The sequence below is a fragment of the Protomyctophum parallelum genome, assembly GCF_964188405.1.
Source record: "Protomyctophum parallelum genome assembly, chromosome: 21".
Classification (NCBI taxonomy): Eukaryota; Metazoa; Chordata; class Actinopteri; order Myctophiformes; family Myctophidae; genus Protomyctophum; species Protomyctophum parallelum.
Window position 1 is genome coordinate 21995274 of NC_139713.1, and position 144179 is coordinate 22139452.

Consider the following 144179-nt stretch of genomic DNA (forward strand, 5'->3'; position numbering starts at 1 on the left):
CAGTACTGCCACAATCTGGCGGAGTCAGGTTAGCAATACACCGGCACGCAATGACGATGAATTAGGCTTGAGCATTACAGTATGCGTGTAGTACACATCTATAAGCGAAAAGACCACGAGCACTCACTTAAACAAATATATCTTTTATTATTTGGCACGGGCAGCAAACAAACGCACGTCCGTGCCAGATAATAAATGATCTTCATTCAAGATTTTCTTTTTACATACAGGCCCTTCAGCAGTGTACAAATGCCACAAGACTGTTTAACAGCCGCAGCATTCATAATGCTAAAGAAAAGCACTGACTAAATATCCTAAAAGGACATGGAGTGTTGGGTGTCTCTCTCACATTAATGTTAACAGGCTTTTCTCCAAAAACAAAATATCCATTATAAGTGCCACAGGTGCAACCCACGCTGCAAGTATAATGATACTGGTTGAAATGGCTGTTCCAACGTATCCGTTGTTGCTCGACACAACAACGCCATTAGGCAATCAACTCGGCTTATGTTTGTGCACATTTTTCACCGGGACCGTTGAAGCCATTGCCCCTGAGCTATATAGTCACAATTACGACACAATCAACAGCGTGTCATCAGCGAACAATGATGTTGAACACGTCAAACTGTTAACTGAGCGGGTAATGGAGTGCTTACTGTCCGAAGCTGAAGCAAACACCAGTCTACTGTGTCAGGCCCTCTGCAACAGCCACAGGTGCAACCCACGCTGCAAGTATAATGATACTGGTTGAATTGGCTGTTCCAACGTATCTGTTGTTGGCTTCGACACAACAACCAGTGTAATTTAATTGTGAATGTTAACATGTTTTGATCTGTTCACTGTTGCATATGAGATGTACCATTTACAGTACTGGCCTTGCAAACATCATTTCAATTGGGATATTATAATATATTGACCTTGTACTTTATGATTAAAACCTTCAGTCACATACAGTAACCAGTGCAGTTGATGAGATGCATTACTCACTGACAATACACATAATTCTCAATGACAATACTTAGAGCAGGAGAACAGGAAAGTGGTCATGACACAAATTATATTCAACTGTTCAATTGTTGCGTGGATCATTGACATTTTATAATCCCACACTTTCAAGCAGGAAAAAAAAGGCTCCCGGGAAATTCTATTTCAAAATTTATTGACATTTTGCATTAGAAAGCAGCTCTGCTTTGGATTCTGTAGGAACCTTGACACAAAAAAAATAGAAGGCCACACGTTGGAGCTGAGAGACGCCGAAAATGGATTTTAAAGTGAGCTGGCCAGGTGGAGAGGAAAGAGACAGATGGGAGAGAGCGAGAGAAGGAAGAGGGTGAATAACAAAGGGAAGGATTGGGGAGGAGAGAGAAATAAAATGAACAAAACAACGCAATCCTTCACAGAAGGATGGAATATAACCCCTCTGGCGTCGACACAATTATGCCACGGCAGCTACGCAGCGAATAATGTCTCCCTCCGTCAACAATTTGGAGGAAATTTAAATCTTTCTTTTCAGACACGATGCGAGACACCTCTGTGGATCAATTCCATGCTTTGAAATTCCTGTGCCAAAGAAAAAGGACAATAGTGATATATATCACACTGCATCACATTCAACCCTGGTGACACAGAGGGATTTCTGTCAGGTACAAAGTCATATACTATACAGTAGTTCAAGAGCCCCTCGATCCACGCTTACAATGCTGGAGGTACACCCGTAACAAATGTGACTCACGTGCGAATGGATCAAAGGAAGATGACACAACGCTAAGACAAACGGGGAGATGAAAGCTCAGAAAACATCCAGGCCAACTACAGCTCCAGGAGGGGGAGAATGCCACATGCTGATTGGCTGAAGGACATGGGGGGGGGGGGGGGGGGGGGCTTGACTTTGTCACCATGGTGAGGCAGAGAAGAGGGGACAGAGAAGCCAGGGACCCCTCCGCCTGGTTGGGTGATAGATGGCCACGTTCCCTTCAGGATGTGGGGGGCTGGAAGGTCTTGGAGGTGGCGAGCATGGCCCGCACTTTAGCCATCAGATCCTGTTTAGAGAGAGAACGAGACAACGAGGGACATGGTCAGATGAGCAGAAGCAGGCACGTGAGGGAATGGATTGTGGTTAGTCTATTTATATGTTTAAGCACCTTATTCAGTACGTCAGGTCTGTGATAAGTTCGGTCCAGTTTGGCCATGTGTATCAAGGTTGTACTTTGAAACATCTTGTGTACAGGACAGGTACATAGGAGTAAAACTTTTGGTTTGGCTTCCTTCAAATAATGCAGCAGCATAGATGTTTGTATTTCACGGGCGCTGCCATTACGCAATGTCCCGCAGCTGTGGTGGGCCCTTTGATGTCCAATTAAGGCACTCTCTCTGCAGCCCTGAGCTGCAGAGATCATTTTTCTGTGATTCTCAATTTTGTCATCTCAAGGACCCCCAGTTGGAGATGCATTATGATTAGGGTTGGGATCCCTCAGGATTTTAACTATTTCTGTTCCTCTTAAAAGGTCAGATTCAGGTCAGGTCAGACTGGGAGTAGCCTGAAAGAGACCTATGCTTTTCTGTGCATAAGTCGTACGATTAGTCACACACGTTGCCACAGTGAAATGTGTTCTCCACATTTGACCCATCTCTTGGAGCGGTGCGCCGCACTCTGGAATCATTCGTTGATTTGACCCCCAATCCAACCCATTGATGCTGAGTGCCAAGCAGGGAGGCATTGGGTTCAATTTTTACAGTCTTTGTACCCGGCGGGGGATCGAACCCCGACCTCCCAGTTTCAGGGCGGAGACTCTAACCACAAGGCCACACACTGTCTGGTCGGGTCGGATCCAATTAGTACTGGAAACCGACGCCGGATTCACCACCTCTGTGCCCACCTCTCCACCACTGCTACACATTCACCACCTCTATGCCCACCTCCCCACCACTGCTGTACATTCACCACCTCTGTGCCCACCTCTCCACCACTGCTATACATTCACCACCTCTGTGCCCACCTCTCCACCACTGCTATACATTCACCACCTCTGTGCCCACCTCTCCACCACTGCTGTACATTCACCACCTCTGTGCCCACCTCTCCACCACTGCTATACATTCACCACCTCTATGCCCACCTCTCCACCACTGCTGTACATTCACCACCTCTGTGCCCACCTCTCCACCACTGCTATACATTCACCACCTCTATGCCCACCTCCCCACCACTGCTATACATTCACCACCTCTGTGCCCACCTCCCCACCACTGCTGTACATTCACCACCTCTGTGCCCACCTCCCCACCACTGCTGTACATTCACCACCTCTGTGCCCACCTCCCCACCACTGCTGTACATTCACCACCTCTGTGCCCACCTCTCCACCACTGCTGTACATTCACCACCTCTATGCCCACCTCTCCACCACTGCTGTACATTCACCACCTCAGTGCCCACCTTTCCACCACTGCTGTACATTCACCACCTCTGTGCCCACCTCTCCACCACTGCTGTACATTCACCACCTCTGTGCCCACCTCTCCACCACTGCTGTACATTCACCACCTCTGTGCCCACCTCCCCACCACTGCTGTACATTCACCACCTCTGTGCCCACCTCTCCACCACTGCTGTACATTCACCACCTCTGTGCCCACCTCTCCACCACTGCTGTACATTCACCACCTCAGTGCCCACCTTTCCACCACTGCTGTACATTCACCACCTCTGTGCCCACCTCTCCACCACTGCTGTACATTCACCACCTCTGTGCCCACCTCTCCACCACTGCTGTACATTCACCACCTCTGTGCCCACCTCCCCACCACTGCTGTACATTCACCACCTCTGTGCCCACCTCTCCACCACTGCTGTACATTCACCACCTGTGCCCACCTCTCCACCACTGCTGTACATTCACCACCTCTGTGCCCACCTCCCCACCACTGCTATACATTCACCACCTCTGTGCCCACCTCTCCACCACTGCTGTACATTCACCACCTCTGTGCCCACCTCTCCACCACTGCTGTACATTCACCACCTCTGTGCCCACCTCCCCACCACTGCTGTACATTAGCATTGTGTAAAATCAGCTGTTTTGTGCTTTGTTACTTTCATCTCCTCCCAGAGATCTCCCAGGAGTTATGCCCTTAGACCAACTAATGATAAAGATAATGGAAATACAGCAAAGACCTGGACCTAGCCTGGAAATAAAGTCATAAAAAATAAATAATAATAATCACATCTACTTTTGTGTGCACCACCCAAAGACAACGTTTCGAAGTTGCTTTATTCAATATTTAGATATTTTATAATAATTTGATCAGACACAACCCACCTCCCTTTCAACTACTTGTTACACTCAATGAAAACGCACTCCCCTGCTTCTGGTGATTGATATTATCCTTGTAATGAATGGGGAGACCTTCATTAAAAACAAAAGTTATGAGATTACAGTACTGAACATTATGAATAATATTGAATAATAATATTGAATAATTTTATAATTAGTTGCGCACCGCTGACTCACACCAAAAATAGCTGATAGTTGTGAGTTTGTAGATTGGCTATTTTTGGTCTGTGCCACCAAGTACATTAAGTATAATCAAGCATTGCCTCCTCTGGTGGCACATGGCTGCTCTGTTTTCAGATGAACAAAATAAAATGGGAGAGGTAGACATGAAAAGCAGCAGCATGAAAGATGGGGAAAAAATAGAACAAACGAAGGAAATCCTAAGAGATTTAAAAAAGGAACTAAGGAAGCCCGAAGACGTCTATCTGTAAGACACGAAAGACTTCAGAGAAAGTAAAGCTCAATTTGTACCCAAACACACAACGGTGTTGCTTGTCGATAAAAACAACTACAAGCTAACATGTGACGATGCGACATGTTGTTGAACACACCAAGGTTCAAGGTTATGTATTAGTGTGTCCCCGAAGGGCAATTGGTTTTACAGCAGGTCATAAGGCTTGAAACACATATAACATACATCAATCAAACCAAACTTATTGCTGCTGGTCGCAAGCGTGCGCTGCGCCCGGCCTACTTGCATCTTCAGAATGCGACTGCCCTCTTCAAGAGGCAAGCAGAACATAAATGGATGGACCATAAATGAAGCATCGAGAGTGAGTGACAGGTGGAGATGAGGAGAATAAAGGTCAAGGGAAGATGACCTTTATTCTCCTCATGCTGACTTGACCAGCTCTCTCAGGAGTATGAAATAAGGATACAACAGTTAAAGTAAGCAATTGTAATGAAATAATCATGCTGGGGAAAGAATAAAGGTCCCTGCACACAGAGTGCATTTTTCGGATTTTTAGCTGCGTTTCTCCATCGGTTTTCCGAAAAACGTGTCCAGTGTGCAACCACCTTAAATCACTATAATATACAGTGTAATGTGTATACAGTATATCTCTGCTGTCGGGAAGAAAAACCACCCAACTGTTTTTCTTAAAATGAAAAATATATATATTCTTTTCAGGAAATGAAGAAAACCTTATACTTTGAAAACTAAGCAAAAGCAAAAAAAAACGTAAAAAAATTAGTTATGTGTTTTCCTCCCGACAGCAACGATACCTCTTGATTATTTGATTCATATATAAAATAATTGATACCGTAGTTGCAGTATTAGTAGTATGAACTATAGGTTCACTACAGGCTCCCAATGAATGGACCATGGTAGAGCGCTTTGAGTAGGTACAGAGCTTAGAAAAGCGATATATTATTATTATTACAGAGAGATAAACACAAGGGTATTGGATAGAAACCGTAGAGTAGAGGTACAATTTAGCAGAGGGTGGAGAGGAACCAGACTGGAGTAATTCACAGATAGATGGGTTATAAAGAGGGTTCATTTGGCACTTGCACTGCAAGGGGTGGGTGGAATGAAAACTGGGTGAATTATTGATCACGAGGTAGCCGGTATGAAGCCAGTGTGTGGCAGAATAATGGTAATGTGTCAAGGAAGATATTTCCCGTCTGAGAAGAGCAAATAGCGACAACAGTAGAGCAACATTATTAGCGAGACTCAATGGAGTGTTTCTACAGCAGAAAATGGATTGTGCCTATGAGGCATATTCACATTTTTATTAAATTTCAAACGACAGTTAGGTTTCCATGGCCGATTACATTATTGAGTGATGAGATATAATGGGGTGAGCAAGTACAGTACAACATGGTTCTATCTGATTTGGTAAAATCCTTCAAGTTGTTTAACACTACATGTCTGAATAAAAAACTAACACTTTTTATGCCCCATAATCTTTCAAAAATAAAGGCGCTAGACATTTCCCCCCAAAACCGGGAGGTATTTATAATTCCATTACAACCTCGCGTTAATAAGTCTCATCTCTCTTTAGAAGTAGAGATGTCCCGATACCAGTATCGGAACACTGCCCGATATGCTCTTATTTGGTCATATCGGGATCGGCGAATATGCTAGTCTAACCACCGATCTGACACAGGGGTAAGGGTAACACTATGGCAGGTAAATAAAATGTTTGAGCATGTGGAGTTTGCTTTTGAGTTGCCCAAACTGCAAGTGCACGTTTGAGCGAGGATTCTGCTATAAACAAGATGTTTATAGCTAGATAGCTATAAACACAACACAAGATATCTGTCTCTAAACAAACACGATTTTAGCAATCCGGTTTTATACTGTACAATTAAAAAGGACCTAAAGACGTCTCCACGCGTCCTGGGCCAAGTTCTACGGGTGTAATTATAAAAGATGTCTGGGGACGTTTTGGGCAAAGTTTTACTATTCTCCACACAACAATTACATTGACCCAGAGACCTTCCCTCTAGCGCCACCCTTTACTCTTTTTACACACACTCAGACACACGTATGAACACGCTAATATAATTGTGTGCCACAGCGGCCCATAGTAGACGACACAGTCTGCAAGGCTTTGTATGATTGCAACATAGTATAAGCGATCACTTGATGTTGAAGGCATTATGTTTCAATTAGGACTAGAGCTTATAGAGTTATACATGCTGCCTGTTGCCTACTACTTGTCTAAAGTATCCACCTACCAAGTGGCTACTCCAGCGTACATGTCTCATCTGCCCAGTTTCACCAACCATCTCAGATGGTTGGCTCCATTCTTCTAACAAGGCTCTATATGTCAGCAACAGATGAGCATCATTCTAAACAGCTCATTAATTCATTCATTTCTTTGGACTAGCTGCAGTGTCCACACTAACTCCCTTTCAACGTAGCCTTGCTTCAGGCCTGGCCTCAGTTCCACCAAGTATTTATGTCTGTCGCCCTGAGCCGTAGCTAGTTGACTTGTCTCACACCTCATCTGGTTCTCATCACAGACAATGTCAGTCTTTTTTTATGGGGTTCACCGTGCTAGAGCTAGACTGCTGACATGAAAGGCGGAGAAAAGAGATTGGTACTCCTAAATTGGTTAGGTCAACTTGTCTGTCTCGGGCAGGCGTCTGTTGTGCATACGTAGCTTTGAAATGCTCGTCCATCATCGTTGCAGGTGTGTGAGTCTGTGAGACAGACGTGCAACTTCCCACGGGTTCAACATTATATTAGTCTTTACTTAGACTTGCCGTTTCATCGCCACACATTTTAAATCTGGGTTACCTTATCAGAAGAGGAAAGGTTCTGACACTAAAACAAACAGAAAACTCAAATACAGCTAATTTAATGAAGCTTGTTATATACAGTGCCTTCGGAAAGTATTCACACCCCTTCACTTTTACCACATTTTGTTTTGTTACAGCCTCATTTCAAAATGGATTAAATTCGTTTTTTTCCTCATCAATCTACACACAATGAATAATGATGAAGTGAAAAAAGTTTTCTCAAATATTTTGTTAATTTATAAAAATTAAGAAACATACATAAGTACATATGTATTCACACTCTTGACTTAGTACCAAGTTGAGGCACCTTTGGCAGCAATTACAGCCTTAAGACTTTTTGGGAATGATCCTACAAGCTTGGCACACTTGAATTTGGGGTATTCTCCCAATTTTTCTCTGCAGATCCTCTCAAGCTCTGTCAGGTTAGACGGGGAGCGTCGCTGAACAGCTATTTTCAGGTCCTTCCAGAGATGCTCAATGGGGTTCAAGTCTGGGCTCTGGCTGGGCCACTCAAGGACTTTCACAGAGTTGTCCTAAAACCAATCCTTCATTATCTTAGCTGTGTGCTTGGGGTCGTTGTCCTGTTGGAAGGTGAATCGTTGACCAAGTCGGAGGTCCTGAGCGCTCTGGAGCAGGTTTTCATCCAGAATGTCTGTACACTGCTCCATTTATCAAGTCTCCCAGTTCCTGCCGTTGAAAGACATCCCCACAGCATGATGCTGCCACCACCATGCTTCACCGTAGGGATGGTATTTGCCAGGTGATGAGCAGTGCCTGGTTTCCTCCAGACCGAAGCCTCTCCTCAATAAAAGGCACATGACAGCCGGGCGTCACAGCGCACTTGGAGTTTGCCAAAAGGCACCTAAACGACTCTCAGACCATTATTAACAAGATTCTCTTGTCTGATGAAACCAAAATAGAGCTTTTTGGCCTGAATGCCAAGCGTTACGTCTGGAGGAAACCAGGCACCGCTCATCACCTGGCAAATACCATCCTTACGGTGAAGCATGGTGGTGGCAGCATCATGCTGTGGGGAGAACAAGTCTCCCAGGAACTGGGAGACTTGTCAGGATAGAGGGAAAGATGAATGGAGCAGTGTACAGAGACATCCTGGATGAAAACCTGCTCCAGAGCGCTCAGGACCTCCGACTTGTTCAACGATTCACCTTCCAACAGGACAATGACCCCAAGCACACAGCTAAGATAACGAAGGATTGGTTTTAGGACAACTCTGTGAAAGTCCTTGAGTGGCCCAGCCAGAGCCCAGACTTGAACCCCATTGAGCATCTCTGGAAGGACCTGAAATTAGCTGTGTAGCGACACTCGCCGTCTAACCTGACAGAGCTTGAGAGGATCTGCAGAGAAAAAGGGGGAAAATACCCCAAATTCAAAGTGTGCCAAGCTTGTAGCATCATTCCCAAAAGGTCTTAAGGCTGTAATTGCTTCAACTTAGTACTACCGGTAAGTCAAGAGTGTGAATACTTATGTACATGTGTTTTTCCAGCTTCTTATTTTTAATAAATTAACAAAATATTTGAGAAAACCTTTTTCACTTCATCATTATGGGGTATTGTGTGTAGATTGATGAGGAAAAAACGAATTGAATCCATTTTGAAATGAGGCTGTAACAAAACAAAATGTGGTAAAAGTGAAGGGGTGTGAATACTTTCCGAAGGCACTGTAAGCCTTCATATTGGAGATGATAGTCTCTAGGCACCTTCAAAGGGTCTATAAATGGAACAAAAGTTAGTAGGAGTATAAATTGGTTAAATTAAACCTGTGACGTCCAAAACTTTGAAGGAAAGGCCATGCTGTATAATGTATATGCTGCAAGTTGGATGCACTGGAATACATTTATGCATTTATTTAATTATTTATTTTCCTGAAAAGCGATAGTTTCTACAGTACCTGCCAGCGATGATATGCTAGAAATGTTTTGCACCTTATTTCTAAACCTCATGTACATAATGTTACTGTATGTACATGAGGTTTGGATGGATACCCTAGAGAGAGTTACAGTACTCTATGTGTAAATAATGTACTGTAGATACCTTGTGTATTTTCTAATTGATTCCTTTTTTTCCCACTTTGTCTTGCAAATATTTATCTTCGTTGTCTTTCTGGAAACAATAAAAAACGATGGAGATTCCATAAAAAAATGAATTTGACGCAATGTTTTACACCTGTAAACCTGTGATGGGATGAATCAGATGACTCTGATTCTGACGGGGAGGTTGAAAATATGGCAGGCGATGTGAGGTTGCTATGTGAGAGAAAGGGTGAAAGCATTTGGCTCTTGTGCTCCATCGCTAAAATAATTAAAGCAACTAAGATGACCAGACTCTCTGAAGTGTGGTGAGATTGGTTTTCTCATCCAAGTGGACTGTTATTCAAAACAGTGGTTTAAATATGAAAGTAAGGCTGCAAAGGTTTCATAAAAGTATATTTGCATTTATGTTCCAGGACTATTGTTAAATTGTGAGTTTTAAATTACTCTCTGCCCTTTTCTAAAAAACTTAGTTTCTGTTGGTCTGTCTCTCTCATTTTCTACTAACAGTCATGTCTCTAGCTCTCTCCCTCTCTCTGAGATGAAAGCCATTTTTATTCAACCATCACCACTTGGCTGTCACGTGTAGACCAGCACGGCTAACAGCAGAATAACGATGCATGGACACGTTCATACAAAAGCTACCCAAAGCCTAAATATGCATGCGACGACCACATGCACTCCGAGGTGGAAAAGGTGACCTTAGACCAGATATTAGCTGGTCTACAGCATGCAGATCAACTATACTGTACATAAAGCTACGTACGCTAGCCCCACTGGGGTTCAATCCATGCCGATTTTAAATAGGATATAATATCCATATTTGCATTCTACTGGCACTAGACCAAGAGGTAGGGAAGTCTCAGGAGCGCTCATGTAAAACACTGACCAGTACAAGACCAAGACCAAAACCTCTGTGCTAGACAATACTGTGGTCAAATATGATATACAGTATATAAAATTCTGGATACCTCAATCTAGTACAGTGTGATCAAAACTTTGAACAGTAGCATTATTTAAGATGCTACTATTGTACTTTCAACTTTTTTACAGTCTTTAACAAAACATAGCTAACACTTCGACCTGAAAGACAGTTCTAGGCCACAGCTAGACTTAATCAAATGGACAAAGTCCAAAGATGTAATTTATATAAAGTACAGTAGTAACAGCTTGTTCTATTCAATGGGTCAAACAGTTATTTTATTTGGGAAGCTGTAGCTAAGATAAAAGGTAGAGGGCTGCTGAGTACAGATATATAAATGAGTAGTACCTGAGTGATTTTGGTCTGCACAGCGGACACTATGGTCGAAGACACAGGTTTGTCCTTCTCCTGAGATCCACCCCTGAAGAATGGCGAGACACAGACGAGAGAAAAAAAAATGAAATTGTTATTCATGGTCAGCTATGAGTGTACATTATTATTATGAAAAGAAAAGAGAAGCAAGGACGAGAGAGCAGACAAGAGAGGCAGGGACAACACACATAAGTGTGTTCTTAGTTGACACTAAGGACACTATAAGGTCTCAGAGGTGGTCGGGCAAGTACAGGTCATGTTGTACTTGCCCAGACCCAAAGGTCATGCCCACTTGCCTGAAAAGTAAATTGTCCATTATAAAATAGGTAAAAATGTAATTACCGTAAAATGTAACACTTTTTCTTTTTGACTATGTGGTGGTCACCATTAACACCCATTCTATCTGTTTCTTTCAATCTCCTGTATCTCCTATTCCTTGTCCCAGATGGCATTTTTTGTCAAAACAAGGTTTATTCCACGGCCGGGAGCCGACGCTGTGAAGCATTCCACTGCACTCGGTTAGCTCTGTTTGATACACAGGACCTGACCACGCATCGTCCAACTTCCTAGTATAAGATCAACACCGGAAGTCTGGAAATGTGGCTTTTCAAAATAAGAGCTGAACTGGGAAAAATGCTGGCGTGAATTATAACATAATTTGTCAATAAATGCTAGCGTAAGTGTTAAGTACTGTACTTATATTTTAAGGATTTGAAATGGGACATTATGTGTAATGAGTACTTTTACTTTTGGTACTTTAGCACATTTTGATACCAATACTTTTGTACTTGTACTTGTAAGTATTTCTTTCTATATTGCAGTATTGATACTGTACATTTGAGTACTTTTTCCACCGCTGGCATTCACAATAATACATAATTACATACATAATTTAACACATAAGCTTTGGCATTTTGTGGTATTTCATTGCTCAATATATCTGAAGGTGTTATATATTATGCATGAGTGTGGTAAATCTATACGTTTGTGTGCATGACTGAATAGGTCACGTTATAATATATCGTGGCATGGATTCATGCATCACTTTGCTGGGGGGGGGGGGGGGGGGTATCAGTAGGGATGGCGCTTGTTAAATAGTATTGATAACGAGCACCTTATCAATCAGGCTTATCGAGCCAGGTTCTTATCGAGCCCATGTGTGCCAAGTGATTCCAACTAAAACAAAAACAAATGCATTTTCCAACAAACGCTCGAAAATGTTCACAATGCCTTGTTGAATGCATCTCAGATGTTCACAATGCCTTGTTGAATGCATCACATGTTCACAATGCCTTGTTGAATGCATCACATGTTCACAATGCCTTGTTGAATGAATCTCAGATGTTCACTCACAATGCCTTGTTGAATGCATCACATGTTCACAATGCCTTGTTGAATGCATCTCAGATGTTCACAATGCATTGTTGAATGAATCTCATGTTCAAAATGCCTTGTTGAATGCATCACATGTTCACAATGCCTTGTTGAATGCATCACATGTTCACAATGCCTTGTTGAATGAATCTCAGATGTTCACAATGCATTGTTGAATGAATCTCATGTTCAAAATGCCTTGTTGAATGCATCACATGTTCACAATGCCTTGTTGAATGCATCTCATGTTCACAATGCCTTGTTGAATGCATCTCATGTTCACAATGCCTTGTTGAATGCATCTCATGTTCACAATGCCTTGTTGAATGCATCACATGTTCACAATGCCTTGTTGAATGCATCTCAGATGTTCACAATGCCTTGTTGAATGCATCTCAGATGTTCACAATGCATTGTTGAATACATCACATGTTCACAATGCCTTGTTGAATGCATCTCATGTTCACAATGCCTTGTTGAATGCATCTCAGATGTTCACAATGCCTTGTTGAATGCATCACATGTTCACAATGCCTTGTTGAATGCATCTCAGATGTTCACAATGCCTTGTTGAATGCATCTCAGATGTTCACAATGCCTTGTTGAATGCATCTCAGATGTTCACAATGCCTTGTTGAATGCATCTCAGATGTTCACAATGCCTTGTTGAATGCATCACATGTTCACAATGCCTTGTTGAATGCATCTCAGATGTTCACAATGCCTTGTTGAATGCATCTCAGATGTTCACAATGCCTTGTTGAATGCATCACATGTTCACAATGCCTTGTTGAATGCATCTCAGATGTTCACAATGCCTTGTTGAATGCATCTCAGATGTTCACAACAAATTGGGCCATTCTGGGAGCCGTGTTTCTGCTTCCAGCCTCAAACGCTCTATAGAGCAGTGGTTCCCAAACGTTTAGCTCGAGACCCAAAAGAGAGATTAGACGTTTGCCCGGGACCAAGGAAACTAGTGAAGCCAGCCCAGCTGTAATGATCTTAAATCCCTTTATTTTAAATCTTTTTCTTTTTTTACTAATAGTACAACATAATCATTAGAGAGACTTTAGTTGTTACTGTACAATACTTTAAAACAGTTGGCATGTTGCACACATGCCTAAAATTGCTGATATTTGTGCCGCCGTCGTTGAAAACAATGTATTTAAAACTCCAGATTGTCACACTGCATGAACAGCACTCGAGGGCCGTTTTCTGCCCCCTCAATGACGCCACTCTCCTAGTCTACACCACTCTGGCAGTGCCATGCTCCCACTCTCCTAGTCTACACCACTCTGGCAGTGCCATGCTCCCACTCTCCTAGTCTACACCACTCTGGCAGTGCCATGCTCCCACTCTCCTAGTCTACACCACTCTGGCCATGCTCCAGCCTCATGGTGGCAACAAACTTTCTCAATGCCACTTCAGCAGGAGTAAATTAACAGATCATCAAGCTACACTAATCCAAGGCGATGGCCATGGAGTTCGAGACAGCTTTGTTCTCATGTCTCACTCACAGCACACGCAAGCTCAAATGACTCAAGTATTATGCGAAGGATGATGGCTGCTTTCCTCACTGTTAATGCACTTGCACAATCTACAGTTAATACCGGTATAAAACGATAGTTACGTATGTAACTACGGTTCTATGAGTCCTGAATGACCGCCAGAGGCGGTGCTTTAAGCACTGAATACGTCCCTTCGCGCATGCGCAGTCGAGTATTTTATACCAACAATGTCGGTTGACCCCGTGATGACCCGGAGTCGTCTATAACTTCCGGCAGTCATCCGGGGCTCAGTCCCTACAGAATCTTCTCGCGAGAACACGAGGATTCTGAGTGACAAGAGTGCCTCTGGCGGTCATTCAGGACTCATAGAACCGTAGTTACATACGTAACTATCGTTCTATTTCGTCCCTGCTGACCGCCAGAGGCGGTGCTTTAAGCACTGAATGACTTATACCAGCCAAGTCACGAGGAATCCTGATTACAGACCTCAAAGGGTAGAACCGGAGGATTCGGGGAAGAGGGCCACGTCCACTGGGTGGGGAGTGGCAACATTCACCCTGTAGTACCTTGAGAAAGTGCCTGCCGAAGCCCATGAGGCGGCGGCACAAATGTCCTCCAAGGGCACCCCTCTCATGGCAGCCCATGATGTGGAAATGCTCCTTGTAGAGTGGCACCGTACCCCTGATGGTACGGGGAGGTTACTTGCCTCATAGGCGTGGCTGATTGTGTCTACAATCCAGTGGGACAGGCGCTGCTTGGAGGGAGCGCCGCCTTTGTTCACACCACTATGGCAAAAGAACAGCTGCTCTGCTCGCCTGATGCGTGCAGTAGCTTCAATGTAGGCTCTCAGGCCCGGACTGGGCACAACAGCTCCAGTTTGTCTGTCAGCTCCCCAGGTGGGGGGTTGAATCGAGCCAGCCTGATAGGCCGGTTGAGGTGAGCCTGCGACAGCACCTTCGGGAGGAATGCTATGTTTGGCCACAGCGTGACCCCCGAGCCGTCTGCGTTCCACCTCAGACATGATTCGCTGACTGACAGAGCGTGCAGTTCACTGACGCGCTTTGCCAATGTAATGGCCAGGAGAAGGGCTGTCTTGCATGACACCCACTTCAGCTCTGCCTGTGCCAAGGGTTCGAAGGTAGGCCCGCACAGGGCGTCCAGTACCCGGTTAAGGTCCCATGAGTATGAGAATGTGTGCTATAGAGCGGAGCGCACCACTTGCCGCTCCAGCACATTGCCGTGTTCGGCCCAGTAGACTGGCATAAACTTCATATGGGTCCCATCAGATTCAAGACATGTCGACACCCGTCTGTCTTGCGTCACGAGGAAGTATGTAGATCGGACTTCCCTTAGTGTGACTGAGGATATACAGCCTCTGTTGCGCCCTTGGGCAGGAGGACACATCACTCCTGGTCTGATAGTAGGGCTCTCGTCATGTTGCTGATAATGGCCATTTTGACCCGCCGGATATGGGGGGCTGGCGTCAGAAGGCACAGCCCGGAAAGTCACAGTCAGGTCCCTGCGTGGGACGCCAGGGAACACGCTGGCCTCTAGTGTGGGCCGGCGGTGATACGCGAGCTCCGAGGGCAGTCAAGATGATTTCATCAATGTTGGAGCTCGGCCCTTTGGGAGGCGGGATGTGTCGTAGGCCTGCAAGCTGCAGCCTGGTCTTCCCCCCCTGGATGGTTCGCTCCGGCGATTCTCGCCCGGCTGAACCACCTAGTGCTCCTGGCTCCTCAGGGAGACTACGGAGAGTTGGCCTAGGCTCATCAGTCAAGCTTGACTGTGAAAACCCGACTTGGCGACGGGCTAGAGATACGATGGACATCAGCCGCCCACGCTCTGAGGACATGACGCCAATGCCTCCAGTGACACACCAAAGGTGACTGAGCCAGTATTAACGTTGCCACTATTAAGTGTGAACGGGAGGCCCCAGTGAGCAGGTTGTCTGTGCTCCTGCACTGGGGTCGAGGTCACCTAGCGTTCTGCCGCCGGGCCTCGTTGGGGAACACAATGAGGGATGCAATGACAGGCTTGGTGGCTGGCATGTAACCCAGGCCAGCCCTTATCGCCTTGTGCGTTCAAATCTATTAAAGTGTCACGTCGCAACGGGTTGTCTCAGGACACTTTTCCCAATCAGGGCAGGGCTGCCAGGATTTCACCATCGGTATAGAGATGGGAGAGGGCCCTGATCGTTCGCCCGGCAGGCCTGTAGCTGTCTCAGGTACAGGCGTGGGGGACGGCGAAGACAGCAAGAAGAAGGCGCTTGGAGGAGCCGACTGCCTGCTTTAGTATGCGTTCCACGGCTATGCGCATGAGCTGAGAAGTGGGAGGCCGGCTCTGATGCCTGGGAGGCACCGCCTTCTGCATCTTCCTCATAGTCATGGAAGTGCGTAGCTTAAGCTGTCGGGGAGAGCACATCAACCTCGAGTCAGTTGTGGCATCGGAGAGGTAGGCGCTTCGGCACCCTCCGAGGTGCCTAGGTGTTATCTGAAGTGAGCATGGCCCTCATGCGGGCCAACTCTGCAGATAGCTGAGCCCTCTCGGATCTGCTGTAGTCAGCGGTCAGACCTTTTCCTCCTGGCACACGGGGCAGGACCAAGGTCGGCTCACGGCTGAAGGAGAGCTTCACACGAGGTACAAAAGTGGGAGCTCTCCATTGTGGTGGCACCGGTTACTCTGGACCGGCCGGTGCACACAAGTCCCAACTAGCCCAGGGCGCGGACGCTACTGGTTGCTAGGTGTTGGCCATATGCTTGAGGGAGCGCATACGCTGTCTGTACCAGCAGAGGCTTTCGAGGTACGAAAGTGGGTGCTCTCCGTTGTGGTGGCACCGGTTCCTTTGGACCGGCCGGTGCACACCAGTCCCAACTAGCCCAGGGCGCGGACGCTACTGGTTTGCTAGGTGTTGGCCATATGCTGCAGGGAGGGGGCGCGTACGCTGCCTGTGCCAGCAGAGGCTTTAACTTAGATCGGCATATAATGACTTAATCGAAAAACTGAATGCTGCTATACCTGCCGCAGCATGTGAATATGCATTTACGTTTATGCAAATGCTCATTGCAGCACTTTGAGATTCAACCAGATGTAAAGTGCATCATAGAAACAGCACACAAACGTTGCTGTTAGATAGACTGTGCGACCTGCATGGTCGCGGTGGGGGAGGGGAGCTTTACGCTACCTGTACCCCCGGCGGAGGCTTACTTATAATTTATGATAATAAAGTAGCCTTCAGTCAAGGTTTGGACGCTGCTATGTAGCAGCTGTAGTGTTTCCTATGTGACCGTTTATCACGGCACTATGACGCTTATCCAAACTCCAGTGCATTATTATTTATGTTTGCTAGTCCAGAGCGAAACAAAAGACACTTCCAATACACTAGTCACGTGTGCACTACTACGCATTCATGCTGGGAGGAGGGAGCGCTACCGCTGCCTACCCCAGCCAGGTTCGGTTAAATAAACCGACACAAGCTAGTTTTGGAGAAAAGGCTACAACCGATAGCTCCACCGATAGGGGCCACCTGCTGAAGGAAGGGAGCGCGTACGCTGCCTGTATCAGCTGCAGCTAATGAACATAACAAGCTATACACCAATAGCTGTTAATAAATGCTTGAGCTAACAAACGATTAGTAGTAAGTAACATCAAGCTGGCCGTATGCTGGAGGAGCGGAGCGCATACGCTGCCTGCCCTGTACCAGCTGGGCCAACAAACAGTAAGGCAAGCTATATACAGATAGCTTTTTATCTTCAATAGTATAATAAGCGCTTGGGCTACAACTACAGGTAGCAGCGCCAGTTAGAGAGCTATGCTGGAGACCAGCTAGGCTACTAAAAAACAAGACAAGCTATAGCCTGTTCATAAACAGCTTTAACTTTAAGCTACTGGTAGCAGCTGTGAGCTACGCTGTCAGCAGCGCCAGATACTCTGTGCTGGGGACCAGCTGGGCTAATGGGACCTACAGGTACCCAGGGGCACTAATCCGACCTGTGGGAACAAACCAGGTTGCACCCACTGTATATGCAAAAAACTGTTAATGGAGCTTTGAGCTCCAGACATACTGGTAGCAGCTTCAGCTAGGCCCACTACTGGGGGCCAGCTGGGTTAACAACCAGACAGGCTATGTACACCAGTAGCTGTTAATACTATTTTGCTACAAACTATACTGGTAGCAACATCAATACCCTGGGAGGACGCAGGAAGCTGCTCCTGTACCGGGCTGATAATAACAACAACAATACAGCTATTCGCAAAAGCAGTTAAGCTTGAATGCTGCCAATATCGGTATATGGCTTTGGCCAGCAAGGCTCTTGCCATCACCAGCAGGGGCTAAACAAAGCTTAAAAAGTAGCGTGTTTAACAAACGAAGGTAATATGACAGTGTTCTTATCCTTCGGCAAGTCTTATAGTCGCTTATAATAAGCGCTAGCGTTCACAGTCGAACAGACCTCGTATGCAGAGCAGGGAGGCGGCGCGAACGCAGCCTTTACCCACACACAGGAGGTTATGCCATGATAAGTATATGATATCATATGAACGTCTGTTTAGCGGGGATAGCGCCGCTTTAAACGATAACGTACCTTCTGTCCGGGGAGGGTTTTGTTAGCCTTCATTACCGGCGAGAGAGATTGGACGCTCCTGCGTCCACGTGACATGGGTTGTCACCGAGTGCCTCCCTCAGATGTTGGGGGCCAAGGCACCCAGGGCAGAGGTCATGCCCATCCTCTGGCCGCAGAGGAGCCTGGCAGGAGGTGCACAGGTGGTGGCGGGGTTCGTCCATTGGAAACCCGCAGATGTAGCCCAGAGCGCGGACGCTAGTGGTCGCTAGGGGTGGAGCCGTAAACTGGTAGGAAGGGAGCGCGGACGCTGCCTGTGCCAGTAGAGGCTACTGTAGCTGCTAAAGGCCGCTTAGCTGGAGGGAGGGGGCGCGCACGCCGCCTATGCCAGGTAAGGGGTGCTCTAGCAGAGACCAGTATATATGATATATATATAATGATATAGTTATATATATATAATTTCAGAAAAACCAACCTATAAAGTGGCAATGGCTCTGTGCCGAAATTAAAGTACACTATTTGAGAACAAGTGACTAAATCAGTCAAGCCAATTCATATAACCGGGGTTACTGACGTAACCTCGCGGTGGTGCTATATAGCTGGCCAGTGCCAGCAAAGACTCATTCAGAGAGGCAGAGTAATATAGCAGTAAATAAGTACACTTATAAGTAGTATAAGTATAAGTAGTATAAGTATAAGTAGTAAGCAAATAATAATAGCGTCGACTCACGTGCTGGGAGCGGGTAGCGCTAACGCTTGCCGTCACCAGCACTGCGGCGCAGCCTTCGTGGGAAAACAAGACAGCGTAAGCTGTCAAAGAGAACGAGCTATCCGTTCAACTTTGACGGGTGCTAAACGGGACGCTCAGGTCGCCGTTTGTAGCACGCGGCGGTGCTATATAGCTGGCCAGTGCCAGCAAAGACTCGCTCAGAGAGGCAGAGTAATATAGCAGTAGATAAGTACACTTATAAGTATAAGTAGTATAAGTATAAGTAGTATAGGTAAGTAGTAAACAAATAATACTAGCGTCGACTCACGTGCTGGGAGCGGGTAGTGCTAACGCTTGCCGTCACCAGCACTGCGGCGCAGCCTTCGTGGGAAAACAAGACAGCGTAAGCTGTCAAAGAGAACGAGCTATCCGTTCAACTTTGACGGGTGCTAAAACGGGACGCTCAGGTCGCCGTTTGTAGCACGCAACCGTGTGTGTTGCAGGGAAGCAGCGCGCACGCAGCCTATGCGAACAGGGGTTGTCTGCTTACCTTGTTCCCACGGGGAAAGAAGACGATGTGAAGCCCAGCTCCACTCGAAAACGATACAATAATAGTAGTATTAAGTCGCAGTCCCTGGAGGGCGAACGCACGCGTCACAGCTCCGACCAACAATGGTCGCGGGACTACCGGCGACTTAGTAGTAGCAAAGCAATAGTTCTGTTATCGTGCAGTTTAATTCTGCTGTAGAACTCTGTGCTATGTACAACTTGCGTAAGCGAGAAGAAATTAGGGACTGAGCCCCGGATGACTGCCGGAAGTTATAGACGACTCCGGGTCATCACGGGGTCAACCGACATTGTTGGTATAAAATACTCGACTGCGCATGCGCGAAGGGACGTATTCAGTGCTTAAAGCACCGCCTCTGGCGGTCAGCAGGGACGAAATAGAACTCCATGACACTATGTTAATGCGCACCATTTCAGTACTGTGATGCAAAATACATCACGTCGACTGGCTTGACCGCCCATCTAGTCTGTATGAACGGGTGTGTGTGGCTTACAGCGCAAATGGATCAACATGTGTTCTGTCTGCTGATTACCAGTGTTGAACTGTAGATTTAGTGGACTAAAATATTACATTTAGTGGACTAAACACTAGACTAAAGCTAAAACATTTCAGATCACTAAAACGAAATTTAAATTTATTCAAAAGACTAAGACTAAAACTAAACTTAAAGACTTAAAATAAACAGTGCTGGTTACCTGGAGCCCAGACTGGAGGCGGGGCTAGCAGACAGGGCTCTGGCGGGTGAGGAGGAGGGGGAGAGGAGTGGGGAGCCCGCAGGCTGCAGCTGCAGCCCTGAGGACAACACGGAGCTCTGCCTCTTGTGTGGAGACCTGAGAGAAAACACACATTATGGACAGTCAGTGCCACACACCACCAACTAGGAGAAACATTTTATATAATAGTCCTTACCCGTTGTATGGACAATTTCCCCCCATAAATATATTTAATTGCTCTTCATTTTAACTTGTATAATATATTTGTATACACACAGATGTAACAAATATACGTGGAGACATTTGAAAGGTGAAGATGTCTGTGGAGCCCCCCATTGAATGGCATTTGTATGTCTGTTAAATGTGAGAGTGTAAATGGGTCAATTGTATATACGCTGTCTCTGAGTTACATGAGACCCCCATTACTATTGTAAAAGCAGTAGCGAAACACACACACACACACGCGCGCGCGTGGCGAAAGTACACACACACACGTGCGTTGCGAAGGTAGCGACACACACACACACACACACACACACACACACACACACACACACACACACACACACACACACACACACACACACACGCGTTGCGAAAGTATAGCTGCGTGCATGTAGCTCATGTGTACGGCACGGCGAAGGAGGTGGTGAGGAGGGAGCGGACAGTGTGGTGTCGAAACAGATGTTGCGCGGAAAACTGTGTCCCAGTATTAATCAGTGACCATCCCAAAATGCAATTCACTTGTGACACGTGATTTCCGGGGAGAGGAGTTTTGCCGCCCTGTGCCCGCTAGGGGTACTGCGCCCTGGGTGCGTTTTCGCATTTTTAATTCACTAATAAATTCCTTATTAATCATTAATGTGTCAAATCGAAAAAAGGGCTCTTAAGACCTCCATATTATTATGGTCAATGCCTGTGTGAAAAGTGGGAGCTATTGGTGCAGGCAGTGAGGAGCTACGGCGATGTTTCTGACACACAGACAGACACACACACACACACACACACAGACACACACACAGACTTTGGCTGAATTATAGTATGATGATGATGATGATGATGATGATGATGATTATAGCAGACACTCTTACCCGGAGTGACAAGAAAATAATTACATACTACAAATTACTACGATAGCAGGTGGAAGACTAGCAAACAAATTAGAGTCACCAGGCTCTTCCTCAGACCTGGTCCCTCACGAAGTAAAATTGCATTTGGGAGCAGCAATACTGGTGTGCAGATTTTTATTGTGTGCCTGTCCTCTGAGCAATAATGTATCTGCTCGGGTGGTAATATTTTTACATATTAGTGATGATGTGCAGTACCACACTGTGCAGCTGCGTGACATGTACGTATATAGCATACTGATATACAGCTGTTGTGTTGTAATATTGTCTGATTCTTTATTGTGGCTATCATAACCCACTCAACTCTACATAAAGATAACGCAGTAACAATACATCGCTATCCTCTGGGATGCCTCGATGGGACTATTGGCCGCTTACGAGCGACTGTCATACAGGCTGCTCAATAGGATGGACGACTAGGACTTAAAATGGGGCTTTTACCATATGCACGTATCAGGACTCGGATTAGTTTCTGGCAGCTCTGAACGGGCTGCAACGTTGTAAAAATATACTGAAGGAATATGTCCAGACATATTCCTTTGGGGCTGGGGTGGACTGTGGGATATTTCTGTGCATCTGTTATATTGTTTTGTTTTGTTTTGTTATGTGTTTGTTTGGTTGTGTTTTGTCTATATGTCAATGTCTTATATACTAAAGAAAATTAATAAAAAACAATACATCGCTATCATTTAATCAGAGAACACCACAACTGCATTAGTATTGAACTCAACCACGTTGTCAGAAATTACATTGACACATCTACTGTAGAATTTGCTAAATCATTGTAGGTTGAATCAGAATGTGTTTGAGCAAGGGGACCAGTTTAACAACTTGAGTCAAGATCAAGTTAGCTGGGAAACATTAGCTATGAAATTAACATCCAACTATAATTGACTAATTCTAGAACTGTAATGTACTTATATTAACCTCACGATAATATAATGTTAAGATGGTGGGTACATTTCCTGCCTGCCTGGAAGTGAATTTAATTTAGTTTTTCTTTCTCCCAATTGAGTCATTATGCCAATTAATAATCCACGCACATTTCTTTGTTGCCACTGCTGTTGTGTGCTACTGGCTCACCTCCCAGCGAGGAGCCCCCACTGGGAGGAGTAAACCAAGTTGAGTGCGGTGGTGAGTATTTAGATTACCTGGATCGTCTTCTGTGCTGCTCTGTGCTGCTGCCTAGACGATGACGCTCCCTGTCTCTGTCTTCATGCCTCCTGTCTGAGGCCGCTGCTCCCCGCTCCTTCCTAGGTGGAGACCGTGACCGTGACCTGTCCAGACAGAAGGCCAGAGAGAGAGAGAGAGAGAGAGAGAGAGAGAGAGAGAGAGAGAGAGAGAGAGAGAGATATGAAAATCTCTCGCTATCAGTCGGTAATGCTGTCGCTTCATAGCTAGACGTGATAGGGACCTTTACACATTTAATTCCACCTGGGGACACTGTGGGCGTGTTCTCTCCTCTGCGTCGTCAACGCCCATACCCTAGGTGGGGTTGGCAAAAGGGCCTTTATGTGTGGAGGTTGCATGTTCTCCCAGTGTCCCCTAGGCCTAGGGTAGGTAGTGGTACCTTCACAGAAAACATGCAGTAATCCTGGTCTCTACACTGCCTCCCCCTGGCAAGCCTGATGGAGGGCAAAGGAACTGGTTGGAATAGTTCATTTAAAGTCAAAATATAGACGAATAAAACTGGGTCATAGATGAGATGAAAGAAGTTGAGAGAGCCACATACACAGCATTTAACATTAAAACAACATCAAATGTAACTTGTGCAAAACATCCATCCATTCGTTCACCGCAAGGACGTGTTGTGCTGAAACCTGCAGGTGAAACCACAGTGCTATGCTACCGCTAATCACAAAGATTGGATCCATATGGACACACGATGAGCCGGTCCCATACGTACATTACCACTCAGAGTAACTCAGGAGGCTGTACAACAACAGCACATTAGTTTACTCATCAAAACTGGTTATAAAACTGTAACCAAACTAACCGATCAAATCGATGTATAGATGGATGTAAATGATTTGTCTGGGGGAATGGGGATCATAGATGCTTTGTAGTTTGGACTTTGGAGATCACTTCGTGTGTCATTCACACCGCGGCCACCGCTACACCCCCCACCCCCCTTCATATTTTTGTGGATCTGCACTGATCTCATATAGCCCATATGGAATCGACACAACGGAAATTCGTCGCCAGGACAAAAAACTTGAATTCCTGCCTGAAGACCACTTGAGGTTAATAGCACACAATAGAGTTTTAGCAAGGACACAGCTTCCAGATGTGTGGACATTAACCAGAGCCACTATTATTTCATTTTAATTATTAGGCTATTGACTATTAGGCCTTATATTACACCTAACACCTAACAACTGTCATTGACATTTTCAGATTATTCTTTAAGAAGAATTTTACCATTCCAAGTGGCTATGATTGCCTTCTAAAGTTTGCAGGCCCTGGGTAGACAACCCGGCCTGGCGGAGACCTGCGCTCTGAGGAGGAGCATGCCGTTCTATAAAGGCAATCAATTCTACATGGCTCAGCCCTTCAGTAACTCTTGCCTTCATTTCTCATACAAGAAACACAGGCAACACACAAATGCAATCTGCTTGGCACTTTGTAACGTGGTTCTAGAATGCTGATTACATGCCTAAATCCAATGTTCTCCACCACTGAAAGGGCTTGCATGTCACGGTCACCCCGACTGAGCTCATTATTATTGCTTGAGAGTCATCTTTTTTAACGGACAGACGGGGAAATGAAATGTAAAGCAGACTGGACTCTACAATGGAGCGGTTTCTCTCTCCGTCAGCTTGTCTGTGGCTGCATTTTCCCCGTTGAAAGCACACCTGCGTGGAATGCAAAGATAAACAACAGCGCCTCTGGCTTCCCCGTGCTAGAATCGCAATGCGGCTTGAAATATCTATACAGCTGTATCGAACATTAATTTCGATGAATTACCGGTACGTATTTAGTATCGTGACAGCATTAATATATTTATTTGCCACTTTGAAAACCAGTGGCATATACAGTACAGTACCGTCACCACACAAGCGGCCAGCCTGCATCGTGCAGCTTCACCACTGAACACCACACTGTGATCTGTGTGGCTTCAGTGACTGAACACATAGCTAAGGATTGTTCAGGGAAATAACGCGGTTATTAGACTCATGTCTTGTTAAATCTCGTCTAGTTTCAATGAAGCATAGATTAGGATGTAGAAGAGTTCCAATGTGTGCAATTTTAACCCTCTTATGGCTATATTTAAGAAATATGTGCGATATGACCACAATGTCACGAAATATCTCATTTTAAAGCTGCAAGTCTGTAGTTTACACCGAAAAAAGTCACTTTTCACTGAAACCAAGGTGTACTAAAATGCTTATGAGTAAATGATGGAACATGCTAGAATCATAATTCTTTTTTCATTGTAAGCTTTTTTAAGCTTCATTGCAGCTTTAAAATGAGACATTTCGTGACATTGTGGTCATATCTCACATTTTTCGATTGCCATTCAAAAAGTCGCCAAAGCTGGCCAATGCTGGCCAAAAGACCATTTCTTAATTCGTCATTTTAATGCAAAAAGAAAGATCAGCGATCTAAATAATATGGATAATTTTCACTTGGCATTAGTAGTGTAATACCCAGAACTGCCACCAGATGGCGGGAACGAACCATTATGCTGATTTTGGCCAAAGAGTCAAATCTGGCTAAATCACTTCCTGTTCAACGGACGTAAACATCCGGTGGTAGTTTCACCCTGATCAACTAGCTTGGCTGACCGGGAGGCTAAGCTAACATGAGCTTTTTCATAACTTAGTCAAATTAAGCTCAAATCTGGCCAGGAACATCTCAAAATATGTAGTCTCAAAAGAGTAGTCAGAAGAGAAGTCTCAGAAGAGATCATCTAATGATCCACATAACAATGGCAGGGACTGGTTTAATTAACCATAATCAAATAACAGGTTATCAATTTGTAAACTTTTTTTTCCCCCTCCTGAAAATCTCCCTGGAAGGAATTTAATAATAAATATGCACGGCTCCAATGACAATCATAAATCGCAGCCCAATTTTCTTTGAAATGAGCAGCAGAGCTGAATAAATGTAATCCCACCGGCAAGTATGGGTTTGTAGAAGCTCATCCTTTCATTCAGGACACAAAGGTCTTATTTAAATGGAATAGCATGAGGTAGAAGAGGAAGGCATCCTTCGTCTTTAAAGACCAGGCAGTAAAGCATTAATGTCAGAGCGTGGCTCTGAGGTCGATACTGTTCACATTAACCTGAGAGACGAATGGTGCATACAGAGCAAGTCAACTCTATAACCTATACTGTCTCTGTCTGTCTGTCTGTCTGTCTGTCTGCCTGCCGCCTGTCTTTAATTCTTCGTTACCCTGTCTTCCATTCTATCTTTGTCTTCATCTAAGGTGTCTTTAACCTCTCCCACCATGTCCAATTATACATTTCTCTCTCCGCCTTTGACCTACATCGTCCCCGTCTTGAAAAACAGACAAGAAACATTTGTGAACAAACAAAAGGCTAAGAAGTCAAGGAATAAGACCGCTAAGAGGATGTGCTTCACTTTTTCCTTTCTTTAAACCCCACCTCTGTCTCACTTCTCCGATCACTTCATCTCTCTCAACACCCCCCCCCCCCCCCCATCTATCTCACGCTGAATTCGCAGCAGCTGTGAACACATGTCCGTAATGTGAACATTCACAAAACGCAATAAAATGTGTAAGAGTGACACCCTCGTAAATAATCAAGTTGTGGTCCAGAAAGAGTGCGGCTGCTCAGAGTGGGTCAAAGCCAGCAGCTGCGCCTGGCTGGGGAGCTGACAGTAGGGCTGAGCCTGTCGCCATTACACTTTTACGTTGACCATTAAATGTCGCACAAATAATTGCTATTAACGAATTGTGTTTTTGTCATTGGAATTGGTACATTTAAAATAACTTACATTTCTGTTTTGCCTTTTAGCTTCGCAATAATGCACAGGGTAGATATGACAAATAAATGAAATATAGCAATAAATATATATTTTTTATAAATTACGTAAAAATATAGCAGAAGAAGCTGATCTACAATGTTGTAAACTTGAAGATCTGCTATTTCTGCTTTTTTAAATAAATGACAATTTTCCAACATGGACACGATGATGACCAAAAAAGTTGTGATTATCTCAAATAATTACAATTATCTAAAATAATTGCGATTAGACAATTCTATAACCCAACCATAGGTGACAGGCAGGCAGGCAGGAGAAGTACAGAATCATCTCGGTCAGCTTGTTTATAAACTATTTGGGTACGAAATAGGCCATGTAGTTGCTCAAACTACATTCACACCCACAACTAGACAGACAGGCAGAGCCTTTTAAGGACAACTAGACTCCTGTAGAGCCATGCCGTAAAAACAGCATCTTAGTAACTTTTTTTGTACTGTACTCTTATTTATATGATTTTCATTTGACTTATTTCATTTGATTCAAACGTATTGGTTGCATTAATGTATTTTCTTTTCCTGACCGATGCTGGAATCAAGCAAGGTATCTCTTCTTGGTTCATCTCTACCTCTCCCATCATCACTTTGTCTGCATCTCTACCAGTGTAAATGTTGTTGACTAAGACTAAGTTGATTAAGGTTTTTCAGAAGACTAAATAGGACTCAGACTAAATGGTGTGCTATATAGACAAAAAATATATTCTGAAAAAATGAATACTGCTCTCTACCCCTCCATCTCTCTCACTTTCCCATCACTTTGCCTTTGTCAGTCTCACTCCATCATCACGTTGTCTCTCCCTCACTCCAACTCTCCCAGTCTCTCATCAGCCCCTCCTTTATCAGTCTCCCTCTCTACATAGCAGCCTGTTTCTCTCACTACTCTTGTCTATTTTGCTCTGTCCCTGAAGCATTGGAGCTTTAGTAAAGCCATTATGAAGCTGATTCAGTCAATCGACATCAGCCCGTCAAGGGCAATAACGGTGCCAGACAACCTCCTCCGTGATTTAATAAGAGACAGAACTCAATCCACTTCCTCCGCATGCAAAGATTTACACACTTTAGCAGACTTATATTAAGCGAGAACAAAAAGCATGGCAATACATCACATACATAAAAAGTGGTTATCATGAAACATGCGTAAGCTAAGAACATAACCGTGGAATATCTATATAATGAAACTATACATATAAACTATACATACTATACTATAAAGTGCTATGACTACATAAAATGCAAGTGCTACGGGCCATGATGGAGTCTGAAAAGGTGGGTTTTCAGACTACGGCGGAAGATTGGGAATTTGGGAGTGAGGCTGCAGTTCTGATTGTAATGGGAAGTGCATTCCATAGTTTTGGAGCCAGAAGGCAGAAGAGTTTGGGACGTGTGGAGCGTTGTCCTGGCGTTTTTAGTGAGGGTACTTCCAGCTTCCCTGCGTTGGCTGATCTGAGTGCACAAGGGTTTGTAGGGTTCTATCATACTTGCAAGATATGGGGGAGCCATACCTTTGGTTGCTTTGAATGCCAGCATCAGAGTTTTGTATTCTGTGTGGGCAGCGACCGGGAGCCAGTGGAGGGAGCGGAGAAGGGGGGAGACGTGTGAGAGTTTTGGTTGGTTGAAGACCAAGCGAGCTGCGGCATTTTGGATCAGACAGAGAGGCTTAAGTGCACATGCCGGTAGGCCAGTAAGGAGGGAGTTACAATAGTGAAGTTTTGACAAGACTGGGCTGACTCCTGGGTGAGGAACGGTCTAATTCGTCGTATGTTATAGAGTGTAAACCTACCGGATCAAGTGACAGCTGTGATGTGTGTTTTGAACGAGAGCCGACTGGCGCACGCACGCACACACACACACGTACACACCCCCCCCCCCCCCCCCCCCTCGGGCTAAAAACGGCCATAGCCGTCATCACGACCGATAAAAGTATCTATGGCTGTTTTGATCCCAAGGAGTTTTTTTCGTGCAAAACAAATGCTTGCAATGGATTCAGAATCATGAAAAAACCCTCGTTCGACCCCTCACATGCTACTTAAAACAGCCTTTGTGAGATATGTTACTAGATACCTTTACAAACACATTTCTTGGTAAGGATTCAAGGAATTTATTCTCAGATTTATTTTTAAATATTTTCCGACTATTAAGACGAAGAGAGAGAGAGAGAGAGAGAGAGAGAGAGAGAGAGAGAGTGTGTGTGTTTTAGCTAGAGAGACAGAGAGACTTCTCAGGAAGAGCATAACATAATCTGACACAGAGCTTCCTCCTCTCTCTTAAACCTCTGGTCTTTAATTCACATACTGTACAGCAAGTGATTTAAAACCTGGGGCTCAAACGCCCCCATCTGCAGAAATTACATTAGGGCTTGTCAAAGTGACACCATGAATCACACTTAATTACACACGCCTAATGCCAACTACTGATAATGAGAATTGGTCTGGATGACCAGGGGAAGGAGGAGTTAGAGAATTAATAGGGCTATAGTATGAAACGGAGCGAAACTACAAGTGATGGATTCACCGGTGAGAAATCTTCACATAATTAACTAATTTAGACACCAGATTTTACAAATGTCTTCAAAAACATGACAGTTTTCAGAAAAACCTACGTTTCTATGTCAGTGGTGCTCAAAAGTTTTCATGTCAAGGAACCCAAAACTATATGTAATTGGCCGCCGACCCCCATCTGTGTGGAGTTTGCATGTTCTCCCCGTGTCCCCTATGGTAGGTACCCTCACAAAAAACATGCCGTAAAAATGAGCGCCTTTGGACCTGTGTCCCTTTTATGCCCATATATGGAGTTCTTTGTCAGGCATGCCCAAATATGGAGTCTATGCAGACGTCAGAAGGCCAGCTCCATATATGGACACTGGGCAGGGGCCCTGTCCAGAGCCCGGGCAGAGGCCTTTTTGGGGCGGTTCTGGACAACCGTGGGTCCGACCGACTCGACAGCGGGCACTGCACCCCCTGTGGTAGGGTGAACGCGAGTGTCGAATCTGAAGTTGGTGGGGCGAACGGTTCTCAAGTTACGTGGATTACAACACAGTACACACACAGTCCGACAGACATACATACTTGGTGCATGTATAGTTAGATATTCATTAGTATCCTACCTGGATCTGCGGGCTCTCCTGTAAGCACTGGGAAGAGAGTGTCTGGTCTTTTCCCTGGACCTCGACCGTGACCGTCGCTTGTGCTTCTTCTTCTTCTTGTCTTTGTCCCTGCCGCCTTTGCTCCTGTCTCGGTCTGCGCCTCTGGTGGAGCGAGGAACTTTTCATTATAGTTTCGTTTTGACTTTCCCCCCCCCTAATATAGGGGGGTAGTTAGTTTTTGGGTTTTCTAGTCTTTATTAGTTGTTTTTTTCGTGACAATGCTTAGTTTTAGATTAGTTTTTATTAGTTTGTGTAATTTTTCTTCCCTTTTCAACCTGCACCAAAGGTAAAAAAACTCAAGAAAAGACACCATTTAAATATATATATATTCAGTTACAGATTAGGCTTATAAATAAATGACAAACGAAAACTAAGGGCATTTCATCTATTGTTTCGGGTAGTTTTAGTTCGTTTTGTAAACACACACAATACAGTTTCGGATAGTTATCGTTTTTCTTTTCCTTTTCTAGTTTTTACTTATAGTTTTAGCTTTTTTAGTTAACTCTAATAACCTTGAGGACGAGGTGGAGGAGGACGTGGCGGGGTGGTGCTCCCTGCCCCCCCTGTGAGCCGCCGCTCTCTCCTCACAGGGTTTCTGCACCTGCTGGGGGAACGCCGACGGTGCTGAGTACACCGAGGCAGGAGGAGGAAGGGGCGAAGAGACATGGCTGACTGCCTCCTGCACCTGGGGACAACAGATGGGAGTGGAAGAGACAAGAGAGAGAATGAGAATGAGAGAAAGGCCGCAGTGGTGGAAAAAAGTACTCAAACATTTTATTTAAGTAAAAGTATCAATGCTGCATACAATTGAAAGTCCGGAATTCAAAATGTACTTGAGTAAAAGTACCAAAGTATTGGCACCAATATGCACTTAAAGTACCAAAAGAAATGCAGAATGTCTCATTGCAAGTTTTATAATGTATAAAAGTATTTTGAAAATGCGTCGCGTCTACTTTCAAACGACCAAAATGTATATAGGGCTGGAGTGGTTACTAGTAACTAAAGTTTTCAAATAAATGCAGTGAAGTAAAAGTACAATATTTGCCTCTGAGATGTAGTGGAGTACTGGAAATTGGAAATACTCAAGTAAAGTACAAATACCTGAAAATTGTACTTTAGTAAATGTACTTAGTTACTTTCCACCACTGAGAAAGGGTAAACGTTCAGTGGTTAACGTTCAGAGGTTACGTTAATAACGACAGGCTCATCTGAACCCCTGGTCCTCTCTCTGGTTACCCAGACACAGAGACAGAGTAAAAATCAATGAGTGCATCGACTGACAGTACACAATCACACTCGCTCTGCTTTACAACAAGGACTTTGGAGATATTCTCAATATCACGATGTAGCCGCATGTCACTGGGTGGATCAATACACAAGTAAAACCCTCACTGTTAATTTATCCATTTGTAACTCAGTGAGATAGATAGATAGATAGATAGATAGATAGATAGATAGATAGATAGATAGATAGATAGATAGATAGATAGATAGATAGATAGATAGATAGATAGATAGATAGATAGATAGATAGATAGATAGATAGATAGATAAAGGACCAAATGGACAAGTAAGGGTTTTCACACTCTCAGAGTTGAATTAACTCACTCTGTAGAGTCTGCATGCTTGCAGCAATGATGGGAAGGAAAACGTTTAAAGGGAAACTTTGCTCATTTTCAACCGAAATCCCATTGTTCTGTTGTGAGGAGCTCGATAATAGTGTGGCAAAAAAACACAATACACTCTGTGTCTTCTGTGTATTCCTCCACGAAATGTGATAAGAAACAAGTGATGTTTTCATGCTTGAGAGCTGTGTGGATGTGTGTGTGTGTGCGTGCGTGTGTGCGCTTGCATGCATGTTGAGAAGATTGAGTCATGCTAAGTCAAGGTTCCTCAGATCCACTCTCTACCCTCAGGCCATAATTACCTCCTGACCGAACCCACCATGAACATTTTCTAGGATTAAAGAGAAACACTGAAAGGAAAAAAGGTACAAGATGAGCTCGACACACTGACACCATGTTGAGGATATCGAATTGATGAAATGGTGTGGGATGGCAGGACATTGGAACTGAGAATACTAATGGGACAAATATTTGGATTTTTTTTCAGCAGGCCAGGCAGGCAGCGTGCATAAGAAATGTAGTGCTGGCCGGTCCAGTGGTTTGCGAGATTAGGCGGACACACAGGAGCCACAGCATGAAAACTTAATTAGAAGTTGCTAATTAAAATATGGTGCAGGTTACGCAATATAATGCAGCCTTTTGGCACCACACAAATTAATAATAATTGACTTCTGGCTACTGCCGGCTGCAAAATGTTGTTAATTAATTGATCGTGTGTGTCAGTCTTTTAGTTTTGCCTCCCTGTACATTTCCAAAGAAAATATTTGAATCAGTCAATTCAGAGCTTGTGTTTACACTGTCATCCACTTGCAATGAAGGCCGCTCTAGGTGGGACAAAGAGATAGATTCCCTTTAACACCCTGAGCGGCATAAACAGAGTTCTCCGTCCTATCAAATAGTAAGGCCCAGCGCTCAGGACGGAGATTAATAAAAGGACGGAGATTTATTGATATCAAAACCGATCAAATCGCTCCACAGGCTGGGAGCGTCTGTTGGACAACATTCGATGTCATTTCCGGTTGGGACGTCATCCAAAATGTCCCCCCCCCCCCCCCATTTTTGCGGATCAGATGGAAAATCTTAAAACGTGAATAACTCTTGATCTAAATCATTCCGTCCAATTCTAATCAAAGATTATGTTTTAGACGGTATTAATCATACCTCCCGTTGTTGTCGATCGCCTCGGGGGTGTTTTGGCTACATCTAGCAACCCTGGATAGTGCCTAGTGCGTCGCTAAATGTGCTCCGTTGCTGCTAATCGCAGAGTTAACTTAAATCGCTCTGATTTAATGGTCCTATAGTATATACCCCTGGGCAATTGTGGTGTTAACAGGGTCACATAAATGATTCAGAGTTCAAAGACAGAGTCCTATAGATACTCCCACGTTTAGAATGCGGGGATGACACACTGTCTATGACAGATTTTACACCAACCTCAGCATAGCTTTTGCAGAAATTAAAATGGAAGGTGGCATTTTCTCATGGTGATGCCAAAGACGCTAAGGCACAGCTTTTAACATGAGTTCCAGGGGCAAAGCGGTTGCATTTCTAGTGTGCTGCTGCCATGGGTAAACTGTGGCGAAAACAGTTATAGGGTTTGGGAGTACATTCCTAGTAGGCTTACCTTAATGTCTAGTAATGAAACGCAAAAGTGATCAATGGTGTAAACTCAAAAAGTGCAAGCATAATACTGTAGTACCAGTACCACTGTGTTACATACAATGGTACATACAGTAGCTCAGTACATTAGTCATAATTCAACACATAATCCCCACTGGCATGCATCCTGGTCCTGGCATCAGATATATATATTTTTTTGTAACCTACTTTCTTTGGAAGGAATGGAGGAGTGCTCAGCATGTGTTTCAGTGGGTGTACCGTCCATCCGCCTGCATGTTAAAACCCCCTTTGTTTTAACAGGAACAGTACACACATACATACGTTATTCACTCTTTCCTTGTTTTCCTTTCCTTCAGTTCACTTCCTCATGATGCTCTCAAACACCTTTCCCATTTAATGCTTTTATAATTGCATTGCAGGCAGGTTAACAGCAATACTGTTCAAACTTGGTATTATTTGCGAGGTACATTTTACTCGAATGCTAACTCAATTCAAACTTTGCATGCTTTCAAAATGAAATTCTACTCGAAAGCTAATCCTAGAACTAGACTTGTGCTGACTCTACAGTTGTTGAGAAGAGAATGTTATGCAGCTCTTTGATTGGTGGTCCCGCTATAGGCCCTCTGTGAAAGTCACAGAGGACTGAGTGATAGGAATTCAATGAGACTCTCATTTGAAATGAATATAGAATTGACCAATGTTTTTTTATGCAGAAAGTGGATCCTGGGCCAAAGATCGATTTTCTGATTTAGGAAGTTTATCAAAGCCAGACCATCGCTGTCAAAATGCTTCAAGTCACCTGAAAGCTACGTTTGACCTTAAAACCTTTGGGGGCAGTAGGATAGAGTTTCAGCTGAATGAGCAATGATGTCGGGATGTAATTTCTTAAAATGAGATGTTTGGTTGAACCGCGTAATGTTCTTGGGCAAACAGGAGTTGCCCTTCCGAAGCCACAATGTAGGACCACGTGGGGCAAACTAGGGGAATTACCTTGCTGCATTCTGTGGCAGAATACAAAAGTGACCTGCTTAACTTGCATTGCCACATTAATAGTGTTCAGTGGCACGTCTAAGACTAGGAAGGACCTGACCTGTGCTGTTGCTAGGTCATAAACAGAGAGCATGAAGGAGGTGGGGTGGAAGGGACCATTTGTGGCTGTCATGTTGAATTAAACAAGACATTAGCAACATGGCCCAGGTGTCATATTGGCACCGTCGAGGGTACACCTTGTATAACCAAAACGGTTACTTTTCAGGAAATGGAAAAACAAACCTATTTTGGCCATACGATTACAGGGAGAAAAGAATAAATAAAAAAGTTTCATAAATAGTGAATATAGCTGATCTACAAGCTCATGACAGGGGGACATTAAAAAGTACATAATGTACTTTGATATTTCACCTAAGATGGAGCACTTCAAGTCTGACGATGACGATGTGACAGAGGACAGACGAGCAGAGGCTACACGACTGCTGGAGTTCTTGCGGTTTTGGCTGTGTTGACAAAGTGGTTGCTTAGTGCTAAGATGGAGCAGACGTTATGGTATCTGGTTTGAACGGGCTGCAGGCCAAAGTAAAATAAACCATTCCACAAGCCCTCTTCATTCACTGCCCATACTCTAAATCTTGTCATGGCACAGGGTGCCTCCGAGATGAGGGAGTGGAAGGTCTTCTTTTCACACCACTCTGACTTGGCTTCCTTTTTCAGCGACTCAGTAAAGCAAACCAAGCTGCTGGCATGGGTTATATTTGCCAGGGCAGGCCTCCATTAGTTGCTCCTACTCTGTGGTCCTTCAATTCTTGTTTGGTCAATGTGTTAGCTTTTACTGTAGATTTTGCTATTGCAATTCAGTAAAGCAAACCAAGCTGCTGGGTTATATTTGCCAGAGCAGGCTTCCATGAGTTGCTCCTACTCTGTAGTCGTAGTGGGAGGGAAACAAGTATAGAACCCTGGGGGACCCCAGGCAATAGTACATAGGAAATAAATGTGATTTCTGCATATTTGCACATACTGTAAATGTGCATAAAAAAATGTAAAGCCGTGAGCTGCAGTTTATCGCTGCAGTGTTTCTGCGGTTCTGAATAAGTGTTGCTTGGCTGTGTGTGCGCTGTCATGCCGGTTAGGTTTTATAAATCCTGTTGGGTTTGTGTGGTAGGAGAGGGGTCGCTGACTCTCGTGCGTTTTGCACCTCCGGCCCACTTCTGCTAAACTCACACACACCGCTTGTGTGATGATGTGATTATTTGTAAGGATTTGCAATAATGCTTACGAGACACGAGTATCTGTTTATTGTTTTGATGATAACTCTCACTCTCTCCGTGCCGTTTGCTAATTGCACTGCTACTGTAAGGGTGGATCAGTCTCTTATTTCTTGTGTCAGAGCTGGAATTGTTGTAGATGACCTATGCAGAGAGGACACAAGCTAAGCCAATGGGCAGTCAGTGGGCCACGGTTTAACTCATTCATTGCGTCAAAGGGATTTCTACGTGGTTCAAATTCCCAACGGTCCGGTGCGGGAAAGGGATTTCTACGTTTACCGCATGTTTTTATTGATTACTTTCAATCGCCTTTCTACACACCCGGGCACTTTACCAACTAGCACTGGATGATTGCACAACACTCCGATCACGTGATCCAAAAAAGAAAAAGAAAAAAATGCCTCCCTTACTGAAAACAGGACGGGAGCGGCTCGGAGACTCCCATGCAACTCAGGTCAACAGAATCGCTGCATACCAAGTCGGTGCAGTGGGGTGCACCTCATCTTGTTTCTCTCTCCTTGTTTCAGGGAGGGGAGGGCTCTCTCCTGTGTGTGGGGTTTTGTGTGTAATATGACCCGAGTGTGACTGAGTGTCTGTCCGGCAGATTGCTGTCTCTTTTTTTCTTCATATTCAAACAAAAAAACTCACGAATTGTATCATCCCTCAGCGAGCGGTTATTTCTTTATTATGATGATCAACGCTGGTCAGATGGAACATTGCACATGTGTTGTGTTACGAGAGTTGGGCAGGCTTGGCTGCAACACTAACCGCCTCACAACAGTCTTTCCACCTCGAAGGAAAAAACAGCAGGCGAACTCGGCTAGCCGAGTTGGAATGCTACACAGCGTCTGACATAAAACTGTCAAGAAGAGTACGTTATTACAAAAGCAGGTGTTACATAAAGGTACATATATTTTTTTAAATTAGAGTGGACAAGTTACGCTTTATTTTGAGGTATGCTGTGATTCTCGCTATAAGAGAACATTTACTGTCGGCCTAGGAAAAGTTTGTTTGTTCAATGCTATCATCATAGCAGTGAGGGCCATGCCGTTAATCAGAATGTCTTTGTGTTATGTGTCGTAACCCATTGTACACACAGTACAATCCTCAGTGTTTGAATTTGATGCAACAGAATTAAATGAAATGAAATTATAGCAGGATTTTACCGTGTTGCGTCATAATCTTGGGAGTCATTGTACAAGTCTGTGTAGAACAGAATGCGAGGAAACGTACAGTAACAGCATACTACAGTTAATACGAAGGGAATAAAGGTTTGTGTTGGGGGGGATTTAGAGGTGGAGTGTGTATATTTTTATCCCACTCACTTCTAAATAAAATACGAGAATGGAGGATGATGAAAGAGGAGGAAAGTAAAAGGAAGAATAGTAAAACCAGCAGAACAGACAGGAGAAGGAAATTAGACTAAGAAGTTGAAAGAGAAGAAGCAAAATGAAGACAGAAAAGTGTCAGACAATTAGGACCCAATGTGGGAAGTGTCAGGCCAGAGGGAGTTTAAAGTGTAAATTTGCTATACGAGGTGGTCCCTTTCAGTCTGTGCATAATACAATAGCTGGTAATCTGGCCCGGGGGACAGAGCATTGATGAAAGAGACGGCAAGCAGGGATTAGATGCGGTATAGGACTTGCAAAGCAGCCTGGTCTCAGATGTGACAGATCAGTCGCAGCGGTCAGAAACGGTAGATGGTCACAGGGGAAAGGTGAGAGAACATCAGAAAGGAGTACGTACAGAGGAAAGGACAGGACAAAAAGAGGAGAATGCGTGAGAGAGAGAGAGAAGGTAAAGCACATAGTAAATCATACAGCCATCCGTGTGTCAGGAAGAGGAGAGGGGGGGGGGGTTAGAGCTGCCAGAATCCACAGCTCTTCTTTCTGCAAATAAGATGCGTTCGGTGACCTTGTGGGGTGTGACTCACATTTAACATTTAAGTTTTGAATTAATCATGGACCACTGTACCAGTGTCGGTTCACCATTATGTAGGATAGATCATGCGGTCGACGCGTGCTGACATTTCGCACCTTAATCCCATGTACAATGTGCTGACTTTTGTCTCTTTTTCTAGAACCTTAACTAACGTCCATAGTATATCATTATCATGTACTGTATTCATCTTCTGCTATGCTCACGCACAGAGCAGTGTGTATGTGTGTGTGTGTGTGTTAATGTAATTGGGTGCATTCACAAAGGGTACTACACAAAATGCTATTGCGCGTCCTCGATCAATTTATACTACTGTATGATCTTGTTTTTTTATACAAGTCAAGTTTTTTGCATCTCGAACACCGTCTAATTCACGCAAAATTACAGCTCTTGTCGGCTTAAGTGATTCTGCATTCTCATACTTGCAGTGTCTGAATAAGTCTCTCAATTATAATGTTCCATCTGTGGCTATTAACCACCTGCTGGTCCCGGAATATCCATAATACACCCAAGACCAGCAGACAGACCCGTGCAAGCAAGTACTGCTGCACGCACACATGGGCAAACAGATGCTGTTATTATTCAGCGCGCTGCCTCGCACACTCTCTCTGAGTCGACTCCGACACACAAACACGTTCCGTGCCAACTTCGAAGTGGTGAAAATTCAGCAGGGAACACCTCATCGGTGGCTTGCAAAGCACGGCCAATGCACATTTTGATGCTATGAATTGACTGAGTTTGACAGACTCGATCGGTTTACAAGTAAATGTGCTGCATCTGACGGTTCTGACCGTCTAATCCATAAAGGGGATATCATTTTGACTCGGCACTACTACAGGGGGCATGCCTTGCTACAATAGATTGGGAGGCTGGAGCTCTTCAATACCGTGGGTACTGGCAGCTTGCTCATAAGAAAGCTAAGAACCTAACAGTAGGGCGGCGGAGGCTCAGGGGTAGAGTGGCCGGATGGGAACCGCAAAGTTGAGCAAGACACTGAACCCCTAATTGCTCCCGATGTGCAGGTTGGTGCCTTGCATGGTTTCCCCCGTCATCGGTGTATGAATGTGTGTGTGGATGAGTGAATGTGACAATCTATGTAAAGCGCCTTGGATAAAGGCGCTATATAAATGCACCATTTACAGTAGAATTTCATTGTACAGACGGTTAGATGGATGTTAGGGTCTCTGCTTGCTTATGATGTGTTACCATGTGTTGTTCTTGTTTACTGTAAATCGCTCTGGATTAAGAGCCTCTGCTAAATGCTGTATCACTGGGCACAGTCCAGCATCCTGTTGTGTTTGTTTGTCGTGGTCATAAAACACTTTCAACCTGGCATCCCTATTTTGAGGTGAAAACCTCTTAAACTTCAAAAATGTCAAAGAAAAAAAAAACATTTCTACTTATGTAACATTTCTACTTGTGTAACTTTTACAAAATTGCGTGTAATGAGTATCAAACTGGACCCATTTGTGTTTGTGTGTGGTTGCTAAAAGATGTGCAGAAAACAACCCAAAAGACCACACACAAGACAGATTGATAAAGGGATGCCTAAAGCATATTCGCTATTCACTATAGTATCCGTGATACTAGTATAGTCTGAAAATTGATTGCTTGCTTTGCAGTCAGAATGCTGCAACGCTGACCCAAAGGACTCAAATCGACTTATTTTGAATAATAGTGTGCTATAGCGTAAAAGAAAAGGTGGGTTAACAGGTCATCACAGAGCTGTCCGAATACAGCACGCCTTCGCCAAACGAAATGCAGCCAGCCACTGTTTTCAAGGCTCACACTTACGTCAACTAAGTTTAGTGCAAAAGGCAATGATGGATTATACTGCACACATACATTATGCTGCCTGCACATCATGTTAGATGGCATGCACATTGCACAGAAAATGCCTCTGTTAATTTAACTAAGTCCAACCATTTACACAAATGTAATGTAATGTCAAAATGACATTAACACGGAGGAGACAGTTTCCTGTCTTCCTGTTTTGCTTTGCCCTGGATAAGTCAAGAATTATCACACAAAGATTCTGAGCAATGAGGGAGCCGTTTGTTTGTTCTGCTTACAAGTATCGCATCGTGTGAATAGAACCAATGCAACATTACATACTACAGAACCTACATGATGTGCACTCTCTCGATCAAAAAGCAAGTCACAATCAAGCTGAAGGCCCTGGCATTTTTACTTTTATTTATCAGAAGGTCTTTTGGCCAAAGAAATGTAACTACTGCATCCGTGTGAAAGGGTCTGAGTTTGGAGAAATATATTGCTTTTCCCACTGTGGCAGCATCTATTCATTTAATAAACTGCCAGTCATCTCACAAGGAACTATAAAACATGTATAGTAAAATGAGTTAAAGCCCAGATGTCAATAACACTTAAGTGACTGTGGAAATGGCTCAAGCCCAGGATCAGAAATGTTCCTACAGGGCCCTATATTTAGCTCAATTACCTTCAGGAAGGCAAAGGATGGGGATAATAAGAGGCCCCGAGGTCCATAGAATCCAGTCAAATGTAATCTATCAATTCTTAAAATGTCACGTAAGATTTACACTACTGCATTTATAGGCATGAAGCTAACCAAGTCCTGATTCTAAGGGCCGATTCATACTCCTATTTTACCGCTGTAGTGCCGAAATGATTTCGGCTCGTCAGAAATTTTCAGCTGCACCGAAGAGCCGACTTTAGGACGGTACCCTACTACCCCCCCCCCCCCCCCCGAACCTCAAATGACGTCTCATTGTAGGCTCTACAGAGCCGAACCGACTTTTATTCGGCTCTAAAATAGGAGTATGAATCGCGCCTAAGAGGCTTGCCTCTCTCCTCTCTTTCTCTCTCTCTATCTGGCAGTCACTCTGCATGATTAAACTCTTCCATCCATATGCTTGGCTAATAGCCCAGCTGACCTTGGTGTATGACTTAATGTGGGTGTAAGGAAATGACAAGCAAGAGAGGTGGAGGGATGGAACATTATGGACACAGAGTAATGAACGTCTAGAGGAGACATAGGGGATAGCAAGATGGAGCGATAGAGCATTAACCACTATATCTGATTCAAAATGATAACATAGGTCAAGCTGAAACGGGTCATCCGTTTGGTAATGATGGCAGATGACAGTTTACAACCAACTGTATAGATTGGTTTGATTGATTACACACACACACACACACACACACACACACACACACACACACACACACACAATATATATATATATATATATATAGTTCCATCACAGCACGTTGCTCGGAGTCTGAGCTTGTATCCAAAGTTCCAAACCATTATATTACCTTTTCCAAGCACAGTATGAGATGTTCGATGTTTAACGTGACACTGTGCATGTTGTTTGTGGTTGTTTTGTGGGTTTTAAATGAAGTTGTTTTTTAATGTTGAAGTTGTTTTTTAATGTTTTACTGTAAAGCACTTTGGTACAACGTTGTTGTTTTAAAATGTGCTATATAAATAAAGATGGTATGGTATGGTATGGTATGGTTGTTAAAATGAGTCTATAGAATATTATGAAGTATAAATCATTTGGCCTCACAAGAGACTACATTTCTCCGCACCAATAACGGCTGGCGCAGAGAGAAAGAGAGAGAGAGCAGTCTGTGGATTTTAAATTAAGTTTTACTGCATTGAATATTTAGCATTTTTAAATTAATATTCAAATGTCATTTTGACAGTGTGCACAGACAAAGACTGTATAGTAGAGTATCAGCAGTTTTCTTATTAATTAAAAAAATCTGCTGGATTAATTCTAATGTAGATTGTGTGTATGATCATCATCAGTGGTGGACGTGGGCCGCTACGGTCGGGTAACACTGAAAGATCCAGTGCCGGTACACAGCATACAGAAGAGGGGACAGTACAGTGCCGGTACACAGCATACAGAAGAGGGGACAGTACAGTGCCGGTACACAGCATACAGAAGAGGGGACAGCACAGTGCCGGTACACAGCATACAGAAGAGGGGACAGTACAGTGCTGGTACACAGCATACAGAAGAGGGGACAGCACAGTGCCGGTACACAGCATACAGAAGAGGGGACAGTACAGTGCTGGTACACAGCATACAGAAGAGGGGACAGTACAGTGCCGGTACACAGCATACAGAAGAGGGGACAGTACAGTGCCGGTACACAGCATACAGAAGAGGGGACAGTACAGTGCTGGTACACAGCATACAGAAGAGGGGACAGTACAGTGCTGGTACACAGCATACAGAAGAGGGGACAGTACAGTGCTGGTACACAGCATACAGAAGAGGGGACAGTACAGTGCTGGTACACAGAATACAGAAGAGGGGACAGTACAGTGCCGGTACACAGCATACAGAAGAGGGGACAGTACAGTGCTGGTACACAGCATACAGAAGAGGGGACAGTACAGTGCTGGTACACAGCATACAGAAGAGGGGACAGTACAGTGCCGGTACACAGAATACAGAAGAGGGGACAGTACAGTGCTGGTACACAGCATACAGAAGAGGGGACAGTACAGTGCCGGTACACAGCATACAGAAGAGGGGACAGTACAGTGCCGGTACACAGCATACAGAAGAGGGGACAGCAGCTGTCTGTCAAACACACACATTTTCTAGAGTTGTTCCGATACCAGTATCGGAAAAGCTGCCGATACTGCCTAAAATGGTATTGCGAGTATGCCAGTCTATGCCACTTTGAGATTCACTGTCCTAGACTTTCTTTTAATTACGCAGTGGACACTCTGTGGAAGTGTCTTCTCTTTTGACCTCAGTAGCGGCGAGTCATTTTATCTCATGCCGATTTAAGCGTAGAATACGCTTTCAATACAGTCTTTGCCTACAGTATTATGATCTATAGCCTACGGTACAGTATACAGCCTTTTCTATACTACTTGGACAGTCAGAATACACGAGGGACACAGATTCCAAATTCTTAATTATACGAATAATACGAAAGATGATCATTTACACTTCACCAAAACAGACATGGATAGGAACTAATTAAGAAGATCCATGCACACCTTGGAAGGGGGTAGTGGATGAATAGAGACAAAAGGCCACTGCTTATTAGTCTAGTATTTCTTTACTCAGCCAGTCCTCCCACATTTACGTAGGCTGATTAAATAAAATCAGCCAAATTAAAATATGTGCAATTCGCGCAATCCCACACCAAAATGCCCTGAGACAATTCCTTCACACACATCCCACTTTAAATACACATTATACTGTATTACCATTAAATAATCTATTCAGCCCTTTAAGGCTAAGAAGATGAGAAGAAGAGAGATCATGGTTGGGAATGCCAAGAGGGAATGAATAAGGAAGGAGTGGGACAAAACAGTAGGACGGAACAATGCGTTATCTCCGTGTGCCTACTGTACATATTGGGCAAATATGGGTCAAATATGAGACTTTCGCTGTCACTGAAGACATTTATTAGAGGATTGAGCTGTGCCAGAGTATCAGTGTTAAGAAGTTATGTTATTCTTCGTTGTACGACAGTGTCAAGTCAACGTAGTGAAAATAGTACTAGGCATGTAACGGTATATCGATATATATCGATATAAACTGGGCGCCGTGATCCAAACAGCAGAGGGTGCAATCGAGTATCTCGAGAATCGAGAATTTCCCATTCTTGTGCAGCGGCCTACTGTATGTCACAAGTTGACTCGTAGTGGCGGGGCAGGAAGAACACAAATAGTTTCCTGTCATTTGCTACAGTATTGAACACAAAGAAAAATACTGGATTTGTGTAAGGGAAAATATTTTTGGTAATTTGTCTGGAAAATAATTGTGTTTAAAAAGATCTGGTTAGGATGCCTCTCGATACTAGGGAGGTCCTCGATGAATGTCCCACTGGGAGGAAACCCCGGGGCAGACCAAGGATCGACTCACTGGCTTTGGAACACCTCGGGATCCCCAAGAAGGAAGTTACTAATGTTGCTCTGGAGAGGGTGAATGGAAAAAAAATGAAATTCTTTATTGTGGGTTACATGCCTAAATAGTACAGAATGTACAAGGTCACAGCTTATGAACTTGATTGGTATTTTTTCCCCGCACAAAATAGGGATGCCATTTGAAGAGACTTTGGTTAGGTTACCAGCTACAAGAATGACAGGCTCTCCAAAGACCTGGGCCCCTTGTGTCCATTTAACACAGCATGGCAGACACACAGTCTAATCGATTAGACAGCCAGCACTGCTCACATTAGAGCTGCACCATAGGAGAGGGGAGCTGCACAACAAGGGGGTAGTCGGGAACTCCACAGCTCTTTTTCATAAAGCACAATTTCACATCTCCAGCACAGTGTTAAATTAACAAAAAGGATTTTGCAGTGTGGCAGACAGCTCATCGTAGAACCCTGTAGTGTGTTCTGTAAGACACAACACAGTATGTGGCTCGGCCTGTATACCGTAAAAGTCAATCAGGAGATGCGACTGAGTGCCATCAATATGCATGGACTCAATCCTAAAGATGGATTCTCTAAATAAATCAATGCAGACAGTACTAGGTGGAAGGGAGGAGAAGGGTTGAGACTGCAAACGATCTGTAGCTCGATTCATCAGTGTAAATACTGAGACAGATGGAGGGAGAACGAACACACACACACACACACACACACACACACACACACACACACACACAATGCATGGGCACACACATTCACCAACTAATGCATGCTAAATAACAAACACCACATGCATGAATATAGGAAAATGTATGCACACTTGCATACAAATTAATGCATATGTATGCATGCACACAAACTATGAATTGAAATGCACAGATAATACAGTAGTGAATTAATTAATTAAAAAAGGTTTCTCACAGTTGCACAACTCACTCTGAACTAAACCAATCCTAGTTCATAATGATGGTAACAGTGAATTGGCTATTCATGTTATATTACACTTGACGAAATTTCCCTAGCAGAATAAAAAATATATATATAAGTTACTAATATCAGTGGGAGCACCCCCTTCAGTAGGCAGATCAGGTGGAAAAGATTTAGATATTTATACCCCTCTAAAAGGGGCCAATAATCAAAACACGTGACAAAAGTTCAAAGATACTTTGCTGCCGTTATAGCTCATATCGGCCCCACAGGAGGAATCACTTCTCACTGAGTGCACCGTTTTGATTTTCTGAGGTTCCAAGCTAAGAGTTATGCACAGAACTAATCCCCTTCCTTCCTTCCTTCCTTTATTCCATTTAGGTCAGACAAGCAGGCAGAGAGAGTGCTCTTAAATCTCTCAGCCTGAATTTAGATAATAAATAAATAATAAAAATAAATAATAAAAAAGGAAGGTAATAAAACTAGCACAAAACAGACATGTGCATTTCTCTGCTCTCTCTCTCTCCCCTCTCTGGTTGGCTTTCATTAGTCTCTGATCCATATTGTAAAAGATCATTCTCAAAAAGACAATAAAACACTTTGAGAAGGCGAGGGAAGGAGAGGAACCACAATACTTCATCAGCCATCACTTAGTGCTGGTGCCTGAAGAAGTATTTTTCCCTGAAACGTAGCATTTCTGGTTCCTTCCTCTTGGCGGAGGATAGTAGTGTATCAGGACTGGAAGCATGGACAAAGGCCTTGAAATGGAGGAAGGCTTAGGATTGCTGCCTGTTCGAGTGCTTGTAAGCCGTACATGCTGCTGAACAAGTCTCTTTTTGCTAAGCTTATTGTAAGATCTCAGCTTTAACTGGGCCGTAAAAACAGAAAGAGATAGGAGCACTGACTGTAACCAGAAAACAACTTGATCTCTGGCAAAGAGCACGACATAGAGGGAAGAAGGAAGAGAAAAAACAAACCAAACAATGCAAACATGGTAGAGAAAGACGAGATGATCCATATAAATGTCAGTCAATAGGAAAAATGAAACTGCGCATGTGCTAGCTTCACTAACGTCACAACAACCTGCGGAATACAACATGTACAAACTTTGACAAATGTATATATCTATATATTTAAAATAAAGTAATTAATTGCAGATATATATAGTACTTTATTATTTTTCAATTTCACACCAAGACGATCGGAAGACCTAATAGCTTCTTGGAAATCCTAATGAAGGTAAGCCATGATGTGGATGCCGGCATCTGATGGATCTCCCATTTACATAGTATATTACAATAGTATATCATTCTGAAATCAGCTGCCTGGTCTGCTCAATGTTGTTCCCACAACAGTGACTACACTATCCCCAACCAGAAGGCATCTTCTGTTTCTCTACCGTCTTTGCTATGACCACAAAACAATTATCTAAAGCTAAACTAAAGCCTGGTAAATCATTAGGAGACAACCTCAGGGGTCAAGTACAATACTGGGAAAATACATTAGATAAAAGTATAAGATAGGCTGGCTTGGATGGTGACAACAAAAATTATAAATTTCAGTTGCTACATGGATCAATGAAATTGTAGCAAAATGTGGCCTACTGTATAATTGTATATTGCATGGTTCTTAGACTACACAGCTTAGAGAGACACAGCACAGCTTGTGGAGCTTACAAATCAATGTTTGACATCAGAAGAATCCTTAATGCACATACTTGATAGTCTACACAAAGAACAAACATTTGATGTTTTTTGTGTGTGTGTTTTTAGGACATATCTATTCTGCTATCCAATTATCTGCAGCAGCTCAGAATGTTCTGCAAAGTGTCCCCCCATTCAAAAGAAAAGCCTTGAGACCTGGAGTCACACAACTCTCATTTAACAACTTTAAACATTTATTGATAGATAGTAGTAGTCTGACAGGAAATGGGCAGAGAAAGATGGGGAATGAGCAAAGGCTGCGTCACGAGTAATAGTTCCAAAATATACCCAAATGGGAATGGTACGATTAATAGTTTAAAATGACTAGTACTTAGTACATAATTTACTAGAGGCAGTACCACTGAAGAGACTGTCTAGCATGCTGTGTGAACACACTAGCAGAGACAAAGCAACAGGCTACAAGCCATTTTCAATGGACGCCATGCAGTGACAGTTACAAATTGCCGGAAGCTTCCCATCAGGGATCTCCACAGCGGATCATCCGTTTCCATCTGCTTCTGCTCTCTAATCTTCCTCCAATCTTCCTCACTCCAGCCACCTGCATGTTCTTCCTCACCTCATCCAAAAACCTTCACCTCCATCCTCTTCCCGATGTACCCCGTTATATCCCCCCCAACCTTCTAGCAGTGGTGGAAAAATAACTATAAGTACATGTACATGTAAGTGCAATTTTGAGGTATTTGTCATTTACAATACTTTTACTTCTACTCCACTACTTTTACTCCACTACATTTATGTGAAAACTTGAGTTACTAGTTACTTTTAGGTTTTGATTATTATTACGAAACATACATTAACACTTCAGCCCTATATACATTTTGGCCATTTGAAAACAGACGATCTACAAGCTCATAATGCGTCGCTATGTGACGCATTGTGAGCTTGTAGATCGGTTATTTTCAAAAGATTTGAGATTTGAAAACTTGAAATGGGACATTCTGCACAATGAGACTTTTACTTTTGGTACATTTTGAAGCCAATACTTTGGTACATTTACTCAAGTATATTTTTGAACTACAGGCATTTTACTACTATACTATATTGCACTATTGCAATTTTTACTTTTTCCACCACTGCCTTCTAGCCTGGGCTGATGCTCTAATGTAGTCCTTTCTGATCTCGTCACTCCTATGGCGCCAGGGCCACAGTTTCCAAGCAGGACAGAATAGCTGGTCTCACCATCATCATACACAACTTCCACCCTGCCTGCACTCTATTCTTCACCTCTCTTCCACACTCCCCATTACTCTGGATTAGTTGACCCCAGGTATTGAAATTCCTTCACCTTCGCCCACCTCTACTCGGTGCATCCATGGTCCTCCCTCTCGTTCACGCACACATTCTTCGTACTCTTCCTGAATTTAATTTCTCTTCTCTCAGGTGTGTGCCTCCACCTCTTTCCAGACCCTCTTCAACCTGTTCCCCCGTCTCACTACATCCTTTTGCGACGGAAAACAAATGTATTATGTATGAACCAATTAGGCAGAATAAAGGTTCCCAAAATGAGCAACAACAAAACAGTCAAACCACAGAACACGGATAACACTGAATAAACACAAACTGATGTAACAATAAGTAAAGTAAGTACAAAGTCTTAAATACTAAACTAGTGACTGACACCAGCACCATCCGGATCACCTAGAGCAAAAGACAGGCCCAGGAGTGAGAGAAACTGTGGATACAAAACATGTAGTATTACAATTTAGAGAATTCCACGCCTGCATTTCTTTGTGGGCATTGAGCACAAAGCAAATGAGCACAATGCAAATTATTTTGGTGCGCATTACAGCTTTGTGTGCGGTTCGGTTGGCCAAGTCATAGGCAGTGACATTATGCAGAGTCTGCGAAAGTGCAGTTTACGACTGTACTCCAGCACGGAAACAAACACGGTCTGTGGCCACAGACACACGCAGTCTGCCTTCGTTCAAACTGTACGGTTTGTGTGTGTGTATATGTGTGTGTCTCACTCGGAAAGATACAATAGAGCACGCACATCCACTAACTAAATGCCAGGTGCCAGGCAGAGGTAAATAATAGAAAAGAAAATAAGGTCTGCACACTGGAACTAGAAAAAGTGCCCTTCTGGGCACAGGTCTCCACCAGGTTATCCACAGATCCGTGCAGTTAGAGGTAAAAACACTTTTGGGCCAGTTATAGCGCCACCTTGAGGCCGAGTTGAAATTGTTCATGTGGCATTTCGTCCTCGGCCTAGTGGGAATGTGCGTGCACAATTTCAGGGAAATCACGCGATGTGTTCATGATTTGCAGCATTTTGTTTGAAACTGAGCACTCCTGTGAACTTTGGAAGCCAATCTTAACCAATCAGGATGGAGTCTGAGAAATCTGAAAGACCCGTTTCGTTGAATGGCTCTAGAGAGACTGTGTACTAATTTGCGTGATGTTTGGACAAAATCTGTAGGTGTACTGTGAAAAAACTTGTTTTAAACAAAGCGGCCTCCTGGTGGCGCTATAACAGGCCGTTCTGGAAAGTTTGGGGCAGAGGTTCATGGTTGGCATCCAGGGAGTGTGTGTGCAAAATTTGGCATCGACCGGGTTAACGGTGGCTGAGATTAGCTGTTCACGGACGGACGGACACACGGACACACGGACGGACGGACGGACGGAGTGCAAAACATACTCTCCCCATGCCTTCGGCTGGTGGAGACAATAAGCTCCAAAGCTTAAAAATGAAACGGCATGTCCACGATGGTGTGAGGAACCTTACATATATTTTTTAAGCTTTGGAGCTTATTCCAGTGTGCGGACCTTATTTTCTTTTCTGTGTCTCACTCGGACACACGATATTCACTGAGAAAACAACAACACAGCACTGTGGGCCATAAAACAGTCATAGTGTTGCATGATAAGCTTAATGAGTCAGTATACTTTAAAATCTTTGAAAATAATCATCCAAAATGACATATACAGTACCGGTATATATATACACACACACACACACACACACACACACACACACACACACACACATACATGCATACTGTATGTTACTTTGTGGTTCTTCTCAAGACATAATGTGCTTTTCACTGCTAAAGCCGGTCAGAGATGAGCCTCTGGCTTCGCGTTGGAACTTTTAACACGTCAGTTTAAACAAAGGAAGAGTTAAATCCTCTTTTCTGTCTGCCGACATTGCTCGGGAAGCCTGTGGTCTTGTGCCTGGCAGACAGCTTCTGGGGAGCACACGATGCCATGCTGATATGCCTCCTCAAAGCAACACACTGTTGTGTGTGGACACACTGCCCTGTGTCATCTGTATAGGTCTCGGTGACTAGTTACAGTAACATGCTGCACGCAGTGAACGAAGGGCACTAACAAGTAGGCAAGCTACATAAGTGCTTATTCAGCACACGCTGTTTACTCCTGAGCTTACATAATGTTCCCTTCTTCAACAAAATGGTCACCCACTTTGGAAAGAGAGAGGCATAAATACTGCAAAAACACAGCAAAGGCACTCAATGCAATTTCATAACCTGTCCAAAATCCCCAAACCTTTTAACTACTTAAACTTAAATGACCGCGTTGGGAGCTTGTGGATTGGCTATTTTTGCCGAATGTTCACCTCAGTATAGGGACACTAGGATCATGTGGTTAAATTAAATAGTTAATTAAGCACTTTTGAACTTTAACGTTAGTCTAAAATAAGGCAAACAAAGAAACGGCAACTTATTTATTTATTTTTAATTTAAATGTTTGTTTGTTTTTTTTGCGGCTTTCGCCTTTATTTTTATTTTTTTATAGAGGGACAGACAGTAGGCTGACAGGAAATGGGGGAGAGAGATGGGGGAGTGACATGCAGTAAAGGCCGTCGGGATCGGGAGTCAAACCCGCGGCACACTGCCAGACTTGGGCTACCGGCCAAGGTGCCTGGACCGCTGAGCCACGGCCCAGGCCATTTATTTTTAATTTAGAGTAGCCAATTATGTTTTAACCGGGACCGGGAACTCTGGCGTGGCATTGTGAAATCCATGATCTCGACCGCAGTCGGAAAATTATGATAATGTTTTACCACTTTTTCTCTCCAATTTAGTAATTATTCCTCCCCACACACATTTCTGTGTTGACACTGCTGTTGCATGTTATTGACTGAAGACCCCAAAATGAACCGCAAGCAAGAACACCTAAAGTTAATCTGGCGATCGTATAAATCATCAGAAGCGTTTAATATTGTAATTGCGAGGCAGCGACGATTTAGCAATGAGCCACTGACATCGACGTTCTGTTCAAACACCTCAATCTGAGCCTCAATTCAGATAAAAAAAAGGGTCTCTTAATCTACAGAGTTTGTATTTAACAGAAGAGATATATGACCCATCATTGCCGCCTAGCTGTTCAGGCACAGTTCATCCAAACTATAAAAATAAATAAAAACTCTATGCGACTTTGTAAAACACACATCCAGTATAACCAGAAGGCCATGGCAGATGGAGGACAGTGATAAAACTGATGCCATGGTGAAACGACCGCACCCACCGCCACCTGGCCAAACAGGTGAACCTCCTGCCCTCAGTCACTGGTCCCACATGAGAAGAAACTGACACGCTGCATTCATCATGTACAGAGCCAAGGTTTACATCAAAGGTTCATGACCAATCCTCATTTACACTACAAAGGACTCCGTCCTTGTCCAGCCATTAGTGATTCCAGAAAGAGGAGCCTCTATCGGTAGTTTGTTGCAGCATTTACATCATACTGCTATACAAGAGAGATCACGTTACATCTGTAAGAGATATGGATGAAAGGGAATGGTGTATTGATGTTAGATTTGAAACTAATTGCCCGATTATTTGGGGCCACGGTCAACTTGATCAGAGGTAATTTTGCCAACGTGACTCTGGACTGCATCTTGTGTCTGGGAACGCGGCTTTGATCTTTGTTGTCATATAACAGATGATGGGGCTGTGCCTCAGGGGGCCTATAGTATACAGCACTGGTTGGATATCCCCATCTTGTATTCAACCAATCATCCTTTATGTATCACCCAAAAGATGAATCAAGCGTATTTATTTGTATACACAAATATGAGAGCCAATCAGTGTTTGAGCGCGTATTGAAAAATGAATGGAGAACTAGCCTATATGGTACCTACAGTATATATAGAGCCTAATGTCTGACATCACTGCTGCAAAATGGGTGCTATCCCCCTGGGTCACCGCCGTTATATGATGCAATCTAAGATACCTCTAATGATTTTCAAGAGAAAACATAACGCAGCGCCGTGACCCAGGGGTTGTGGGAGCGACGTCAGGACTTCGGTACTCTTGTAGTAGTAGTATATCATCATTAGTGTTTGTTCAAAGGTCTAAAAATGGGACCCAGTGCCTCCCTGCTTGACACTCATCAAGGGTTGGATTGGGGGTAAGTCCCTGCGACATGCTAGCGTCATGTCCAGGGGGTGTACTTGTACATCAAGCTGCCTCACGCTACAGAAACAGGAGATAGGCTCCTGCCCTATGGGCCTCATGGCTCGGCAAGGCTACTTACTACTACTACTACTACAAAGGCGCAGCTCTCCGATGCTCTACCAGCATTGGAAACATTGTCGTGCAGTTTCCCCGGAGTAGTATGACATACAGTATACCAGGGGTATTTAACTAGATTAGGTCGGGGGCCACAACTGTAGAATGATTATGTGTGGATGGCCGCACAGCATGCGCGCAAAACGCACATTTTTTGGGATTCTACAAATGCCTTTTGTCCAGTCCAGTCCAGTCTCATGAGTGCGCAAAATAAATTGCTGGTCGCGGGGGCCCCACGGGGTGGGGCTGCCCCCCACGCCTAGAAACAACTATGCCTGTTTAGTACAGTCAAACCAAACCACAAATCAGGTCCCATCCAACCAACCAATACTGGGGTGCAGAGTAGAGACAAATATTCATTATTCACCTCCTCCAAAAATCCAATTTTGTTCATTCAACTGAATGTGTGAATGTGTCACTGCGACCCCATTAACAGCTAGTGAGCCAGTCAGCGCAACATTGTCATCAGGACATGCCGGCGCACGCGCACACACACACGGTCCACATTCGGAGTGTTAATTGCGTTCAGAGATGGGCAAAATACATTGGAAATGTATTTTGATACAAAATACAAATACTGGGTCAAAAAATGTATCTAAATACAAAATACAAAATACATCTTCCATCCCCATCGAAATACAAATTACAAAATACAAAAAAGTATTTCAAATACGTATTTCAAATACATGTATTTCAAATACTGCCCATCTCTGATGGGCAAAATATATTGAAAATTTATTTTGATACAAAATACAAATACTGGGTCAAAAAATGTATTTAAATACAAAATACATCTAATTTCTTCCATCTCAGCGAAATACAAATTACAAAATACAAAAAAGTATTTAAAATACGTATTTAAAATACATGTATTTCAAATACTGCCCATCTCTGATTGCGTTGCTCGGCATTGAGCGGAGAATTCAACTTTTTTCCTTCTCTTTATTCTATCATTTCTCCAGGGTCCGCAGAGAGGTGTGGACGCCTGTCTGCCTGTTGAGGACCACTGATGTAGGCTAATTAATTTGTGCACAGTATGAGCACAGGGTGATATGTCTATACAAGTATATGCTATCCCTTAGAATAGACCTATTTGACAGAACTAGCTGAAAATACACACACACACACACACACACACACACACACACACACACACACACACACACACACTGCAGGAGTCTGTCTAATTTCTCTCCAAAAGCCCTTGAACATGATAGAATATAATTTAGGATTACTGTCATTATGATAATCTAGCACTTTATATATCGCACACATCATACCTGTAACTTTCTCTTAAAAACTAAAAACGTTTACAAATATATATATATATTCCAAGGGCCACTAGGGGGCGCTCCACGGGCCGGCCGCGAGTTGAATAGCCCTGCAGTATACAGAAAGAGCCATTATGAATATCATCAATGGTGTTTGTTCCAACTCTTGCGCTTCTATGAGGATTAACTGAGATAGAAAGAGCCTTAAGCACAGCTTAAGACCCATTTCTTCACTCTAGCTTTTAGTTGATTTTTCATTCTCTGTGTCGTTATTCACATCCTCACTGCCTTATTCACTGCCTTTTGTGGTATTATTTTAATGTTTTATGCTTTTGCTTTTTTTCCTTTATTGCTCTGCAATGAAATGTGCGATACAAATAAAGTTTTACTATTATTATTATATTCTGACCCTTCCCTGTTAGCACTAAAACATCCGCTAGCATGCAATGCATCAACATTAACAGAATGTACACAAACATACCGGCAGAGTATGAGTGGTTGAGTGGCAGTGGGTGAACCGTGGGTGAGTAACTAAGCACCAACACGTCCAACTTTGAATAGCATAAAGTGTAGCATGTATGAAAATGTGTGTTCTCTTGGAAGGGGGACTAAGAAAACAATTTACAGCAGCAAAAGGTCCCTGTGTGAAGTATGGGAACGAGATACTGTTTACGTCATGGGAGATTCGAAGCTCCAAGTGGAACGTCTTTGCTCCTCTCCACTGCCTATATACATTTTTCATTGCATATACAGGCAGTGCCTCTCCCTGTTGTAAAAATCTTTTTTTTCAGTGAAGAAATAAGCCTGTCTCTGGGCATTGTATAATGCGCTTTGATGAGGGAGAATAAACATCCCTTATTTACCGCAGGACAAGGACAAGATGACGGGCTTTATCGCCGTCTCCACTCCAGGTTTTGTAGCAGTGGTAACAACAACAACGACGACAACAGAAGACTGCCATTGTAATGCAGTTGTTTATGACAGCCAGTGCAGGAGACAACTGTAACCAGCCACAAGCACTACAGGAGACAAGAGCTTTGTAGGTGGCCGTCGCACAAGACATAACTGTAGAACACAAACGCTACTGGAGATAGCCCTTCCATTTGTCTTTTACCATGGGAAGAAAGACTTCATTTTCAACCAGCCATTTGACGTATAGGTAACAATAATGACCGTAGGAAACAGCTACCGTATACTCGGTTTATTGTACAATCAATCAGTAAAACAACATCACCATAGTTAAATTGTAGATGATGACTCTGTGTTGTTAAGAATTCAGATGATGGTTTACTTGAGTGAACCTTCAAATGAGTCTAAAACCACTCTGTTGGGAGGAAATTAGGGAAATATATCCTTAAAAGGGGAGGATAAATGAATGCTGCCAATCCTCCGCCTCCGATGTCTGAGAAAGATTTATGGATGAATGGATAAAAAGAAATCACTTGAACGTTGCAAAGCAAATGAGAAAAAGAAAAAAAAAGTCAGAGGAAGAGAGAAGAGCAGCTATGCTGTATAGAATGCCTTCGAGGGGGGGTGAGGAGGGGTTGCACTGAGTATGTAATGTGGTGAGAGGATGTTGTAGAGCAGTGGTAACCAACCTTTTCAAGCCCAAGAGCCCATTTTATTCCCAATTGTAAGCCAAGATCTACCACTAAAACGTGTTAGAAAAAACACTTGTTTTTTGCTATTTCTGACAGGCTCAATGCATGTGCACACATCCACACAAAGACTAAAGCTTAAATAAGAATAAAAACTTATAGTAAGTTATATTATCAATGTAAAAAGGACCTATAACATAGAATTCAACTTTTTCCATTTCTTTTCTGTTTTTGGAGCTCCCATATGTGTTTTCTATCCCCACAAATAACCAATTTTGAACAATCAGGCTTTCATATCATATCAGGTGCTTTAATAGAAATTGCTCTCAGGAACGGCTCAACTGATTTTGGCCTCATCGTGATGTCATCAATGTCACCCTACTTTGTATAATTCCTCCTCTTCTTAAGTATTCAGTTCCAAATTTGCATTTCCACTTTGTTTACAATGTCCACCATTGTCGATTTTCCAAGCTGGCATGGAATGGAAACAACCTGGTTTTATCTAGCATCAGTATTATAATGACTCAAATATTAAATAATCTGCATCTGCACCCCCACCACCCCAGGACATTGTGGTACTGCAGCTAAAACTGCTTTCAAAGTCCAGAAAGAAATGACAAGGCCTGGTTATACTTATATCAGTGGTGATTGAGGCTCAAAACCATTAGAAATAACTTTGAGGGACATAGACAATATGATATTAAATATTAAAAGCCATTTTAGAAAGTATGTTATTTGCGCTTTAAGACAAATGTATTAGAAATAAAAAATATTAGGACAAAAATACAAATAAACTTCTTTGAGTTTTTTTTTTAATAAAACAAAATGCAAAGGACATGAATTGCTTTTACAGCACAATATTTTGTTTCTCATTTCAATGAATATTCACATATTTGTAAAGTTTGAACGCCAACTTTTAACCAAACGTGGGAGAAACACTGTGCACGGCTGCACGCACAAATAAAGAGTGCACTCGCGCACGCACATGACGGATTATTATCGATCAAAACAATCCTTAGCGTCGCTTACAAAAGCATGTGTTACAAAATCACCGACCTGGATGGATAAATATCAGTGGTCCATCCATTGTGTGACCTGATTAACGAGCAACGGTAGGCAGCCGAGTAAGTTAACAGCTTAGTAAATTAATAGTCTACCGTAGCTGTGTGTCAGATGTTCTGTCTGAAGCAGTCAAAGCCAAGGAGAATGTTACAATTTAATTCACTATCGAGCATCTTGCCCTGCATCGAATATCACATGATAGAACAGCAGGATAGTCTGTCTATCATCCATGCATCCATGCATGAGCTATACGTAAGCCCTGTCTAGGACCCACTTCCTTCAAAACTGTGGCTTTCTTGTTCAATAGTTAGAATCTTCAGCTCTCACTGTGTCATGTTTTGACAGCGGCACTAAACATTTTGACAATTTGTCATAGTGATATTATCCAGCCAGGTCGGTGATTACTTATCATTCATGCTGTGCAACACGCTAAGGATTGTTTTGATCGATAATAATCCATCATGTGCGAGTGCCGAGTGCACTCTTTATTTGTGCGTGCAGCCGTGCAGTGTTAAAAGTTGGCGTTCGAACTTTACAAATAATAATATTCAACGTGTCGGGGACGCTATCATGCTGCGTTCACTCTGATGCTCTCATTGCTCTGTGTGCTGCCTGCGAGGGGAACAACAGACACAGTCACAGCACATGAGCACAGAGTGCTAAAAGGGGGAGGGCCGAGGGCGGTGCGGTGGAAGCAAGGGGAACAGATCTTCAAGCTGAAAAGCATCGAGCCTCTACACGTTGTTAGCTTGTAGATCTGCTCTTTTTTTGCGAACGACATTCTGCTGTGTATTTCTGCCCGTCAGTCTGACACTTTGGGATCGACTTGAAAGGTTCCCGCGAGCTACTGGTAGCTCGCGAGCCCCTGGTTGGTTACCCCTGTTGTAGAGAGATGCATCTACTACAGTAAGATGGGGTTCGGTAAAAGGCCATCATTATTTCCCTGACGTCTGTGCTGTAAATCTCTTTTTTCACTCAGCCTATTGGGGATAAGAGAGAAGCAGAGCAGCATCCAGGCCTGGAAGCAATACAACAAGACAGAAGCACTGAGTCCACTAAAACATTAAGCAAAAGCGATAATATGAGGCTCAAGACTAATAAAGTGTGTGTGTGTGTGTGTGTGTGTGTGTGTGTGTGTGTGTGTGTGTGTGTGTGTGTGTGTGTGTGTGTGTGTATGTATGTGTGTGTGTGTGTGTGTGTGTGCGACGTGTGTGCTCGTGAGTGAATGTGACATACAGTATGACAGAAGGGAGAAACAAAGAGTCCAGTTGTCTCTAGACATGATTTTGGCTGTCTGTCTGTCTGTCTGTTTGTTGGCAGCTCTTTTAGTGTGATAGGACCAGGAATGGCCATCTACAGTATGAGCGATCCATATGCAGGGCTACCAATTAGATAGTACCGCATAGGGTAGACACTATTCTGGCATAATTATATTAATTTGCCACACACGCAAAATCTCGTTTTTAATCCTTTTGCCCCGGTGTGCCATAACGAGAAATCTCGTTTTGAATTAATATGGATTCATCCATAATAAAAAATTATCCAAAATAAAATGTATTAATTAAATAGATTTCAAAATATACACAAAGTCATTATGTCCAATATATGGCCCATTCTACAAAGATCTAAATTCACCTTTGACCTCTGTCCCTTGGCTGCTATGGCAGGTGCTTACATAGACGAACGGTGTGTCATCCAACAGGCAGTGCATCTTTACATAGAAGCAGATTCTCTAGACGAACGGTGTGACATCCAACAGGCAGTGCATCTTTACATAGAAGCAGATTCTCTAGACGAACGGTGTGTCATCCAACAGGCAGTGCATCTTTACATAGAACCAGATTCTCTAGACGAACGGTGTGTCATCCAACAGGCAGTGCATCTTTACATAGAACCAGATTCTCTAGACGAACGGTGTGTCATCCAACAGGCAGTGCATCTTTACATAGAACCAGATTCTCTAGACGAACGGTGTGTCATCCAACAGGCAGTGCATCTTTACATAGAACCAGATTCTCTAGACGAACGGTGTGTCATCCAACAGGCAGTGCATCTTTACATAGAACCAGATTCTCTAGACGAACGGTGTGTCATCCAACAGGCAGTGCATCTTTAAAATACTGGCTTGGACCAGTTTCATGATGCGAAAGCTCATGCGTCCAATTGGCAGTCAGTCAAAACCAAGCCATGACTTATTTGGGTAAAACAGGCTTTCGGCTCAATTCAGTGGCACTGCCTGGAGAAAGCCTGTGGCAGCATCTCTCAAGCATAACAGATTTTTACTCTCTCGCAATAGAAAATGCTGATGTTATGATATGAGGATGTTCCCTTAGCTGCAAGATAAGGATGGCAGAAAAACAGTTTTATGTAACTTTATGTAAGGCGAAGAGGCAATCATTAGGGTATAAAACTTTAGGCTTTTGGGATAGAACTTAATTTTTTGTTTAGTTTAATGCAAATACGCACAGAGATATGGATATTACTCCTCCAGATTCTGTCCAAAAATCCCACAAATTGTTACACACTATCTCTATAGTTCAAGACGGATCTGTCCGATATTTCATATTCCATCCTAATTGGCTAACATTCAAAGTTTGCAGTATTGGTCCGTTTAGAACAAAAAGCCTCAAATCATGAACGCACCAATCTTTCACAGACTTTCCTACTAGGCTGAGGAATATATCCCACCCTTTTCACATTGGCCTGTTATAGCACCACCAACAGGTGGATTTTTGCAACACACATTTTTGGAACAAAATGCCTCAAATCATCCAATTGCCATCCAAGGCGTAAGAAGAAATGGCACCTTTTTAACATTGGCCTATTATAGCGCCACCAGGAGGCCACAACCTGACCTGCCCTGGTGGAGACCTGTGCCCCGAGGGGCAATTTATCTAGTTTAATCTGCATTTGAGCCACAGACCATGAGATTTTGCATAGCTGATCCAAAACGTAATAATTTGTTATCGTTTGATAAGATTTTGCATTCCATTTGGTTACATTTTGTGCTCTCAAGATTTACACATATAATAAGGGTCCATTTGGTTACCAACTCTTCATCAAAGACCACTGGTATTCCCCGAACCCCTGGTTGAAAACCACCTTTTAAAGTCTGACTGTGTGTTTTAAAAAGTTTACAGATGTGATTTTCCCTCATCTCCCAAATTGACGGTATATTACTGCATAGTCACTCATGTGTGTGTACGTGAGCATGCTCGTGTGCAGACATGCCATCACAGCATTGCTTTCTAATCAGAGCCTATGAGCAGTGCCCACATGAAACTGAAAGGGAAAAAGGTTTGCCGTTTTGTTTGTTGTACAAGTCTATCTGCACAATTGCACACACACACACACACACACACACACACACACACACACACACACACACACACACACACACACACACACACACACACACACACACACACACACACACACACACACACACACACACACACACAGTAGATGTAGATTGGAGCATCTGAGTAGATCAGTGTGACAGAGAAATTCCAGTATAATTTCAGACTTTCCATCATCGGATATCAGCTGTCAAGAGAACATAAAATAATTCTGAATTGTGAAAAGAAAGAAAGAAAAATGTGACAGCTCTAACTCCGTGTAGTACAGCAGATAATAGCAACGATCTTTCACTTGGTGATACAAGCGTGAAATTTGGCATGAACATGCCTCTGGGTCACCTCTTTAACTTTTTTAACCGAGCCAACGGAAAATCCAATATGGCGGTCATTTTTCAAGATGGCCGCCAAATAAAAAAGGCCTTTTGTGGTTGTTCTGGACAACCATGGGTGCGGCCGACTCGAGACCGGGCAGTGCACTCCCTGTGGGTGTGTGGAACGAGTGTGTCGAATTTGAAGTCGGTGGGGCGAACGGTTCTCGAGTTACGTGGATTACAGATGTACACACGCACACAAAATTCGTGCAATATAGCAGATCATTGGAACGGTTGTTCGCTTGGTGATACAAGCGTGACATTTGTCATGAACCTTCCTTTGTGTCAACTCTTTAACTTTTTTAACCGAGCCGTCCAAGAATCCAATATGGCGGTGCTATTTCAAGATGGCCGCCACATCTAATTGTTAGTCTATGTCTACATTTCTTACAAATTTTAGGAAAAATTTCACCATTATAGAATAGATAGATATAGTTTTATTTTTTTATTTTGTATTTATTTAAAAAAAAATATATATATTCTTTATATTATTTTTTTATTTTTTTGTTATTATTTTTAGTTTTCATACTGAAAATGGTAGCATGCTAATGCTAAGTTAATGCTAACATTGTAGCATGCTAATGCTAACATAATAATGCTAACATGGTAATATGCTAGCATGCTAACATAGCATGCTAACATGATAATGCTAACATGCTAATTAGCATTAGAAAATGGTAGCATTAGCATGCTACCATTTTCAGTATGAAAACTAAAAATAATGACAAAGAAATAAAAAAAATATATAAAGAATAAAAAAAATATATATATATTTTTTTTAATTTAAATAAATCTATCTATCTATCTATCTATAATGGTGAAATTTTTCCTAAAATTTGTAAGAAATGTAGACATAGGCTAACATTTAGATGTGGCGGCCATCTTGAAATAGCACCGCCATATTGGATTCTTGGATGGCTCGGTTAAAAAAGTTAAAGAGGTGACCCAGAGGCATGTTCATGCCAAATTTCACGCTTGTATCACCAAGCGAACAACCGTTCCAATGATCTGCTATATTGCACGAATTTTGTGTGCGTGTGTACATCTGTAATCCACGTAACCCGAGAACCGTTCGCCCCACCGACTTCAAATTCGACACACGTTCCACACACCCACAGGGAGTGCAGTGCCCGGTCTCGAGTCGGCCGCACCCATGGTTGTCCAGAACCGCCACAAAAGGCCTTTTTTTTGGCGGCCATCTTGAAAAATGACCGCCATATTGGATTTTTCGCTGACTCGGTTAAAAAGGTTAAAGAGGTGACCCAGAGGCATGTTCATGCCAAATTTCACGCTTGTATCACCAAGTGAAAGGTTCTCTCACAATATGGCTGTTAGCCGCTGTACTAGTGTTCACTGTCTGATGGATGATTTGAGCTAATTAACTGCTAGCAGTCGCTCCGGTAGCAGTGCAGTGATAAAAGGCACGTATAACAGCAGAAGAAAATGACAACGGATTGGCAAATCTTCCCCAAAAGATCAGCTGCAGTCTACTTTTTTTGCACCGCTAAATGAGTGGAAAGGAAACTAGTTTCACCACATGAACCCTGGCATCCCTATTTTGGGCCCAAAAGAATTGCACCACAAACCGAGCAGTGTGTGTGTGTGTGTGTGTGTGTGTGTGTGTGTCTCAAGCCCTCCTCCTTGGACTCTGTGTGTGTGTGTTTAGGCTACTCAAAAGTGCCACTTTAGGTCACCCAGCGGTATCACAGCTGTTCATACTCCAAACTCCAAAATATAGGGACATAGGGGACACACGCGGCCAGTCATTGGAGCGGTAGGCACCGCTCAAAACATATATATCTCTGTAGTCGGGGGGGAAACCTCATAAGGAAATTAAAAATATACGTTTAAGGAAATTAACAAAACCTTATATTTTTTAAACGATGCAATATTGCCTCATCAAAGTTGGTGTTGTGACTTTAGATATTGTCAATTACTTGCATGAGAAGGAGAGAGGTGGTGGAGTTAGCTGTTTTAGCAGACAGTTTGAGGGTCCAATGGAGTTAAGAGATTTTGTCCAATGCGTTTTTTACTACTTTCCATTTTCAAAACAACACACAAACAGAGGGTGTTCAATAGCACTGATTTATGGAATAAAATCAAAAACCAAAAAAATGGAGTTATGAGGTTTCCTCCGGACAGCAACGATATATATATATTTGCAAACCCACCCTCGTCATTTCATGACGAAATGCACGGTGAGCTTGTATATCCGCTATTTAATCAAGCAACGACGTTTAATAGGGCTTTAGTAGTTCACCACTTGACTTGAATCCCAGCATCAGGGACCAAGTACAAAGGCAACTCAGGACCGGTTTAGGTTTAAGTGGTCAAATAATATCAACTGACAATTCAATGGACAGCAGAATACATGACAAGCAACAACGACCACAATAAGTAGTTTACCATTTCCTGAAGTCACTTGTGGGGTGCATCATGCATAGTAGTACACAGGTAAAGACACAGGAAGACAAGGAAACTCATCCAAACACCCACCCACCCACTTCAGGCAGCGTGGAGGCGTGCAGTCTCAGGGGAAAGCATGGACAGCATGCAGAGTGACACGCTATTAGGACACCCCCCCCCCCCCCCTTTAGACAGGTAGCTTAGCATGTCATGTTATTCCGTCTGTCGCCAGCACAGAAATCTAATATACAATTGAGAAGTTGTCACGTGGCGCAAAAGATGTGCGCACTAGCCAATGAAAAGATGTTCGCATGAAAACAGTTCGCAACCCCCACCCCCACCCCCCTCCCTCTTTGGCTGCTGTAATGTGATCTCCCCTATGGATCTCCCACTCCGCAGAGAAAGTCGCCTCACCATTTCGCTTATTCCTTCTAAATCTCTGAATTTAAAATATAGCTCGCTCAGCGAATGTCTTAGTTACATTAACATGGTTCTTAGAAAGTACTTGGTTTGTGCCTAACTACTACGATTAGACAGATCGCGTTTGTTATTTCGCTACTGCCAGTACTTCTGATTGCACGCACGCACACACACAACACTACCCCGTGTCCCACACACACACAACACTGCCGCGCGGATTTAAGCTGTCAAACCTATTTTGTATGCCACAGACACTTGCCTGAACTGTGCAGCTGATATATATACAGCATTGTCATATTTAAAAGGCGCTTTATAGCTTCTCTCAGCTCAAAGCGTGTATGAATATGGAGATAAATGAACAGCTGACGTCGGTGGGAGAGGACGTCAGCTGTGTGTGTGTGTGTGTGTGTGTGTGTGTGTGTGTGTCTGTGTGTGCGCGCGCGTGTGAGAGGGAGGTAAACAGTCAGCAACACATTAAATTTCTACTTCTACTAAAGAAAGAGGCAGCGATGGAGCCATAAGTCCATATCCATAAATTCAGGGACATAAATTGCGCAAAATACTGTTAAACATGACGGCATCAGCCTGCTGCATCCTCCTAGCTGTTGTGTGCTAAGCTAAATCATCATACAGAACCACAACAGTCAACACGGCATTGACCAGGGTTGCCACATTGACTGAGAGGGAAACAAGCAACCAGGTCTATGAAAATGTTAACAGGCCAGATCAATTCAGAAAATCCGAAAAAGTCAGAAAATAAATCTAGAATAAGCAACAATATTGCTGACTGTCAAACATCATTGTCCAATGTTGTTTTAGAGCAGTGGTTCTCAAACATTTTCATGTCATGGACCACTAATATTCTATATATATATATTTATATACATTATATATATATTATATATATTATATATATATTTACTATATATATTTACAAATATGTGGGTAGCCTACAGGGATTTACCCACGGAATGAATATATATATATATATTCATCTATACCAGGGCTGCCCACACTTTTTTTTACTTCAGAGCTACTTTCAAAACGACCAGCTGTACCCACCAAATAAAACTATCATCCCATTGCAGAAAATAGTTACAAAATGTAATTGAGGCTACATACAGTGGTGTCCCCTTCGTCTGTACCAGGCTGACTTCTATAGGTTTTGAAAGGTACCTTTCTTTTTTTTCCCTTTATTTACCCAGGGAAGTAGCTGAGCACAGGTGCTCATTTTCAGCAACGCCCTGCACATCGAAACACACACACACACACACACACACACTGTGTAATACAATGAATGGACGGTAGGTGGCAGTAGTACAGAGGCCAGAAAAACGATAAGACAAACGCACATGGAATGGGAAATAGAGGGGGGGAAATGGAAATGGTAGGGTTTTTATTTTTGGTATTTGACTTTGCTACTGATGATTGTACGCAACAACAACTATTGCATTGTGTGTTTGAGCTGACAGGCCCTATTTTATGTCAAGTAATCAAGTCATCTCAGGTCATCTCAAGCGGCAGATGCAAAAATAGTTTTTTATATTAAAATTATATATATTTTCAGGGCCATGTCATGTGCTCTACCTGCAAAGCCTTTGTGATCTATAACTTTTGGGCACCGCTTAACGTCAGATCAGGGGTTTTGTCGGCCAGCGCCAAAAATGCTCCCCGACAGCATAATCGGAGCAAATACCGGGCAGTGTGTATGAGCCATAACGTGTTGACTACACTACACTACACTAATAAGGACACATAATAATAACTAATAACCCATCCGTTACTACATGTGGAGTCAACTCCCGCAATTTCCTTCTTCCCATAGTGCTCGGCAACGTAACTCTGGGATGAGCGGCCGCGAAATTCTAGTAAGAATACAAATACAAATAAAGAAAATCTAATTATGGCCCAGGCCGTAGCGTAACGGTCTGGGCACCGGACTGGTAATCCAGTCGCAGTGTGCCGCGGGTTCGACTCCCGGACCTGACACGGCCTTTACTGCATGTCATCCCCCCATCTCTCTCCCGTTTCCTGTCAGCCTACTGTCTGTCCCTTCAAAAATCAATAAAAGGCGTAAGCCGCAAAAAAAAATCTAAAAAAAAAAAAAAAAAAAAATCTAATTATGATAATATGTTCTTCCTATTCATTGTCATTATGCTCCATGGAACACTTGTCATGCAAACACAAGCCAATTAAATAATATTACTAATAGTTGGTTTGTACTGTATGATGGTGTTGTTTGTGTAGTCTCTACTTATATAATATTATGGATATATTTTTGTCACGGCAGAGAGAGTTATCCACCGATAGCAGCAAAACTGTGCACGCACACTCCCTGGGTGCCAGAGCAGAATATCCGCCCCAAATAGCGCCACCAGCAGGCCGATTATTTTTACTCCTACATTACGCAAATCGGTACATATGACCGATTTTTCATATTCCATAAAGATTGGCTCCTACAAATGTCGCCCAAACATCACGCAAATCCATACACATTACTACACAAACTACAAACATGTTGCCTATTTTATGACAAGCCTAGAATAGGAACACTTAACTTACGTGGTTAGATTCCGTTTTTTCTTCGATTCTGAAAACAAAAAGGAAATAAGCCCCACTCCACAATCCACATGCAACGTGGTGTCTCTCTACCTCTGCTCTCTTGGCTTCAGGCTCTCCAGTGAGGGGTCCGCGGAGGTTCTGGAGGAACAGAGCGGCCTTCCTCTTCCTCTCGGCCTGCAGCTGTTTCTCCTTGGATTCCTTGGAGGCCTGGGCCAGTTTCTCCCGCGCCGCGGCAGCGAGACGATCCTCCAGCTTCTGTTTGGCTGCGAAGACAATGAAAAATATGCTTAGAAAAAGAGGAAGGCTACATGTCTTCTCCACACAGCCTTGGCGACTACTTCTTCTGCTTTATTCTTTTTTTTTCTTTCTTTTTTTTAAGCAACACCTACACGTTCATCTACTTTCTGCTTGGCTGGGCGAGAAGCAGGGAAGAGTGTCCATTACTTTGACAGTTACCATAGTATGTGTGAGGGAAACAGCTCTTCTTCAGTGGTTCGAGTAAGTCCTGTGTTACGCGGTTGAGTTTATGATGAGCTCTAACTTTTTCAGGGATTTTTTTCTTCTCTTGGAGGTAAGAGGAAATGATGATGGAACATGGAGTGACACTGACAACAGCCACTGATGCACAGCGTGTGGGCCGTGGACAATAGAAAAGGAGTAATGTCAGGAGGAAGATTAAGATGGGAGCTACAGTATAGAGAGAGGCACATTGTGCCACACTTAATTGCGTGCAGGTGTCACGCACCTGTGTGTGTGTGCCAGTGTGTGAAAACAGTGTGTGTGCGTGCACGTGCACACTGTTCTCACTCCTGGGTTAAAAATAGGGCTGCCTGCTATAGTGAATCATATTTGAGACACAAATCACCACAATTCATGGCACAATGCCAGTTTCGAGTGACCTTACCCATGATGTTGGCAACAAACACATTTACATTTTATCTAGGGATGTGCGTAGATGAGCCATGCAGCTAATCACCAACATTGACCACCAAATTGCAATGTGTCAAAATCTAATTATCTTGGCCAGGAGATCATGTGTGTGGAGCTGTGGCTACAGCTGATTTGGCTTACTATGAGATGCCAGAGGTCATATTTGACCTCTTGCCATGGCACAAGATATTAACTTTTCTGGAAGAAAGTTGTGACGTTTGTAACCCTAAGGTATATATAGGGGGATTGTTCCTTTAACTGTGTTGGCGGGCTGAGTCTGGGACGAGGAGTATTATGGGATATCTTTTTTTTTGTTATCAAATGTTTTTTATTTAAGACAAAAATCACAATAAGACACTAACATCATGAATGACTTAAAGAAAACAAAACACATATAAAACAACACATAACAGCAAAAGCAAAGAACACAAAAACAAACAATTTGCCTTCACGGGCAAATATCTCACAACGGGTAAGGACTAGTAATAATAATGATTAAACCATGCCCTTAACCAAATCTGCAATACCAGACCAAATCTCAATGTTTTCCTCTTTTGCACCATGCAATCTTGCTGTAGACATTTCTAGATAAATGATATCTAGAAAGGTCAAAGCCCATTGGCGAAATGACAATGTATGAGGCGGTTTCCAGTGCGAAGCAACCATCTTCTTTGCGGCCGTTACGCCAGCAAAGAAGACACGAATACGGGTGTTATTTAATGGCAACTGGGATACATCATTTAATAAGAATAGAGATGGGGAGGGTGTGATGTCAATTTGTAGAATAGTCGAAAGGTTTATTATGGGATAACTTGTGTTTACTTTTGTGTTCTGGTGTGCAGGGAAGCGGTCGCATTATTAAGAGGAAGAGAGATATTACTTTGTTGTTCACTACGGAGGTTGGATACAGAATAGAACCCTGGCTGATCACGTTTGTCCTTTTTTAATTATTATTTTGTTTATTAAATCACCAGTTCTGCAACACGGACTCCTTTTCCTTGACAGCATAGCAAGAATGCATAAGGATTATTCCGGAGAGTAGAGACACGGTGGTTATACGTTGTTGGTGACACTGACGGGTATGCTGCATTGAACCAATGTGCAAAGTATAACACTGCAAGATCAATACTTTAATCTTATATTGTCATTTCATATTTCTTCCCGAGTACCACAGCTGAATGACACTATAGAAGCATGTACAGACATACTGTACACACGTGATTTGAATGCTGGTGCATGATTGAATTAATCTGCGGCAAAGTTTCCAACTCAGACATGCGTAAAAACACGATTTTCTTTATTTATTTTGAAGTGGTGCAACGACTCGATAGATATGTTTAAATATATTTTTGTGAACGGAAATGGCAGCTTCCTTACTCTGATTTCGGGAGGTGTAGTTCCAGACTCTATATAGCATTTGAAGATTGTGGAATAGTCGTCCTGCTACGCAAGACTAGTAACCAAGGGTCAAAGGTCAAGGTCACTGACACCAAAAAACACTTCATACATGCCAATAAAGTGCCAAAAAATACAACCAATTTTAACACCTTTTATTAACATCCTTCAACGTCTTCCCTATACAGTATACTGCATTATATGACTCTGCACAGACAAAAGTCCAAAATAACGTAATGGCCATTGCATTGAACTGCCAGCACCGGGGTTAGGTGTTCAAAATAATATTTCATGGCCAGGACAAAAAACTAAAAAGTTAAACTACAACAAATGCAATTGTATTAGTTTTAAAGCCAATATTTTAATTTCAATTCAGCTTTAGTTTTTTTCTCACACACATAATGTAGTTAACGTTTCATTTGAATTAACCAATTGATTTGATTCATCGATTTCTCACATTTGTTTCAGTTAACTCACACACACACACACACACACACACACACACACACACAGTGGATTTGACCTATGAGTGACCAGTGAGTGAGAGCGTGTGTGCGATCCTTCCCCAGTCCATCAATACAGATTAGCTTTGTTCCGTCTGCCATTGATTCCCTGCAACTTAACGTAAGTTGCAGCCTGCTGACGGACAGCCAATTCATTCACATATTCATTAGACTACCCCAGTGTGTTCCTGTCTGTTCTGATGGCCGCCGTGTGTGTGTGAGTGCGTGTGTGCATGCGTGAGTGAAAGAGAGAGCGAGCGAGCGAGAGCGCACGTGGCTCTTTTTCACGTCTTGTGATGAAAACCCTTTCCTCCCACATCAACAGTGGCAGTCAAGAGCTTTGCAACCAAGTGGCTAAGGAAAGTGTTGCACTGTAACAGCCTCACAATTGCATATATATATGAATTCCTAAGTGTATTATTTCCCCACCAAGTCCTATATGCATGCTAAATATTATGAACAGAGTGCCTGGTACCCATGAATACATTTATCACTCTACCAGTAAGAAGCAAGTGGGTTCTGTGTGTGTGTGCGCGTGCGTGCATGCATGTGAGAGAGAGAAAGGGGGGGGGGGGGGAATAAAAGCATGCATCTCTATTAGGTCTCGTAGAGAAATATGACTGCCATTTACTGTACTACTTCTATACTTTGTCCTTCCTGGAATTTACACCCTGCTGGCATGATTTACAATTTGTGCCCATTGGATTTATCCGTCCTCTCTCCTTTCCCCTCCCACTGATCGCCCAATTTCTGGCTTCCTGTAAAGGAAGGCCATGTCAGAGGATGTGATTGAGAGGTGTGTGTGTGTCTGTGTGTGTGTGTTTGTGTGTGTGTGTGTGTGTGTGTGTGTGTGTGTCCGCTCGCTTGTCTCCCAGCGGCCGTACTTAGATACTGAAAGGTCTCTATAATTATAGAACACGTGTGTTGGGTGGTAGGTATCTAAGGAGATGAAAGGAGGGGACAAATGGAGACAGTGAGGACGGACAGGGGGAACGGCCATTGTATCACAGACATACAGACAGACAGACAGGAGTCTGACCATTGTAAACACAGATGGCAGTAGTGACTGTGAGACCCTTTTACCACTTGCACATAAAGCCATTAATCCAGTGGAAATGTTCCATGTTGGCGTAATGTGGGCCAACAAGAGCCAGTGTTGATATCCGTAAAACTTTGTTTTGTAACTGTACCCACTCTTGACCTAGTACCATTTACTCGCTTCATCTGCCAGCATTTGTGTGAATCAAAGTTTCATATTTCCATAACATATGATGTGCTCTCAGTTACAGGGACGTGTGAATTGACTGTCGGCTTAGCTGAAGTTTTCCAAGTGGAAAAAGATCCTCTTATTTAGTAATGTAATGTGGGATCAGACACCATAAAATGGATTAAACACAACAGAAGACACCATATGTCAAGATAAAATCTTCCTAAAAATGCCCAGTGTCAGCGGGACAGTTGTCCGATTGTTACAATGAATTTGTCGAGCAGTATGAGAGGATTTAGGAGAGGTGGTTTTCAACCTGAAACTAATCAGTGTAGTTACTTTTGCAAGTGCTTTCGTGCTGCTAATGTATTACTATTTTCTCCTTGGATAAACTTTGCCTAGCCAGGCTTTGCAGTGAAAAACTATAAAGGCCAGCATATTCCACAGTTATAGGGATAATAGAACAATATTATTATTTTACAGTTCTGTGGCGTTACCTTGTTTAGCCTCCAACTCCTCCTGGGTGAGGCTGGGTTTCTTCTCTTCTGGTGTCGGGGTTGGAAAAGAGTCCTTGACAATCATCTGAGCCCCACCAATGATAGCCTCTAGTCCTTCCTCACCGAACAGCTTCATGTAGAAAACATTAATGTCATTTTAGGACATTTAAAAGGTACCTTTAAAAAGGACATCCATCTTGAGAAAAGGCAAAATGAAGATTTGTGGAGCACCAAAACACACCTCCACTGAACAGAACCATTTCAAACAGTAGTAGTGTTTAAATTAAATGTTATATAGTTTAATGCCCAATACCAGGTCAGAATGTCACATATAATTACACAAATGGAAATGGGGAAACGTAACCAAAAGTAAAGTAAATAAACCAAACCTTGTCTTCATCAGAGTCATCATCCAATCGAACTCGGTTCCTCTCCAGAGGCAACATGTCGTTTTCTTTAGCCTTTATAGCAAAACAGATCGGAGCAAAGGAGGCTGGAGAGACAGAAAGAGGCAGACAAATGGGCGTAGGGAGAGAGACACAGTCGGACAAAAATCTGAGAAAACAGACATGCAAACAAATCATTGAATTATGGACCACTAAACCAAGAGGCATACCTTTAATCATCTTGACATCCTTCAGATCTGTGTCTGACTGTAATTTCTCATCATCAATTGAACCGTCATGTGTCTCTCTCTGAATGGAGGAATAACATAGGACAGACAAAGACAGAAAAAGTTGTCAGTTGCCGGGTCCGTATAGCACCTGAGATGAGACAGACAGATAAATAGTAACAAAATATATTTATGTGTCATATAGAAATGATTTAGCCCAGAACTGGAGATCCGGGCTGTAGCTCAGAGAGTTAATATCCAAGGCGCTTTACATATATTGTGCGTTGCATTCACCCATTACACACACATTCATAGTACACGGTGCGTGTGTGTGTGTGTGTGTGTGTGTGTGTTTCGATGTGCAGGGCGTTGCTGAAAATGAGCACCTGTGCTCAGCTACTTCCCTGGGTAAATAAAGAATAAAAAAATAATAAAAAATTGACACTTCGACACTAACTCTGGGGGAGCTTGCACGGGATCGAACAGCGGACGCTGTAATACCCCAGTAACAGTAGACCCAAATTGCATGTTGTAGATTTACTTATGTTGATTTCAGTTACTGTATACATGGTCAATTAGCAAACCATTAGGTTTCAGAATAGACTAGCTCAGGGATGGGCAACTTTGACGATGGAGGGCCACTTAGGTATATATATTTCCACACTCACTCCAGAGGGTCACATTAAATATTACTGTCGTAGCAATAGCAATAGCTATATTTGAATTGAAATCATGATTATTATTTTTTTTTTATGGACTAGCTGGTGGGAACAAGCTGGTTTCTAGACACTATGGAGGCCTACTTGAATCCATTTCTACGTTGTGTGTATTCATTGAAGGTAGAAATGCAAAAGTAGGCCAGGGCTGTTCAGCCAAGGCACGCGCGGATGTGCGCACACACACCCAAAAAACACAAGCACACGTGCGCACACACCCACGCCTATCATCTCTTTCTGTGCATCTCAGGCAGGTCTTATTGACATGCAAAATGCATCTTTCAGGCAAGAGCACATTGGGGGACAGATAGGCCACGCTATGCATACATAATAAAACATAATGTCTTCTCTATTCAACACACACACAATTAAAGTGGAACGGGGCATGCTGCTCCCAGCCTTTCACACCACTACCAGTCGGCTGAGATGTGACCTGGGTAAGAGAACTCATAATATTAATACACACACGAAAGAAAATGTAGCCTGCTGTCTGACATGTTATTTAGCTCCTGACAGATACATTAGTGAGTGTATACAAAAATACACGCTCACATAGCAAGTCAAAGCTATGAGCAGAAAAAGGTAGGCATGTAACGATTCACTCAACTCACGATACGATTCGTATTACGATATGAGGTTCACGATACGTTTTTTCAGGATATTAAAAAATATATATTTAAAAGAAGAATTACTGTTTTTTAAATTTTATATTTATCTTCCCACCTGAGATTTTTTATTTAACTACATTGCAAAAGAAGTAGCATTACTTTTGACAGTGCAGAAACATAATTGCCTTCCTTGATGAGCATCAACGACCATCATCACCTGGGCACAGTCACACACAGCTCCCCTCTACAGTGCTCTACTACTGAAAGTGACTATCATTTCTCTTCAAAAGCACTTGAATATGACTAAAGCTCACATTTCACATCACACTAGCCCCCTCCCCCAATTATTCCCCCCCAATTACACACACACACAGACAGAACAGCCACTTTGACTTTCAAAGTATTTCACAGAACCCCAGGGAATTAAGTCACAATTAGCCTGGGCAGCATTGCAGTCATTGTTTTGCAGTCATCAGGCCGGAACCATCAATCTGGAACTTCCTTTCCCTCAAGCCGATTTTTCCCAATAAAAGCCGCAGGCTACAATAGAACGAGTCACGCTTTTATTGTTATTCTTCCAGTTTGAGGGAAAGGAAGTTCCAGATTGATGGTTCTGGCCTGATGACTACAAAACAATGACTACAACATGACGTAACGATATCATCCGCTCCCGAACCGGATCATACAGCAACTTTATAACACAGACCAGGCTTTCCTCCGAGGTGGAAAGCCTGGTGAGTCACAATAAGGATTTCTGTCCACTGACTAGAGGGCAGCATGCTGACTCCAAACCAGACAATAACCACAACTACTGTCTACAGGACGTTCTTTCCTCACTATATTCATCAATAAAGTTAGTTATTATTATTTAGCTATACCACTAAGTTACTAGGCATGTAGCTTGTGAATGAATAATAAGCTGCAAAAATGTGTCGATTGTGAAGCCACAAAGGGAAAGTTTGAATGGAATGGACGCCACATTGTCAAACTGGCAGGCTGTGATGTAGGGGGGAACAGTGCAAAAATGTGCAGATTACCACTATATTATAATTTTCACAATACTGTACTGATTATGCAGCCCCTCGTGTCTATATGAATACATTGTTTTCTTTTTTATCTGATTGATATCCACGCTGTTATGTTCTCATAGCCCGCAAGGACGCCTTTCCAAAGCCAGTGCACGGCTAAGGTGCACAGTGGTCCCAAAAGGCAATCACAACAAATGTAATTATTGTATTGTTTGGGAAAACAACAGAACGAACAAAAAAACAATAACAACACATCAATATCTTATCAGGAAATACTGCTGTTTATCAATATCTTATCAAGAAATACTGCCGTTTATGTCCCAGAACTGTGCTGGGATGTCTAGCTGTCTAACAACACCCGGGAAACAACTGATTGAGTAGAATAATATTAGGCTAAACATATGGCATTTTAAAATGGAAAAGCCCTGCTCAGATAAAATACTATTCGAATTATGTCTGGATTCATTTTTGAGTGGTGCAACCACTCCAAGGAACAGCAATGTCCGTGTTCACCTATGTGTTGGTTCACCTATGTGACAGTATGACATAGCGCTGTTGTGCCAGAAACAGAGAGAGAGAGAGACATTTCCTGTCAGCCTACAGTCTGTCCCTCTATAAAAAAATATAAAATAAAGGCGAAAGCTGCAAAAAAACATGTACACCAATTATCAAAGTACCTGACAAAAAAAAGTTATAGTAAAAAATTAAAACATGTTTCTAAACTCTTATCCTTGGCTTCCCTTAACCCATTTTGGAACGGGACAACTTTAGTTTTTTTCAACCAAGGTTCATGTTTTAGGTTGTTTCTAGAGAAAGTAAAAGATGAGCGTTAATTCTTTTTCATGTGCTGCTTGCTTTTGTTTTAGGGATTTTAGCTGTTTTTGACAGGGGGGCGGGGGCATTCGAGCATGGGGCTAAATATGTATTTCTTTACTAAATTTGATAGCGATTTCTTTTTTATTATTTACTAGATGATAGATAGATAGATACTTTATCCCATTCTGGGCGGGAACCCCTTTTGGTGTCTTACCCCCTCAGGCCGGGAACCCATATTTGGGTTCTGTACAGTATGTACAGTATTCAAAAATTACAAAAAATTGATGCTGCTATATACATTTTTGAAGTTTTTCAGAAAACTTAGGTCAGGCTTTAGAAGGCGTTTTTAGAATCGGCCATAGGTCATCAGGATATACATAAAACATGCAAACAAACAGATCACACAGTACATAGACAATAAAGAAAAGGCCACCAGTCATAGTTCCAAAAGGCATCACATCACACTTTATGCACGGAACTGAGATGGGGCCTGCTTGTTCATAAGTCCTATACTTATGGGAACAAACGATCTTGAGGCCCTAGCCTGCAGGGAAGGTACCAAATACCGTCGCCCTGATGGTAAAAGATGGTATTGGCTGTGTAACGGGTGTGTGTTGTCCCTAGTAATAGCTTTCCCCTTCCTGAGTACCCGGGTCTCATACATTGAGGTCATACTCTCAAATCGTACCCCAGCTATTTTGCTGGACACGCTGATGATTTTATGGAGTTTGTTCTTATTAACCAATGATAATGAGCCATACCATGAAACAAAACAAAATGTCAATGCACTCTCCACGATGGATCGATGAAAAAGTGCCATGATATTTTTTTCAACGTTATACTGTCTCAGTCTGCGCATAAAATGCAGCCTCTGCTGACCTTTCTTGTAGATGGAATGAGTGTTGGAATTCCATGTCAGCTTGGAATCAATCGTTGTACCCAAGTACTTATATTCGTCCACAATCACTACCCCATCCCCACCAATGACTATTTCCTGGTGTGCATGGGCACCAGTCCTAAGGTCCAATATGACCTCCTTAGTTTTTTTTTATATTAAGCTGGAGGAAGTTACTCCTGCACCAACCGGCAAACTCGTCCACTGTTCTTCTATAGCTTATCTCATCATCCTCAATCAGACCAACAATAGCTGTGTCGTCTGCGAATTTAACAATACAGGTGTTATCTGACTCACGCCTACAGTCGCTTGTGTACAGCGTGAACAATACCGGTGAAATCACGCTCCCTTGCGGAGCCCCCGTGTTGGTCGTAATGGGGAGAGATATTGCTTTATTCACGTTGACCTGTTGTACCCGCTCAGTCAGGAATGACTCCACCCACCTGATGATATTGGTGTTAACACCCATATCAAAGAGTTTCTTCATCAAAATATGAGGTTTCATTGTGTTAAACGCAAAGGAGAAGTCTACAAAGAGTACCCGAGCATATCGTTTCTTTTGAGGTTTATCTAGATGGTAGTAGATTTTATTAAGCATAAGAAGAAGAGCATCATCAGTGCCCCTCCCCTTTCTATATGCAAATTGCAAGGGGTCCATTTCATGTTGCACATTATTAAGGAGGTTATTTAAGATAATGCGCTCAAAGCTTTTTATTAACAATGTTGTCAAGGCAACTGGCCGATAGTCGTTAAGGACTTTGGGATTAGACATTTTCGGCACTGGAACTATAAGCGAGGTCTTCCACGCTTTTGGTATATAGTGTGTATCTAGCGATACCTGGAACATGTGTCTCAGTACAGGGCTGAGCTGCTCCCTACACTCCTTAAGCACATAACCCCTTATCCCATCGGGACCCGGTGCTTTGCGTGGGTTAATTCTATTGAGGGTTCTACGCACCTCCTCCTCTGTAATAGTAATTGACTCACTACTGCTGAATTGTTCCCTTAACAGATTGCGTTAAGTGGAAAGAAGTATCAAATCTGCCATAAAAGGTATTTAGCTCATTGGCAAAAGACATATCATCACTAGTGTTGATGACCTCTTTCTTTTCCTTTATTCCTACCATTGTATACAACCCCTTCCAGGCTTGACATGCATTGGTATCCCTCATTTGCCTCTCAATTTTAAGTTTGTAGTTATGTTTACATTCACTAGTTATCCGTTTGATCTCTTTCTGAATTAATTTCACTTGAACTAGATCCCCTTGTTCAAAAGCATGTTTTTCCCTATATAATGCTCACTATACTATATATAGTCCTATAGTTATTACATCTGGCTACAAAAGATCACAGGATCTACTGAATGTGTCAAACTGACATATTGAGCCTACGACACATAGTGTGGCTTCCCCCCAGTAGGCCTCCTTCACATTCAGTAGATCCTGTGATCTTTTGTGGCCAGATTAAATTTATTGGGGTCTAGTAGGACTAAGTAAATAATTAAAAAATTATGCTATAACATTTTGTAAAAAAATACATATTTAGCCCCATGCTCGAATGCCCCCGCCCCCCTGTGAAAAAAAGCTACAATCCCTAAAACGAAAGAAAGCAGCAAATTAAAAAAAGTTAACACTCATATTTTACTATCTCTAATAACAACCTAAAACATGAATCTTGGTTGAAAAAAACTAAAGTTGTCCTTTAAGCATTATGTTATAATCTAGCTATTGAAAAATAGCAAATCTACAAGCTCAGAGCGCGCCACCGAGTGGCGCGCTACGAGCTTGTAGGTCTGCTATTTTTGAAAAATCGTGAAAATATTTATTTCAGAAAACTGGAGGATTTAGAAGATTTTTTATTTTTATTTTGAGGTCTAAATGGGTTTAAGTATTATAAAGGTTATGAGCAATGATGAAATGAAGAGCTGCATAATGCTGCTGACCTTCAGAATTGGCCTACTTGGGTAAAACGGACTCTAATGAAGATCCTCTCCAGTGGTATGCCGTACGTACAGTAAGTGGTACACCACTCCAGACAGAGCAAGTGCAGCAACATGTCTCATGTCTACTTCAATCCAATGCCTATTTACTTGATGTAAGGTGGGGGGCTGCAGGGGTTGCAAAGGATATGTCAAGAGTGAGTGGGTGGATGGCTTTTAGTGGATGAAGGGAGAGAGATTTATTTCAGTTTTTCTAATAATGTATGTGGCCTTTGTTGCATAGGACTATAAATAAAAGTATAATTTATTTCATTGTAGAAGGAAGAAAAGGGCACAGTATCGTGTTAACACAGAAATTCTAGGAGGAAATAATGGATAATGAGGTTTTCCTTTCTGGAAGGAAAAAATAAAAAAGGTCTCATTGTTCATTTGACTGTTGGGGGTATTTCTCCCCCTTCCAAAAGGAGACATGAAGGATACAGGCAGGTAACAGTAGCACCAAGCTGCCAAGTCACACAAATCAAGAACAGCGATGTTTGCCTTGAAGCCAATGGGGCTTCACACTTCAGTGAGGCTGGCATGGAGACCTGGCATGCAGACCGTCAATGCCTGTCCAACATACTGTAAGTAAGTAAGCTAATAGAAGTTATAATAAAAGTAAGTACAAAGTAGAAAAACTAAGAACTAATACAACATTGGAAAACGTAAGAGACTATTGGCTACTGACTCATTTAAATTGTTTGTATAATGAATATGAGGCCAATTCTAAAAATGCCTTCTAAAACCTAAACTTCTTATTTAAGCTCTATGAGAGACAGAGGTGTATGAGACAGAGGTAGCTTCCAGCATAACCTCGGGTCACCAGACTTTCCACCTTGAACCAAACAAACTATTCCAAGACGTACTTGAAGAAACTGATTCATATGCCGCATCAAGGCTTTTATTGGATAGGCCCTATATTCGTTGTTGAAAAGGGTGCCACATGTTTCTATACTAGGTGGCCCCCTCCTGTTTTTCCCTCTACACCAAATATCTTCGTCGAAAATAGCCGATCTACAAGCTCACAACGGACAACACATGACAAAGTGCCCACTATACCAAGACATCAGAGACACAGTTTGAAACTATGACAAAAAACTCCCATACCTATTGGGAGAAATACAACAATGTGCAAACACGGCAGCAACATTTGTGAACTGTTGTGACAAAAGGATAGCCAATGGAATACAACCACCCTAAGGACTACTATCTGTACCAAGTAGACCACTGGACCTTGCACATGTAAACAAATCTTAAATCTGAGTTTTTCCTGTATACTACTTCATTTAAATAGTCCTGAGAAAAAAATGCTGCCATTTGTGACTGCAAATAATTGCTGCTATTTGTTTTAAAAAAAAGCATTATACCCCGTTATGTATATCGATGCAATGTGACATAGCTCCGTTTACAAAATGCTGTACCCCCTCCAACTGTATATACTTTCCCCATTTTCAACTGTTTTTATTGTATTGTACTTGCTTTGGCAATGTAAACGTTTGTTTTCTCATGCCAATAAAGCTCCTTTGAATTGAATTGAATTGACAAAGAAAAGCAGTGGACCAACTGGTTATATTTTATAAAACTACCTGCCCTAAACCAGATTGTTCAAAAATAAAAACATTTAAAAGCCCCCAACTGCTCAGAAGTCTCGAGTTTGGCACCCATTTACATCACAGGATAATTAGAGCCAACCTTCAGCCTCTCAACTGCATGGAATCCAGCCCAAACATCGCAATGGGGCTAATTGTGGGTAAATCAGCCTCTCTGTTGTTAATAGGTAAAGACCACCTGCTGTGTGTGTGTGTGTGTGTGTGTGTGTGTGTGTGTGTGTGTGTGTGTGTGTGTGTGTGTGTGTGGAGGGAGGAGGAAAGTAGACACTAGAGGGGAAGGCTTTCATGTAAAAGCTTGAAACTTGAAACACAGCCATGGTACAGTCTCTGCATAGTCAAATACACAGTGAGGTCCTCAGAATCTTTAACTCTTACTCTGAGAGAGTAGCCCAATAGGAGCCAAATGGACCCGTAAGATCCAAGGGTTGAACTCTTTGAAGTTCAATTAACTCTCATGAATTTACAGTGTAGCCTCCCTGGGATGACACCCGCAGGCTGAACGGTGAAACATATGCTAAACATACTGCTGCTGTGTGTGTTTATATAAAAATAGTAATTAGCGCTAAGAGAGACGGAAAGGAAAAGAGAGAATGTAGAGTGTGTGTGTGTGTGTGTGTGTGTGTGTGTGTGTGTGTGTGTGTACTATTGGGTGATGACTGGTCAATTTATTTGTTTTAAGATTCCCGATGCATGCTTGCCTCTCGCTGCAATGACCATTCTGGCTATAGTGTGCCCACTGCCTCGGTCCCAACTGGTGTATTCTGGTTGCTACATTGTCTGCCCTTGATCACCTAACTGTAGCATAAAAACAGTAACATTCCACTAATAATGAATAAACTCTGAACTCAATTATCCACAAAGCTGTGTGTGTGTGTGTGTGTGTGTGTGTGTGTGTGTGTGTGTGTGTGTGTGTGTGTGTGTGTGCCTGCCTCTCCACAAGTATATAGGACTTTGAGAAACAGGACAATTTTCCTGGTCCGAAATGGGTGTTTTTAGAGAAGGTTTTACAATTAGGAAAAGATTATGGTTGGCGTTACTGTAGGACAGGGTTCCCCAATAGGCGGCCCGCAGGCCATTTGCGGCCCACAGAGAGCCCCCTTGTGGCCCATGAAAGAATTAATTTTTTTTTTTTTTTTAAGGGTTCTAGATATAAATGGCATTAAATGGGGGTCAGTAGCCTATGCATGTCAAACTGGGCAAGACCTCGACCTCGCACGTGCAGACTCGGCCCCCAGCCTGGTACGCTAGTCAAAATATGGCCCTTGAGGAAAATGTATTGGGGAACCCTGCTGTAGGATGAGGTATTTAGAAGCTATGTTTGGGGCTGGCATTGGAACTTTGTGTTCATGTATAAAGGAATATGCAACCGAAGCCGTGCGATGTGCTCAGCCTCATTCTGAGACTGTGCAGAAGAAACAAAGAATAACTGAAGACGACCCAGTCTTCAGTAAGCTGCACTAAGGTGCTATTTACACGAGGATGGTGTTCATTATAAAACGTCAAAATAAAGTATCGTTTGCTGCTGTCATTTAGACGAGAACCGTGTTCTCAGGAGGTGAAAACGCAACGAAGTGAAACCATCTCCCAGAGTGGAAATCTTTGAGAACGCCGTTTCCTATGGTCTCCATATAAACAGGCAAAACGGTGAATCCGCAAAACCTATGACATCATGGCTCACGTTGGCTCACAGCGCATACGTTTATTACATTGATGCAGAGCCATATATGATATAATGGAGTTCCTGAACAAGCCTCCCTCCTCGCCTACAAAGTGCTGCTCATCAGCGATGTTGAATGTAAAACCATGATGTAAATAAAAAGCCGTCGCCGTCTAAAAGAGGCCTGAATGTAATTTGGACTCGGAGACGAATCTGGCTACCATGCCGTCTGGCGAAGGATTAAAAAACAAACGAATAAATAACAACTCTCAAATTGGAGGTTTAACTTTCCAAGTAACAAGAAGACATTACAGATTTGCCGTTGCATACCAAATGTTGGTTTCAGACAGAACGGGATAAGAACAGCATTCTATTCTAGGCACTTTCAGAAGTCATGGCAGGAGAGAATCCTAATTTATTCACAGTCTATTTTAGTTTACATTAACAAGACAAGACAAAGCTATTTATTTCTCACTGAACACCCTAATATCCAAAAAGTAATGTAATGGGCCATTTGTTTTAATACAAATACGTTTGTTTTTTTTCCAGAGGAAATTCATACAACCGAGAGAACACGCGCGCACACACACACACGTACACACACACACACACACACACACACACACACACACACACACACACAGTGATTTATGGCAGAAGACAGTGCCAGTGATAATTACACTGCAGAGTATCAACATCAAGTGACAAAAAAGACAAACGTCCAGTGATGCAGCTGTGACTAAAGACACCATTTGAAAACCACATGAAAACATGTACTGTACATCAATACACTATTACACACACACAGCAACAAGACATAATTACACTATTTTTACACAAATTGCATCACCTCAATGTAAACAACTTGTACGGCACTCAGAATTATCATACCATTGATATACTGTAACTGTACCGATGTTACGAATGCTCACCGAACGAAAGATTTTCCCTTTTCAAGATTATTTGAAGGCATTTTCTGCTTCGCTGGATGCAAAGGAGTGAGACGAGAAAGAGAATGCAGAGGGAGAGGGGTAGCCACACAACACTGAGGATCCAGAGTGAAGGTGGATGCACACTTGACACGTTTTCGGAAAACCGATGGAGAAACTCCGCTAAAAAGCCGAAAAAACGGAGTAGTTCTACATTGCAGTATTGATACTTTTACATAACAAATGAGAGTATTTTTTTCCACCACAGGATTTTGTATAGATTTATATATATAGTATTCATGAACACTGCAACGTTGAATGTGAAACTTTATATTATTTAGGTTCATGTTTCTTTATGTGAGATTGGAATCTTGGCTCCTTTAGTTTCCAATTCCAGAGAGTTGTTATTGCTCATGAACATTGATCAAGCTGAACAATTTTGTTTCTGGACCGATTTTGACTTAGCATTCGCATCATAATGCAGATAATCCTTTCCCTGGTGGATTTTTCTTAAAGTGGTATAACTAGTATTTTCTTGGCCCACACACACACTGGACCACAGCCAGCCCAAACCCTGCCTGCTGCAGTATCCTTTGACTGATTTTTAAAGCCCCTCATCTGGCTTTCTTCATTAACTATAAACGTCTAAATAATAGTACGGACTGCAGAGCTGAATTATCTGCATCCTATTATGAGTAACACAAATCACTAACAGACGGGCCGTCTTCGGGCCGTCTTCTAGAATGAATGAGCCCGGCTGGGAAGTGTCCAAGTGGGAGTGGCTAAGTGGTAGAGGGCGGGGCTTTGCTAAAGGTGAATTGAGTCTTACTCAAATCCCCAGACTGAGATAAGAACACTATATAAATATACGAGTTAGGAGAAATGACAGTGGAATTCTAAAGTGCAGCAGAGTTGAGGTGGCGCCTTTTGTTTCTTAACCATGTTCTCAGGATGTTACAGGACATTAGCTATAATGTTCATGATGCTCACACTGAGGTGGATTTGGGTTATTACCCCAGAACAACAGTCAATCCCACAATGTTCTCTGTCCTCTTCCTGAACCCGCACTGCATGTCCAAATGCCTATTCAAAGACCACTGTACCCGAGGTGAATTGCCTATAATAAACCTTGTCAATTTGCGTTAAATGGTTATGATCAGATCATAATTCGGAAAGCGCCTTCACCGCCTTGGTAAGAAAACACTTCAAAGAGGATAAGCCCATAAGCATGCAAATGTGTGTGTGCCATATGAGGTGTATCACCATGTATTTGCAAATGAAATATCTGTGGTGGAATTGAATGGGTCTCTGAAGCAGGGATCACTATGATATCACAACATATATGACTGCTGCTGAAACCTTGCTTTGCCCTGGTTGGTAGAATTAAGTTGCTGTTTCACACCATCTGTAACTACAGTAGGAATTGAATTCTTACATATCGTCGGTGTTGGGTTGAAACCAACCATTCCTCTTTTATTGCCATTTCTTTTAAATGCAAATGGTAAAACTAGGCAATCTCTAAGCTCACAACTTTTCAAAACCTTTGCGTGACGTTTTGTATGACGAAGTGGGGCATTTACATTGATTTAGGTTTCTGCCCGACAGCCACTATATTATACAGCAAACAAAGAGTTGAGACCAGATACAGATTCAAGGAAACGTTGGCTATGTTCAAACTGGCGAACCAAATCACATTTTCTAAGGCATCATCACACCTGTTGTGTCAAACAGGCGACGAGTCGGCCCCAAATCTGACCGGGCATCACAAACAGGTGATCACCGCCCCCTTCCTTTTTCCTTGTACATAGTGTTTTATTTGTTTTTCTGTGACGATATTGAATTTTGTTATTTTTCATGTCATGTCTGTGTCTATTAATTGATCGCACAGGGCCAAAATGAAACTATGTCGACTATTTTTGGTGCCATCTCTTTTGGACCAATGGCCCCATCATGGGCGCGCCTTACCCTCTATCCCTAAACTTATTTGCAATATTTTACAATCTTGAAAAACTTTAAAAAAATAGTCGATCTACATCGACACATTGTGAGCTTTATAGATCGCCATTTGAAACGTTTTTACAATGTTTTTCAAAACGGTAAAAAACGGCAAATAAGTTTAGGGATAAGGGGTAAGGGGTGGCACAAGGTATAGCCGTTAAGTGTTCGACTGTACTCGGATTCCGTTTTACATTTCTGTCTAATAAAACAGTTCTTGCTCAGGGTCTCAGTGTCTTGCTTGGGGATTCTTCCTAGGGCTCAGGTCCACTTCTGACTGCACTGTTTGAGAATGGGAGTTGCCAGTGGTCTGAAACAAAGCCTTTACAGTTTACAAGATGGATCCACAGGCTGTTGTGTTGGAAATTCACACCAATGAACATTATACTTCCGTTTGGGAAAGGTCTCTATAACGGCAGTTTCAGCTTTACGTTAATGATCTGAAAGATTAGCTGTCGCGTGGTTCAGACTAGCATACAGTATTTATGTATTAATAATAGTTCATTATAATATTTCAAAAATACTGGACATTTCACTATTCACCGGCAGTGTGATGCTGTGAAACACCAGCAACAAGATTACACTGATTTGAACCAAGGGGAACTGGAGGGCAACAGAGCACCTAGGCTGGAAGCCTCATTAAGACGTTGATAAACCCTGATTGGATTATCACATTGTTCTGATTAGACTAGAGAGCAAGAGAGAGGACAAATGAGCAACACCGTCTGGCAGGTACAAGGAGATATACACACTCCCCTGGCACCCCCCTGGGACAGAATACAGACAGACATGGCTATTAGGCCAGTATTGCTCTGTTATACATGCTTAGAAAGGTGTATTTAACCTAATTTACTCTCACCAACTGTATTGCTTCATTATCCCTCATTCTCTCTCTCACTCGCAGTTCTACATATCAGCCTTTGGGATCTTGTGTAAATTCCTTAAAGAAAAGTTTTCAGGGTAAAATAAAATCACACCTGTGCTAACTGAGCGGTGCAACTATACTTTTATTGTGAAGTTACTGTGTGTGTGTGTGTGTGTGTGTGTGTGTCGCAGTGTTTCCTGCAGGAAAAAGCTTTGGCATGGTGCTGGGCACGGGGGGGACCTTCTAATCAAAACAAGCTTTATCAGTGTTGGGTATAACGGCGTTTAAACAAACGGCGCTACCTAACGTCGTTATTTTTTTCAGTAACGGGTAATCTAATTAATTACAATTGTCATCGTTACAACGCAGTTACTGTTACTGACAATGAAATGTGCTCCGTTATTATGTTAAGCGTCCCCAAGCTTTCTGTTACCACGGGCCGGCTGACAGTGTGTGTGTGTCTGTGACTCTGTGTGTGTGTGTGTGTGTGTGTGTGTGTGTGCGTGTGTGCAATGGGGCTGCTGCTGCTCATCCTGCTGCTGTGCAAACATGAAGCCCAACACACACCGGCTCCGTCGCGCCGCGTCGCCTGGCGCGCCGATAGAACCAGTTCTATTTTCCAGATTTTCCGTGTGTCTTTAATTAGACAGTATTGTCTACCAGTTGTCTTGTCTGAAGTTGTTGGACTTTTGAGGTCCAAAAAGTTTGAGAGCCACTGGTGTAGGCCATTACACCTGGTTTACTGTTGAGGTTCAATAAATATTATATTGAAGTGCAATACATATATTGAAGTTGAAGTTTATTTCTCCCTCATGGCAAAAGGTTATTATGTCTTATGTGTAAGTTGTAACTTGTAAGTACCTGTCTATGCTGTTCTACTCTATGCACCTTGTGAAACCTGCTCCCAAAAACAATCCAAATTCTTAGACATATTACAACTTTTTTTACGCAAATAGTTACTTTTCCTAGTAACTAGTTACTTTTACAATAGAGTAATTCAGTTACTAACTCAGTTACTTTTTTGGAGAAGTAACTAGTAACTATAACTAATTACTTTTTTAAAGTAACGCGCCCAACACTGAGCTTTATTAACGGCCGGTCGTGTCGCGACCCTCCCGCATTATGATTGCTTATCCATGAGCGAACTTCCGGTTAAGCCCCGGGATCTCAACAACTAATGAAATCATTACAACAAATCAATGTTTACATGGAACGTAGCATGGCATCATCTTGCAACCAGTCAGTTATGAACAATGTCACAAGTAAATACAGTACAGACGTCTGGCGAATATGATGAGCAATTGGCAGTTTTGTGTCTTCCAAAGTCTTCAGAATTATGGGAACACATGACCTTGGGTAGACTGCGAAGTGGACCGGAGGAAGTTAAAAAAAAAAAAGTCACCATATGTGGTTGAGGCAGCTCCACTTTGCCAGAAGTTAAACGAGTTTGGCTTGTTAGCTAGTATACTCTACCAATGTGTCAAGGCATTCATGTCAAAGACATAGTTTGTAGTTGTAGATTGTAGTTGATATAATCTTGAATTTTGCTATTTTTCATGTCATGTCTATTAATTCATTGCATAGGGCCTAAATGTAAACAAGACCGCAAGGATGTTTTTTTGGTGCTATCCCTTTTAGACGTGTTTGACTGTACTGCTGCTGTTTTACATTTCTGTCTAATAAACTATTCAATCAATCAACTATAACTAAAAATACATTGCATGGATGCACCTGGGACATATCCTCAGTGATGTATCCTGAGGTCAGCAGGGTTTCGGGTCTTCCAACATCATACTCCTCAATCAGTCCCACTAGGGCAAAACCAGGGCCACACAATCCGTTGGAACTACTCCAAAACTACTCTGCCAGGGCTGGGAGGTACACTTCTGGAAGGACTAGGCTCTGTGGGTTGTCTCCTGTGCGGGCCCCTCCTACGTCTCACCAGGTCCACTCCTGCTCTCACCAGGCCCAGGACCTGTGCGTTGCACCAGAGTCAATCAATCTATGTACGTAATCTTAGTTAAACCAACACTGTTCTTCTAAAGAACTGTTGCACTTATTCCGTAGGTGGCATAGATAGACAGTCTCCTCACAGTCACTACACAGTACGGTGTAGCCAGATGATCTAGCAGATCTACAAGCTGAGAAGCTCACATGACAGAGCAACATGAAACGCTGTAGATAGGCTATTTTGTTGCGAAGAGATGGTGTATAAAGAATAAAGGAGGGTGCCACTGCCAAGGATAGAGCCTTGGAGGACCCCGGTCAACTAAGTAGAACAGAATTTAACACAATAAGAGCCAGCCCTCAAAGCCAGAACCAGTGCCAGACAAATCAGCGAAAATAAGCATAGGAGACGCATCACTTCCACCCGCCCCGGAAGTGATAGCCATCCATATTTGAGCCTCATTCTAGATAGATAGATAGATAGATTGCACAATAAACATTTAATTGCAGCTGTTATTGCACAAACCCCTTAAAAACAGCACAATAAAACATGAATTTCAGGCAGCAACGGATCATTTCTTATAAGGTAATAAGGTTATAAGGTTTCTTATAACAGCAGCTTATAGCAGCATTGAGTGTGACTACCGCTGTGGGATAGAAGCCGTTGACTGACTTGATCACTCTGTACCGTCTGCCTGATGGCAACGGTTTGAACAGCGAGTGACCGGGGTGGGAATTGTCCTTTATAATGTTCTGTGTTTTCTTTAGACAGCGGGATCCGTGTAGGTCTTCCAGTGTGGGGAGAGGGCAGCCAATGATCTTCTGTGCTGTGTTAATGACCCTCTGGAGCTTTTTCCTCCGAGCCGCTGTGCAGCTGGTGTACCACACACACATGCAGTATGTTAGTGGAGCACTGGTAAAAGGACACCAGCAGTCCCTGTGTGATGTTATTCCCCCTGAGCACCCTCAGGAAGTATAGTCTCTGCTGGGCCTTTTTCAGCAGCTCAGAGGTGTTCGTGCTCCAGGTCAAGCCCTCCTCAATGTGGACTCCCAGAAAGCGGAAAGAGGACACCGTCTCCACACAGTCCCCATTGATGATCAGTGGTGGAATGTCTGTTTTCTTCCTCCTGTAGTCCATGACCACCTCCTGGGTCTTAGATGTGTTCAAGAGCAGGTTGTTCTCTCTGCACCACTGCGTCAACTGCACCACCTCATCCCTGTAGGCAGACTCGTCCCCCTTGGAGATGAGCCCTACTATTGTGGTGTCATCCTCAAACCTTACCATGGTGTTGCTGCGGTGGGCGGGGGTGCATTTGTGTGTGTGGTGGGTGTAGAGCAGCGGGCTCAGTACACAGCCCTGTGGGGAGCCGGTACTGAGGCTGAGGGACGTGGATGTGTGACCGCCCACTCTCACCCTCTGGCTGCGACCAGACAAAAAGCTCTTAATCCACATGCAGGTGTTGTATGGCTGTGGCTACGGCATCCTCTGTGGATCTGCATCGACACGTGATGAGTCTCTCTCTTTGCACCAGCAGCTTTTTGTGTACTTATGAAAACAGTAGAGGGTGATATGAAAACGGTAGAGGGTGATTGATGCTAATTAACTACTCAGCTGTTCATGACTCCACACAACTCATGTCCAACTATCCCACAGCGACCCACTTCATTTCCCCTCTTCACTCGTTACAGACACATCATTTCATTCAAAGGAATACTTACAACATGGACAGGCACAGTAGGCTACAGGACAAAGTACAAACTACAGTATCACACACCGCCATTGCTGAAAAGTGAGTTTCTGAATCGTGTAATTTCCATTTCAGAGCGAGCAACATAGGTTGTTTTCCAAATAAGAAGAGCATGCTAATTAAGCTGTGTTATCCACTCACGTTTCTAAATGTTGCAAAACTCACTTCATAACAAATTTCCACTCTCTATCTATAGTACACTACACCTTTTTCCTCTGCAACCAACACATGCGCGCGCGCGCACGCACACACACACACGCACGCACGCACACACGCACACACGCACACACGCACACACACACACACACACGATCTTCTTAAACCAACCAAAATTTGTTGTCAAGACACACGAGAGGAGGTAGAGGGAGAAAAGTGTACGTGCGTGCACAATTGGGTCACATTTTGCCCAGTCTGACCCATGACCTAAAATTTGTTTTTGAATCAAACCAGTCTAATCTCTGAAGACAGATTCAGTCTAAACAGGATACCACCACTGGTGCAGGCATACAGTATATTGTACAGTACACAAATAGAACTTTCATTCAAGCCAAGTTTCTAATTATTAATGTCCAATTAATCAATGTGCCCATTTGTCCTCAAATTCCATGCTTTGGCACTTCTATAATAGAGCTCAAGGTTCCAATTTAAAAAGGTTAGTTCTCAAGTTAAATCAATTTTAGATATCAAACAAATAATTAAAAACGCAAAGATTATGTTAAACTAAAACCTCAAGAGGCATTAGCACCAGCTATGGAAATGCAGTCTTTATATATTTATATTTCTTTACTGCTGTCAGCTTGTAATAATTAGTGTCATGAATAGTAATCAGTGAGTCAGAATAATTGGAATCAATTGACTTATGAATAATTCTATGTTTGCACGCCCACCAGAGAACACAGACACCGCCCTTCCTGCCTGCCACAACATGAACTTTATATTTAATCTAATAATTGAATGAATTAAAGAACTAAGGGTATATATGCATCTGTACTGTATGCACATCTCTGCCTTGTACATATGGACATTCCGATTTCCAATTTTTAATATAAGGCCCAATTCCTGAGTATATTAACACAGGAACATGGTAGAACCTTGTATAAAGCGACAGTGGCTCAAGGATAGAGTGGCCGGATGAGAACCGCGAGGTTCCCAGTTCGATCCCGGGCTCTCCCAGAGTTTGTTTCAAAGTCTCCTTGAGCAAGACGCTGAACTCCTAATTGCCCTTAATGTGCGGGTTAGTGCCTTGCATGGTTTCCTCCACCATCAGTGTGTGAATGTGTGTGTGTGTGTGTGTGTGTGTGTGTGTGTGTGTGTGTGTGTGTGTGTGTGTGTGTGTGTGTGTGTGTGTGTGTGTGTGTGAGGGTGTGTGTGTGTGTGTGTGTGTGTTTGGGTGAATGTAATGCACAATCTATGTAAAGCACTTTGGATGAAGAGCCATAAATGCACCATATTCCATTTATAACCAGATCACGTTGCAAAAAAACACTCAAGAAAAAACAACTTTATATAGCATCTGAACAACTGCAGCTGCAAGTAACAGACGAGATGAGAGGAAAAGAAGGATTATTGGACTCACGGACAGAGTAAAGAATCCACCACTGCCACCATTGTGTCAACTCTAATCCTGTGATGTATTTTCTTCCTATCTGAAAAAAGGTCTTAGCCCGAGCCATCCAACTACCCAATGGACAGGAAAGGGCTTTGGATAAGGAAGGGGTGGGTTTCTGTACGCAGTAAAAAGTGTTTGCTTAACTCAAGAGTGTACAAAGTAAACGTAACTAAATAAAAAAAATGTACATTTTGTACACTCTTGGAGTTACAAGATGGATAAATTGACACTCAGTATGTTACTGTGTACAAATTTTTGCTCGCACGCACGATTTTCTGATACGCATCGATTATTTTCCACATCCCACACACACGCACACGCACACACACAATACCTCTGGCAAGCTGATTCCTTCTTTCTGCATGAAGTAGGTCTTCTTAAACTCATAATAGGTGTTGTACTGGTTCCAGGACTGCAGGAAGTCAAACCTGCAGTGAAAACCCAAGGTAAACAGTAACGTTTAGCCAGAAAATGAGAAAAGAAACTCTGGCCTACTGCATCTCCTCAACGGTGGTGGACTCAAGTATCCAAAAGTACAAATTACAAAGTATATTTTCATTTGCTGTATTGAAATTTTGAACATTCCACAAAAAAGCTAACAATTTTGAAAGTAAAAAATAGTGATAATAGCAGATCTTTCACAAATTACCGCACTGTGAAGGGTTGTGAGCTTGTAGATCGGCTATTTTCACTATATTTGATTCATTCACAATATATATGTTTGTAAGTGTAAAACTCCCAAGAGTCCCTTCCGATAAATGTAGTAGCCTGGGCACCATTTGGGGTTTATGAACAGGTCGAGAGCGGATGATATCGCTACGTCATGTTGTAGTATTGTTTTGTAGTCATCAATCTTCCGGAACTTCCTTTTCCCTCAAACCGATTTTTCTCAATAAAAGCAACAGACTACGAGAGCTTTTATTGTTATTCTTCCGGTTTGAAGGAAAAGGAAGTTCCGTTTGATTGTTCCTGCCTGATGACTACAAAACAATACTACAACATGACGTAACGATATCATCCGTTCCAGACCGGTTCACACGGCACTTTTGGAACAGAGACCAGGCTTTCCTCCGAGGTGGAAAGCCTGGTGAGGCGAGGTTAGAAATGTAGAGAGGATAAGCACTCAAAAAAATGTACTTCAGTACAGCACTCAAGTAAATTAGTTAGTGTCCACCAGTGGACAGTAACTAAGGAGGAGATCTGAATCTGAACCAACTTGTTCAGGTTCAGTTTGTTGCCGTTCGTTCATCGTTCACACTACTGTAACTGTACACACCGTGGGTCATTCTTGGCACGGACGCTGGTTTCAAACTTGACACCATTTCGGGCCACGTATTCCGCCAATTTATCTATGACCGGCTGAATGTCTGGCGGTGGGGGTATGATGGCCGCCGCCGCCACTGCTGGCACAGCAACGGGACCTGGGGGCCTGGAACCGTGTTGAGAGAAAGTTAAGGGGACACAGATCAATGCATAATACTGAGAAGCGTCTTTCCAATGCAAAGGGCAGGCTCTATTCCCACACGGAATAAATAACAAATAAAATGGGATTCACAAGGTCGGAGGTTGATTATCCTTGCCTCCAGTGTTTACTGCAAATATAATTCTTGTTGACTCTGTACATAATATGGGTTCTATTTATGATATTGAAATGTATCTTTTTGCCACTTGAATTGTAATAAGTATGGTCTATAATATAACAGACCCTCAGGTGCCCTACCAATTCGGCCTTCTATCTTTCATGAGTGTGACCTAAGAACTGCCCTGTTCCATTTAATTTATTTACCTTTGAGTGTTTTCTCTATAATATATTCTGTCTCACCAGCTTTTTCTAGATGATTTCTAAAATGTATTAAATGTATTTAAATCTCTTAAATTAATATAAAAATGCTATTGCAAATATTTAACCAATGACTTAAATGTATTTATTATTGCACATAGCTAAACAGTAAATACTTTTTGTGCATTGAATGTTTATCTATTCTGGTTATATTTGGCATTTATGCATTGTTATTTGCCTCAAAATGGCTTCCCAATCACTTGATTGTTTTTTCCTGACGACGACCACACCCCCTATGGAGTCCACCTGTTGTTGCTCCCCTATAAGTGTGTGTTTGTCCTCTGGCTGGTTTATTCCCTGAAGAAGACCTCCTAGGTCGAAACGTTGGATAATAATAAATATACAGCATCGTGGCTACGTGTGTGCAGCCTTTTTCTAATTTTTACTTATTTACTGCCTTAGGCCAGCACCTCACAAACACTGGTGTGCGCCCTTTCCTGTTTTGTCTATCTGATTATCCTTGCCTGGCACAGGGAAACCACTCACATAAAACAAACTGCAATTATTCATGATTTATGATGGACTCGAGTACTCGATAGATTTTATATACTCTATGTGTAAATACTACTGCTAATAAAGATAACAGACTTGCAATACAATACAATCCCAACCACACCTTTGTTTTTAACCTTTTTAAGTAGATTTTGAGTGTATGTATGCATGTCCCTATGTCAGAGTACGACCTATTGACCCCTGCAGCTACACACAGGCCAGGAAGGTGGTGTTATTACAACCCTTGTGCTTAAATCAACAACTGTGCTTGACACACAGCAACTATAACAATAAACATTATAGTTGCACTGCTCACTTCGCACGGGTGCTTTTTTTCTCCTAATAAAGTTGTTTTTATTTTGTTTCTGTAAAGCGACTTTAAGTATATAAATGATCGTACGTCTGATTAGCAATGATGCCCTCTAGAAATACCATCTGAACAGAGAAACAAAGGGCTTTCCAGACAAATTAACACATGCAAATAAATTAATATAACACATTTTAATTGAAGACGTCCATTATTTAGTACCTAGTTTCTGGTACGATGGCCGTGGAGGCCGACACAGTGACCTGCGAGGAGGAGGATGTTGCTACTATGGCTGCTGCTGCTGCCACCATAGCGACAGGGTCTGGATGAGGCGGTGGAGGGGTGGTAACGGCGGGAGGCATGGCCGCTACAGACGGCGTAGGAGGAGGCATCACTCCGGCGGGGATGGAGTTGTAGTAGGAGTTGGCGTCGATCCCCGGGGGAGGCGGAGCCAGGCAGTACGTCCCATCGGGCAGCATGTAGTAACCGTAGTACATCAGCGCTGTTGACCGACGAGAGGGGACATTATTAGAGGGGAAATATCTAGGGGAAAAAAGGATGTTTAAACAACATCCACCTCCTTACAATATAATGCATGCATTATAAGGTCTTTAAATAAATACGTTTTGAAATGTCTATGGGAAAAATGCATTGGAAACTATTTCCTGGGCCTGGCGTCGTCATGAAAGGGGGCGGGACTGCGACGCTCTATAGTGGCAAAAACGAGAACTGTCAATCACAGCAACTACTGGGCGACCACAGCAGGGTTTGCCTAGAACTGCGGTGGGATACATAAGAGAAAAACAAAATTTCATATACACCGTAGCTCCCTTCAATGACTTGACTGCATTTAGGAAAAAAACTTCCCAACTTTGTGCCTGACAGTGGAGATGAAACCCAGATGATAACCCAAAAATTCTGTAGAGAGTGGATCAAATGAGAATAGCTGGGCAGAGAGAAACGAAGAAAAGTAAACACAGGGCTTGTTGTGTCTCAATGTGCTGTTGCAGATGACTGGAGCGTTCTTGGAGAGGGATTAAGCGTGAGCTGTTGCAGTGAAAGCTGAATACACTTTAGCCTCAACCTTTTCCTTCTTACATCAAAAAGCACATTGTGCGGCTCAGCCAAAAACAATAAATGTATTTCAAAGAAAGCTGTGTTTCTCAAGAGGCAAAAAGAACCATATCAGCTAAAAACAGATATTGCAACAGTTATCACTCTTCTCTCTCAAGCCAAACCTGTCTACAATCTGTGACTGCTGCAAAGTGCTGCAAAGCTGCAAAGAGTCTGTAACTCGCAAAAGTTGTGACAATAAGTCGTCGTCTGTTCACGAAAGTATATTTAAAAATATCTCCAAAACGAGTTTTTAATTTCCAATTCTGCTAAGCAGCTAGTTAGATAGGCCGTGACTAAATTGGTTTCCAGCGGTAGTTATTTGCGTGACCTCATGGGCAAAACAGTAGTAGGGAGAAGGACATGCACTATTTTCGACTCTTTTCCAACACTTCCGATGTAGAATGTTAATTATTGTGTAATACAAGTGACCTGTGGCTGTGACCAGCCAGGCTCTCTACCCATTCAGCTATGGCCGCCCAGTACTGTACTGTGGATGGAACTCGGTGGCCATCATAGTTGCTGCATTGATCAAATACAGTTTTCTCATTGTTTTTGTGACTAAATAGGGGCTACACAAACAAATGTGGTAAAACATTTATCACTGCACTAATAACTTTGGCTTTGGGGCAGGCCCATCTAGAGTTTGACATTTGAATGGTCAAGGATCTCCATATATGGGCTTAACTGCGACAGCAGGTCGCATTTACTATGACATCAGGGTCTCGACATCTCCATCCCTGATGATGTCACGAGGTGCACGACACACTGACGGGAAATGCTCGATTCCATGGTTTACTGCGCACAAACTTTCCCTTTGACAGCCCAGCTGAGGTCAGAGGTCAGCCTCTGTAAATGTCTCTGGTTTAAATAAATCACAGCAATGGAGACATAAGCACTCACAGGTCAACAGGGCGTGAATGGCGTTGGGGTAATTTGAGCAATTGTTATAACAGAGGTAGATCCGACAAATGGACACATTGCTTTCGAAGACCATTGAGAAACTGAGTGAGGGTGGATTTGACTCATCATAAATAAATAACTTGTATAGGAAGATGCTAGCCAGCTACTGAAGATTCAACTCATCCAGTGCCACCAGGTGGATACCAGTTTTGGCCCTCGTTGCCACCGAAGCCCATTATAAATAAAATAAATAATTTGTAATTCTATTGTTTATGTAATGTGCATATCATCACCTGAACACCAGATTAGAGGAATTTTCTAAATCTGGATGAAGTAAAAAAAAAATAATAATAATAATATTTTTGCCTTTCCTGTCACGGGAAAGGCGTCCAAGGGCGTCATGTGGCACTGAAGTTAAGGTAAAGAATGACATTTAGTGATTTAATCTTTTACAGGACGTGAACGCAGGGCAGCCAACTTCAGGTCCTCAAAAGACCCCATGCAATGTATCCTTGAAGAATACAGTTAATAGCAGAGGATGAAAAACGATATTTCCAAATTCCTGGAGGAAACTCTTCTTTTGAGTGGTTGCCTCGGCCAAAAGCATTTGAAGACAAGTGTATAAAATCACCGTAGGCTACTTTGAATAAAACAAAATGCTTTGGACTGCTGTAAGGCCGCTAAAGTGCTGCTACTTGATTCTAATAGTCAAGATGTATCGAAGAGAGGTGAGAGGTTTGGTCTGAAACATGATGTGCATTGCTTTATTTAAATTGGATGGTGCTTTACTGGGGTTTGGTTCTTCGGCCACAACTCACCAATAGAGATTAATGTCCAGTTCTGCAACTTTACTGGACCCAATCAGACGTTTACAACTACCGTATCTCAAGTGGAACTGTAACACCTCATCTACACTGCCAGCGATGCGAGCGAACAATGAAATCTCATTATTAGAATACATGTTTTTCAATGAGTCTGTTCTGACGTACAGCGAGCGCTCAACGACGTCGTCCACCCATCCTATATTCGCTCGCAGAAGTCTCTATTTGAGCGAGGTTTCGCGGCCTCAAACACTTTAATTGGTTGAGATCAACACGCTACTATTAATTGGTTATTTGATTGGTTACGTCGCAACACAATGGCCGACGCTCCATATCAGGACAGTTCTTCGCATGATATCGCCGTCAGAACGCGCGCCCCTTGCCTGTGTAGATGAGGTGTTATGCACAGTGATATACTGCAGATGTAAATCTTAATGCAAATAATGTATATTATACGGTATCTTGATTAGGGTTGCAACTATAGATTATTTTATTATTATTTATGATTATTATGATTATTATCACTGTATCACTGTATCACTGTATCACCTATAGCAGACCTACAAGCTCATACGAGCTTGTAGGTCTGCTATTTTTTTTTAATCGTGAAAATGTAGTGCAAATCTTTGAATATATATTCTTTCAGAGCCGACGTTTTTAACTCAAATCTTTGCTTCTGAGTGGGTCCTTGGAACAACATTTTTTCAGACATTCTTTAAATTTCGACGTCAGACCTAAATCTATCATACTGGATAAGTCAGCACTCTGGAGCAGTAAATCAGCTTTGCACTGTGTCAAGGTCTACTACTTGGTAATAATGTACAAAATAAACAATCGCTGTTGATTTATATTACTTGGTAGCATTGAGCCAAGAGGGAGCCTAATAGAAAGATGCACACAAAAGAAAACAGTATTAACATTTATAGTGAAGCCCCATCCAGTCTCATCGTAAGCCTTGAAATACCGCTATACTGGTAATTCAGTTATCACCAGAGCCGGTTCTAGCAACCTTGAGAACAATATCAATTAAGTCAGTGAAGAGAGAAAATACATACAACTATCCAATTTATAATTTAGAAAAGAGCCACTTGGAGTGCAACAGCAACACTGGTGGAAGCGCCATGAACCTTGTTAAACAACATCCACCTCCTTACAATATAAATGCATCGGTTAGAATTTAGACTAATTGGGTAGCCACAGCCTCCGACAACTATCAGCAGAAAGATTTATAGCATGTAAGGGAATGGGATTAGGTCTGTCATCATGACCTTGAGAACGTTTTCTTGATTAAGATCTGTTAAGCTAATAGGAACTACATTAAGTGTCACATTGAAACATCTTGATGCTTGGTAATTCCTATTCAAAAGAAGCTACACTTTTAGATTGTGAAATCCCACTGAGCCGTCTGCCTAGGGAGTCTTCGGTCCATTTAAGTCAGGGTTTGACAGGGAACTTTTGATGTGGGCTGTCAAAGGGAAGGTTTTTGCGCAGTTAACCATGGAATCGAGCATTTCCTGTCAGTGTGTCGTGCACCTCATGACATCATGTGACATCATCAGGGATGGAGATGTCGAGACCCTGATGTCATAGTAAATGCGACCTGCTGTCGCAGTTAAGCCCGGAGATCCCTGACCATTCAAATGTCAAACTCTAGATGGGCCTGCCCCAACGTTATTAGCGCAGTCATAAATGTTTTACCACATTTGTTTGTGTAGCCCTATTTAGTCACAAAAACAATGATAAAACTGTATTTGATCAATGCAGCAACTATGATGGCCACCGAGTTCCATCCACAGTACAGTACTGGGTGGCCATAGCTGAATGGGTAGAGAGCCCGGCTGGGAAACGGAGGGCCACAGCCACAGGTGTCATGAGAATCCAGTTAGTAGGTTTTGAGATTAGATATGTTGTACGGGATCAAATTGGTGAACAGATGGATGTACTGATCATCATACAGGACTGAACAATGAACCAAAGCAGGTTAATATTCTTATAGAATGGCCCAAACAAATAAACATGAGGGCCTGTTGGTGAACACAGGATGTATTTTATTTCTAGAGCAAAGTTGTTCTTTGGTTGGTACTGTAGCAATAACAATCACCAGTTAGCCAATCTCGTCTTGAAAAAGAATACGAACGAACAAAATGAAGCAGACCAGAACTAAACGGAGATGAATAAGGCCACTTCAATGCCATCATAAATATCCCTAAGGTATTGAGACGACTACCCAGTTGCTCTGACTGTTTCAAAATGAGAAACGGTACTCACGGTCAGCGCTGTATTGTGCTGGTGGCTGACTGGATACAATTGGCTCTGCCACGACTTCTACCGGTGTGGGTATGGGTGGTGTGGGTATGGGTATGGGTACCATGGCAGGAGCAGGAGAACCATTTCTTTCCCTTTCTTTACGTACAAGCTCAGCCAGTGGGCAGTCTGGGTCCATGACTTGAAGAGGCTACGACAAACAAACATGGTAGTTGGTAGGAACTTAAAGTTTGATGTTCTTCCTTCATTATTTAACATAAAAAGGTACAAATGTTCGACCCTAAATCAGTGTACATAAATTGCAATACACTGTATGTACGTGAACGCAAACATTTAGCACAGATCTGCTAGCAATTACTTTATAAACGCTATGGAAGAGAGATTCCATAGATACATTTAGAGTACTAAAACCCAATAAAAGATGCAATATGAATTCTTAATAGAAAATTAGTGTGGCCTGAATAGTCTCTATAGATGGCAGATAATTGTTATACAGGCTCTGCCTTTAGACGAGTGCATTACATTTCTCTACAAAGACTCCAGGATTCCTGTCTTCCTGCACTGGCAAAGATGAATGGCTTTCCTGACAGGGCAGCTGGGAGCAGAAATGGAATGTCGTAATAATAGACTGTAGTAATAGGAGGGAGACTGCACTGCCTCCGTTTCATAACAATGCTCTCACCACAGTCGACAGGACATAAGTCAGGGGTTTTCAGACTGTGCTCAGTAGAAGAGCAGGCTTACTGGAAGTAATAACATTAAATGCCCTCGGAGAGAAGTTCATATCCTGCTGCTTTACCTTCATCAGCTCCTCCAGACGGGAGCACTTTTTCGGAGCAAACAGGCTGGGATGAAGGTAGTTGCCGTCACCATCATCGTCTGAATCAGACTGTGATTCTACAGGGGGGGGCAGAAAAGACAGAAGGGAGCCGTGAATAATCAGCGGATAAGTTAATGATCCACAACATCGTTTAGTATGATGTTCTGTTCTGTAGGATTGTTGATTTATCACACCTCTTATATGTACCGGTATGTTTTACATGTATGATGGTCACACGTTCAGAAAGGACATAAAATACGCACATCAACAGGTGGGTGCTGGGCTAAAGAGACTTCAGTTGAAAGATGGATGGAGCCCGCACACCATATATGGTACAAAAATAATACTTCTTTATTTGTTAGTCTGACAAGTTAACGTTTCGATCCTGTGGATCTTCATCGGGCCATGGGGCTCCAGCAATAGCCAAGTCACACATTCACACATTGATTGATTGTTTATTCAACCTAGGTCTTTGGAACATTGTGATGAACCCTCACTCTGTAATGGTGCCAAGCAAACTAGCTAGTGATTAGAAAACACGTTGCAGTTTGACGACCCTATGGCCTTTCCTCTAGTACCACCTAGGACACGTTGCAGTTTGATGACCCTATGACCTTTCCTCTAGTAGCACCTTAGGACACTAGGGCTGACCCCAAAAAATCGATTAATCGACGTTCAATCGATACACACGGGAATCGATTTTTAAATTTTGAATCGAATAGTCATTAAAAAAAAGCGGCCGCTTTTGGTCCGCGAGACGGCCCCATTTGGTCCGCGAGCCATGCTCGCGCCTCGCAGCACCGCAACGCCTCCTCCCCTCTCCCCCTCACTCGTGGTAACAACAAGGAAGTCAACACACTGTGTGTCGCCACAAAATAAATCTAAAGTGTGGTTGCATTTTAGAATATGCAAGGAGAACAAAGAACAAGTGGTGTGTCAACTATGTGACAAGAAATTGGCGTATCACATACGGGATGGTCCAAGTGGGGCGAAAAATCAGCGGCAAAAATTTCACGCATGGGACAGGGCTCCGAGGGACTTCCAGGCGCGCTAATTTGCACTTTTCTACCCCAAGAAAGAGCCTCGTCGGAAGGGTCTGAGAGCGGCGTAGACCGCGGCGCACATTAGCACGGGCTGGAGCTCCAGGAGCTGGTGAAACTGAAAACCGCGCTTTTCGACCCCAAGACAGAGCCTGGTCTGAAGGGGTTGATTGATTTAAGAGTTGCATTCATGTTACGGTTGGGTGGTGCTTTTTTTGGTGTTTTCACATCTGAGTTTCAATCGGAAGAGAAGCTAAATCCCTACATTTTCTGGATTATAGGCTATATATTTTTTATTTGAGAGGTAATGCCTGTGTCAGGCAGTTGACTTGTTACGGTCGGATGTTTTATTAAGCCTAATTATTTGTGCGTCACTGCTTTCATGAAGGCTGCAACAGTTGTTGCTTATTGTTTAAAATGAATGAGACCAATCCAAGCATGCCTTACTCCTTTCTCTCCGCTATATCATTGTTTAAGCCAAAGAGTCACTGCTAGCATCGCGCACCTCGCATCGCACCCCCCCCCCCCCCCGTTGGGTTTCGAAGCGTCGACGATCGAAACTAATTTATAAGCGTCGATCATCAATGATCGTGATCGAAGGTCAGCCCTATAGGACACGTTGCAGTTTGATGACCCTATGGCCTTTCCACTAGTACCACCTTAGGACACGTTGCAGTTTGATGACCCTATGGCCTTTCGACTAGTACCACCTTAGGACACGTTGCAGTTTGATGACCCTATGGCCTTTCCACTAGTACCACCTAGGACACGTTGCAGTTTGATGACCCTATGGCCTTTCCACTAGTACCACCTAGGACACGTTGCAGTTTGATGACCCTATGGCCTTTCCACTAGTACCACCTTAGGACACGTTGCAGTTTGATGACCCTATGGCCTTTCCACTAGTACCACCTAGGACACATTGCAGTTTGATGACCCTATGGCCTTTCCACTAGTACCACCTAGGACACGTTGCAGTTTGATGACCCTATGGCCTTTCCACTAGTACCACCTAGGACACGTTGCAGTTTGATGACCCTATGGCCTTTCCACTAGTACCACCTAGGACACGTTGCAGTTTGATGACCCTATGGCCTTTCCACTAGTACCACCTTAGGACACGTTGCAGTTTGATGACCCTATGGCCTTTCCACTAGTACCACCTAGGACACATTGCAGTTTGATGACCCTATGGCCTTTCCACTAGTACCACCTAGGACACGTTGCAGTTTGATGACCCTATGGCCTTTCCACTAGTACCACCTAGGACACGTTGCAGTTTGATGACCCTATGGCCTTTCCACTAGTACCACCTAGGACACATTGCAGTTCGATTACCCTATGGCCTTTCCTCTAGTAGCACCTAGGCCACGTTGCAGTTCAGCGTAGCAGCATGGTCTTAAGGCCTTTAGGTCTTCTTTATGTTATCGTTTGTTTGTTGGAAAAGAACGTTAAAAACTGCCTAATAGAAAATAATTAAAAGGGCCAAAACATTTACAAACTAAAATGTTGTACGTAGATTCAGTAGCGACTGTTGTAAGACTCACCCTGTGCCTGTTCTTTCTTGTCAGGGACGGGGTTGTATCGACCGTCCTTCATGGCCTTCAAGATGTGCCTGTAGTAAGGATTTAGGTAATGGTCGAAGCGCAGGAAGTCAAACTGGGAGTTGCCAGACTGCTTGGCTTTTAACACTATCTCAAACTGAGCCCCCTGCTGAGACACAAAATTGGCTGTCCTTTCAATGATGGCATGGGTCTTCGTTGTTGCAGGCTGGAGGAAAGACAAGAATAGAAAGCAGAAAATAGATTAAAAATAATTAATACACTGAATCTGTTATATACTTCATTCAATGAGTGAAAAGGGGTTACACCTATGTAGAAGCCTGGCTTGGATATCAGGAGAAACAGAATAGGAAAAGGCCGCAAAACAGCAACCCTCAAAGGTCTATTTTTACACGTTCAGTGGTAAATTATACCTAATGTGCATCAGTGAGTCGGGGGCCAGGCATTTTGTACTGTAAATATGGGATTTACTAAAGAAAATACTGAAGCCAAGTAGGAAGAGGCAGAGGGTAGCTGGTGCTATATCATTTTAACACTTACTGTACATCTTTTACTAATACTATACCACTGGGGTTTCTCAAGAATTCACACGGTTTAAGGAGGGACGGTACATAGTATTGATTAACTCTCTATGCACTCTGATTAAAGGTTCTCATTTTAATATTCATAAAATGTAGCTGTAACAGTATTCTGAACTCTGTCTGCTTCTTATGAAAAATATGTATTTCTAGTGTACCAACCAGCGTGTAACCAAATAAGGGAAACAGGTCTGCAGGAGATCGTCTCTGTACCAGTTATAATCAAGATACAGATGTGCATAGCGGTAGTTGAGCCAGGGCTGTCTGTATTCACCTACACACTGTTGTGGCTTTTTCACACCCTCTGAGTGGCATACACACTGCATACACACAGACAGAGAGCTCAATTACAATGGCTTTTTACTGGCACTTTGCAGCGGTTCAACAAAAATGCTTAAGGCACGACACTGAAAATATTATTATATTAGCACACCAACTAGGCCAGTATGCTCAAATTTGTGTAAATTTTTTTCATACAAAGGCAATACGTTTAACCCTAAGACCTGAGGCTGATTCTACAAATGCCGGCTTCTAAATCAGTAGTTCTCAGACGTTTCCGTGCCAAGGACCCCCAAAATCATATGTATTTGGCCACAGACCCCCATCTGAGAATGTTTTGTCCAGGGACCCCCAGAAGAAAATTTTAATTATACACTTTCAAGATGTTCAAACATAGCAGATATACAAGCTCGCTTCGTGCCATGCTGTTCTAAATCCGAAGAAAGAAAAAAAGAAGAAAAAAGGATGTTGCCATGTACAGTGTAGCTAAAATCTAAAATAACAGATGCTTTCCCGGTTTAAATCGGTTAAAGATGGAGTGCCGTGATTTTTGTTTATGAGGCGACAGTACTTCATTAGACTGAGACCCCTTGGTGTGGTTGTTAAGTGCAATGATGTCTTCCCTTTGTATTTAGGGTTTCTTCCTGGAGGCTGAAACCTTGTGACAGTCAAACATGCCAATGAAAACAGTGATATAGTGACATCACAATATCATCCACCCCTCCCCCTTTATCATACAACAACAGCTGTGGGTGCGGCTTCAGTTCAGGTGGATCACCACCCATCACCACCCACCAAACAAACCAGGCATACTTAATGAACTGGTGGGCGTGTCCAGTACAATTTGGTACAGTACTGTACGGTACGGTATGGTACGGTACAGCATAGTACAGTATGGTACATTACGGCACGGCACACTGGATCACGTGGCGTGGCGCTAGAGTGAGTGAGTCAAATTCTAGTTATTATTATTAGTTATAGTAAATGTACAGTATTTGTTAAAATGTCGTCTTTATCTGTACTATACTGTAGCATACTGGACTGGACCGTGCCAATGCGTGCCATGCTGTAACATACTGTACCGGTACGGTACTGTAATATAACATGCTGTACCGCACTGTACTGTGCAATACTTTCCCCTCTACTCTACTGTAGCACACTGTGCTGTACCATACTGTACTGTGCTGTACAATACTGTACTGTATCGTACCATACTGCTGTGCTGCGCTGTGTGTGTGTGTGTGTGTGTGTGTGTGTGTGTGTGTGTGTGTGTGTGTGTGTGTGTGTGTGTGTGTGTGTGTGTGTGTGTGTGTGTGTGTGTGTGTGTGTGTGTGTGCGTGCGTGCATGCGTGCACACAGTGGAAAGGGGAGTGGCCTAAAATGTGATGTAATTTGCATCACCATGAAACGTTGCACAATAACATGGTATTTCATGGAAAACTGCACAGTAATTATGACAGTTGCGTGGAGATTTGTGCAAACGGTGTGATTTGGTAGGAGAAGAGGCGGGCGCAGGGCTTTCAAAAAGTCACCGCACTCCATCTTCAAGAACAACAGCGACCTCATAATAAGAGCATACGTCATTTCCTCACTGTGTGTGAAAAGCACTCTCATGTGGGGCACTAACGTTCAGTGTTGAAATCACTTACAAAAAACACAGGGTGGAAATCAGCAGAACCAGAAATGATCCATTATTATTGCTCCCACTGTGTGCCTTCAATGATGAATCATTGACATTAACCCATTTTGGGCGGGAACATTATGTTGTGCTTTAGCTATTGAAAAATAGCAGATCTACAAGCTCATAGCTTGTAGGTCTGCTATTTTTGAAAAATCGAAGAACCACTGACATAGAAACAGCTTTTTCAGAAAACTGTCAGGATGTAGAAGACATTTTTAGAATCTGATCTCAGGTCAAAATGTGTTAAGTACCTAGCGAGGGCGAAGCAACACTCAACTAAATTATTTCTCACCAAGATGAAAAACCATGAATAGTAGATAACCTTTACAGATGTTGTTTTTGGACAAGGCTATAAATACAGGTGCATAGAGCAATAATTCCTACTCGTGTGTTTTATGTTTGATTTGAAAGTGTCACGTGTATTGTTTTTTTTCTAAGACTCTGTCGAATGGAGTGTTTTGTCAGAGTGATTGCTAATTGGGGTGTTTTAACTAGATGCTAGTGCTAGATGGCTCTAGGCACATAATTCTGTCCTATTCTATGGTGGTTGATTTAATTTGGGCATGTTTCATGCTGAGCCCCTATTACTTTACATAGGACGCCTAGGGCAAATACATACTTTCTTAGGTCCATATTTGCTTTAAAAACTGTTTTACATTTTCAAATTAATCATTTATGTTAGACAAGGAATAAAGTATGCATTTTCTTTAACATGGGAAATTCCACAAATAATTTACTCTATTCTCTTTGCCAGTAGAAGTCAAGAATATGCCCTATTGCCTTTTTTTTCCTTCTTTCTTCTGGTGTGCCACGCTCAACATCACAAATGCACCAGAATCGACCAGATCATGGGGACAGAACTTCAATGACAACAGTCAGGAACTGTATCCACCATTACAACTAAAAGGATATTGTCTGCTGCATTCATCAGAAATTAGTGCATTCCAAAGACTGTAAAAAACAAGCACATTTGTAAAGTTTCTGAAAGTCTCTCCCCCCCACCCCAGAAGCATTATTACAACTATCCAAACCGATGACAATAATTGTTGTGGGATTGCTTGCAATTATGATGGAAAGTCATGGGGCTGGGGGATTTGCAGAGCCATTTAATTACTTCCAACAAATTCTCTTTTACTTTGGATTGAAAATAAATATTACAGCATACTGTAATCTCTGACACACCACGCTTGTAAATCGTTTTTCCCAGTTCACACATCTATTCTGCGGGCAAATACTAGTGAAATACGTATGCACTGTATAGGTGTGTATACAGTGCATACACTTAGTAGATTCCTTGGTCCTTATTTCTTCTACTTCCCCTTCATCAGGAGAATCTCTCTTGTGTCATAAAAGGGAACATTAGGTTGGCCAATAAATACTGTGACTGCAGAATCATTTGTCCCAGGAATGAATGCCAATTTGCAGCCTTTCCGACTACGTGACAAAAAACAAAACAGATGTTAATAGGGGTTTTATCCACTGGGAAGGGGATTTTAATGACCTCCTCTGTGCTTACAACGCTAGGAGTCAGGTTGAATTAGCATCTCTTCCCATGAGACTTAAGCTTTGTGAACACTATTGATACATTTCAAATCAGCTCTAGATGTGTCTGTTCAGACTGACCATCCATTTGTATTGTTGTCGTTTGGGGCAGGGCCCTAATGATGGCAGTGTCAGTCAGTCAACAGTAATACCGTCATGATCCACAGTAGACTAAATCTACCGTAATATGAATATTAGAACTTTGACCAAATACATACAGACGATAATGTTGGGATGACTATTGCTGCTGTCATGATGAGAAAATGAAAAACAGAGACACTAGACAAATATATCGATAGTCATTCCCAAATTATTGTTGAATTGCCAATAACACCCAGCCCGAGACGGACCCGTGTGCAACTTTTTTAGGGAATTCTGCAGAGATAAAATAATGCATGAACAATAACCTACAAATCCTTTTTTGTTATGTTAATGTAATATATAGTGTATGTACATAGTGTATGTACAAGTGATATGGTATGAACATCGCAAATAAAAACCTTAATTGTAAGAGCTTCATCTAAATCATATTATAGGTGCATAATTGTCTTTGTATTTTGTGTGTGATTTATTACACCTCCTTCGTTCAACTGCATAGAGTGTGCAGCTGTGTGGGCCATCAATCCAAGCTAACTAGATTTGTCTAATTGCACCAATGTCAATTTAGGCTGGGTGAACACTGACAGAAAATGATACAAGACTAAAATTGATAATATTAATATTCTGAAATTATACAACAAAGGTGAGTAGCATGCATATACATGAGTATTTCATATTAAATAACAGACATTAAATATTTAATATGGAATGGAGATGGGATAACCTATACCCCATACCCCATATTTCAAGTCAGCATAGTATACGAGTATGGCTTCTTCTCATGCATACAGTGGGAAGATGAAAGTGGAAAACATGGTTGGTCAGGCAGTATCATCTCTAGACTGCCTACATCTAGAGAGACGATTGTCTGATACAAGGCCTGTAGCTCCACTGCACACAAACTAACCAAGTGATGGTTGAAACTGCTGGCCTTAATGACCTGGGACAGGTTTGATGCATTTTCAATTACTTTTAAATCTACAAAGCAGAATTTCAGGGAAACAAGAAAGCCTCCTGAAAATGTATGTATATTTATCACATACTTGTTACTTTGCATATGCCATCTGCTGTTGATGAATAATTAATACTCTCATTTCTGGTGCAGTTTTCTTTTTTTGTAAAGAAACATATTGCAGGAGCAATTACATTCACATTTCCCAATCAATCTTGTCATTTTTGCGTTACACAGAGGGCATTCGTCTATACATTTACCACAAAAATAGATTCCCTTGAGACACCCCCAGATATATCAAACTGGATTAGACAGCTAAACTGCTTACAATAAAAGATGAGGATGATATTACTAGACAGAGGCAATCTCTATATGTTAGCAGCACACGTTGTGCTTTTTTCATTTAGAGCAAATCTACAAGCTGTCGGTTCATACATGAATAGTGAAACAGCACCAGTAGTACTAGTAACACCACTCGATTTTTAAGTGAAGTTTAAGATGTTTAACATTTTAGTATCCACCAATGCCACTTACATGCTATGTTACATACTGTATCAGCTCATTCAGTGTTTTAAAATGATAAAGCTACAAATTACACAGTTCTATGTATGGAACACAAGTATTCATTTCCGATTCTGAAGGTCGTTGGTCACAATCTTATTCTCTTATATATTTCAACTATGTGGACATAGATATATAGGCGATCTCATAGCCTTGGTATTACCTGGTATCGGATAGTAAAGAAAGTCTGCGGTATCTATAGCCCATCCCCAACGTTCAACCTGTCGTTATGCACTGTGTGATTTCTTTATTTTATTAATTAGCAAATGAAAATGGTTATTGAAAACACCTGCATAATTATATAAATGAATTCTATGAGATTGTCATAGTTTGTTGGAAGCACCCATGAAGCTCTGCTTCATGTAGCGCACTTTAGTCTTGCAAGCTGCAGACCAGTTCGACCTCCACAGGAGCTAGAAATGCAGATATCTAAAAAGCAGACATCAATAAGACGCCAACACCACCACTCACCAGTTCAACGTCAGGAGGGATGGCCAGTCCTGGTGGAGCTACATAGGGTTCCTCGCTGTCCTCCTGCTCTGCTCCTTCTTCTGCTGTGCATTTGGTGAGAGTAAGAATAAAGAGAACAAAAGTGTGAAATTCACCCCGCAGTTGTTCATAACAAACAAACAGTGATGGCCCAGGCCGTAGCGTAACGGTCTGGGCACCGGACTGGTAATCCAGTCGCAGTGTGCCGCGGGTTCGACTCCCGGACCCGACACGGCCTTTACTGCATGTCATCCCCCCCATCTCTCTCCCGTTTCCTGTCAGCCTACTGTCTGTCCCTTCAAAAATCAATAAAAGGCGTAAGCCGCAAAAAAGAAAAAAAAAAGAAAAAAAAAAAAAAACAGTGATCACCAGCTGCTCTAGCCAAACAGCCAGCAGCATTAAAAAAGTTTCACTTTTAGTTAGTCAGACCCCGTAACATAGCCTAGTTGTTCAAACAACATAATATACTGTATATATATTTATGCAGTACCACAAAACAAACACTTTCTTTCCTTCATCCAACATCTGTTTGTGTGAAAGGTTAACCAGAACGAGACAAACATTTATTTCAGTGCATCACTGTGGAGTCTGCAAACGAATGCAGACGGCACAGCCATTTATCGTACATATGACGTGCCAGCTGTGGAGCAACGCTGCCATTTTCTTTGCGACCTCATTATGCTTAATAGGTGCAGTTTGATTACGCTACTTTAATCTGGTGCCTGACATTTGGCCAGGTCATTCTGTAGATCCATCCATTGAATAAGGCTTCTAGTGAGAAAAAGAAAACGACTTGTATCTTCCGGGCTTTCAATTTAGATCAGAATAGGAATGTACTGACATATTGTTTTGTTTTCCCTGCAACTGTCAGAGCCACAATGATTGTACTGTACTGTACCTGTCATTTACATGTACTTCACTGCTAAATCTGGTGTATTTACATTACCCAAATATGTACTGTTCATTAATGCTCTGTCCTGTCTAAATAAACAAATCCCTAATTGTTATCCATGTTATTTTTATTTCATGACATCCTGTGTTATTTCTTATCACAAAAATGTACAGTACCGGTATATCTACTTAATTCTTTACAGCTGAACCATGCTGAAGCTCAGTCAGGTGAGTAAACGTCTCGCTATTAAACCATCTCCAGGAGACTGGGAAACACCTGGTCTCCGATAGAAAAGAACACCAGTGACCAAGAACTCTGGAGGTCCCTTGTCGACGGCCTATACCCCAGTAGGGGTGTAAGGTGTAAGTAACTAAGTTACCATCTCCTAGGGACAGTGGGACACCTAGACTGCATAGCTATGTGAGCAGTGAGCACTGGCTACACATTGCCACCATCTATAATTTAAAGCTGCGGATACACAGGTAAAACTCCAGCTGACAATGTGTGCACATGCTGGCTAGTGGAGATGCTGGCAGGCTGAGTGATGAACGGCTTGGCTAGTCAGAGAGAAGGGGGACATGGGACATGGAGAGAAGGGGGGGGGGGGGGGGGACATGTGACGTGGACATGCAGTCTAGGCTGTTGCAGTGACTGCTCCAATATATGGGCCTGGTCCTGTGGTTTTATCAGCACCCCAGGTGTCTAAAAAAGTGTGACAATAACTATAGTCTGTTTGCCCTTTGGGTAACCACACTAATGATGGACAGTCCTTTATTATATCCAATAAATACAATTGAATAATAATATTATATCCCTTCCCATTGCCCTTGTCAGCACATCACATGACCCAGACAGACAGAAACATGGAGGGAGGGAGGACATTCGTACTTTTGTAATCCAACCCTCAGTATGCCAGGTAATGTTATATTATGTTTTGTTTGTAATAAATTATTTGGTGGCAAATTTTGTTTGTACGCTTTTATTAGTGTTGCGGTCTTTGACTTCTCCTTTCACTTTGTTATTATGACCTGGCTTTGTGAGCTGTAATAGGGAGCAATCTCTGTCACAAATCACAATCTCTTTTATTTATTTATTTTTCAAATTTTTATCCCACGATTTTGAAACCCATTTTTCACCCCTGTGTCAATTATCTAATGTGGTCCTGGGCTCTACACACCCTCCGCCAACCTACAGTAGTCCCCATATATGGGGGACATGGGGAGAGCAACGGACTTGAACTCATGCTTCTTTCATGCCCGAGTGTCCAAGTTGCTCCTTTACACCTGACAGGGGGAGTTTCCCTGGTTGGACGTAGCGCGTGCCAGGGGGAGGCAGTTTAGAGACCGGGATTACTGCATGTTTTTTGTGAGGGTACCTACCCACAATCTCTTTTATAATGTATATATACATATTCCCACATCACACTCTGTTGAATGCTCCCAAACAAGTCAATGTATTGTTGAAAAACGTTTTGACCAGATACAGCCTTCGTCAGGTACAGTACATGACAGTGTGTGTGTGTGTGTGTGTGTGTGTGTGTGTGTGTGTGTGTGTGTGTGTGTGTGTTCTCACCATGCTCCCTGTCCTCATCCTCAGTGGGCTGGGTGGGGTCATAATATTCAGCGCTGTATTTGAAGGCCACTGCGTTATAGGTGCCTTCATCAGCTAGCGCTTCACTCAGACGCTTGTACTCTTCCTCTGATGAGAAACGCAAAGAAAAATGATTATCAACCTCAACGACATTCATAATTTCATGTAACAGACATTTAGTTCAGTATCATTCAAATAATACAGCTATAGGCCTGGGCGGTTAGCCCAACTGTCTTGGCACCTAGGCTACTGAGCCTGCCTAGGTGCAGAAAGCTCAAATAAATCTTTAAAAAAATAAGTAATAATACAGCTAGCTTGAAGCCGTGAACATCTCACCTATAAAGATATTCATCACGTTAATTCACATTCTTTAGGATGATAATCATAGCTCATGCAAATGCAATACATGTTTTGCATAATGACTCTGGATCTATTCTATTCTAAATGGACAACTGAAAACATAATGGCTACTACTTCTCCTCAGACACAACCCCGTTTCAATTGAAATTCATGACAAAGTCTATCAAGCAAGGACACAATTCTACCAAGCAGGCAAGCACCATTAATATTTCTAATGTTTCTCTGCTTTCCTTCCAATTGACACAGCCTGAGTGAATGGGGTCAAGCGTACCACATTCAAGGGCAAACCAGGTTGGGGATGAATGAATTATGTGTGCGAGCGACAATACAAATCAAAACACGCTAGACTCTCTCACGCAATTGTCAGGATGTCTTCTACATCCTGACAGTTTTCTGAAAAAGCTATGTTTCTATGTCAGTCGTTCTTCGATTTTTCAAAAATAGCAGACCTACAAGCTCGGTGGCGCGCTATGAGCTTGTAGATCTGCTATTTTTCAATAGATAAAGCATAACATAATGCCAACACCAAAAGGGGTTCGCGCCCAAAATGGGTTAAAGGCCCAATCCGGGATTCAGTTTTGCACAAAAAAACACTCGCTAAAAACGGCCATAGCCGTCTTCAAAAATGTGATGAGATGTGATGAGGTCAGCACATTTTGGGCTATGGCCGTTTGTAGCCCAAGGAGTGTTTTAATTTGTGCAAAACTAATGCTTGGAATGGATTCAGAATCATGGAAACCCCATATTTTCACATGCTAATGCTATATAAAGCATAATGAAAATGTGAAAATCTTGCCTTATAGGATGTTAATGGTAGGATCACATACTGTATAAACAGCAAGTGGATTCATGAATGTATGTTATAGAATATAGACAATATTTTAGGCCAATAAAAAAAGACTACCGGTATATACCAAATTTCCCACTTTCTCGATTGCCGGACTACAAAGAAAATCAGACCCGTCTGAAGTGAGTGGTGCAACAGCCCCCCCTGTTGGTACCCTAAACATACGGAGAAAGACAGACAGACAGACAGACAGACAGACAGAAGGACGGACGGACATTGATGGTTGTAGGAGTGGTTGCACCACTCAAAAGTCTCAAGGCTTTTTAGAGGGCGTATATTCCTTCTTTGTGATTTGTGGCTGCTTCCCATCGGATTTGAAGGTAACAAAAGTCACTGGTGGTTAAGAAATGTGTGATTACATACCTTGTACTCTCTATTTTGCTCTAACTTAGTCTCAGAATCAGAATTCTCACTGTAACCATGTCTGATATGAATGGCAATTACACAATTCTCAGGAGTCAGGACACGTGAATGCGCATGTTCTGTGGTGTGGTGGACAGATTTCTGTTGTATACACTATACAGTCAGTGATTTCACAATATTTTGACTTGATTTATTTAAGACAGATCTCCCATGTAAAATTGTCAAATCTTTATGGTAGAGTAAAGAGTATTCAATTTATATAATTGAGGTGGTTGTATATTTGTCTCCCTGCTCTTCTGAGACATTCATATGGTATGAAAGGTCATGTCTCAAGTCTCATCTAGACAAAGGATCTGTTCATCCCCCGGATAAGCAGGTCGGCTCTATATCTTAATAATGCAGATAAGGTGGCTCAGTGTGAGAGTTGAATGGAAAGCGTCTCAGCTCCCTGTAGGTATTGGTGCAGTGCCAATACTGCCCTGTTGTCACATGAACAATAGAAAAAAAGCTGCCACCCTTTTGAAAATACACCCTTCTCGTAGCGCGCCACCGAGTGGCGTGCTACGAGATTGTAGGTCTGCTATTTTTGAAAAATCGAACAAACGACTGACATAGAAACAGCTTTTTCAGAAAACTGAGAATCTGATCTCAGGTCAAAATGGGATAAAACAGCCTGCCAACTCCAAGTACTGCCAACCTTGTCTGGCCTCTTCGTCCAGAAGGTCAGCGTGCATAGCCAGGTATCTCTCCTCATCACAAAGTGCCTCGATCCTGTCCTCCTCTTCTGACAGCTGGTATGACAAGTTCCATGACCCACTGTCATAATCTGAGAGGTCGTGTAAGTGACCACGGCCATCGTATCTGTTGGATGAACACAAGGATTAGACACTAGAAGCTGACGGAGTGTTCTCTACACACAACACACAAGGACCTACTTACTTACCACATTGAGGGAGTAAACCTAAAAAACCAAGAGTTTTTAAACAACAAAGAAATGTTCTACCTCAGTCATGTTTCTGCCATGAGGGAAAGTAGACATATAGTAGAAAAGACACTGGGCAGCATAACAACTTCCTGAACAGGACTAATACAAAATACTAAGTTGCCTAGATTGTTTACAGGTGCTGTTTCATTCTTTTTTCTCACGAGTTCCTAACAAATTGAGAACCCTAAAAATCGACAAAAAGCAAAAAAAGAAAGCAACTCGCCTCTTACCTTACAGGGTTCAATTGCCCCCCCAAAACATCATTACTTCTACATCTGCAAAAAGAGTTACATTCACACAAACCCGAGCACATAAATACCTATCCGTAAGAACCCAAACGGACGACATTTTCCTGCGTTCGTTCCTCTACGCCACCTTTTCGTCCCACTTTCTTCATGGAGAGAAAGAATTGGGGGTGCTGGGTTTGGCATTCGGGGTCCGTCAGGACCCCTTAGCCTACCTTTGCTGGGGGAAAGAACTGGGGTTATGTGATAGAGACACAGATAACATAAGCTGCACAAACAAAACAGGAGTCAGGTCAATGCGGATGCAGGTGGCTCGGGCGAACAGGCTTTGAAGGAACCAATCCCCTCCAGTAGAGTGAATTAAGAAGGGTGTATTTTCAAAAGGGTGGCAGCTTTTTTTGTTCATGTGACAACAGGGCAGTATGCCGGGCACTGCACCAATACCTACAGGGAGCTGAGAGGCTTTCCATTCAACTCTCACACTGAGCCACCTTATCTGCATTATTAAGACTTAAAAGCAGCACTATGTAACTTTCCTCTGCTACACCGGATTTGAACCCGGTTCCCTGAGCAACAGCTTCTTTACCATTGAGCCAATAGAGCCGTCCTGCTTATCCGGGGGATGAACAGATCCTGTGTCTAGATGAGACATGACCTTTCATACCATCTAAATGTCTCAGAAGAGCAGGGAGACAAATATACAACCACCTCAATTATATAAATTGAATAATCTTTAATCTACCATAAAGATTTGACAATTTTACATTGAAAAAGGTTACATAGTGAGGCTTTAAGATTTAGAGAATTTGCTCTGGTCTTAGACGTTGCTTTTATATCAACAAGCATACTCCCTGTACAGCACGCTGCTGTAATGTTAGGGCTAAAGATTCCAGAGGAAATTCTTCCAAGACGCCATGCCAAGATGCAAGTCCCCTTTTCAAGGCTAACATAAACATAACAGAAGGAAACAACAAACTAGTAGGCTATGCCCATTTCTGGCCACATCCAGACTGAAATGACAATCGGGTGGCAGTGGCAGATCATTATTCAACATTACATCATAGCCAGCATGGCTGGAGTTATTATGAGGAACGTGGCAACGTGCATCTTAGCATGATGGTCTGAGAGTATATATATATTAGCGCTTTGTTTGTAATTCATGTTCGTCACATCCAGGACATGTTGGGCGCGTTCGGAAATAGCGCACTGAGCGCACTGTGCAATGCAAACTAATAGGCGAGTGCGCTCCCGGTACGCATTTCCGAACGCACCAGTTAGTTGGCTATGGAAAAGATATTCGTCGTCGGCCGCAAATATAGGCTATGATTTCCAAGGCCTTTATTGTTTCTCCTTCTGCGAAACTATAACTCGGCGTGGAATTCTTTTGGATCCCTTCAAAAAGGCAACACTTGGGTTAGATAACGATTCCTTTTTAAGTTTGTTCAACCGACCTATCAATCATGATGTTCTTGTCCCCCATCCATGGGATGAGATGTTTGCCTTGCTCGTGGAACAGAGCCTTTTCGTTGTCTCTGAACACCTTGCAGGCATAGCCGAACACCAAGAGGTCGGCATATTTATCACTGTCGCTCACGTCCTTCTTGGCCGGTTTGTTGTTGTGGTCCCTCTTTCCCGCTCCGCGACGATACATCCCGGCGTGTTTGGGGAAACGAAAAGAAACTCGCGTGACAAATAAGTACCGACGGTGGAGTGAAATATTTCCTCTAGGGAATACAACAGCTTAGACATCCAAAAAAAGGGTGAGAAATCCGTAATATTCCTTGCCAAACCAAAATATTCTAGCGAACACCAGCAGCCATGTTGAACAGCAAGTAAGTAAGTGTGATGTTGATTTGAATACGCAGTTAGGTGATATCATCTATAAAGTGCATGTTTTGTTTTCAGGCGTGTTTTCACCCATACAAAATATTGTATATTTAATCACAATGTATGTATATGCTTCTTTTTCATTTGATGCTATAAGGCAGATTTCTGTCCACATAAGGTTTTTGAGATTCTGTCGAATATGCTGTTCTGAAACTTGCAGGAATGAGACTATACACTACTAATGCGTTGCCAGGTTCGCAAGAGAAACAAGCGATCAGGTCTACGAAAACAAACCCAAAATAATCGACTGAGTGAGCACCCATTGATTGATTGATTGAAATATTTATTAACAGTTTGTAGAATTACAGTACATTTCAAGCACAACGTCAATACAAAGACTGTTAACTGTGAGTGGACGACCCAATTAAGCATTACACTTGTTTACAACAGGGTCCACCTTGTTCAATTCATCAAAACATTTAGAGACGTACAAATAGACACTTATATAATATAGTTAAAGAACAGAACAGGAATTCATCATAAAGGAAGCAAAAAGGGAAAAGAAACATATACAGTGAGGGGAAAAGGAGGGGGGCGGGGCGGTGGGGGGATTCAGATTTTACGGGGGCCAGTTTCGAATTGCAGCCGTCCGTAGCCTGTGCCCTTTGAGAGCGGTTTTGAAGGAGTCAAGGGATTCACATGTCTTAATGACTGTTGGTAGGGTGTTCCACATTTTGGTGGCATAGGAGCGAAAATAATTTAGTCCCTTGTTTGTGCCGAATCTGGGTTGTACATGGTTTGTTGCACTCCCTCTGGTGTTGTGGGTGTGGACTTTGTTTACATTAAGGAAGTATTTAGACATGTAGCTACATGGGTATCTTGGTGATGTATCGAATCTTGTGGACCAGACCCATTGCAAGATGCTGTACTTTGTCGTCGACCCTAAAGCCATCCCAGCCTGTCAAAGTGGGCAGGGGTGAGGTGGGTTCGGGGGGTGAGTCCAAGTAGGAGCCTGACACAGCTTGGAAATAAATAGCCGAAATACAAGCTCAGCTCACTGTTGATCCATATAGGCTCTCACATTTCAACAACTTGGAAACACAGTAGGCCTACTCCCAACCGATCAGCTCATTTCAATGCCCTAAAGGAGGTCTATAGGTTATATTATTTGGATTTCTATCTTTTCTGTTTACATTTCTACATGTATGGTGTTTTTCATATTTCTTTCTTCTTATTCACGGTTTTATTAAGGGATCAACCTCGAAGGGCCTATGTTTTCTTCTTATTCCGCCAAATATTGCAGTTCTGGCATAACCGTGCAGTCAGTTTTCACGAAACTTGGCAATATGGTACAAGGCTATGCCAAACGGTGACGACATGAAGCCCACAACCATTGGCCAAAGGGTGGCGCTATAGCACTCAATTGAAAATGCAAACATTGAACAGGCATAGCTCACGTCACGAACTGTTTGACTGTCAACAATAAAACTTCGATACACGTGTCTCCTCAAGCCGAACAACTTTCGTGTTCTGACTTTTGACCTCTGACCTTTAGATTACCCACCGTTTTTAATTATGAATGTAATTTAGATAACACAACAAGGGTCATAACTGCACTACACCACTGGTGACACATCAGGCCTAATAATTTGAGCCCGACCCAGCCAAGAATGAGGTACAGTAGGTTGTCGGACCAATGACAGTCGGATCAGTGGTAAATCAGTGAGGAAGATTTGGGGAGTGGATCAGCTAGAGCAGGAGTTCTCAATGTTATTGGCTGGGGGCCACCAGACATGCTTTTGGCCATGTCTCTGTCTAAAAAATAGTTAAATTAAGTATCGTCACATTTGTATATATGCAAATGACATCCTGCACATAATTCTACATTAATTTAAACTATAAACTCTGACTGGGAAGGGAGTCTGGGAGATAGGTGTGTTATTGCTCCGAGTCCAGTGGTCATTACAATGTGAAAGAAAATATTTCAAAATAAGATGAAAAAATAAGGTTACGTATTACGGGAAATACAAATATGTTGGAAATATTTTATTTTGATGTGGTGTCATGACTCATAATTAAACTTATGTTGACATGGTATAGGCCTACCGCCGCCCCCTGAAAATCTAAACTAGATAATGAGGAGTCGATAGCAGTTAGACAGAATACAAGATGTAAGGTTCAAACTGAAGCAGAGAGAAGCCCTTCAGTTGAACAGAGCAACCCAGACCACTGGTGCTGCCAGGAGGAGAAGGACGCTCACTGCGGAGATGGAGGTGCCGTTGCACAAGTCACTGTCACAGCAATTACTGCCATTACTCTGCACTGTTCCGGTGTAGCGCAGGTCTTAAGGGGTACATCAAGGGGTGGGGCTGCGCGCACACACACACACACACACACACACACACACACACACACACACACACACACATAAATATTGTGTAAAAAGGAGAGCCAGTTGTTTGAAGCAATTACTTTTCATTGTCGATCATCGCCATTCCTTCTTAGTGTCCGACTGTCCGTACCACATTATGAGGTGACAGTACTTCATTAGACCCCTTGGTGTGATTGTTATGTGCAATGATGTCTTCCCTTTGTATTTATGGTTTCTTCCTGGAGGCTGAAACCTTGACAGTCAAATGTGCCAATGAAAAAAACAGTGATATAGTGACATCACAATATCATCATCTCCCCAAACGCCTCCCCCTTTATCATACAACAACAGCTGTGCGTGCGGCTTCAGTTCAGCTCGGAATCTGTTCTTGAGATTAGTTGCCACCTGAAACAAATTAGGTAAGATATATATGAGTGTATCTGGATGGGAATTCCAATATCCATACAGTCAAAACTGAGAATAGCTATTCAGTCATTAACAGACACATCTGGTCCCTCACTACTAAACGTAACATTCTATGCAGTCATAGAAAGCAGAAGTCTCTCATAGTCATATAATATCATTGTTTTGACAGGAGGTCTGAGAAGACTATACAGCCGACAGACACGGCTCGGAGGAAAGATCAGGACAGATGTCAATGTATCAGCCCTATGAATAGGAAGTAGATGGAAGAGGAGAGAGAAAGTAGGAATAAGTTAATATGATGGAGAAATCACAGGGAATGGGGATGACAAAAACACTTAATGGAGACACCTGTCAGATAGACGGATGAATGGGGGTGACAGCATAAAATATCAAGCGATGAATTGCACATCATGTACCGATAAAACCTGACAAGTTGAGAGTCTGCTACTGCTTTACCACAAAACAACTGTTTAGGTGTTCAAGTTCATGGTGTAGTGGGGCTGGCTGACGTTATGCATGGGTTGCTTTAGTTAATCATTATCACTATTTAATCACCGTCTTTATTTTGCCATTGAGTAACATTGACATGGATGATAATTCATCAGCTGCACATTCACTTTTAATTATTCTTTGGAACCACTCTGTGGTCATAGCGTGAGGTGAGCCATTTAAGAGCTCTGTAAATGAATATCACAGACAGGCCATTAACGGCAGGATTGTCAAGACTGGCACAACTTACATAATATTTTTTACATGAACCCTATCCTTCTACTGCAATGAGGACATGCAGAAATTATCCTGATAATCCTGTGTCAAGAGCTCACTCTCTCTGTGCTCTTGACAATCGCCCTCTGTCTAAACTACCAAAACATCATCTACCTGTTTTCCATCAAAACTGTTGGAAAATAAGTATCGTAAAGGTAAAAATAATGTTGTAAAAGTAAATCACTTTGCAAAAAGAAAGGCTTGACGTGGTGCAACATGGTGTTAACAGCAGGCGGCATATAAGATTATACAGGTCAATAAAAGCCTTCAGGTCAGCAAACACATTTATACAAAATTCATGGATGTTAAATTACTTGCTCCCCCAAAGTAAGGAAAAGGAAAGTTTGTGTTATATAAAAGGCATATTATTCGTTTCACACCAAACACAGGCGGATGATTGATGAATGAATCCCTTAGAAGTATAATTGGTTTCTTTGTGCATCTTGTCTTTAAGCCTTCTAACGATGCTTTTACATCATTATACTCATTACGTTCATTGCTGAATGTTAGAGTGACAGTGATTGATTGAAAACACAAAATATAACCTTTGTCAATTGTAACTATAGAACACCAGCTAAAATGTGGAGAGGGAGATTGTGTTTCATGAGTTTGACATACATGCATGCATACATACCGATGGATGATTGATTAATTGATTGATTCTTGAATTAAGTATTTATTAACAGTTTGCAGAATTACAGTACATTTCAAGCACAACTCAATACAAAAACTGTGAGTGGACGACACCATAAAGCATTACACTTGTTTACAAGAGGGTTTCAATTCATCATAACATTTAGAGACATACAAATATACACTTCTATATAGCCAAAAACAGGAAATCATCATAACGGAGGTTATGAGGGATTCCGATTTTACGGGGGCCAGTTTCGAATTGCAGCCATCCGTAGGTGCCCTTTGAGAGCGGTTTTGAAGGAGTCATGGGATTCACATATCTTAATGACAGTTGTGAATGTGAATCCCTTGACCCCTACAAAACCATGTGTGTATACAGTACATACTATGCATGCATGTTTGTATACTATACTGTACATGCATGCATGCATGCATGCATGGGCTACTGTACATGCATGCACAGGTATACTATACATACATATTACTATACTATACATATGTTACATGCCATGTTTTTAAATCAAAGTAGGCTACATTATAAATGTAGCACTGAGCCATTCTCTCTGGCATGGTATGCTCTTGTCCCAAAGCTAGATCCAACCACCATCCACCAACTGTGACAACATGAGCCCATAGCCTGTGATGAAAATGCTAATAAACAGCTTAATTTAAATTTGGGAAAAGTGAAAAGTATGGCCTGGTAATTCTCTTCATATGACAATGGTCAATGCCTGGGCGCAAGTTCAGATCGATTGGTCAAGCCACTGAGGAGAAAAATGGATGAGGACTGAAAACAGAGGTTTCCTCAAGTCATTTTATAGTAGTTAGTTAGTACGTAGGATGAGGGAAGGGTTTGATTCTTTTACATGCCGCCAGCGGGGTGTTTGGACTTTCTTTTTGTACATTTAGTACCGTAGTACGTTTAAGTTGTACAATGTTTGCTTTGTTTTTTTATTTATTTATGTGCGTGTTTTGTTTATGCTTTGTTATAACAGTTTGACATTGGAAGTTAACTGAGCCGTAACTGAGTGCTTAATAAATCCACCAGTATGCAGAATAAACTGTGGTGTGTGTGTGTGTGTGTGTGTGTGTGTGTGTGTGTGTGTGTGTGTGTGTGTGTGTGTGTGTGTGTGTGTGTGTGTGTGTGTGTGTGTGTGTGTGTGTGTACTGTGCGTGCGCACACACACATGTGCGTGTGTGCGTGTGTGTACTGTGCGCACACACACACACATGTGCGTGCGTGTGTGCGTGCGTGCATGCGTGGGTGGGTGGGTGGGTGCGTGCTCCTTTCCTTTTTTCCCCTTTTTTATCTACGGTCTCAAACAGGTCTTTTGTGAGAGAACCATGTAGTGTACTTGAGCAGGATAAGAGGATATTTATGTGTATATCTAAACAATAGCATTAATGCAATTTTCCAGATTAAACGGAGAAGAAGCCTCTATAATCAGCCTGCAGGGGTTTGCTTTCCGCTAAGAATTAGGGTATTAGACCGTTAAAGGAACATGAAGAAACTTTGAATGCTCCCAAGTCTTCTCTTTGATCATGGTGAATGGCTCTCCGAGAGGATTAAACTGTCATATTAGACAGATTCTTCTGAGGGGAATCGTTTTAAATCCTCAAAGCCCCTGCAGTGGGATCCATAACCTTTTTGCTTCTAGCTGCTGTATGGTAACACAAGTGGAAAATACACAGCCTTCCATCTACAATTTGGCTATGCTTGTTGTGCTTGGCACAGCATGTCGAAATCCATGCTACAGTACTATAGTGACAGCAAAGTGACGGATTGCTCTTGAAGGCTATGCTCCAAGAGAAAAATAATCTGACTGGACTACACAGTAAAACCCCGAGTTCCATTCACAGGGTCTATGTTGTGGTTTTTTAGTAGTACATTGACATTGTATGAATGAGTTGATTATTGTATGAATGAGTATGTTATTGTCACCTGCAGGCCGAAGGCGTGGTCGACTGTTTTGCCCCCAGTCCGTCTGTGGTCAGCGAATGTCCAGCACTGCTGGACCGATTGGTGTGAAACTGTGCGCGCACACACTCCCTGGATGCTATAGTGCTACCAAGAGGCCAACATTTTAAATATTACTCCTACAGATTTCTCTGTTTGTTTCCATTAACGCCCTCTCCCGGATTAAATGAACACTAAAGGATGTTACTGTGGAGATTGTAGTTTGTCCAACAACTGCCAAAATGTGCCTGCCTCCTCCTACACAATCTGGGAGTGATCCAAGGATCAGCAATATTAAAGGTACATGTAGAATATCATTGATGGTTCATTCAATAATCACTTAACTGCATATTATTACAGTTTATTTTTATCTACACTACAGTACAAACTCACAATTGTCGTTGTCGTGCGATATGTTGTGAGCTTGTGTGTGCTTTCTTAGAACATTTAGCCAAAGTTTTTTAATTTCCTTGAGGACTGAGGATCCCTTTGCCCACTCCGACACCCCCCATCACACACTTTGTGGATAAAGGATATACTTAACTATGTCAAACTGGAAAGAATCAGATGCTTGCTGGGTGGCTCCCTGAAAAAAATCAGTAAGATGTGGAACCGTGAGCTGAGAGTCCCTGATATTTCTGACTGATTGTCCAGTCATTTGCATAACGGTGGCATGTCAGATGCGGATCGACTAGTATTCGTATAACTTTTACCCATTAGGTTGTTACCCTTTTGTTTGTCTTGTCTTGTCCTTCTCCTTTTGATTTTATTTCAATTTTGTGACTACAGCATTTTACTTTGTCTTTGTGAAAGTCATAGTCATACTTAATACTGTGTTGCTTCTAATGTTTTGATCACTTTCACTTTTTCACATCCTTTTTGTTAACTTGAAAATACCAATAAACAGATTGTTGAAAGGGGAAACAAAGGGGAATCAGGACAAAATGGGCTGTCGCCATTGTTTAAACAGAGATTCAAGAGATTCAGGATTCTTGAATATTTTAGAATTTAACAGCTGAGATAAGTGGATAAATTGGAGTTGGAGTCATGCCGAGGAGCGGAGTGGATTTTGTGAGTATTAGTCAGGGTCTTAATGAGCCTCCTGGGTTCCCATCATTATATTTCTGCCAACCTTTCCAACTTGGATTAAACAACAAACATTAATTTATAAATATTAATGGATTCTGCTAACAAAGCCCAGATAACAAGGGTTTTCTCTGGGGATGGTGCGGATGAGAAGTCAAGTGTTGGCCTTGTTATATAGTTTGTCGTCTGTCTGTCGCACAACCGACCGCGTGCCGAAAATAGCCGATCTTCAAGCTGTCGTTTCTCGGGGAGGAGTAGGCTACATTGAATGCATAATTTCCAGTAGACTGAGAAGTAATTACGTGATCAAACATTAATGATTGCATAGGCAGGAAATAAATTATTATTATTATCATAATGTTCTTAACTGTTAATTAAACCCTTTATAGTGACTGCGGTCCCCTATTGGGCAAAGCAGTGGGTGTGGTTTTCTGCCACGCACCACTGGAAAATCTGCCATTAATTTTTCCCAAATCATTTTTTATGCATAGAATCAAGCCATCTAGGATCCTGGTGATTCATGACCATAAAACCTTAGATCTTTTTTTTTTTTGAGGGGCGCTAGCCCATCCTATATTGAGCTTTTAGTGAATATATAGGAAACTTCCTAGGCTGATTCTAGGCTCAAAATAATTGATTTTCTTTTTTTTGTAAATCTCTGGGAAAGATTAATGGCAGCTTTTTCCGTGGTGCCAGAAAACCACACCCACTGCTATGCCACATAGGGCTATAGGGCCACTCCTTTTTCCTATGCCCAGCTTTGTGTCTGTGTGTACCACATTAATTTTGTGATGATTTGATTGGCTGAGCACTGTGCTCAGCCAATCAAATCATCACAAATGTGGTACACAGACTGAATGAGATGATGTAGGATGATAAGAATGTGATTTTTCCTTCTCCACCGAATCTCTTCACCGAACACAGGTGATCTACAAGCTCAGAACCCATAGCAACTCGGCACGTTATGAGCTATTAAGGATCCATGTAGTTAAAGTTCTCACTTCAGCCAGCGTCTGCTAGCAACTGAGATTCAATAGCTTCATTGTAAGTAACCAGAAAAGGCTTCCAGCTGAATCGTATAATAGAAAAGCTCAAGGAAATCTAATTAAAGAAGACTGTTTTAATGAATAATGATCAATAGAACTTTTCTTTCAGTACATTGACCCTTCCCTGGCTGTGACCCCTTGAGGGATTGGTACACTGTTAGAAGGCAGCTCTTAGTGGGATTAAATTGGAATGGAGTAAACCTGATGTCATGGATATGCAGAGACAGCCATGAAACCCACACTGACACATAACAATTCAATCTCTGTGTCTCAGATCGCTATTTCAGAATGAGATTAAAGTATCTTAAATTAACGAAGCCCTTTAACCGATTATATGATCACAGATAGTGAACATGTCAGATTAATATCTTGTTATATTGCAACAGATTGTGTTAAGAGTCATGCGTTCTGTTGAAAATACAAAATAAATATTGTCTTGATGGATATAGCTGGTGGAGATACAGTAATAAGCAGACAGATGGACGGACAAACCAAAAGATCAGATATCTCTAGCACAATGGCTGCAGAGCCCAGCATAATAATGTGCACTACTAAAATAATTCTTATTAAAGAGAAAGGCTGTCAGACAGACAGAATGGGATGGAAACACCAAAGGCAGAGTCAGAGAGACTACAGGCCCACAAAACAGGGGTCAGAGCTCTGGCCCTAAAGGGGCGGCGGTGGCTCAGGGGTAGAGTGGCTGGATGTTAACCGCATGGTTGCCAGTTCGAACCCGGGCTCCCCCAGAGTTAGTGTCGAAGTGTCCTTGAGCAAGACACTATGAACCCCTAGCTCCTGATGTGCTGGTTGGTGCCTTGCATGGTTTCCGCCGCCATCAGTGTATGAATGTGTGTGTGAATGTAATGCACAATCTATGTAAAGCGCCTTGGATAAAGGCGCTACATATAAATGCACCATTTACCATTTACCGCTGGGAATACCCTGATGATAGTAAACTGACAGACGGCATGTCCAAAGCCATGTCAGATCTATACCACAGAGCTCAATGCCATTTTCACCAGAGAGAATCCAGATGAAACGGTTGCAGCAGTGAACTGTGTAATGGAAGCTGACAGGCATGGAAGGTGATATAATTTGAATCCTCAGAGAGCAGTAGACAGTATCTCTGAGGAAACACAAAGAGGCGACGAAACAGCCCCGCGCGCACACACTCCAATTGGCTACCTGTTGAATGTGCTAAACTGGAAAATGATTTATTTTCTTGCCTTCACACTATATTACGTAAGTTGTGTGTATAACAGACGGCATATGGGCTATGTGAACAGTAGCCAGGCATTTATTTTCGTTCACATTTGTGAACAGCTGCTGCTGTGTGGAGAGTATTTAGCGGCAGACTCCATTTAGCACTTTGCTTCAACATCTTGTGACAGCAAGCTTGTTTTGTACCCAAGTGTAAATGGACCAGAAGTAAACTAGCAGGTGGAGATTGGCTGCAATTTCGCAAATCAAGTGTATATAAGCTGAAATTAGGTCCTTGTTCAGTCTATTGATAAATAGGACAATGCTTAGACCAATTCTTTACTTAGAAGAGAAAGACTTCTGAATCCCTAATCATCTGTGCATTGGTGCTCTCTATAAGCAACTAGAACATATTGTTTCTAAAGAAACAATGTGGGCTCGCTTCAAGCAAAACAAACCAAAAAAACGCAGTTTGACTTGTTACGGCCACTAAACCAGGTTTGAACACCAATTGGTCTAAAAATGCAAATATTTTTGTGAACAATTGTCAATCTTGTTCAACATCAAATCACTGAAGATGCATAACTAGTCTGGTGAGCCAAGCAAGCACTATGTGCACGGCATATTCACCAGACCCCCATAAACTACCAAAATATATTGACTAAACTAACCAGAAATGAAAAATACACCAAACAATACTTACAAACCTATCAGAACTGAAAAGAAAGGGGAAGAACTTAACTAAAGCATCACATACTGTAGTAGGCATGGTGTTCTCTGCTGGGAGACAATGGGAGCTGGCAAGTGGCAACAGCTCCTCTTTATAGCCTGACACTAATCATTCATGATGTACATCTGGGACAGGGCGGAGCAGCCAGGTGATTGACAGGGAGGAGCAACCACCAACCAGGTGAGTGACACGTAGGGTGCGTTCGGAAATGTGCACCGGGAGCGCACTCGCCTATTAGTTTGCATTGCACAGTGCGCTCAGCTATTTCCGAACACGCCCGTAGTGTCCACAGCAGCATTTTCAACCAAGACAGGGTAGACACTAAACCAGAGACAAATAAGTATTAATGAACAAATAAAAGCATTACACTTTACACTACAGGCATATGCAAAGCCTCAACTTATGCAATTTTAGCACTCTATAGTGTATACGCAGTTTCATCATAGATCTTCCAATGGAAAGTAAGGTAACCTATACCTAAAAAATGTACTGTGCAATGTGCATTCATGCATTGTAAGCAGCTTGTATGGCCTACTTGAGTAAATGTACTTAGTTACTTTCCAGTACCACTTGAGCAGCCAATGACTGACATGCTAGACACCAGTAGGCTACTGGTGTTGTAAACAAGTGTAATTATTTATCAGTATGTCGTCCACAGTAACAGTCTTTGTATTGAGTTGTGCTTTCATGTCAAATGTCAAAATGTCAAAACTGTTAATAATACTTACAAATGTATACATCACACAGCTTAGATCTTTGGAGTGCAGACCTGTGTGAACTAACTTGGTGATGCAATTGAATCCCAGCACTAGCACCTCAGCATATGAGAAATCTGGCTCATATGCTGAGCCTGAGCCAGCCAGCCACAAAAAGTGGAAGTATATTATATATAAAGTAATATAGCCTACTCAAGCTTTTGTACTGTGCATTCAAGAGTCAGGACTTATTCGTGACACCTCATATGCTGATACACAAGGATACAATTATTTGGCTTCAGTTCCATGACATTGTAGCAACAAAAAAGTAGTAAGATAAAGAAATAGCAAGTTCTATGAATGTGTGCCTCCATAACTCCTTCCTTCAGACCAGATTAGAGGCTGCTGTGTCTAGTTGCAACACAGTGTGCCTCTCTGCAATCTTTGGGTCACCCAATCTGTTCTGCAAAGTGCAAACATGCTTTGTCATACTCAATAATGTCACCAACTGGCTGGTGTAATTTGTTTCTTTGTGGCATTTCTGGTGTGCCCCATGCATATTACTCCTTCCCTTCTAGTGTAGAGCAGCTCTGACAGGTACAGTTGTAAGATGTATTAAAAGTATTAGCCACTGCACACCCGCTACCCGACAACCCCCCCAATATCCCTTCTCCCCTGTCTCTCTGGGTTCTGCATGGAATCATTCACACATTTTACAGTATACACACAGGCCAATAATGAGGATATGATTTCACAGTTCCCCCAGGCCAGGGTGAGAAGGAGGCAAGGACAAGAGAAAAAGGCAGAGGGGAAGAGAATAATGGTGAGATAATGGTTTCTCTGGAGGTCCTACCTCCAAACTCCTGAACTGATGTCAGGTAAACAGAAGAGGCAGCATATATGCCATGGGCGGCACTGGATGTAGGTGGAGGGAGAGAGACGGGGGGGGGGGGGGGGAGAGAGACAGAGAGGAATAGAGAAAGGGACAGCATGAGATGAGAAAGAGACAGTTTGAGAATAGTCTCCTGAGACTGGAAGAGTTAAACAGGGAAAGGGAAAGATACTAAGTAAGGAAGTGATGTGAAGGTGATGAGATGTTCTCTGGGCTCATAGGCAAACAGTAGCAGCATGTGCCCTGGATGTGTGTACTGGAGAGAGAGAGAGGGGGAGAGAGAGAGAGGGAGAGAGAGAGAGAGAGAGAGAGAGAGAGAGAGAGAGAGACAAAAGGACTTAAAAACCTTCTAAATAAAAGTATTAACCCTGACCATGGAAGTTTCATGCTCACAGTACTTACCGAAACAAAGCCGGTGTAAGTTTGTATGTTTAGCACTGAGGCACAGTGTGATGAATATGATGAAGTAAGCAAACGGTAGAAATACTGTAATCACTATACTGCCTACTGTGATATGATTAATCAGCCCGCACTGAACCTAACACTAACAATGGAATTAGTCACCTGGAATGAAGTAGTAGGGTCTGCGTTCTCATTGTTGACTCATTTCCTCAAAATGACACAGAAAGCAAGGCTGGCACTAACGAAAAAGTGTAATGGATCTGACACATAATATGTCTGAGGGATGGAGGGCAGAGGAGTGGTCAGAATGTTGTTGCCATGTTCTTATACCCACCTAAGCACTACTGTACACTACAGTATATACTTTGTATTGGACAAATACTGTAGCTGATCTCCAAGTTCACAACATATCCACGTAGATCTGCTATTTTGACAAATCTTGACAATCCTAGATATGATTTAATGTGCATATATGCATTTCTTTAAATTAAATTGTTAAAACTGTGATATTATATCAAACATGCAGGAAACAGACAACACTTGTGCGAAGTGAGGGCCGCAGCGAGGACAGTATTTATATCACCACGATGACATCTTACGTTGTCATTTACTACCCTATTCACTATCAAGGACCACACCAATGAAAACGTGTGACATGTTTTTTGATAACAGGAAGAAAGACATGATCATGAACACCACCACGGGGTGATGGCCCACGACGGGCCATCGACGGCGTCTGGGCACGGGAAAGCCATGCATTGGAGGGGCTAGCGCCCTTAAAAACAATTGAATAAAAACATAACTTTCTGTATGGTTGTATACGTAAATTGCTATAATAATGTTGTTCTTGTCACCTGGACTTGGCTCACGGCACACCACACTGTTTGGGAACCAACCACTGCTCTAGGGCATTGTTCTCAAAGTGGGGTTCCGGAGACCCCCAGGGCCAGGGGTCCTTGAAATTAAAATGTTTGAGAATTACTGCTAGAGCCGGAAAAATCTTCTTATGGGGTCATTATCTTTTCAAATGGGGATCTGCGGGCTAATACGTGTCAATGTGGGGGTCCTTGACATGAAAAAAGTTTGAGAGCGACTGCGTGTGCATGCGAGTGCCTGTACCATATGCATGTACTGAGAGTCAGTCTTCTTCTCCTCTTTGCACCGATAGCTGTTATGATCAGACTTCAGAATCATAATTGAAATCATAATGGGATTCCTGTCAGGTGTGTCTGTATGAGCTGATGATGACAACCGGGCCTTTCACTGTCATTATGAACTAATGACAATAGGCTCATGCTCATATGAACTCAACCAGAATATCCTCTTGTCTCATCATCTCTCTTCACACCGTGAGTCTCCCGTCATGTGTGACTCTTGAGTTATGAACTATAATGACAATGAACCCATATACCTCTCATAAAGGAAATATATCATCTCCGTTGGGTGGAAACCTCACACGTCCAAAACGTTTTGTTACTTTTAAGTTTTCAGAATTAGAAGTTGCAGCTCTATACAGTACATTGCTCAAAACGCATCACTTCTCACCACGTTTTCAAGCTTGCGGATCTACTGCTTATTTATTTTTTAACACAAATCGTTAAAATATGGAGATAAGAGGTTTCTGCCTGACAGCAACGATATCCCATGTACTTTCTAACTAATAATTTAATAAAGGCTCTGTACTTAGACTTTCCCGCTCTACGCCAAATCTCTTGGCCAAAAATAGGCGTTGTGAATCTTTTTCTTATTTTAGGTGACTGTTCCTAACAAAGTTGTTCAGTAGTTCACTTGTATGTTTTCAGAAACAACTTAATTTTTTCACATCACACGATTACAAGTGCAAAAGAGTGAGTGAAATTATTTTGTGCAAGCTCTCATTTGCATTTAGAATAGTGAAAGGAATACAGAACACAAGCTAATACAAACTGCAGGCTTTCTAGTCCTGAAAAGTTGCAATGTGAAAATGGAAGCCATCGTTCTCACGATAATAAAAATCTAATCTTAAAATATAAAGCTCACATGAGCATTTTCAAATATTTAAAAAATCCACTTTTACATCATTATAAAAAAACAATCTAAGTCTGTTGTCTCTCATTTGCAGCCTGTTATTAGCATCCTTCTGAGTATGAGTGGTGTTCTGAATGTGTGCCTCCTGCTTTGTATCCCATTAGACCTGTGAAATTATAATTGAGCCCCTTTTAGTTGTGTTACTGTGTACATTTGGGCTAATGACACAGGCCTAAATGACAAATTATTCACTGCCATTATGAAATAATGATATTGGGCTCAAAACTCATCCAGAATAATATATTTCCATCTGATCAGAGCTTATCGTAATGAGTTTCCCATCATGTGTGACTGTTATGAACTAATGACAGTGAACCCATGACACAAACTCCCACTTGTGCAGAGATCATCCCATAATGGCTTCCCTGTTCCTGTATGCACTAATGAGATTGAACTCAAGCCAGCCAGTCAGCTCAAAACAAATACTAATGGAAAATGAAGCCATGGCATCTAATCACAGACTTCTGAGGAGAAATTCTATCACAGAACTTCTAGTTCGTAAAAATGAACATATTAACATTTTGTCATTATTACACACCTAGGAAGGGTATGGAGAGTATAAACCATAAATTTGAGCTAATCACAACTCAATCTACATCAAAAGTAACTAGTATATATATTACCGTTTTGTAGTAACTTTTCCAACACTGTTGATGTGTGGGACACCCGCAACACACATGTGATGAAAAAGGGAAGGCAGTGATTGAAGGAGTTCAGGGTCAGCCCCCGTATCCTGAGGTCTCTTTACAACGGCCCCATCGGGAGAACCCTAACCGGTGGTATTTGTCATAGGTCTCCGGTATGGGAGCTGTGGGGTTCTTGAACAAATGCACTGCAGAGGGTGGTGCGGACAGCCCAGTGCATCGTATAGGACAGGTGAGGTACCCTCCGTCCTGAGAGTATACGAGAGGCGGTGCATGCATGACCAAGGAACGGATTGTCAGGGATGTCCACCATCCCTGCAGACACAGCCTGTCCAGGCCAATGTTGCGGCCATGGTCAGGCTAGCATTATCTTAGCCTTGGCTCTCACACTAAAAGACTGTCGAGTAGACAGAGATTTTATTTGATAGAGTTTATATATGTAGTTTTTCTTTTTGTCTCCACCAGGCCGAAGGCATGGAGGGAGAGTATGTTTTGCACTCCGTCCGTGTGTCTGTGTGTCCGTGTGTGTGTCCGTCCGTCCTTCCCTCCGTCCGTTATCAGCTAATCTCCGGCACCGTTGGCCCGATCCATGCCAAACTTTCCACACACACTCCCTGGAACCTCTGCCCCAAATATTCCTCAACGGCCTGTTACAGCGCCACCATGAGGCCGATTTAGGTAAAACACACGTCCGTTATCAGCTAATCTCCGGCACCGTTGGCCCAATCCATGCCAAACTTTGCACACACTCCCTGGATGCCAACGACGAACCTCTGCCCCAAATATTCCTCAACGGCCTGTTATAGCACCACCATGAGGCCGATTTAGGCAAAACACATTTCTGTAGATTACTCGTACACATTTTATCAAACACAAACGATTATAATTTCTATAATTAGTTTGAGGACACCTCAAAAGAATAGCTAGAGGATGGATCAAGTCCAGAGCCATTTTTGTCAAATAGATCCACAACAGATGAGTTTTTAGAATAGAGAGATAAGATTATAAATTCAGAAATAAAAGAAAATACCAACATAAAATACAAATACAGTAAATGTAAAATCGGACATAGTATCTATAGATGGATAGACCGTGTTAGCATAATTATAATAAATAATAATAATAATAATAATATCCCTTGATCATATTAATGAGTATGAATAGGAGTATGAATCTCGTCCATAACATTTCAATCAAATCAATCCTAAAACCGCAGGACACATACAGTACACAGTTGTTTGTTATAAGAGCTCCTTCCCGATGTCTAAAAATGTGTGGGTTTCCATCTACACTAGAATGCTGAGTCCCTAGTGAGAATGACCTTCTCCCAAAGTGCACTACCCTACCATCTGTCAATGGAGTATGTGATGTACTGTATGAGTGTATGTGTGTTGGAACCTATAGCCTATTGATCTTCTCTTCTCCCACAGGGGAGCTAAATATCTTTGTATGCTTGCATTGTTTGCTTGCTCACAGGGGATTTCAAAGCTCAAATACCCGTCTGTTAAGTTTTGTTAAGTTGTTTCCATTTAAGAAAGAGCCCAAAAGGCTGCATCATGAATAATTAATAACTTCATTCTCTGAGTCTGCCCTAGGTAAAGACATTTTGAGGCATTTTTGTATCATCTCACCAAAAGTCTATTCAGGCCTATTCCCTAGGATTTAATTGAATTGGTTTGCAAGATTAACTGCGGACACACACACACACACACACACACACACACACACACACACACACACACACACACACACACACACACACACACACACACACACACACTGGCTTGAGGGCTTACATACTTCATGTATATCTCTTCTGTTTTCATTCTCACTGCTGCTATGAAACTTTCCCTCTGGAAATGAATGACGTCTTATCTTATATTATCAGTATCTTGGGGCGGCAGTGACTCAGAGGTAGAGTGACAGGTTTTTCGATCTCGGGCTCCCCCAGAGTTAGTGTCGAAGTGTCCTTGCTAAGCAAGATGCTGAACCCCTAATTGCTCCTGATGAGCAGTCTGGTGCCTTGTACTGTATGGTTTCTTCCGTCATCGGTGTATGAATGTGCATGTGTGTGTGTGTGTGTGTGTGTGTGTGTGTGTGAATGGGTGAATGTATTGCACAATCTGTGTAAAGCGCCTTGGATAAAGGCGCTATATAAATGCCAGCGGGTTACTGCTCGCCTCTATAAGTGGCTGGTTGGGTTAAGATCTACAGATTAATTTAGATCCATATTGTAGATCTGGCCCTGGATACAGACGTTTCTGGCTCTGGCGGAGTTCCTCTCTATCCAGTTAAATGAAGCTGCCAATCAATTTATAATTCTTTCCCCATCATTTCCCTGAGCACACATCGGAAACAAATACACTTTATCACACAATCACAAAAATCACACACACAGGCATGCTTTCACGCATGAACGCACGCACGCACACACGCACACACGCGCACACACACACACACACACACACACACACACACACACACACACACACACACACTCTGACAAACAAACAATGTATCATCTCTACAGGGAGTAGATCGAATTAATGTTATTTGTTTATCAGACTAAATGGAATGTAAAAACCAGTTTCTTGAGTTGCCAGTCCATTATAGTCCATTATATAATTAATGGAGTATTGCAGTACTCTGGCTCCTGGTACCTCAGATAAACAGAAAAAGGTCCCAAGAACTATCGTGTTCTCTCAAGGAGCGCAACGAATGGAGCCTGCGCTAGTTTCGACATGTTAGTTTCTACATGTTAGTCTAAATGCCTTTAATCAGCTGTCAGTCAGTCAGCTGATCGTATTAATCAGCCTGGCATCCTATTCCTCAATCACATCTCAGCTGACCGTTACGTCACACATCCATACTCCAATTAGAGCTCTCGCTCGAGCGGTTCCTTTAAATACGGCTTTGCATTCACTACATCTCTGCTTGTCTTGCTGCCTCCTCCACCCCAGCCTCCACCTTTTGATCCTCATGAGTATGTCATATAGGCTCAAATATTTATGATTTATGTATGTCTGCTGATCCAAGCTAAATATCATGTCATGTATTGCTTATGTATTACTGTCGTATCCCTAGGGGAGAACTTCTGCCAGGAGCTTTCCATTTGTTGCAATAAATGGTTAATCTATTCTGGCGTGAGTGTTTCCTGTCTGAAAGGGCACTGTGAAGTTGTTTTACTTGCACTTTTATTATTCCATTCCATTATACACACACACACACACACACAGGAAAGAGGGAGAGAGAAGGGAAGAGACATGCAGCAAAGGTCGTCATGAATGGAACTCGAACATGTGACACACAGTCAGACCAGAGCCTATATGTGGCATGCGCCTGGACCTCTAGGCCACGGGCGCCCCAGTAAAGTTTATATTTAGAGACCCCAGAGTGGAGTGCATTCAATCTGAACTGTATTCATATATGAACATGGAGTGTACTGTATATGGCGAATCAATTACAGCAGAGAGCTCCGAGCTCCATTTTCTTGGCAATTGAAATAGCCATTTCAATCAGAGATTGACATCCACAGAAATATGTCTTGGTGCGTTTGCGTGTGTATTCCCAACACAAATTGCCATCTAAAAATAAAGGGCAAAGATAAAACAAACCAATCAGCATGTAAACGAGGGCTTCTGCGTGGAAATTGATCATCACAGACAGACAGCGAGTGATTAGAGACAAAAGCTTACACAGAGATCCCCACAGAGAATTCATCCTAACAGATGTGTCTCTCAGTGTGGGACAAAGTCTGAACGTCAATAAGACATTCAGTCAGGCAAACAGTAAGACTGTGAGTCTGACAGGTCCCCAGAGGGGGCTTCCGGTTGACCACACAGTAAAATCCTCAGTGTGCGCGCAAATGTAACCCTTACATGGCTATATCAACACTTTTATCGTGTGCAGACTGGGCACCCATTTTCCACCGAGGCGGTTTCGCATCCGGTCCAGAGAGACATTTCAGGAACCAGACTGATGCATTAGCCAATATGTCCTCCTGACAGCACACTCTTTAGATCTCAGCAAATTAAGTAGTGGCAGCAGCTTGTAATATTTTAGCAGCATTTGTTAGCTGGGAGTTTTTCAACTCTCCTCTGTATTCCCCCAAGCAGAACTTCAATGAATTTGCTCTTGATGAACAGCATTACTAAACTGGCCTGCCAGGGAAAAGGATTGTACAAACCTGGCCATGTGCGTGCGTGCGTGCGTGTGCGTGCGTGCGTGCATGCACACACACACACACACACACACACACACACACACACACACACACACACACACACACACACACACACACACACACAATAAAAGGTCTCCAACACAGTGTTAGTGTTTGTTGTACATGATCCTAACATAATTGTGTGATAATGGTCTTATGAAGCCCTTTACCAGATTAAACAAGTAAAAACAATGAGTATAATAACGTTAAGCTTGGAGAAACTCATTAAAAATCAGACCTGTCTGAAGTGAGTGTTGCAACGGTGCCCCCTGTTGGTACCCTAGACAGACATATAGGGACAGACTGCTGATCCTTGAAGTGGTTGCACAAAAAATACTAAACAAAGCGTGATAAAATCAATTGCTTCTTATTTTGAGTGAAGAAGTTGCAATAATAACCTGGGAAAAGGACTATGCAGAAATGTCAAGCAGGTGTATAACAAATGAAATATCTTTGAACATGCTGATGCTGGCCATAATGTACTGTAGCAGAATGGGGATTGGAATCATGAATAATTTTGCAGTAACGGCGCTCAAAAATTGTATGAAAATGTTAATCTTCCATTAGCGTTGCGGACATTAGTTTCAGTTGGTATTGCAAACATGCTGTTGCCTTGCTGGCTAGAGCCATGGGGCAAAAAGAGTGTTTGGGAGTGAAATTAATTTATCAGGTGGGCTCAATCACGTTTTATTCAAATATATACCCTCAACACCTCTAGAAAATTCAACCACGCACAACCATTAACTGAAGTAGGCCCACCTTATCTAACCCTGCGTGTTGCACCATCACTTTGGCTTAGCCCTCTTTTAGTCAGCAGCAACAGGCTAATGGAAAAGCACACAAGGTTAGCTTGAAACTGACCTATGCAGCCATACTCTATACTCCTATCTAAATCATTACATGGATTTACATATTTTGATTACAGAGTTAGATTTATTTTTGGCCAAAGTGGTTGCTGTTCCATTGCATTTAGGCTTTCTTTTGAATCATTTTTTAATTATAAGCATACTCATAATGCCATGCCACAATAATTATCATAACACATTAAAGCATTTCATAATAGGTGGTCATGTATTATAATACTTCATAATTGCTCTGCAGTCTGCACACAGAATCGCTTCAGATTAATAATTATGAGATAATATCTAACACAACCTTAATGAGCTTGATCTCCGCTGATGGAAACCTTTTCTCAACTTACTCTTTCTCTACCTCTCCAAATAATATAATGCATTTTGCTTTAATGACATACTTATGAAGTTATGATAAAGGTCAAACCAGACCATCACTCCTTGCTGTGTGGGTAAAGCACATTGAATTGCCTTTGTGTATTTCCTTGCCTTCAATATGACACATGATAGCATAATACAATTAAGGTTTGTCCATTTTGATTATCAATAACGACAACATTTTACTCTATTGACAATTCCTACACCTCCAGTACCACTCTTCATCTTCAAGGTGAAGAGGGAGAGCAGTGACAAATGCTGGCCGACAATTTGTTCATCACATACAGAGGATAGGATCGGATACTGTATAACCTGTGATATCCTGGTGGATTGTGCAGTCCAAGTAGGGAATGAGGCGTTACCCCTGCAGGTGAATGAGTTTAAGTATCTCTGGGGCTTGTTCACGAATGAGGGGAGGACGGAGAAGGAGATCAGCCGGAGAATCGGAGCGGCAGGGGCAGTATTGCAGTCGCTGTACCGCACTGAAAAGAGAGTTGAGCCAGAAGGCAAAGCTCTCTGTCTACCGAGCAATCTTCGTTCCTACTCTCACCTATGGTCATGAAGTGTGGCTCATGACCGAAAGAATAAGGTCTCCAATACAAGCGGACAAAATTAGTTTTCTCTGACAGGTGCATGGCTGGCATCTCCCTTAGAGATAGGGTGAGAAGTTCAGTCACGCGGGAGAGACTCGGAGTAGAGCCGCTGCTCCTTCGCCTGGAAAGGAGCCAGATTAGGTGGTTCGGGCATCTGGTTAGGATGCCTCTTGGGCGCCTCCCTAGGGAGGTCCTCGATGCACGTCCCACTGGGAGGAGACCCTGGGCAGACCAAGGCGCAGATGGAGGGATTACATCGACTCACTGGCCTTGGAACATCTCGGGATCCCCCAGGAGGAAGTCACTAATGTTGCTCTGGAGAGGCAAGTCTGAAGCTCTCTGGTGGAGCTGTTGCCCCTGTGCCCCGACTATGGATAAGCGGGTGAAGATGTATGGATGGATGAATGGATAACCTGAGATACTATATTTGGGTGGGTTGGTGGATGGATGGATGGATGAATACATAACAGAACAATAAGATGAAGCATATCATAATAATTGCATAGGTAGAAGTTCACTACAAGAACAATGCTGTGCTGGCGGGAAGAAATCACTGCATATTTTTTTAAAGCAATACTGCCTCATCAAAGTTGGTGTTGTGACTTTATATTTTGTCAATTACTTGCATGAGAGGGGGAGAGGTGGTGGAGTTAGCTGCTTTATCAGACAGTTTGAGGGGCCAATGGAGTTAAAAGGTTTTTTTCAAAGCGCTTTTTATTACTTTTCATTGGTTCAATATTTTTGAACCAGAGGGTGTTCAATAGCAGTGATTTAAGGAAAATAAACTAAAACAAGAAAATTGAGTTAGGTGGTTTCCTCCCGACAGCAACAATTACATTTATATAATAATATATAGGCTATTGCCTCAGCTACATGCTACCCCACAAACTTTCCCAACACAGAACAGTAGCTGAATTCTGAGTAAAACCAACATAAACTGTCATCTGACTTGACATACATCTTACTGTGCAAAATACTGTATCTGTTTCCCAACCCACAGGAAAACAGACAAATCGAAGCTGGCCAAATCTGTTCACTGGCTGAAAAGGTCAGCCTCAATTTGATGATCAAATTAACCCTTACTTACCCTTACTTTAAACTGAGTCTGACTAAAAAGTGACAAAAGTGAGTTTAGTTAACTAATAATCAATAACATGCATTTTTATTATCCACGTGCAATAACATGCAATAGCTACGTTAACTTTCAACTGAGGAAACTCCTGCTGACACCACAATTGAATACTTTAATTTAGCAAGCTTAACATTTTCATCTGCATCATGTTTTGAATCAACGTGTTTCTACCAGTCATACCATCCTGCCCACTGCCATTTGGATTTGAACCACGGTAATCTGTCAGTCACACTGGCAGGGCTCATACCAGCAATGAGACAGACGGATCACCCAATTTGTCTGCTGTGGAGGGTCATCGCAAAGAATCCAAACAGCACCTGGCCCACTGGGTAGTTGATGCTGTAATCTTAACCTGTGCAGTCATACCCTATCCTATTCAAATATAAAGCACTCACAAGGTGCCACTGATGTTAGAATTTTGCTGGGTTGGCTATTAGCACCCGTGCATTCTGCATTGTACAATTAAAAGCATTTTTATCTGACCACCCCATGGTATTTTTCTCACTCGAATAAAATGCTTTTTACAACACGGACAACACGGAATGCACGGGTGCTAATAGCCGACCCAGCAAAATTCTAACATCCGTGGCACCTCGGTGAGGATTTTAAATCTGAACGTTTATTTACACGTTTGCTCTGTAAAAGTAGCAGCTGCGAGAAACAGGCTGAAGTTGTGCCATGACGCTGGTGAAGTACGAGCACCACGTGAACCAGGGGTGCCCAAAAGGTAGATCGTGATCTACCAGTAGATCACATGACATGCCCCTAAAGAATATTTAATTTAAATACGAAAACATTGATTGACATCAAAAAGAGTTAGCTCAAACCCACAATGCAATATATTTTGTTTTCAAGAGTGTTGCAGCGCACAAAAACATTGGTAGCATTACAAAAATACACTACTATTGAAAGAGTGCTGGCACTCGGAAATAGTTCGTGTATGTGGAATGGACAGAATGGTGAGCAGGCAAGGCCACCGGCCAGGCTGACCAAGAGGAGGCAGAGGCAGAGGATTCGTTTAAGGGTTTTAATTGGTGTGTGCTGTACAAAGGGACAAACAATAGTCGGCATCAATAAGCCTATCAGACAACAAATCATAAATGGCAGCTCAATCCATATTCAAGAGTATAAATAATATTAATAATTAAATCAAACATGCATAATTAGAGATCAGATATAACATCTATATATATAATATCTTAAAGCATCAAATATACATATATAATAATAATACATACATATATATATATATATATATATATATATATATATATAATATCTCAAAGCTTCAAATATATATATATGAGAAACTATATCTCTATGTTAAATAATCAATCAGGAACAATGCAGGCCAAATAGATAAGTAAAGCATCAATCAATCATATATGAAACATAAACATACCTATAACTATAATATGTCAAATATATATATATACATACATGATGCCCAATTAGGCAGGCCAAACATTATACATTCCATGCAGTTTCCATAAACCAGCGGAAATAACCCACATAACAAGCAGTTGACTCAAAGCACATGGGCAGTGCAGTGAGTCCATGCAGATGAGGTGATAAACAAACCATTAAATAAACAACTTAAAGAACTGCTGGTAATAGGAGAAACAATATACAGTCCATGATCACCTAACTCACGTTTGGTTCGTGGACGCACACAGTTGGAGGGGAAGAGAGAAATGGTGCTGGAGGTTGGTAGACAACAAGACACCACTGGTGTGGTGATCTTCTCAGCTTGAATGGGGGAATGAGTGCAGGACAGGTCCACTTATAGCCTCCAACACCTGTGCGTGGCCAATAGACAAGCTGCCACTCACTCAGGCTTGATTGGATGGGAGTTACTCTCCATGAGCCTTTTGACAGCCACCCCGGAATTTGGATAAATTCCAGTTCATCCAAAGGCTCAATCATTGTACGCAATGCTAGCTGATTGATTGATGTTGAGGAAGCCACCCCGTCAACAGTCTCAGGTGTAGCAGCGATCATCACCTCTTCCCATGTCTGGGACTCTGCAGGCTTGGAAGGGATGCTATAGCATCTTGCAGATGAAGACTCTGGGCCCTCACTAGGTGGTGGAAGGGAGGCAGGCCAATGGGCTGCCCCTCGGGCGTCTGGTTTGGAGGGGGAAGGTGGTCCGGCTCTCGGACTGGGTCGAGTTGACTGGGTAGAGGTCCATAGCGATTGAACTTCATTCCCGTAGGTGAGTGGATGGGCCGGAACTTTTACTGCCCAGCCCAAGGACGTGTGGTTAGCAACAGGCCCACAAAATGGCCCAGCCACCACTGGCTCGATCGGGGTGACAAAATACGGGTAGTCAGGCCCGATGAGGGTAAGAGGCTTCACTTTGACCAAGTTGGTAAGTGGGAGGGTTAAGGTCGGATCCATCAGGCCAGGTTGACCTGCAGAGGTAATGGAGAAGGCCACGGCTGTACCGGTTATTTGAAGCACATTTGATCTCACCGTTAGGTTAAGGGCCTCGGGTGTGCCCCTCAGGTTAAGCTGCCGGACTGCAGCTGGGAGAATGATGGTCCTTTCGGTTCCATCATCTAGGACGGCAAAATCATCTGTGCTTCTTTCTCCATTAAATGGTGTGACCTTTGACACTTCCAACTTCACCTTTGAACAGTTTGGTTGGTCAATATGCAGCTTCTTGGTTGCTCCCATCGTGAGCATGCTCAGCTCCTTCTGGAACTCAGGTACGGCGTCCTCATCGGTGGGACGATGGTCACCTGATGGCTGAGTAGCTGGAATGTTGGGTGGACTGGGTTCTTGTTGAGAGGGCAGTGGAACTGTAGGAGGTGGTATAGGGGTCCCGGGTTTTGCCGAGCAGATGGCTTGGTGCGTCGGCTCTGCAGTGAAGGCTACTGGGCCCAGCGCTGCACTCGGTCGTCCCTGGAGGGCTGCGTATGCATGGCGGTCAACGGACACCTGCTGGGCTGAGCCCTCTGGTAGGTGGACGGACCTTCCCGGGTGGATGGTCTCTGTGCATTCATCTGCCTGCTCGTTCTGCTCAAGGAAAGACGAGACAATCTGGGCCTCGTCCAACCTCTGCCTGGCCTGTCTCAGCCTCCGCTGTTGCACCATGTGCTTGGTGATGTCCTCCTTCTCCTGCAGGTCCCGCCGAGTCCGCTCCTGGTCCCGCCGAGTCCGCTCTTCCAGGATCCGACATCGCTCGTCTGCGATTCTGTCCTCCTTGATCTGCTGTTCGATCTCTAACAGAGCCATGGCCCTCTTCCGTTCGTTGAGGGCGGCCACTTGGGTGTCATGCAGGGCTAACAAGTGTCCGCTGTGCCGACTTCTCTGGCTGGATGCTCTGGAGCCGTGTCCAGAAACCGCCTGGCTGGCAGCTCTGGAATAGTGAGCCGAGCCTGCCTGGCTGGGGGCTCTGGAGCCGTGGCCAGAACCTGCCTGGACGGACCCTCTGGAGTGATGGCTGGAGCCTGCCTGGCTCGGCGCTCTGGAGTGGTGGGTGGAGGTTGCCTGGCTCGGCTCTCTGGAGTGGTGGGTGGAGGTTGCCTGGCTCGGCTCTCTGGATTGGTGGGTGGAGGGTGCCTGGCTCGGCGCTTTTGAGTGGTGGGCGGAGCCTGCCTGGCTGAACGATGCAGCAGGCGGTTCCTCTGCGGGCTGGCCCGGTATCAAGGCTGCACTCGGCTGTTGTCGCCTCCTCTGGGGGTGAGGCAACCCTTCAACCAGCAAGGCAGGTTGTTGCCTTGTGGCATGGGCCTTGGGTCGGACGGTGGCTCCCTGGAGCGGCTTCATGGCCCTTTCGTCCGGCTCCGCTTGATCCTCCAATTTATCTTCTTCCTCCTCTTCATCCTCCAGCCTTCTGCCTTCCTCTCTGCCTGCCATCGGTTCCATTACATCCGGCTCGAAGGACCATTGAAAGAGTGCTGGCACTCGGAAATAGTTCGTGTATGTGGAATGGACAGAATGGTGAGCAGGCAAGGCCACCGGCCAGGCTGACCAAGAGGAGGCAGAGGCAGAGGATTCGTTTAAGGGTTTTAATTGGTGTGTGCTGTACAAAGGGACAAACAATAGTCGGCATCAATAAGCCTATCAGACAACAAATCATAAATGGCAGCTCAATCCATATTCAAGAGTATAAATAATATTAATAATTAAATCAAACATGCATAATTAGAGATCAGATATAACATCTATATATATAATATCTTAAAGCATCAAATATACATATATAATAATAATACATATATATATATATATATATATATATATATATACATATATATATAATATCTCAAAGCTTCAAATATATATATGAGAAACTATATCTCTATGTTAAATAATCAATCAGGAACAATGCAGGCCAAATAGATAAGTAAAGCATCAATCAATCATATATGAAACATAAACATACCTATAACTATAATATGTCAAATATATATATATACATGATGCCCAATTAGGCAGGCCAAACATTATACATTCCATGCAGTTTCCATAAACCAGCGGAAATAACCCACATAACAAGCAGTTGACTCAAAGCACATGGGCAGTGCAGTGAGTCCATGCAGATGAGGTGATAAACAAACCATTAAATAAACAACTTAAAGAACTGCTGGTAATAGGAGAAACAATATACAGTCCATGATCACCTAACTCACGTTTGGTTCGTGGACACACACAGTTGGAGGGGAAGAGAGAAATGGTGCTGGAGGTTGGTAGACAACAAGACACCACTGGTGTGGTGATCTTCTCAGCTTGAATGGGGGAATGAGTGCAGGACAGGTCCACTTATAGCCTCCAACACCTGTGCGTGGCCAATAGACAAGCTGCCACTCACTCAGGCTTGATTGGATGGGAGTTACTCTCCATGAGCCTTTTGACAACTATAATATAGTTGTCAAACTTGGGGCTATACCCTATGCTCCTGAATATATTATATTCAGGAGCATAGGGTATAGCCCCAAGTCAATACATATTCAGGAGCATAGGGTATAGCCCCAAGTCAATGGCACCATTCATTCAAACACTGTAAGGGGTGCATGCGTCTGACGCCTCTCATACACATGTCAAAATACAATTAACCATTTATTGCAAAGCTATTGCATTTAGTATGGTGGTGTGGCTCTGCTCATGTGATATCATATCATCTGATATCATATCACATTTGATATCTCAGATTATCTGTGCACCAAGACACGGCTCTGATATCAACAACAAACCCCAGAGCAGAGCATAACATAAAGACATTAGGCCTACATGAACAACATAACTTCCAATGCATTCCATATACCACAGATACTGGAAATATCAGATGATCATAATACAATCCATAAAACACATTATAATCACAGATACCCATAACATAACTAGATACCACATATAGTAGGCCTACAATCCATTAATCACGTTTATAATCACAGAATCACCCATTACAGAACTATTGCCACAGGGAGGAGGCCAGGGAGGTGGAGGAAAAAAATAAACGCTGACATATAACAACAGAGACACAGAGTCAGCTAGCATGAAGACCAAGGACAGTGTAGTGACTGCTTAAAAATAACACCTAATTGAATGTGGGCGTGAGTGAGTTAGTTGGCAGGGGAGTTGACATGGAGAGACATCTGATTTAAAGGAACAGAATGAATTACTGATGGAGAATGAAGGAGAGATTAGATTATAAACCTTCTGCCTTCCGTGTCTCAATGAACTATCGCTGCGCTGGATTTGTCAAGATAAAATTGCAATCCATCTAAAAAAACAAAAGAAAAACAAAAAACCACTTACCCCAAAAAACATTTTCAAATGACAAATGCCACACAATGTGTTTTTCAGCAAGTGACACTGTTGGATGACGATGTACAAATTATCCTTTAGAAACAGGCAGAACAAAGTTGAAACTGATAACAAAGGCAACTCTGTATCATAGCTATGGTTCCATTGACACAGCAGAATAATTGAATAGCTGAGAAACAAATTAACATGCCAAAGCTTGAGGAGCCTATTTCCTCACTTTATAATCCCTATTAGATTAGTCTAGATTGCATGGCATTATTATTACAGTACTGATGAAGTATAAACAGTGAGTGTTTTTAGCTGAACTACTAGAAAATGTGATGGAGCTGGTGAATGTATATTTCCTCTATCAACTCTATTGAGCCTAAGTACAACATCTGAGAAATTACAATAAATGTAAATCATAATGCTTTCACCCTTCCCTAAGTGATACTGATGAATTTTTAAGAGAAATGGAGATAAAGAGTGAATTGATTGAGCTTACATGAATGATATATTATTTCTTTTACAGATTGAGGAGAGGTGAAAACACACACACACACACACACACACACACACACACACACACACACACACACACACACACACACACACACACACACACACACACACACACACACACACACACACACACACAGTAATCGACAAACTGCCAACCCCACCCCAAACTCTGTATACTGTGGTGTTGAACAAACTTATCATTGTCTGCATGCTGCAGGATATGATTTTTTTCATGTAATATTTATATGATATAATTTAAGAATGCATGAGATGATTTAACTAATAATATTCTGGGAAAGTAAAAATATGCTTTTTGAAGTATCAAGGTTTTCCTCTTAGAGAAACGCATTGTGATGCCATACATTTTTGAAGAAGTGAATAGCCAGCACAGCCATAAGCCTCAGGGGAGGCTCCACTCATCGGGGAGGAACAAAAACCAATACGAGCCGTTATCAGCAAATGAAATGGCACCAGCGGAAATCTTCAAATAGATCTGATATAATTGACGCCGTCAATGACTGCCACTCAGTGGGGATGGAGGAATGGTTGAAGAGCACTTTTCACACAGATTTATCTGCTGATCTCATTCTTCCTCTACTCCTTCCTTCCTCAATTTCTTTCTTTCAGTATTTCATTTTTCTTCAATGAAAGGTCCTTGACACTTGTCAACCTGCACATCATCTTCTTTAGATTCATGGTCCATTTTTCCCTGCTTAGCAACTACTTTTTTAACACCCATGGTGTTAAATGGCAGAATTTAATCAATTGATAGTGATTTGAACAATGCAGCCGCCAGTTAGGTTGACTTAATTGTCCAGGTTTCTTTATAATCACATGAACCCTAGCAGAACCCAACATGAACCCTTGTAGATCTTCTATTTTCGGCGAAGAGGTAGAAGGAGGAAAGGAGGGGCCGGACCCCGGGCAAAGACGCATGAGGTTTAAGGGCATGGTTAAACGGTGTTCATTAATGGACCACCACTTTTCAACCTACAGTATACCTTCATAGAATTGGTCGTCACTAATGTTCATGATAAAATGCCACCAAATATGCCTGATGATGTCACTGGTGGACAGGTTTCTGAACTGCCCACAGCCCTCCTATGAGACACAGACTGAGTAGAAAATAATGGTGGTATTTTATCATGAAAATTAGTGAGGACCAACTATATGAAGATAAGTTAAAAGTGGTCCTTTAAATTGTCAAACTTTATATTTGAGATTGTTGATGACCAAAGATGTCAAACTCCTCACTGTTGCCATCTGGGGTCAGCACCTTGGCCCTTGTTCCTGCATATGGTCTCTATTGCCCGGAGTAAGTTGGGAGGGACACTAAGGATTTTCATCATCGTGCCTCTGTGGATCGAGTCAAAATCCTTTTTGATGTCGATAAAGCACAACACGGCAGTCAGGTTGTTCCCTTTTACCTCCTTTTTAATTAAATTCCACCCCTCTGCAGCTTCAGAGTTGCAGAATCTCGGTTTATGTAACTCTTTTACCTTTACTTTGTTTCTTGCATTGGGCCTGTGAAATAAACTGAAAACACAGCAGGAGGATGCTGAACATTCCTAGAGAAAAACAGCTGCCTGCCACCTGAGACGATAGAAGTGTGATGTTATTTGATCCATGGATCTTTGAAGAGTTCACACTTAGTTTTACCTTTATCATCACATATGTGTCTCCGCTCCTGTAGCAACAACAGTTCACTGCAATAATCAAACAGTGGTGCTGTCATGAAAAGTTTGGATCCGGCGTGATACAAACTGGCTGCTTGTGCAAGTGGCATGCCAACAACGGTCAGAGAACAGGCTGCATCAAGATGACATTGGGAAAAAGTCCCAGGCACTCAGGAAATGACAGGAGGAGGAATGCGAATACAATTACGGCATTGGTAGGCTACCTATTAAAATCACACCTGTGTGAACTGAGTGGTGCAACTCCCCCCCCACCCCCACCTCTCTCTCTCTCTCTCATTAGCAGGCAACAGTGCAGCTCTATCCCTCTCTCTGTTTCTGGCAAACAGTACCCTACTGGTACTCATTAACGTCACATGTGAACACAGGTGAACACATAGGTGAACAGGTGAACACATAGGTGAACAACACATAGGTGAACACGGACATTGCTGTTCCTTGGAGTGGTTGCACCACAAAAAAATACGGGTTCAACCAATGATACTGTAGGTCTGCATCACATGGATTAGCAGACACATTTTACAGTCACTTAAGTTTTATCTCCTGCGATCAGAACCTCCCCACTTGGTGTGCGCTTCTACAGTAGGCTACCTCTTTGTTTGTACAGTCACCTAAGTTGAATATCAAAGCAATTAATAATTTACTGACTCAATCATTGTCTCCACCAGGCCGAAGGCATGGGGAGAGAGTATGTTTTGCACTCTGTCCGTGTGCGTGTGTGTGTGCGTGCGTGCGTGCGTGCGTGCGTGCGTCCTTCCTTCCTTCCTTCCTTCCTTCCTTCCTTCCTTCCTTCCTTCCTTCCTTCCTTCCTTCCTTCCTTCCTTCCTTCCTTCCTTCCTTCCGTCTGTTATCAGCTAATCTCCGCCACTGTTGGCCCGACTTGGCCAAACTTTGCACACACACTCCCTGGATGCCAACGATGAACCTCTGCCCCAAATATTCCTCAACGACCTGTTATAGCGCCACCATCAGGCTGATTTAGGAAAAACACATTTCTGTAGATTACTCGTACACATTTTACCCATACATCACACAATTCTGTATACACTATCTCCATAGTCATGTGATAAACACTGATCTGCACCATTTCCCATTTTCCATCCTGATTGGCTAAGATTGGCTTCCAAAGTTCACATGATTGGTCCGTTCCGAACAAAATGCCAAATCACAAACGCAGTGTGTTATCCACGCACATTTCCACTAGGCCGAGGATGACATGCCACTATTTTTTTCCAAATCAGCCTCATGGTGGCGCTAGGCCAATTCCTGTTTTTAGCTATAACTGCATCAATCTGTATACAACTTATGTACGCACACTCCCTAGACTAGAGGCCATGGAAAAACATTCTCCCTGCATCCCTCCACATCTGCCGGTTATAGCGACACCATGAGGCCGATTTCTGGAAAACACATTGTTTATGTTAGTCGCACAGATTTCATCCAAATCTCACGCAAATCGGTACACATGATCTCTGTAGTCATGTTGTGATCAAGACAAGTCTGTTTTTATAAGATTCTACACTAATTGGCTAAGATTGCCTTCCAAAGTTTTCAGGATGTCCTGCTCATCCAGAATTCTATCCTCAGAGATGCTATGAGTGATCTGGATTCAGCTGTGGGTTTCAGATATCCCTTTAACATTAGCCACTTACATCATGCAAAAATGGATAAACAATTAATCCTTGCGGGATAGTATGCTCCCTTGATATCATCAGAAAGAGAATCAGGCTTGGTTCTTATAAGGCTTATTGCCTTTTTATACTATAGCTTAATTTAATTTACTGCCCCCCCCCCCTACCACCACCACCACACTGCAGCACTCACAGTTCTCCATTTCTGTAAACACAGAGGTACCCACTCTGGAATACATAAATATATATTGCCAATTTCTAACAGATTGAGGGCCAACCAGAT

The 144179-nt window shown here is 42.6% G+C and overlaps 1 protein-coding gene across 5 annotated transcripts; it reads right to left on the reverse strand.

Annotated features, from left to right (window-relative positions):
• Positions 1–1142: 1142 nt before the first annotated feature.
• sfswap (splicing factor SWAP) lies at positions 1143–112196 on the reverse strand. Of its 5 annotated transcripts, none has more exons than XM_083793680.1 (21): positions 111031–111969; positions 110450–110985; positions 109843–110006; positions 107558–107683; positions 105076–105158; positions 98898–99120; positions 96290–96387; positions 95494–95680; positions 90611–90890; positions 89026–89178; positions 88084–88177; positions 69352–69430; positions 69125–69228; positions 68736–68865; positions 64294–64466; positions 30143–30315; positions 29592–29732; positions 22634–22759; positions 20338–20472; positions 10904–10976; positions 1143–2039 (listed from the first exon to the last, which is right to left on the reverse strand). In XM_083793680.1, the coding sequence occupies exons 2-21, from the start codon at positions 110476–110478 to the stop codon at positions 1974–1976; spliced, it is 2637 nt and encodes an 878-aa protein (XP_083649806.1). In that variant the 5' UTR covers positions 110479–110985; positions 111031–111969; the 3' UTR covers positions 1143–1973. The 5 variants fall into 5 exon arrangements, with proteins under 5 accessions (XP_083649806.1, XP_083649805.1, XP_083649803.1 ...); XM_083793679.1 differs by having other exon boundaries at positions 111026–111969; XM_083793677.1 differs by lacking the exon at positions 110450–110985 and having other exon boundaries at positions 105076–105155; positions 111827–112196.
• Positions 112197–144179: the final 31983 nt, after the last annotated feature.

Bases quoted from the DNA above. Each gene is read 5' to 3' on its own strand.
- sfswap (XM_083793676.1), bottom strand. From the start codon at position 112,026: ATGTATCGTCGCGGAGCGGGAAAGAGGGACCACAACAACAAACCGGCC. The intron at 99,121-105,075 runs GTGAGTGGTGGT...TCTTTCCTCCAG, and splicing joins TCCCTCCTGACGTTGAACTG to CCTGCAACAACGAAGACCCA. The intron at 89,179-90,610 runs GTACTAAATAAT...ACACGGTTCCAG, and splicing joins GCCATCGTACCAGAAACTAG to GCCCCCAGGTCCCGTTGCTG.